This window comes from Saccoglossus kowalevskii, chromosome 2 (assembly GCF_978046115.1).
Source record: "Saccoglossus kowalevskii chromosome 2, keSacKowa6.1, whole genome shotgun sequence".
In the NCBI taxonomy this organism is placed as follows: domain Eukaryota; kingdom Metazoa; phylum Hemichordata; class Enteropneusta; family Harrimaniidae; genus Saccoglossus; species Saccoglossus kowalevskii.
This window is the reverse complement of record NC_140642.1, coordinates 32165975-32310153: the sequence shown is the minus strand read 5'-3', so window position 1 is coordinate 32310153 and position 144179 is coordinate 32165975. Positions and strand designations below refer to the sequence as shown.

The 144179-nt window shown below is 34.2% G+C and overlaps 3 protein-coding genes and 1 long non-coding RNA gene across 4 annotated transcripts in view; all 4 read right to left on the bottom strand.

Moving 5' to 3' along the window:
• Positions 1-17538: 17538 nt before the first annotated feature.
• Positions 17539-52016, bottom strand: LOC102803686 (1-phosphatidylinositol 4,5-bisphosphate phosphodiesterase beta-4-like). The gene is made up of 4 exons (XM_085505713.1): positions 51876-52016; positions 48573-48653; positions 42735-42800; positions 17539-17709 (listed from the first exon to the last, which is right to left on the bottom strand). The coding sequence occupies exons 1-4, from the start codon at positions 51957-51959 to the stop codon at positions 17539-17541; spliced, it is 402 nt and encodes a 133-aa protein (XP_085361839.1). The 5' UTR covers positions 51960-52016.
• A 285-nt stretch (positions 52017-52301) lies between these two features.
• Positions 52302-53245, bottom strand: LOC144350419 (uncharacterized). The gene is made up of 2 exons (XR_013420240.2): positions 53129-53245; positions 52302-52642 (listed from the first exon to the last, which is right to left on the bottom strand). It is a non-coding gene; the product is annotated as an uncharacterized LOC144350419 (long non-coding RNA).
• An 11677-nt stretch (positions 53246-64922) lies between these two features.
• On the bottom strand, positions 64923-133564 carry LOC100376870 (1-phosphatidylinositol 4,5-bisphosphate phosphodiesterase beta-1-like). Its single transcript, XM_085505709.1, has 32 exons — positions 133502-133564; positions 132562-132702; positions 131723-131802; positions 128956-129009; positions 127391-127475; positions 126562-126662; positions 125810-125976; positions 122617-122763; positions 122158-122315; positions 118320-118399; positions 118089-118173; positions 114260-114365; positions 112967-113050; positions 107298-107674; positions 105774-105870; positions 104619-104703; positions 101895-101967; positions 92039-92090; positions 89974-90128; positions 87604-87768; positions 87210-87309; positions 86268-86470; positions 85447-85711; positions 85066-85191; positions 78915-78958; positions 78565-78761; positions 77690-77759; positions 73511-73686; positions 73114-73209; positions 71996-72053; positions 70887-70973; positions 64923-68369 (listed from the first exon to the last, which is right to left on the bottom strand). Exons 1-32 carry the CDS (start codon positions 133562-133564, stop codon positions 68199-68201), a joined length of 3948 nt encoding a protein of 1315 aa, XP_085361835.1. The 3' UTR covers positions 64923-68198.
• A 7917-nt stretch (positions 133565-141481) lies between these two features.
• LOC146748670 (uncharacterized) overlaps positions 141482-144179 on the bottom strand; it is a 4018-nt gene continuing 1320 nt past the window's right edge. Inside the window, exon 2 of the mRNA XM_085505695.1 lies at positions 141482-142542. Within this exon, the coding sequence (XP_085361821.1) occupies positions 141482-142542 (1061 nt within the window). The remainder of the gene's footprint in view (positions 142543-144179) is intronic.

Below are 144179 nucleotides of genomic sequence, written 5' to 3'. Positions count from 1 at the left end.
TCCGCTGTTAGCAATGCACGTTTCAATTAAAGAACAGAAGATATCATTAGAAAATGAACAATATGCATAATATCAACGCAATGGGATATGCTGTTTTCAACAAGAATTCAAAAATATAATTTTTGACCATAAATGATTGTGGTTTTCAACAAGAAGAAAATATCACTTTTTACCAAAAATGACAAAAATATTCATCAAAATTAGAGAATTGAAGATATCATCATGAAATGAACAAATTTGAGAGTGGTCCATATGTAGTATCTATATATGTAATATCAAAGCAATTGGACTTGCGGTTTTTAACAAAAGGTCGAAAATATCACTTTTTACCAAAAATGACAAAAATATTCACCAAAATTAGAGAATTGAAGATATCATTACAAAATGAACAAATCTGAGTAAGATACACATGTAGTACCTATATATCTAATATCAAAGCAATTGGACTTGCGGTTTTTAACAAGAAGTCGAAAATATCACCTTTTACCAAAAATGACAAAACTATTCACCAAAATTAGAGAATTGAAGATATGATCATGAAATGAACAAATCTGAAAGAGGTCTACCCAAGGTACATATACACCAAGTATCAAAGCATTCAAGCTTGTAGTTTTCAAGAAGAAGTCGAAAAAGTAAAACTTTGACACGGACGACGGACACCGGACGACGGACAATCACTCATATGATAAGCTCCGCTCGACAAAGTCGACAGCGGAGCTAAAAATGATTGTCCAAACATTTTACAATCATAGAAAACACATAATTCTCATCAAGCCTATTTTACGCTGATGAGATAGCAAACATCTTTTCCATAGTCTTATTTGTTCACAGATATCAAACCATCAAATGTGGCGGACGTCTATTATTTCTCACCCAGTCAATAACTGAAGTGTAATTATAAGCAGTTTACTTAAGGTCAACCTTGGATAATGCTCTGACTGTAAGCTACAACAGTCTAAAGATGCGTGGGTTTGAACACAGAATCCGGAAATCAAATCAAAAGCCTAAAGCAAATATATTATGCCAGACACATGCGTCTGTGTGTCTTGTCACTGTGATCAATGAAAAAATTGCAACAATTTAGACTTTTATAAAAAATACTTGATATACAAATCATTATTTTTTTTTAAATTTGATTTGATTTGATTTAGTCACGGTGCAGAAAAATACGATATATTTCCACAACTCAAAACAAATAGACAGCCTATGAATCTCAAATGTCTAGGTTAGGAGAATTCTCAAATGTTTAGGTTAGGAGAATTTGCTGAAGCTACTATCATGTTTCAATATAGAAATCTTCTCATATATTTAATTTAAAAAAAAAGGAAGTATGTTTTTAAACAGTACCAGTAATCGATTTTGCCTCCAGCATTTTAATGTTTACAGCAATTGTTTATGCAGACTCGTTAGATGTCATCAGGTCGTACCAGTTACATAATGATAACGAGGATGAACACTAAAACTCGCTGTACATAGTTTCGGAAAAATAACATCAAAATGCAAGATGTTACACAGAGCCATTGATTACTCTTACAAGATAAACACAGCAAGAGAAAGACAGCGCAAGACATACAAGATACGAAACATGAAATGATGTACTCAACATTATGTCTTTTTTTTTTTTTTTTAAATGACTTCTGAACATTCTTTGAGAGCTGTACAATTCAACTACGGCTTTAATCCTTTAAATAGCATATTTTTTTCCGCTGTAATAATTTTTTGGCAGCATCTTGCATATTTTTATATTTTTTCTATAATTTCTTGATCAAATGAATAATAATTCCCAGTTTTCTACAAACCTGAACACAATTTTTGAAAGAAATATAGAAAATATTATGTGGGTTACATTTTTTGAAAGGTGAAAAAAAGTTGACTTCAGTGTCAAAGATCAATGTCGGTGAGCGAGTTCATGGACGTGTAATAATCACAACTCTAAGCATAAATTTTTCACAAGGTTCCAGGTTTGCAAATTTTGAAAAATAAACTCATTCTTATTTCCTTTTACCTTAATGAACAGCATTGTACATGGTAGCTATGACACTCCAATGCATCGTTTACACTGATTCTCGTCTCTCAGTATGACTAGCCAAGAGAAAGTTGATCCCGGCTAAGTAATGGCACGGGATGCCGTACTTTCTGTCAGCTGAGGTGAGATAGAGTGAGAGAATTGGGTTTTCTGGCTTACCTTGCCTTCCTACAATAAAGAGAATAGAAAAAAAAAGAAACATGTTACAATATATGAAATTAAACAGAGTGAAATTTAACAGTGTGAGGGTGTTGACAACAATTATAGCGTTCACCGAGATATATTATGGGACAATTGGTAATTAAAATATGCACACAGTAAACACAATTTTCATTTAGAGGGAAAGGGGGTGGTCAAAGGCACCATAGTGTGTTTGATGTGGGGTTCTACACAATGCATGTTAAATACAATGTTTTTTCTTATCGGAAATCCCAACATGCTGTTCAAAACCCACTGCTGTTTCAATTTCTCTGCGTAAAAGATGCACTGCATGGTATGTTGTTTTATATTGTTTGTTAGATTTATTTCAAACTTTCATTTATTTGGATTTAACAAAGAAATTAGGTTTGCCGTGCACATGATTTGATGATCAAGGAAACCCATAAGAAAGGACAAGAATGATGAAAGGCAACATATGCATGGGGCGGACTACAAACAAATTATTGGTTTCTGATCGTTGTTTCTGGAGACCAATAAAAAGTATGTGCTTTGAAAGAGGACGAAATCAAACAACATAGAAACAGCATAAATTATAAGAACTGGAACAGCATCAATAAGATAAATTTAATTGATATTATGCTAATAATGAAGTTGAAATAAAAAAAAAAGGTATTCGGAATGCATTTTAGATATATGGGCTATTTTCTTATTTCCAGACACACAACAATGGGATAAAAGAAATATTGAAAAATTCATACATGTAACACGATCATTATTCTGTGTTAGATGTACATTTTTCGCTTAATACATGTACATGTAAAAATCACAAATAACAAACTATTTCCAAAGCTATTTTTTTATCAAATACTTGTATTACATGTATCAACAATAATTTTTTTTTTTTTATCAAGAATTTTTTTTGCAATATTGACCTTTAACAAATTACACATTCTGTATAAACAGTGGGTTATTTATGACTTTTCGTTTCAGGTGAAAAACATTAAAACATTACTGAAGAAGACACATTACATTTCTTAATGGTTTGCGAGTGCTCATCCATCACGCACAACAGTACGATGTAATACTACCAGCACTCAAAGACAAAAAAACGATAATGTGATCAGAAACTCTCAATTATAGATACCCGGTACTTGCACTATTTCCATATTTTGACGATACACTACCCTTAAAAAGGAAGATTATAGCAAGAGGGTAAAGTCGTGTATTGCGAGGTAATAATCCTAATCCTATTAGAGGATGGAAGGGGTGGCTGTTTCGTTATAATCTGCTATCACATTTTTTAACAGTTCACATGCGATCATACACATGCGAATGTCAGGGAAATGCAGCAATCGATCACTGTAGACATATATTTCGTATTTCACAATGGCAGTATTGGACGAGTGCTTTAACTAAAACTGAAATCGAAGTGTGCGCCAAAGAAGTCATATCGATATACATAATAAAAGCGATGTTCTCTATTTACAGGTGGCAGAGGTAGAATATATAGCTTCATAAATAAAGTGCTTCATCAAAAAATAAATTGAAAAGTGTCAATTGTCGCTGATATTTGTATGTGTGGACATGATCGGAACGACTATGGCTGTTGAAATTTGTCACATTACTCTCAGCACAACAAACCCATTCGTTTTATTCTTATAAATACAATGTATTTATAAATTTCAAAGTACAGACTGAAACAAGAGGCTTCTATTGGCCGATTGCAACGCATTGGAACATTTTCAAATGATGTTGCTGAGCACTGCGCTTGTCGATTGGCTGGTTTGATTTAACTGCTATTCAAATTTATGAATATTTATACATGTAAAGATGAATAGAATAGGTTTGTAGTGTTGAGAGTACATGTACATCACCATATATGCATGTATGCAATACCATGTTCTTTTAATGGAAAACTGACTATAAGGGGATGTACGAGCTAAAAACTCAAACGATTACCGGTTCCAAGATATGGTAAGTAAGCAAAAAACATGAATGCCCATTATCATTTACATAATACAAATGATGTTTATCCAATGCCATCCGTCGTTAATGGAATCTAATCTCTCCGCTCGACAAGCATCCTAAAAGCACTTTGTACTTCAACAATTATAACTAAACCGAACATCAGACAGTAAGGTTCTATAGTCAAAATGAAATGACTCCCGGAATTTACGGTATTTATGTTGTAAAAAGTTGTGTATCAGAACAATTTGGTCCATTAAGCTGCATGTGCAACAAATTTATGGAGAAGTTGAACAAATTTAAGGCCATCTTGTCGTCTTTTTATGGCATTTTTATTACACCCCCCCCCTATTTATCATGCTTTTAACAGACCTTCAGTACTCTAAAGATGTTTTACTATTGGATACAGGTGACACCCAATCAGCACTCCATCCTTGATAATTTTTGGGACAAAAAAGGCAGATAATATAGTTTGAGTTTTAGAATCCTGGTGAAAAGTTGTGATTGAAATGTCTATTGCGAGGTTTCAAATAGGGATTACTTTAAATAGCGGAAGAACACATTAAAGTGGACAGTAGCAGTGAAAGGGTTGGCCATGATGCATTTGTAAAATATTGATCATTTCAATTGGAGTGCATTTTAAAATACGATAGTCCTTGTTTTCAGAATGTGCATTCATGCACAGTTGTTTCATCGCGTGTGAAACGTGCGAGGAATTGATTTGTTATGAGACCAAGCTGATCAAATTGAGAAAGCTACTACAATGAGACGTTTTTTTTTGTTTTCATAGTTTAAGGCTCGCACCATGTTCAGCAATTCAACCTCCGTAAGAGATAACCATCAATAATGAAAAACTTCAATCTATGTTCACAGATCCAGAATATAATTAAGGTCATTCTACCGAGAACCACGAGGTCAGTCTTCTAGTATCCTAAAACGTTAGTTGATGTGAAGTCAAGAGATTTGTTTATCAAATAAAATTATGTAGTACATTCATCAATGTCCGCAACAAAAATATGGTAATTTGTGGTCAACTTTGTATGGAAATCCTTTGTATGTGGAAAATTTAGCAAAACCTTCTAATTAACTTGCTAATTAAGCAGAATTAATGAGACGAGCATCTATAATGAATTAAAATTCATCAGAGGATTTTGAAATGTCACAGAGTCCGTATATCAAAATATCTCGTTAACCTTTTCAAACCTGTTCAACTGCATACATTTTTTCCCGCCAAAATTTGTCTGCAATATATTGCACATTTTGAATTTTCTATAATTTCTTTGTTAATTTTGGAAGAAATCTTTTAGTGTATTTGCTTTAAGCATCAGTAATAAACATAGTCAAACTATGGAAAGCTTTCCCATCATTTTACTGCTCAAACTGACTGGCGGCTATAAATAATCGGTTATAAGTAATCGTGACTTTGAGTCTTGCTGTGTTTAAGGATGATCACCACAGGGCAAGTCGGTGGTTTACCGTCTTTCAATGACTAATTTATCCCCAAGAAAGATAAACAGTTTTACTTTGACGCAAGACCATATATCACATTAGCTTATACCCCTTTGTAAAGCTTCACTCGATCACTGCGATTCAAACATTGATGTATCTCTCATCAGTTATTTGGAAATTCACGCATGTTTTTTTATGTAGATTCAGTGACCCCCTAACTTCAGAAATATGAAATTTACTCATTGATATTGTGTGCAATGGCAGCAATAAAGTTTTTAGCAAAATTAAAGTAGTATTCGATATCAAGCATTGTCATTTTGTTAGATATAAAATTTTGCCTTCCATCATTAAAAAGCTAAAAATAATTTCATTTAGTCAATTTATTTTATTTTATTTATTACTGATGTTCATCCATTGGCTATTTGAATTCAGTATCAACGTTTTCCGAGTATTATTACCAACTCAAAATGCAACATTTATTATTATTTTTGCTGACGTCACCAAACGTCAATAAACGTATTATGCTTTTTTATCTCTTGATTAAAAGCGATAGACAATGTAGAAGATGTATTTTCTACCTGATAACATGAATCCAAAAATTGTAAATCAATGTCAATGCTTGTAGTCAAGGCATTAGTCAGGAAAACAATATTTTATCTAAACCAACCATGACAGCAGAAGTTCACAATTTAAAGTGGAAGAGAAAGCAAATCTGTGCAGACAAGAGAGAGAGGAATAGCATAATTCCTTATTTGGCATTAATGCAGCAATGTAAATTATTCGTATCTGACGAAGCATTATTGTAAGTGGCCCCAGAAAGAAAAACTTTTTAAATTTTTGTTTTATATAAATAAGAATGTAAAATTGAATGTTAAAATCAACTTTTATGATTTTATCCATATTTTTTTTTTTAAATGTTGATAAAGACATGAGATCAAATCATCACCGTCCATGAGTCTTTCAGTTGCCAATTTTAATATCAATTCATTAAGCGTTTTAATTAAAAGAAAAATGTAATTCACAGCAAATGGCCATGAAATTCATTGAAAAGTCTTAGGATTCACAGAAGCAATGTTATTAACAAACATGAATATTTGAGTATTAGGTTTAGTGAATAAGAAACTGCTAACAGACACAAATCTCACCAATTACAATTACAGAGTACAGCGGTAAATGAAATAGAGCCAATCGATGATTGCAGCGTAGAGTATGAATAGTTTCAAAATCCTGTCATTCCATTACTTTAATGACAAAAATTACCCCAGTCATGCGCTACACAGACACTATAACCAATCTAGCCAATCAAAAAACCTTGATAGAGAGGTCCATCTCTGCTCAGAAAATATCTAAGAGAGAATACACTGAACTTAATGTAACAGAAATATTAGAGAATGCATGCATGCCTGAAGTAATTTCATCATAAAATAGTTGTCTGCCAGTTAGGTCTTTAAAAAAAAATTGACCATGACATTTAACTTCCTTGTTGTGTCTTGTGCCTTTTTTTATGATAACCTATGGCCCATTTTACCATAGCAACCACATTCCATGTTTCGTACAATATATGCCAGTGCAGGTGTGCAGATCATCTTCTTATCGAAAATAGCATTATGGCAAATTGATGCACTGTTCAAAAGTCAACCAGAATTAGTTTCATGAAATCACCTGAGTACCTAAACAAAAGCAGCATTAAGATTAAAAGAATCTCGACTGTTGGCTTGCAGCCCCATTAAGTTTATGGCACACTCACCACAGACACTGGGGACTAAGGTAACCGGTACTGATCATGGCGCAACTAAAACTATTCCTCCAGTGATCCGCTCAATACTTATACATACCTCTGCCCATTTAAAACTTAATACCATAATCTGCCGCAACCAGCAATTATAAATAAACATGATCCTAGTTTCAAGTTTTGGGTTTTGATAAAATATTTGGTGAGTTTGTTACTTTTTTTTTTGTAAATCTAAATTGATCAATACATTTAATAAATAATCATAAATTGGCCATTAGGTCGACAAACATTAGCACAGCAATTACCCAGGGTACACTACCATACTCGCCCATATCTAAGCTTTCAGATGGTGTTTATGTTACATTAACCTTCTCAGTAAACATGGGACAATTTTTAACTTTTAACCTCTGTTGCTATCTTGAGCTCAGAATTACATCAATTAGTTATACAGATTAAGTTCTATAGATTAATTATAGAAAATCATGTCAATAAATTTTGTCCAGACAATGACTTGGCAAACCCAGTGAAATATCAAGTTGGACAAAAAAAAATAATTTTGAAGTTTAACTTTAATAACACAAAATAAACAGTGATTTTAACATCTGTTTCCTACTAAATCCATAAATATGCAATCTGCCCAAACCAGTCATATGCAGTACTACATCAACCCACAGCTGGCCATCAGTGCCATTCAGTGATGTATTTGCTATTTCCATATGGGTCACCTTGAACAGGTGCTGCAGGATTATAGAAAATTCTGGAGAAGTATATTAATGGTTTTACAGCACACCGTCCCGATAACCAGTTACAGGAATTACCATCTATTGGAAAATTGGACGACTTTGAAAATGATTACCCTTGAGATAGAGCACAGCTTGCAAGAAGTTAGAAGCATGTCCCTCTCACAAGCATGATTCATAACTCGCTTATCATGGCAATCAATTTTTAGCCACTCTATCAAGATTTTCATTTTTTTTTTCTAAAATCAATTTATTATTGATGTATTTTCTTCCGTCTGAATTGTTTTTTTAGGAAAAACAATATTTGATTTTTGTTAACAGAAGAACACTCTAATATTCAGAGATTTTGAGATCTGATTTGTCGAAATCTCAATTTATTGAAGGAAAAATTTGACTTTTGTTTTTCTGAAATAATGAGTAGAAAAACATGAATTGGTGATCTTTGTCAATCAAAGTGGCCACCAGTCAGCCATCTTCAATTGAGCTACAAAGGAAACAGACTCGCAACTGTATGCAAGAACACAATGAGTATGTCAGAGATAACAATTTGTGAATAAAGAACTACACAAAAACAGTAATAATGTGTTATTTTGACAATCTGAAATGGCCAACCAGTCAGCCATCTTTAATTGAATCACAACAGGCAACTTTAATGTTGCTGGCTCATACACATGTAGCAATATGGCCTACAATATCATAATTCATATATGTATGGTAGCTGCACTAACTAATTCTGTTCAGTCATGGAATGTTGATCATACTTTGCCCTAATCTCGATGCATGTTAGTTATTCTTTATGATTTGATCTAGCAAAACTGGTGGCCATATTTTATTTTAAATTGCAGTGACCAAGTTTGTTTTAACATGAAACTAACATGGTATGTACGCTTGAATGTGACGACAGAAGGACGATTGAACACACACACACACACACACACATACTCAGAACATGGCACATCTACATTTTGTATAAGCCCTCCGACTGACCTAAGTCGGTTATAAACCATTACTAAATGAGGCTGCCGTGAAGAGAATTCAGATCGTTAATAATAAACCGAGGCTGGACACAGACAATGGCCCTTGAACATATTGCATCCTGCATTTGTAATATAGGCAGCAAATTATACACAAGTGGACTAATGGAATACAGTAGATGTTAACACAATACTCCCCCACCCCCAATGTGATATGATGATCAAACATATACAATTTCTGTATAATGACAAACCTACAGCCAACAATAGTGAGACAAAATCGTCTACTATATTCAGGAACATATACATCAGTAGCCATTAGCTCAAGTCGTATCAACTCAAGGGTAAAACATGCTTAGAGTAGAAGGCTGTCAGGTGCATTTTCCGTGTGTAGTGACATTACTACTGCATTTAAAAGATTACTAGCAGTGTTCTTGTCATCACTAAACAGCAATGACAACTCATTGACAGTATGTGTCCATTTCGTATTAAACTTTGAATCTTTGAAGGACACCACTATGGGGAATCACAAGCAAATTCAACATGCATCAATTCAACCGCTGGATTGCCTATTTGTGAGCACACATACACACATTAATATCTACGATGCTTATATGGGTTGTACATGTCAGGCAAATGAATTCAGGCATTTAACGATACCAGTGATGAAAACCAGTTGAGCATTCAATGTTACTGGTTGCTGCAGAATGTGTGATGTAGAAATGACGTCCAATGTGTGATGTAGAAATGATGTCCAATGTGTGATGTAGAAATGACGTCCAATGTGTGATGTAGAAATGACGTCCAATGTGTGATGTAGAAATGACGTCCAATGTGTGATGTAGAAATGACGTCCAATGTGTGATGTAGAAATGATGTCCAATGTGTGATGTAGAAATGATGTCCAATGTGTGATGTACAAATGACATCCAATGTGTGATGTACAAATGATGTCCAATGTGTGATGTAGAAATGATGTCCAATGTGTGATGTACAAATGATGTCCAATGTGTGATGTAGAAATGATGTCCAATGTGTGATGTAGAAATGATGTCCAATGGGTGATGTACAAATGACGTCCAATGGGTGATGTACAAATGACGTCCAATGTGTGATGTACAAATGACGTCCAATGTGTGATGTACAAATGACGTCCAATGGGTGATGTACAAATGACGTCCAATGTGTGATGTACAAATGACGTCCAATGTGTGATGTACAAATGACGTCCAATGGGTGATGTACAAATGACGTCCAATGTGTGATGTACAAATGACGTCCAATGTGTGATGTACAAATGACGTCCAATGTGTGATGTACAAATGACGTCCAATGTGTGATGTACAAATGACGTCCAATGTGTGATGTACAAATGATGTCCAATGTGTGATGTACAAATTATGTCCAATGTGTGATGTACAAATGACGTCCAATGTGTGATGTACAAATGATGTCCAATGTGTGATGTACAAATGACGTCCAAAGTGTGATGTACAAATGACGTCCAATGTGTGATGTACAAATGACGAACAATTTTCACACTAGCCTGCATGTTGTAATAAAACACAAAATATCAATCACTCAGGATTAAAAAAAAAGATGTTTTTATTGCACCAGCATGCTTTCCTGAAATAGAGCTGTCAGTCGAAATAATGGTATGTATATATCATACATATCATGATTGCGTAGTAGCCCAGAAAGCCTGGTTACTTTAAATAATAACCATATTTATTTAATATCGTTATATGTCATACTGTTTGCCGAGTGTCAAAACAATCTGGAGTTCATGTCTATATTTAAACATTTCAATTAATTATGACTACCTGTGCAGAAATCCAGGTACGTAACAGCTGAAGTCAGAAAATCCCAATCCAGGGATGACTTTCTGACAGTTTAAGTACATTTGGAATATGATAGGAGGCATTTTTTTCTGAGGTTGAGAAACTGAATTTTAATCTTGGCTAATCTAGCCTACTGAAGTAAAAACAAAATATTACAGTACAGTAACTGCTATTTATACGCACTTACACATGCTACATTTATCTGCTTATACTGAAGGTGTGCATTTTTTTTTTTTTCTCCTGGCTAAAACCCAAGTTTTCACTCAGCATTTACTCGGAAAGTACTCTTTCTAACTTCCTGTTTACTGGGAAAGTTTTATTTCTTTGATCTAAATACCGGTAATACCCAGTAAAGTACTGTTTTTTCAGAACTAGGTTGTTTTCACTTTATCCAAATGGAGAAATGCAACATTCCCCTCACTATTCCAAAATGGACAGCGACACCCTGGATTCGAACCAACGATTTCAAGATTGATGATCTGTGTGGATGCATGCCCACTCTGATGAATGAACTAAGCAGCAGATTTAGGCTTGAAATCGACATGTAGTTTACTATATGTACATTAATCAGGTGCGATTTTGACGGGTCATTGTTCTATTATCCTTCTATACAAAAGAAATCTTGAACATTGACACCCCCCCCCCCCCGAAAACAGACCCTTAACTACGGTTAGCGCCCTCATAGTCATACATTAACTATTAGTTCACTGCCTGTTTGGGGTCCTGATACAGGCCTCAGACTTTTACTAGAACATTGACCCCCCCCCCCTCCCAACAGGGCATTAACTACGGTTAACGTCCTCATAGTTGTTTTTTAACTATCAGTAAACACAAACGTATTACTTCTTTCAATGCCAGATTTTTTGATCTTCATTTCCGTGACAAACCTAACTAAATTATCACTCACAAGTTCTCAGATCAAAAGTCTCCCACATTTTGATTAAGTAGACCATAGAGATTCCAGGGTTTCCAGACAACTGATGAATACTGCTGTAAAACAGTGTAATATTTATCCTTAGAAATGTTTCCAATTTCCTACTTCAGGAGCATTTGCGCGAACTAAAAATCGCAAAAATGAACCAGATATAAAATTTGATTTTATCATCAAATTTTTTGTCTCAAAAAAAGCAATTTGTTGGGATGAAATTTATATGCTGCATAGAACGCACAAAAAGTTAACCTGAACTCTCTAGAAAACAAGGACGAAGGAAAAGAAGACATAAATACATGCCAAGAGAGGTGGGAACCATCGTAAAAAAAAAGTAATATGATGTTGAATTGGTTTTATTATGATTGGATCATGAATTACCATGAGTCATCGTCCGCAGTTTGAACTCTGACCCTATTACTTGATTGATGCATTTTTTTGTAATGAAAGATATGTTTTTATGTTCTGATTTTCATAGCAGTCATGACCTGGTTACATGCACATCCCACATTCATGTCCTGCGATTAAAACTCACGATTCGTCAAAACATTCCACACAGTCGGTGTTCATTGATAAAAAAAAAGTGATGTTTGCGAATAAGATGATGTAGAATTACCTATGATATAAACATTTAAATTTATCAAATTTATCTAAACTTGAATTAATCAAATTTCTGTTTATATTCAAACTATTTTTCACTTTTCATCCCTACTTTATTGCGATCACTTTTAATGTTCAAAACATTCATAAAGCCCAAAGAATAATAAAGGTTCAACTGCTCTAAATTTACTTCCTTTTTTAGTTTCGGAGTACATCAATTAGGTTTACCATGAATGACCGGATTATACTGCTGCTATTACAATTCCAGTGTAGTGGGACGCGCTTGCGGCAAGAGATAGGAAAGTCTCGGCCACACTCATGAATGTGTCAATCATTTTGAAATGGTAAAATGGAGGCACATTTTCAGTTTTCATTTTTTCTATAATTTTCTCTGGGACGCAATGAGTAATTAAGGAGTAATTAGGGTCAGAACAATGAATAATTTGTTGATCTAATGTACATGTATGACCATGTGAAATCAATTCTATTCAATTGAAAATAACAGGCTATCAGATAGCTTCAATTTTTCATTTCAGGATACAATTTAAGATGGCCAATTGATGGCCGTTTTATCAAAAAAATCCCTATATCTTATAACTAGTACTTGAATATACATAAATTTTCATTACTTTTTCGAGTTGTATTAGAAACCACTAAATAACAGATGAGGACTATGTCATTTTATAATGAACTTATTTTATTTTGTTTATAATACTTCAGGAAGAAGTCAGCAAATAAATAGTCATTTACAATATTTTGCAATGTTTGCCTGTTCATAACTTTCTATTATATATGACGAGACATTATATATTTCTCATTTTACTCAAGAAAAGATGGTTTCCATGTTAACTTTAAAATAATGTCATTTTTATCTTGGCGCAACTCTGCACATGTATAATGGCTAGCTTTAAGAAAGAATGTCACCAAACGCAGCTCAGCCCCTAGGAATAACAGCAATTCAGCTCTATGACATGTAGTTTTTTTTTTCATTTTTAGTTTCAAAATACTTCTAGTAAGGTGACAGGTCTAACATGAATTATTGATGGATCCCTTCAGCAAACACACACACATAATAAGCTTACTTGCAGATAGAATGTCATTACCTGATATTTTTAAAATTTGTCATATACATATTCATATTTCTGATCATTGTGCCACGTTACCATGATTACAAGAAACATTTATTAGTGATTTTCAATTTTTTTTTTATTCTAAATCATAACACTGAAAATATACAATTTCCGATACAAGGAAACTACATGTACCATTTCAGGAAAAGAAAAGAAAAGCAAAACTCCAGCGCTCTGCTAATATGCACAAGTATAGTCAATTTGTTTTTTTCTGGTTTCCCCCCAGGAGAAAAAAAATGCACTATTTGAAGACTAACTGGTACATGTTAAGGTGAAGATTGGGAAGGTGAAGAAAATCAAAGAAACTTTGATTTTGCCTCATACCAAATATATCCATTTTTCTCCTGTTTGTAACAGTAAAATTCACATGGCATAAACACTATTAAATAACAATAAGTTGGAAAATTTCCAAAGCTTTTTTTTTTTTTCATCTTTTACAAGTTTATAAGAGAACTTATTTCCTCAATTATTACCACATGTAACAGCACCATGTCTGTATGGAATGCAGGTCAGGTCAACTCAATGCTATTTGTGTTCTGTGTATTATAAGGTTGAAGCTAGGGATGCAAATAGAAAAGTCTGACCAATTCAGAATTCACCACATGAATGTGCAAAGGTTTTTTTTTTTTTATATCAGTGTTTGTGCTTAGAAAACACTTATCTGTTCTAGGTGTTCATCAAACAGGTGTGGACAGATTTGATGATCGTGACATGGCATGCATTTCATGAAGATATTTTGACTGCCATTGTGCCTGAAGTCATTTGAAATTCAACGAATGTTTCCGTCGGCGGAGGGTGACATCGAAATATTTTATTATAGACATGAGTATACATGCGTATGATGGAAAATATGAAGTTTGCCCGTTCAACGACGTGCCCCTCCTCTCCTAATCCCGATCAACATTTTGCATGTTAACTATGAATGTTGGTATAATTTATTAGTTAAATTTTTACCAACTGGATATCATTTTTCTATTGGCTACTGAGATTGATCAAAAAGTTGGGAAAAATTATATTACTTTTCTGATCTTGACATTAAATGTGAAGGCTTCTGATCACTACCCCTTTGAGTGTCACCATTTTTCTCCCCTAAATTGTGGTGCAACATTTTGACTGTTTTATGTACTATTCAATTCAATTATATATATATATATATATATATATATATATATATATATATATATATATATATATATATATATATTTTGATTATTTTGAACCAAAGGGAAATAATTTCTATTTGGCTATATGCCTTGATCAACATTTTTTTTAAATTATGAACAAATTATGAGGGTTTGAAATTTGTGATTGGTGACATGATGTTGGTACTCAAGGACAACTAATGAATTACAAATAAGAAGTTTAACTTCTTAACCAACTTGAGATGATGATACTACAAATGCTATTAAAAAAAAAAACATTTCTGGTCAATTTGTTTCTCAAAATTGCTTTGGTTCTTTTATTTTCATTTTAAAAATTGTCAACAAATTATATTTTTATCTCTCATCAAAACCGAATTTGTGAAAACCTAAAATAAATTTTTAACTGATTTGCACAATGATCAGAAACATGTGCCTAGGCATTAGAAAACTCTGCAAGAACGACATATCAATTGGAATGGAAAAAATGTTATTTGTTTCGGTTTTATTTATGCTGAAGCTAATTGCACAATGAATACAGACTTTCTAGACTCAGACTCGGACTCGGGGGAACCAATCAGGAACCTCTAGTCTAATCAAGAATCTGTGGAATGACTTCAGATGCACGAAAATGAGCATTAATTAATGCAAATACATACAGAGAGACGACTGACTCATGATTTCTCATGAGTACATTTTAAAAGTAAGTTTAATGGGAAGTCATATTTAAAAAAAAAAAAAAACGTTCCATATACTTTGACATTCTGATTGTATCAGGTGAGCAACACTTGATATATCGAACTCCACATCTGCACTCCGAATCTAAATTGTCCGCACAACGCAGACAGAAAACAATTATGATTCATAACATGCTCACTTTTCATTGTCGTTACCATTCCTATTAAGATTACATGTCTATGCCGGTGTTTACATAAAAACGATTACATAAGGACTGCGTTAATGAAACTCCACACAATGCATTCTGGGTAATAAATGCAGAAGACTTTATATACTTCATAGCACTTGGATTATCTGTGTCCCTAGGATTAACTGGGATTAACCACTAGAATGGCGTCGCAATGATATTGATCATGTGATGTGTGCCATAAACTGGCGCCATCGTAGAAAGAAGAAAAAAAACGACACCATGGGATTGTACATTTCCCAGTGAAATATGTCAGATCTGATCAGATTTCTGGACACAAATCCGAGAATTTATCGCATACAAATATTTGAAGCCGATACAGTACCTTAAGGTTCAACTTCGACATTTTATTTTGCAAAATACATTGTGAGTCAAAATCTCAAATGAGGGAGAGCACACAGAAATCATACACCCCCCCACCACCACCCAAGTAACAAAATCCATGAGATTAACTGCAATTTTTAGATTTTCAGAGTACAAAAATGCTTTATTTAAAGAGGTTATTTCATTTCCTTCACACCTCCAGTATTTTAGATGGAATCAACTCTTTTCATGAAAACATTTACCGAGAAACGAGATGCAAATCTAGGAAATGGCAAAATTTGCATTTTATTCGATGGAAGTAATTTTTCACATCTTAAAATTTTGGCTTTGCTTAGATGTTTGTAGAGTATGAAAGTTATTTTCACAAGTAAGAAGGTGTATCCTGAGACTACATTTTCTCAAAAAAAAAAGCATATTACGTATATTCCCTTACTATGTGATTTAACTTAGCAGAGGCACTTTGTTCTGGCGTTGACTTTGTTTTTACTTTGAGTTGTACGGTCCCAGTGTGTAAAGGCACCTCGTTTTGAATTTGCCACGAAAATATTATTTTCATGAACTTGTGACTAATTTGCATATTTATATTATGGCTCTTGATTCTTTTGTTTGTGCCAGAATGTAACCTTGATAGTCATATTATTAAAATTACACATTCATATCATTGAACAATAATTTTTGGGGCAATAATATGCCCCAGCAGTTCAAGTTATACAACAATTACAATTTTCAAAGCTCAACTATTTTATCTTATTTCCATATCAGTTGTAGACAATGCCTATGTTATTCCATGGCAAATGACTGACTTATGATTTGTAATATCATCATTATAACCTTATTATTATATGCATTTGCGAATCATAGTCAAAAAAATGATGAAAATTACTAGAACTTTCTCGCTATGGACTTTGTTTTCAAAAAAATTTCCGGCATTTTGGAAATATTGCGTAACAGTTTGATATTTACGCATTTCCTAATCGCTAGATGCAGATACCTTGTGCAATACCGCAACATTACGGTACACTGTACGGTACACTGTAACTAATGGGGATATGGTTACAGATGTAATGATACATGTATATGTAACCCAATCATTTTGTGTGCCCAAAATGTAGGTATTACGCAGTAATTTAGTAAATGATTTTGTATTGACAAACCCATATTAGCATAAAATTGCAAACTGTTTTATTACATTATACACTGTATTAATTTATTTTGTATGTATAAGCTGCTCATATACGCGCAATTGACCGTATTTATTAAGTAGTTCTAAATCTAGAGAAGTGAACGAGGTCGGATACCTTGTTTTTATGAAAACGAGGCTGTGGATAGAAAGGAGCGGTAGTGAGAGTTGATTTGGTTTCTGTGCTCGCTGTATAAATACTAGCTAAGTTGTATGTGTAACTTTGATGCATCGATCGAAAAGCTAGGAAAGAACTGAGTCAGGGTGTTGCAGCCCACGGGCGAGTTGTTGTGCGAAGTTTGTGTTATTCCCGTGCTGTGAAGAAGTCAAAGTAACTGTCGAACCAGTGTCGCAGCAACTTTGTGGACAATCAATGTTGGACTGCGTCGTCGATAATCGGATTGTTGTGACTCGGGAACTGTTCGATTAAGCAGTGAGTGATCTCTTGAAAACTAAGGCTCCATGAACTTGACATTCATCAGATCGTGGAGCCTGAATCTTCAGAAGTTGTAATTCTTTTAGAGTGGCTGTGTTCTCTGGTGATGCCATTGCGTCATCACCAATTATACGTGCTTTGTGGCCAGCAAATTTTCGAAACTGTACAGAACGTTGTGAACCAGTTGGCGACTTTTGATATCGTGTGACATTGCTGTATATTGTTGAACATACCATATGTTTGTTTTGATATAGTTTTATTATTGTAGTATTATCATTTAATGAGAACTGACGATAGCGGTAAAGATATTGTGTTCTCGCTGTAAATTTTTGTAAAGCAATTAGTAGATGGCGCGAGTCTGTTGTTTTTGCCCCAGTAATTTGGTTTTTGAGTGACATTATTCTTTATTATTCATGTTTTTGGCGGTTTGGCAATTGCTCCGAAACCATCGCTGTGAAATATTCAGCTTTACTTTGGATAGCGGTACTTTTGGACGCTACCATTTCTTGGGACGGGGACATAGCATGGACTCTACTATCCTCTTCTTGCTAAATTTTTCTGTGAAGTACCAGTGTACTTTCTGTAGCGGTTAGCCGCATATGAATCATATTGTTTAAGCATAATCTAGATTTATTTAATTGTGCAAAGACTCCCTGTATTTTACGTTGTTGAGTTTTAAGCATTTTAATGAGTTTTAGAGATACACGTTTTGTTCTTTTAACAGAGCTTATGTGCATTTCTATGTAGTAATCTGTGTTTCATATTAGTGCAACTATTAATATTGCTCTTCTTTAAGGTAGTCTAAAGTGAGAGGCTGTGACAGGTTAATACGGTGCATGTGATTATACTTAGGTACTGTTCAGATGATATTGGATATTTTCATAGTTTTGTTTGTGAGTATCAATGTAACATTTGATGTATTACACAGATCTTGTTGGATTAATAAGGTTAGTGATGTATTTACACAGATCTTGTTGGATTAATAAGGTTAATGTAATTTGCTTAGTTTGAGCTAGATAAACCCTGTGTATAAGATACATGTAGCTAGGACATGCTGGATTAATACATGTACATTGTTTTGAGCATACATGTATATCAGGTTGTTGTAGTTTAATATAGTTAAGTGAATTATTTGTACGATTAGGACTGATATAGTGATTAGCTTGCTGGCTGATAGTGTAGTCAGTGAGTTGTATTGACCAAACTTAGTCAGGTTAAAGTACTTATTGTGTGCATTATAGTTATCGAATGTTGTTAATGTTAAATAGAGAGAACGAAGCAACGGTTGTTTTGGATGGTGCTTGTTGAGTCAGGGATTTCTCTTTGTATTGTATTAAAGTATTTGAAGTTTATACTGGTCAACCATTGTCAGCACCTTGTCTGTATGCGTGTGTGTTTCTTCACCCTGTTGTGTTAATGTTCATTGTATACTGACTAATCAACACCACGGACCCTGCCCCAAGGATTTTAAATTGTGGCATCGACTCTCGTTGGCAAACAGGCCCCGCTGAGAGAAGTGTTACATATATATTATTCAATTGAGAATTCTCTCCCATAATGCACTGCACATAGATGTATGCTCAGTAACACAAAGAATCTCCCACAAAGAATTGCGTATATCTCAACAACAAAAAAACACAAAAACAGTTGACTCAAACTCCAAATTAAAATCCCAAATATTTCTGTTGCAATTATACAATAAACTCATGTACAATAACAAAATAGTAAAATATTCATTTTGTGTTTCTAAACAATGTTTTGATGGAGAAAATATCACAACTGTCAAGTTTAGCTCAATGACCATGTATTTTACTAAAATGAATTTAACATATTAAATAAAATGACACGATAGTTTATATTCACAACACACCCTAGGATAAATTAGAAATTTTACTGGTGCAAATAATCACTGTATTGAGATGATCAATTTAGATTATAAAAGGCATTGTTTCACCAGACATTGCTACATTTATAGAAACACAGAATCATACTGTATTGTGGGTGGACTATAATGTACCGTACTGCCTCTATTAGAAATGCACATACCAACACACAGTTGTAAATGAAATTAAGACAACCATTTTGAATTTCATAGTACAAAGTAAAAATGATTGAGAAAATTGTTTGTTTTTAATACTACTTTTTTTTTTAAATACAAAACAAAACAAGGCAATAGCGTTATAAAAGAGGTACAATCGTTTTTAACAAGAAGTAGAAAATATTACTTTTTACCAAAAATATTCACCAAAATTAGAGAATTGAAGATATCATCATGAAATAAACAAACCTAAGAGAGGTCTACCCAAGGTACATATACACCAAGTATCAACGCATTCAGGCTTGTAGTTTTCAAGAAGAAGTCGAAAAAGTAAAACAATGACACGAACGATGGACAATCACTCATATGATAAGCTCCGCTCGACAACATCGACAGTGGAGCTAAAAAGTTAACGTAGACAATAGTGATGGACAATCTCTCGTATGAGCTGGAAAACTTTGTGGCAGCTGTATGTAGTCAAAATATCTGTCACACCTTCGAGAGAGTAAAGATAATGAAATTCCGTCTTCACGAAGAGTATCAAATTATTGAATCATAAAAAATGATAGCAATAAAAAAAAAATTGCTTCCATCTTACAGCCGCCTACTTCTAACTAGAAATAAAATTCCATCATGCATATCTCATTTACAGGTGTTCATTATAGCTTTCTTCAAAAGGTTAAAATAATTAATCAACTCAATATGCATGTTCCGCATGAGTACTATAGTGGTTTTATTTTATGTACACTTCAGTGATCTATATAGATAAATATATAAAAGAAATTGTTTATTTTATAGTCCTGACAGAAACGACCGAAATTTTCGGAAAGATAGCATGAGAGGGACGTTTGCACATGATTCAATTAATAGTATGATCTATTTCAACTTGAAACGCTACAATGATTTGCTATATATCACATGTCATGAATTATTCATCCACGCTAACCGGTCAAGTACACATATATACATCATTAAAGTAATTAATTAATTAAAGAAATTAAACGAGCACATTTTTTTCAACTGATTAGCAGTTGTTGAAGATCAACATATTAAGTATTACTGGGTATTAATCTTTTTCTTTAATATCTGATGTTGTTCCGCTTTCGATATTGTCAGCTGGGATACTGTAAAATCATTTATTTTCTCGTATTCGTTAGTGAATAATCTCGGCCAGTGCAATTGGTCTTCCCATTAAGTCTGTGGCACACTCACCCAGGGTAGGGGTCGACCTTTTTGATGTTCAGCCTAAGGTAGGATTTGAACTTGGGTCTACCGATCACAAGATAAACCACTATGCAGTGTCATTTATTTTCACTTTTTTGATGTTTTGAACAATTTCACTGGGTTTTAATTTCACAAACTTGCAAAAAAAAAAATGAGTTCTGTTATCATTCTACATGTTCATGTGTATTTAATTAAATTAGCAAATTTAACGAAAATAGCGAAATTAATAATACAACGAATAATTAATGTGTTTACAGTATTATCTATACAACATGACGAGAAGAAGAAAAAACAAGATTATAGTGGTTTCAGAAATCTGTCACATCTATGTACACTTTAGTTTCACACCTACCAGAGTGCCACCCGGCCGTTATCGTAGTGCTCTAGTTTTTTTGGGAAGCAACAAATATAGAGACGCATATATCAGACTAGTACTTGACAACGTAAATAAACTGACATGTATGTAGGTCAAACTCTGAGAGCTGAATAAAGAAGATTGATATATGTGCATGTCCGGAAGGAATTATTCTTAGAATGTTTATAGTAAGATGAATCCGGATTTGTTTGATGCGCATACAAATATTGAACAGACAGAAAATTTTTTTTTAAATCACATTCAGGTTAAATTTGATATACTGTGGAATACTTTATTTTCGCTGGATTTAATTTTCACTGAAAAGGCTTTTTGAGCGTTTTGCTTGGAATTTATTTTCACTGATTTTTGATGAGATTAATGTAAAATATAGCAAAAAATGTATATTCACCGGATTTTATTTTCACGGAATCATCCTTTCAGCGAAAATAGCGAAAATAAAATCCAAGCGATAATGATATTTGACTATTTTTTTTGTATTCATCATCAATGAAATGGCATTCATTATTCTGGTAACCATGGTTTTGCACTTTCTTTGTAGCAATTATTTATGGTAGTTTTCGGAAAAGTTTGCATCATATCCAGAACATAGCAAAAGTATCACAACCTTGCCAATTGGTGCAGGAGGTCACATACTGTAAAATACTTAATTTTCGCTTGGAATTAATTTTCGCTGAAGGAATGATTCAGTGAAAATAAAATCCCGTGAATATACCTTTTTTCAGATATTTTACATTCAACTTGTCAAAAGTCAGTGAAAATAAATTCCATACAAAACACCCAAACCGTCTTTTCAGTGAAATTTAAATCCAGCTAAAATAAATTATTTTACAGTATTAGATTATGTGTTTATCAATTAAACTGGTAATAATCTGACTCTGAAGATATAAAAAATAAATAAATGCTGAGGTAATGAAACTAGTATGATGACACCTTGATAGCAGGTAAGCTGAAGAGCATATCACCATGGGACAAACATGAGAATCCCGGGCAGCGCGTGAATTCAGCCAATAAACACAGTACAAAGTAAGAGCAACATTAATCATGCACCAATCACTAGAGGTCAATAGAGGGTACTGGAGAACATAACTAATAGCACTTAATAAATACAAGTTACTAGTACATTTTTTTTTTTTTTTTTTTTCAGTTTTTGGAAAAGTTGTTCACAAAGCATTCAATTGAAAAAAAAATCCATTACAATACAGTACACCCATACATTACACATTGTTTGTGTGCTTGTAAGCGTCTTTGTGATTCTATATGCAGTTGGTGTTACAAGACGAAATGAGGTAAAGTAAAAAGAAGTCACACTTCAATAGCATACCATTCAAAGATATTTATTAGTTCAGAAATGAAGAGGGGTTATGTTTCTTTGAGAGCTTTACAAAGTAGGCCAGGACCGCAAAGCAAAATCACTATTTTTTTTAAGATACATGTATTGAGCTCATAATAGGCTTGTTAAAGTAAAAAAAAAGTGCAAAACCTGTCCTCAACTACAAGTCGGCCATATTTGATGGACTTCTCACACATATCAACAGTCATGAGCACAGTCTCTCCACAAACTTTTTACTGTTGAGACATGTATTCCTAAGACAGCTACAAGATTTTTAACTTGACTTCATTAACTAAACCAAATCAAAATGCGAATTGAAATTGCTATATTTGACAAATCCCCAATTTAATTTGAATATTTGTTTCTAATATTAAAACACTGTCAAAAACAGGAAATTAAAAGTACCCGGTAATATGAAATCCTACATAATTTAGCTTGTAGCCAGAATGAAAAAAATGTTTTAATATTTCCTTCAGTGCTTCCTATACCAGCAATGTTCCAATTGCTTTCTTGAAAAACCCATCAGTTTAAGAGGAAATTACTTGCCTGGGTAACCATGACAATACAGCTTATATCACTATGCAGGGAAATACATGTATAATATTATTTCACGAAATTGTCCACAGTGAGGGAAATCAATAAGGAGGAAGGTCAAATGACCAGTTACTGTACAGATAAACTTCGATATATAAAATCTCAAGAAATTCTAAGAATACCTAACATGACAGTCAGGAAATGCATTACACAACTTATGATTTTACGCAAGAGTCTACTGATGACAGACGGACGATTACAATTACATGTATGTCAATGATTAAACATGTTTCTGTCTCTGTGTCACAAAATTTAAGACATTAACAAAAAGAAAGAAACATGACCCTCTTCATACACACATATGAAAAATGAATACCTGACTCCACATAAGGGTACACATATATTGTACATTCAAATTTGTAATATTAATAAATAAAACAAATAAATGAAATTTATACATCGTTCCATATATACAAGAAATTACATATATTATTAAACCTTTTCACCACCAGTCCCTCTTTTCATCACAAAATAGTCCTGTTTACAGTCTGCAGTTTCCTTCAGTACACTGGGACAAAAATAGCAAAATGTATTGAGTAGAAACTGAAAATCAACTCAAATTTTGTCTGTTGGCTCCAAAATTAGAGTTCATTTCCAAATATATTGAAGAATATAAGAAAAAAAGTGCAGACAAATTTGGCGAGAAAGTCCAGTGGTGAAAAGGTTAAACATTAAGCAGTTTAAAATACCAAAGCAGTATGCGTTAAGTTTGCAATGCCCTACATACAGATGCAGACAGTTAGACGGACGAACTATCCAACTAACCAACAGACAGACAGACAGACAGACACGCATAGCGCAATGAATTTATTATCAATTCATATTCTTTTTCACATCATTAATTGACATGACAATTAAATTATGCAAAAGAACACTACACTCTTTGAGTATGTATGTATGTGTGAAGTTTGATTATGATTCGTCCAGGCATTTCTAAAATACAGGTCCGGGCGCAGGCACAAACGTAGGCACACACAGACACACAAGGGTCAAAACATAAGTCCCCGTTTTCGGACTGCGTTCGCTCGAGGACTGATAATAGGTCATGAAGTATTTAATTTAAAAATAACTGGTGTCGTGTTATCTAAATCATTAATGTTATCACGAAACTTGCAAATCTAATTAATTAACAGTTTTAGCATAAAAAAAAGATGCTGGTCACCATGGGTAAAAATTAAAGAAAATGTCACTGGCCGCTTGACATGCAACAAATTAGCAGTAAACTGTAGGAGGTAGGAATGCGAAGACAGGGACTGTGACAATGTGAAACAGAGTTGCACATGCTACAGGACAGGTGACAACCATTAATTATGATGAAATATAACCCCCCCTCCCTCCCTCCGTTAATAAATTTAAACTAAACTACACATGTAATTCGCAACTCTGGATTGATTGATACGTGAAAAACAAAAGAGAAATATTTGTTGCTATGATTCTAAACTCACAAGCTTATGACATCAAAATGAGAGATAATATTTTCAATTAAATTGCACATAAATCACACACGGGATGCAGCCCATTCAGCTGCAATAAATATGGCTGCTGCAATAATACGAGTCCATGGATTCATTTTGTACTTCAGTGCAAATATAAAAAAACCTTAGATTTTGTATTATCAAAATACATAGTTTTTTCAAATTCTTGTATTTTTCAATGCTTGCCTACATTGGAGCAGCCATCTATTGTAAAACATTCCGTATGTTATAGTATTTCTCACTGAGCGGGGAGTCGTAATAATCGGGTCAGTTTGGACTGGATATTTAAAATATTGCTTTTTAGATTTTAAGCTATCAATCCCTGGGATTATACCATGGAATTGTGGGATAGCATTCTTATTTTCCTATTAAACATGAACCCAGAGAAAAGTTATAGGCTGCTAAATTAATTGGATGACAAAGTCAAATATTGACATATGTGAAATAAACCAGCTTAAATTTAACGATATTTTTTCAAATATTTTGATCAAAACTTGTAGCAATTAGGAAATTATGCCAATTTTGTCCAAAATTAACAAAGACATTTAAAAAAATTACTGAAATCTTCTTTTTTTTGCAAGAGAACTTGTGGTGTTCAGACAGTTAACATAACAAAATGCTGATTTCAATTCAACATCAGTTTTAGAAAAGTCCCTACCAATGCATGACGCATTGGTGTGAACAAACAAGCACAATGAGACGAATAGAGATGTAAAAGATAGCAGTATTGACGTCACTTAAAATAATTAACTTTCAGAACGCAACGTGGTATCACAATTGGAAAATTCTATTACCCATCCCGATACAAATTTTGATCAAATAAATTTATTTTCTTTCAAAGTGCTTTAATCAGAACATCCAGCAACTCCGCATTATTAAGTGGAGAGTTTTGGTTTGATTGTCAGAATCCAAAATTGAATTCATTAAACGTGACATTATAAAAACCAGCATATTGTAAATTTAATAAATTAAAAAGCCAAAATATACAAAATCAGATCTAATATTTTACTGATTGTTACCATGGTGATGATGACCTTACTCTACTTCCAGTGACAGTTCAGCTCATCATTTCAAATTTACACAATAACAAACTCTCACAATACACGCAAATATGATATTATTTTATAACACGCCAACATTTCAGAAATTCATCAAATATTCACCCGAGAAATAAAAAAAAAAAAATGAGGTTGTAAGCTTCATCAATCAGACTGAAAAGCTGTAAGGGCATTACAGAAGTCAGTTGACGTCATCTCCCATGGCGACCAACCATATTAGTTAAAAATAACTCCCTTCAAAGCTAAATGATATATTACAAAGATTAAACAAGACGTTTCAAGACGTTTCCTGACGTTTCCTGACGTTTCCTGACTGCCACGCCGCTGTAGACAATCAGCTGCACTGCCTAATGCAACATACAAAATAATAATATATTAAAGACACTACTTTATCCGTCTCAAAGTGGTTACATAAATGCTTATTTGGTTCAACAAATGATTATTATATTAAATACGAGAGAGAGAGAAAACTTCAGCCAATAGTACGTTCTGCGACTGTATGTACGTTTTAAGGTCCATAACCCCAACAAATCCATAATTTGCTAATGGTCCACTGAACAAAAAAATTGCAGAGAAGTTGTTCAAAGAACAATACAAATACTAGTATTTAATGTACGTCTCTTATATGTACTTAGAAAAAATTACTAGATTTTTTTTTTCATAAATCAAATAACCATGAAGCATAGAAGAATTATTCCTTTTTTGGCAATACACGACGTATTACAGCAATAATTCTTTTTATGATCACAAGGTCATTTCTGAATGAAAGCTCAAACTGAGCCTTTCATTTTCGTCCATGGCGACAGCATTATAACATCTAATGACAACACTCAACACAACCAACCTCCACCCCACCCCCACCCAAAACAAGATGCGGACGGGTGTAATTGACCAACCCATATAGCTCTAAAATGTGTTCATTTGTTTTGTAATATTTACTTATAGCAAACTGTACAGTTACATAAAGCTTATGCGAAACAAATGTGATATAACCATGCTGAGAAAAAGTGTTTTCGTTTCAAGGAGATAGTACGCCACTGAATGACAACAAAATCCCCTTTAAAGAAACATGCACATCCTCAACATGTTAAATACTCCCTTACCAATTTCAGTTGCCCCTTAATTTACCATTATAATTTTGAAAATTGAATGCCGACAAATGCAAAATCAGTGAAGAAAAAAAAAACTCTGAAGCAGAAGTGGTGGATTACTGAAGTGGTTTGTATTGAAGTGGACAAATTAAACCTTTTAATTAGTTTTGCTTTTCTAATCCTATGCATGAATGGTATTCTCCTTGAAAAAGACTAAACAATGGCTTATTTTATAATTAAAAACATGTACGTTACACTTCAGTCCTGAAATTGACCATTGATAACAAAGATTAGACGTTTGTTGCACGGCAACAACAATTCGTAGCATTAGGCAATGTTAATATACCACTTGAGATATACTTAGCACCACTCAAAATAGTATAGTTAGGCGAGTAGTAGTTAGATTACATAGTTAGGCACCTCAGCTATGTGAAGTTAGGCAACTCAGTTTAAGGCCAAAAAAAAAAATTGTTTTGTTGCTCTCAGCGACCGGCCAAAAAATATGAAATATCGGGTCGCGTTATTTTTCCCATTTACCTCAGCTATTTATGATACCCTTAGTTTTCACAAGTTTAAAAAAAAAAAAAAAATCTGACCGACCGACCCAATTTTTCGACTTGAGGGCGACATAAGTTGTTGTTTTTTTTGGTCTAATAGTAAGCATGCACTGTAGCTAGGCAAAAACAAGGTGCAACTCTGTGCACTAATTGTATTACCCGGAATAATACTAATACTAATACTAATCAGATAGAATAATTATTGCTTTCAAATATAAACACGTTGGATATATCACGTTGTATCACAAGAATATAACCATTCCATATCTGTGAACTAAACAGTTCGTACCTAATTAAAATATCAAATGTCTGGTGGTGATGTGGAAATGACAAAGCTAAAGCAACTGTTTCTTCATTGCTAGGCAACAATTCTATCACAGACTAGGCAACGTTAATAGATTATTTCTGAAACAGAAGCTAAAAATATGAAATAAAACTGAAATAATCTTAATCCAAATATGAATGAGAGGTATATGTATATATAATTAGATTATTTTTAACTCCTTACTTTATACAGGTAATCCTCTGTATTTGTCTTTGTGGTAATTAATAACATATACATGAAGTTCACCATGAAAACAAACAAGCAGCCTGTCGGCTGAGATAGCTCCGCTGTTAGCAATGCACATGGCAATTAAAGAACAGAAGATATCATTAGAAAATGAACAAATCTGAGAGAGGTCCACATGTAGTACCTATATGTATAATATATCAAAGCAATTGGACTTGCGGTTTTTAACAAGAAGTCGAAAATATCACTTTTTACCAAAAATGACAAAAATATTTACCAAAATTAGAGAATTGAAGATATCATTACAAAATGAACAAATCTGAGAGAGGTCCACATGTAGTACCTATAAATGTTATATCAAAGCAATTGAACTTGCGGTTTTTAACAAGAAGTCAAAAATATCACTTTTTACCAAAAATGACAAAAATATTCACCAAAATTAGAAAATTGAAGATATCATTATGAAATGAACAAATCTGAGAGTGGTCCACATGTAGTACCTATATATGTGATATCAAAGCAATTGGACTTGCGGTTTTCAACAAGAAGTCGAAAATATCACTTTTTACCAAAAATTACAAAAATATTCACCAAAATTAGAGAATTAAAGATATCATTACAAAATGAACAAATCTGAGAGAGGTCCACATGTAGTACCTATATATGTAATATCAAAGCAATTGGATCTGCGTTTTTTAACAAGAAGTTGAAAATATCACTTTTTACCAAAAATGACAAAAATATTCACCAAAATTAGAGAATTGAAGATATCATCATGAAATGTACAAACCTAAGAGAGGTCTACCCAAGGTACATATACACCAAGTATCAAAGCATTCAGGCTTGTAGTTTTCAAGAAGAAGTCAAAAAAGTAAAACATTGACACGGATGACGACGGACAATCACTCATATGATAAGCTCCGTTCGACAAAGTCGACAGTGGAGCTAACAACCAAGTGGGGGTAAAAGAATTCACTACAGAACTTGAATATGTAATGTACAGTATCTGTAATTTCTTGAAAAAGTCTAAAATTACATTACAGTAGATGATAAGGAAATCAAACACTGAAGAGAAAATTTCCGTCTTGGAAATAAACCTACAATGTATTACATCATCACAAGGACATGGCTTCAACTACAGTGAATGACCAGTGTTATTTAATGATCTCATAATCGGTATAACGAGGAACAAATTACTATAGATGAATGACGTAGTTATCTCGTGTCAAGGCTATCCAGACTGCTCAGATGAATTCTGGATCAGATTTTGCTATTGAAATTTGTTTGCGTTCTTGTCTACCGTATTTCATAGACAGTATGGCTAAAACCTTCCAAACCCATCCATTTCACTTTCACTTTCAATGTATTAACGAGTATTATACAATTACAATCGTGTCGACACACCTAAATATGTCTAATTCTAATCACAGGCTTAAGGTCATGACCTCCAAAGTGGACACAGCAAACATAGGTAGATACGCCATATAATTAGACTATTAAATGAGGTACAGATGCCATTTAATAATTATTTTTCTGATACTGTCACACACACTGGGATGGGGGGAAAAAATCATCCCCACTGCTTGTTACCATGGCAACACAATATATAAATGCCCTAATTTGCCAGTAAACAGTCAAATGATTACGAGACGTATTCATTCTCCTTGAAAGAAACGACATAAATGTGTGTGTGTGTGTGTACATCATGAAAGAATACATACTATATGCTGGCGGCCATATTTGATGACCATGGTTGTCAAGATACCCTGAAAGCTGAGGTCATGCAAAAACTAACGTTGCAGTTGATGTATTTATGAACAGAAACAATTATTAAATCTCAAATACGGCATTTCGTTGGACTCTCTATTGACCATTTTATTATTACGCATTGAATCAACGGGTTAATACAATAAAATTGATTTAAACTGGTAGATATAAAGTGCAGTAACCGTTTGAAATAAATATGCAAATTACATAATTAATATGCACAGCTTTAGTGAAGATACTTGAACAACACTAAAATATGTTCACATTCATTTCAAAGTGTTTATATTTCAAACGTTTGTTATGAAAGCTGACAATATGAGCTCAAATCAGTTTTCAGAATAGAAAGACAAGGGACGAGCATGTCAAACCATATAAAAATGTAAAAACATTGTAGCAAAGCCTTGAGATACCCTAAAAGGGAATAAACTGTTGAAACTGGAAAAATTGGCTTCCATTAAAAATTGTTATATGTTTAATGGCAACACTTTTTTTGGAATTGTCCAGAAGCCCACATGCCCTCAGGCAGTCTAGTTAGGCTCATCTGCCTCAAGACTCTCCTAAACATACTGTGTCTCTAGATATTCTGGAGTAAATCCCAATGTTTTGCAATATTTTCAAATATTACTCAGTTGTGAGTACATAAAATCTTATTATTATTAGGTAAAATAACTATTTTTTCAAAATTTATTAAAAAAAAAAAAAAAAAAAATTGTAGCGAAAAGTTAAATTAGCTAGCAATTTTAATACATTGGTAGACGCAGGTTTTAATAAGAGACAGACAAAAACAAAAAAACACTAAATGTGTAAATACATGTAATATCACAACAAACAGGTGTGTACATGATTGTGTCAGCTTTAACACAAATTCAATGAACCTACGACTCCTCACATGAGCAAGCTCATGTAAGTAAAAAGGTTCAATAGAAGGTTCCAGGGAAATACAAGATCAATGCATATAAAAAATGCCTCATTACAAACTTAAGTGTGACAGGTGTAATCACAGACAGTCCGTGGTGTCAAAAAAGGTGTGGGGATACACCGCCTCGACTTGTAGACTATAGATTCTAATCTGACAGACAGACAGTCAGTCAGTCAGTCAGTCAGTCAGTCAGTCAGGCAGGCAGGCAGGCAGGCATGCAGATTCTGACCCCATGTTTTAAAGAGCAGATAAGAATAAATCCTAGAGGGGAAAACCCACAAAAGTTGATATTGAAGATAAGGGGTTAAAGTTCATGACACACAGACTACTGGTAAGTGCCGAGGTAATACATAGTATATGCGATTCATATAAAAAAAATATGGTCTATTATTCCGGTTTTCTGGCGAGGCAAATTTAAATTAGCAAGGTAGTGGTTGAATTACACTGACTGCATGCATGCCATCATTCAATCGTAACCCTAAGTATTTTAGAAAGGTCACCCGAGAAACAATCCCTTGATAAAGCCAAGAATGACAGGAACTTGTTCTATTTATGGCTGTAAAAATAGACTGTAATCTATTGGGAAAGCTATGCATATGTAAGGGGGAAAAAATGGCGGAGAAGCATGCACTTTTTTTCAAAACAATGCAATTTGGTTTTCGCTAATATATAACAATAATGAATTAGTTAACAAAACAAACTGAAAAAAAAAACAAGCAACGTAAGCATAAGTGAATAAACAGATGGTGCATACAGAAAACTATGTATATTATGACAAACAAACTAAAGAGACCCTTACAGTATATAAGTGAAAATTTAACATGGAAAAGATATACATATAATGTGCTGCCTGGCTGGATGTATTAATTTTTCTACAACTTCCGGTCTGAAGTTTGGTGCCTCCATCATCTGAGAATTTTTAACAGTCATGATTTTATTATTCATTGATTTAAATTGAGTAAAAAACAAAAACGGTGATCACTCGGTAGTACACAAAATGTACATATAACACATATTGAGCAGTCAGCTGTTCAGTGTCTGTGGTGTCGTGTGACAATAAAATACACATGCACAGAAGTCGAAAAATAGTTTCCAGGTTAGTGGGCTCAAATTCAAGAAGTGGCCATTGAAAACCATCAGTATGGTAACAGTTACAGTTCCCAAGGCAGTACACCTCTAATATATGTAAACAATCGGGACACTTTTAATTACAGTGTTATTCATGATATATTTCCCGCCTTACATTTTCGCTATTGAACGGTAACAAATTTCCTCAAAAGTGATGAAATCAGAACTGATAAAAGTATTTTCATAAATATTGAAATAAAATTCAAAGAAGCCTATTGAAGAATATTAAAATATACACGCACAAAAAACAGACAAATGCGACAAATTTCAGAAATATTGATATAACTAACACGCACACGCATGCACGCACACACACTCCTTCAATACCCTCCAATCACCTGAAAAAATACCTAATTAAAGCTTGTACTCGTTGATCTGCGTCATAGTCAAAGTTGCCATCCTTGTTTATACGAGACCCATATATCTTGCGCATGCTAAAATCCTAGAATTGTTTTGTTATCAAAATGCAAGACATACCAACTAAACTACCGGGTAATACCAAACTTGACTTGAGATGAAAAGATTAAAAACAATTGGATAACAAATACCACCAAGAATTAAACAACGACAACAATAATGACAAGGAAAGATATTGTTGCACATAATATACCTTCACCTGACACCAACAATAATGCTCTCATTTACAATTCACATCACATTCCCATCTTCCACATGCACAGCACAGACAATAACAATAATACTCTGGCCATGGGCTATCATTTACAAGTCCATATTGGCAAAAAAAAGTTTAGTGATGCGAGCCACTTGTTTTTTGTTAGCCATAATCTGATCTTTGTTTCCAAAAAAAAAACAAATTGATTGATTGATAAAAAGGAATGCATCATCAGAAAAAAAGATGAGATCACATTATAAGAATAACACATTAAACAGATTGACACATTTTAATTGATTTCAATTTGATAGTTGTTACGATATACACACACATCACTTTATAGATTGCAATAAAGCTTCAGTCACAAAGGATGAAGTGTGTTTTTTAATCAATTTATTGAGAGAGGGACTATGAATTAGCGATATTTCACTGAACAAAAAATTAAAAATACATTGAATTGGCAATTTCCCAGAATGGACCGACAATTGTCTGTAATTAACACTAGTTTAACTGCCATGAGGATTATGATTAGAAACAGATTATTTACAGACGAAACAAACGGCTAGCTTTTATTTATTTATTCTAATGAACACCCGAAGATATCAGGAGTTCAACTTATACAAGACACATATATAAATTGAACAGAATGCTTTCAACACATTTAAAAAATCTATATTCCCTCTGATTCAGCAATTCATTTCGCCACAGTTTTGCAATACCGTCAAATGGAAACAAGACCTCGATCTGCAAGCTGATTGGTCAATAACAGCCACAAGGACTGGTGCTATAAATAGCTTGATAGAGCAGTAAGACTTGAGTGAATATATATGCGGCAGATTGTTGTTGCTGAAGGCATAATCATGGATAGACTGAAGTATACTTAGCAGGAAAACATAGAATACCTTTTGGTTATTAATACAATTCCCAATATATATATTCAGTCTCTAAGCAGTATACATGCAACACTACCCGAGGACTTATTAACACTATGCACGAATGCGTAGGCGGTGTATGCATTTATTTTTCATCAACGGGAATAAAAAAGCATTTTCTTCTTACATGTAGATTGCATACGACAAAAAAAAAAAAATTGTAGCACTGTCAAATAAAACAATTTTTTTAAATGAGTGCTATAGTTTTTCTCACCAAGATTTTGGTGCTAAATTTTACATATATTTACATAAATTTTTCTATAAACTCATTTCTTTGAATTTTGACCAAATGGACATAATTTCTAATTAAATATTCTAATTAGAAATTCTAATTAATTTTGTGATGGGTGAAAAAAGCTGACGTTGGAGTTCAAAGATCAAAGTGTTAAAATTTAATTTAAAAAAAATAAAATAACAAATATAAAATAGGACTGGCATCTATCTACAGATGGGATAATTGCCCCAGATTGGAGAATTCTTCAGGGTAGAATTATTTTACTATTTATTGCATTATTTTATTATTTATTGCATTATTTTATTCCACATATGGTATAGCCTGAAACACTTTTACGACAATTATCAAATTCCAATAACGCATATATTCATGAATAATGAAGAACTCCCCCCCCCCCCCAAAGTACTGATCGAGTAGTAAACTGAACATACTTATTTTCCAGAAATTATTGATTGGTTTCACCCTTAGCGTTAAAATAAATGAATACATGCAAGCAACTCGTGTTGTTGTGTACTGCACGGTTATGCAGCAGCTCATCTCATGCAACAAAAGCTGACACCCTCAGGAGAACGGTAACTCACAAAACCATGAGGAAAAATTTCCTATGAGTCAGCTGTGAGTGGTAACATAAACTACATGAAAACAATATGAATAATCACGGGGGGAAAAAATACTCTTGTTTGTTATTCAAATGAAAAAAAAAAATTGTTTTGGCAGGCAAGTAGTTTGAAAGGATTTATATATACACATTCACAATTTTATATTAGTTTATGAAGAAAGGGCTAAAAACACAAAAATCAAAGACAAGGCTATAGAATATAAATAATGGTACAAACTATGTCTGAAACTTTCATTCGCATCCCGATTGGTAGAATAAAATATCACAACATTTTGATAAAATTTAATAGGATTAAATAAATAAATTGTCAAACGATCCAAAATTTGAATGTGTAACCCCAATATTTCTTTACTCCCGGTATTGTATATTCCGCCTTGCTCACATAAATTTACATATAAACAGTCTAGCATTGCAATAAGATATGGAAGCGACGTAAAAAATGGGAGCGAATCTGTAACATCATAACTAACAAGAAAGGAAGCGGCTTCACATAACTAGGTAAAATATAGTAAAATCGTGTTTATTATTATGATTTATTTGGTTCAAACTCGATAAATTACATTTGGTTTTCAATGAATTGTGTATTGTAATTGAAGTTATCTGATACTGTGTACATATGAAGATTTGGACATTCACCTCTAGATAGTGGAATCAAACACCTGAGTGAACAGCAGTCTCTTATCATAGTAGTGAATACTGAATACATGAGATAATAAGAAACAAACAAACAAACAAGGCTACATGCACATATTAATCAATTCATAGTTGAGAGCATAAATGAAAACAAAAAGACTCTGTACTCTGTCCATGTTGGTTCTAGAGTGTTCCAATTCTCTACAGAAATAAAACTTTGCAAGTAATCTATACCTAACACTCAAAAGTTATTAGATCGCAAATACATGTATAAGTAAATATGGTACCTCAAATGAAAGCGACTACTGATTACAATGAACAACGGTCTGTTCTGAACAAACATTGATTCCTTGCATGCAGAGTTGTCTAAAACAGGAACACATCATTATGGTAAATTCAAACATGTCTTGACGTGACATGACAAGAGTTCCCGTTGTTCAAAAAAACAAAAATTAGTTACTCATTTTAAATCAGAAGTTAAATTGTTAATACGCGTGACATGATGTATAATGTAGTTGTCAACTTTGATTGCAATCAGTCAAGGCAAGTCAGAGATACGTCTCTGGAACAGCATTCATTAAAAACAAAATGTCTGCCAGTCGGTCATTTTGAATCTGAGCTGAAAAACAAAATGATATGCAGCAAGGTCTCATTACCACCAAGTTTGAATGCAATCCATCTATACACAGCTGAGATCCAGTTTTGAAATTGCAAAGACACGTATTTTTGCCCCAAAAATACAAAAATTAAACCATCACTAATCAAATTGGGAAACAAATATAATTGGGATCTGTTTTTTTTTTCATAAAAGACACAATAAATGGCACAACACTACTGAATAATTGAAAATATTTTTAAAAAATCTGTTTCACTAGGTATACAATTTAACAGCTAACCTGCAAACACTAATCTGTAAAACTCTCTCAAATGTTAATAAGGACTTACCCAATAAGATATTTTAAACACACTGGTGAATTAATTGCAATTCTCAAAGCATACAGAGTTCTGGGGGTTACCTAAATCAATATTGACTGAATAAATACCAATGCACAAAAACGAATTTAAAGAAGAAGTAAACGAAAATCAATGGAACTCACGACAGATTTAATTAAGAACAGTAGGTATTTATGTTCTATAAAAAGGACCATCTTTTGAAGTGGATTTTTTTTTTATTATTCATTGTAAAATGTACAAATGCATTTCCTGTAGATGTGAAATATTTATATATGACGAATGAGAGGGTTATGGTATTAATTTTAATTACTGACGAGGGCAACTGCGATTTACAATTTGTCTAATATTAGTTGATTATTTGCAAATAATGTGAAAACTTCTGCTAGTATGTAGGTCACAATTAAAGTATTCTTTTCAAAACAAGGAAACATAATAGAATCCTGTGCCATTGGTTCAAATCAGAGCCACTAATTGCCTAGCCAATCGGAGGACTAGACTTTTAGTTTTTAGATATTTCATGAAAAGTCATAAAATGATGGACGTTTTGCCAGAAATTACAACCCAATAATAGCTATTTAGAATTATTGGTAGACAACATCAACTGATATATAAATTCATCACCTGATTAATTATAAGAAATTATATTCAAGTCGTATGTCTGGCCAGGGGCTGATGTGATTGCCAAGTGAATAAATATGCCGTCTTTTACTTGTTTTATCATGCGAGGTGAATTCTGCCTTTAAGAAGTATAATCTGATGCCCCTACAAGTTCGTTAGGTCGGAGTAGCCATTGTGCTACTGGGGTAAATTTATCCATTTCTGCCTAAAGATCCATCATTTTTTTTTATTTCATAAAATATTTCAAACCGTAAGTATGTCCAGGTTGTATTTTTACCGATAAGTATAACAAGTTTTTCTTGAGAATGAATTTTGACTAAAACTGCTCAAACCTTCAATACAGCACTGAAATAGCTTTAATATGTATACTCCAGCAACCTTTGATAAAAGAAAACCTGAAAAGTCAGTCTCAGAAGAGCTTTTTGTGATGGCAGAAAAATATTTTTTCCCCAAGTCTGCATCTAGATATACATGTAATTCAAAGTGATAACACTGACGACGAAGCATCACACTAAACTGACAACATATGACCTACATCCTGAGACAGATTAGTAATTCATCAATTAAAAAAAAAAAATAGTACAACGGCTAGCATGAATAGGCATCTCAAAATGTCGTATCAATTTCAATTTGAATAAAATAGTATTCCCATAAGGTAATTTGGAAATTGCCTTACGCTGATCAGTGAGGTAATCATGCAGTGGCAGCTAGACTTTATAAATACCATTCTATTAAACGAACTACCGAATTCAAGGCTACGAATTTCAGGAATTCTTGTTTGAACAGCCATTTTGACTAAAATATTTCTCTGAAATTCGCATCATCATAGTGTAATTGATGTAAACGACATATGATTTATAAATTGTTTTCAGGATTTTTTTTTTATTTCTATTTTAATATTCACAGTAGAAAAATAAAATAAAAATTTGCAGTTGTGGGGTTTTAAATTGCCTATCTTTATTCCAAATCATAACAAAACTGTTTCATGTCGCTATTGTTATCAAAGAGACTGACTGAATTATAAATAAAGGGATCCTTGTTTAAATATTTCTGTTTCTGTGAAAACAAATAAACATAGCTATGATTTCTAGTCACCAATAATAAACCATATATATAATTTCCTGATGATTGACAACTACAATTGGATACAGTAATTTTCGAAATCAAGCTCACATCCATTGAGAAGACAAAATATGCAGGATTCAGGTAAAAATTGAAGATATTTATAAATTATCAAATATTTATTCCTATATAATACAAATTATTATTCATAGCAGAACAAGGAAAGCCATATACACACAATAAATTATAACTCATGGAAGCAACATTTAACCTCTATTTGACCTCTCAGCTTTGTCTGATTCAATAAATACATATGCATGAAGGTATCCATGAACCTGACAGTGAAATGTCAGCAATTTCAAATCGGATTAACATATACATGAAACAGTATTTTTTTTATGTGTTTGAATAAGACCCTTTATTAATATTTTATTAGTTTTATTCCCTTGTTGACATACGTTAAAATTATGGTGCAGAGTTATGCGCCACTCGCATATTTAAAAAGGGTTATTTTAGCACCCCAGCTGGAATACCCACAGTAACAATTCTTTTCATTGTTATCAAATACAACATCTACAACAGGATGACATGGGACTACACGCCTAATGGAGATAATAAACATTTTGACATGTAGCATGACACTAAGCAACATTCTAACCGGAAGTATCTTGAGTGCGCAAGTTTTTTTTTTTTTTTTCACTCAATTTGTCTTTAAAAATACACAAAAGCATAGCATGTCACCCTGACTGAAAAAATGTTATCAGTACTCTTTAAAAACCCAAGGGACCTTTTACAACTTGCAATTTTTTATAACTTAGAGATGAAAACGACAGCAGATTGTAACAAGGATACCTGGCACTGACAATGACTGTGTATACCCAATTAGCGAGCAAAAATGATAATGTAAATTGGACATACAACCGAGCACCCCCAGGGACTACCCAATAAACAGAAAAAAAGTACAATAACATAATAGGCAACCTAGATTTTAAAATTCCTTAGTGACATGTACTTTATGAGTAACTTTGATGAAAAAAAAATAAAAAATATATGGGCGATATTTTGAGAGCCAATTTCTGCAGAAAATGCTGCTACTAGCCGGCCGGGAAAAATAAATGCCACTGTCAACAGGGAAACTTGAGATAACTTTAACAAATACATAACATTCTACTGTAATTTGAGGACAAGCAAAATATAATACGTGTACTGTGAAATACTTTATTTTAGCTGGAATTAATTTTCGCTGAAAAGACTTTTTGGGTGTTTTGTGTGGAATTTATTTTCACTGATTTTTGACGAGTTGAAGGTAAAATATAGGAAAAAAGGTATATTTACTAGATTTTACTTTCACTGAATCATTCCTTCAGCAAAAATAGCGAAAATTAATTCCAAGTGAAAATAAAGTATTTTACAGTACTTCAGAAACTATGGTGGAGATTGAGTGGCTGGATGGACAAATATCTTTTAACACAATTTTTAAAATGGTTACAAACATTTTTTTTAATTTTTTTTTTTAAATCATATTTGTAGTTTGATTGAAAATTTAAGTTACCGGTAATAACATAATTTATCTCTGACAGCAAAAAATAAATCTAGAAATCCATCGTGTAAATCATTCTACAAAATTTCATTCACAGTTACCGGGTAGTCCTAGCTTGTTGCCACTGTAAGCTGCTTAGCGGGAGATTTCAACCCTCAAGCAAAGTTGCTAGGAGGAACAGAAACGGTCATTGCAAGTCAAGTATTTTTCCATTACTGTGTCAAAAGACATACGACAATGCCATGTCCTCGTACTGAGCAGTTGCTTAGCGACAACAAAGACAGGAACTCTAGCAGAAAATGTGACTTAGGTGAAAGGTGAAATTTGTGTAAATTTTAGAAATTTATATTTTTTATATTAATTATGAAGAATATGCAATTTTCGCACAACAAAATGAAACACAGAAAGACAATCTCAATCACAAAAAGCTATTTTATTATTCAGGGCAGTACTGTACCTATTAAGTGTTATTAAGGATGCAAATATTTCAGCAAAGAGAACGTGTGATTATTCTTGCGCATCTTTGGGACAGAAATTAAGCCAGCTGATGAGATTTTGGCTCACCTGAGAATTCCAACGTATAACAAACGATTTTCTAGATTATAGGACCAAAGATTTAGTTTATAGATGGCTAATTTTATCATTACTCATCATGAATTAAACTCCAAGGTTGTGTAGAAAATTTGTTGTTCTCGCCAAATGTCAATGTGACATTTGATCATTATTATATCAATAAAATAGTTTCAGACTAAATGTATGTAATTTTCTATTGGCAACAGTCCTTGGTTGAAATTTTTGAAAGAATGTCAAAAAAAGCTATGTTTTTTCAAAAGTCATAATAATTCGTGAATGTGATGCAACAAATGTTTAAACAAATGTGACACTTCTTCTCTCATTTACTGGCTCTTCAAAGAAATAAGGGAAACTAAATTTTGTATGTCAAAATTCCAAAACTCAACTACTGCATGTAATTGCTTAGTGCAATAAGTGAACCTCATTATAAGTGTATGACATACTAACGAGTAATGGCTACATATTAGCATGAAACATAATTACATATGCGCATATACCATAATGGATCTCACCCCAAAAAAAAGTGTTTCAAGAATCTAACCTGAAAAAAAAATCAATCTGAAATTATGGAGACGAATCTGAAGATTATACGTTCTTCTCTTTGAACAGAAATAATTGGAACAGGATAAGCCCCCTCTTAGGGATGTTTAGCTGCCCTCATGTGGTGAAAAACGGAAGTGTAATTTTTTTTTCTTAGTCTCAATAATGCTACACAATCATGGAAATAACATTACTACATCACTTCCAATAAATAGCTTCATCGACAACATCTAGACACAGCGATAAAAATACAGCATCTATCATCATTTCAAAGTACTTCCTTCCTTCCCCTTTGCAAAAAAAAAAAATCATGACAAGAACGCTGAATACCATTAAAAGCACTTTAAGCATTATGTGGATTAGTACATTACTGTGCAGGAATTTCCAAACATCTGAGACAGAGTAACGCAATTACTGAATGTGAGAGGAACCCAATGTCTATGGTGCTAAAACCATCTCCATTCTTAGAGATTTTAAAAGATGGAGTGAAGATGCATTAACTTTTAGTAGCCAGTTAATATAAACTGGTGAGGGAGAGACGGTAGATTTAATGAAGTGACGCTGTGAGGGGGCGTTTGATTAACGCGCAAGATAATTAAATCGTACATGCAAATATAGCTCTTAATTTCGGCATCTATTACAACTAAGTATGAAATATATAAGAGCACTTTGACAGGATTGATCACAAAGTGTTTGCGTTGTCTGTTTCCTCCAGACAGAAGACGCACATATTCATTATTGAAAGTACAGTGGATTTACCAATGAATTTTCAAAGCAGGGGGGGTACAGCTATCAACCAAAAATGCACTCACCATGTATTATTTTTTATTATTTATTATTTAAATCTTTGAATAATGAAAAAGAAAATGCATCTTAACATGGTTATTAAACTGAGCTTTGACATAAATACTGAAAATCACAGTAAATATGGTCTTTGTGAAAAACAGCTGTCATATTTTAAAGAAAATTCATACATAGAATGTGCAGTGTGTCGCTGAAAGGATTACGGGTACCATTCATTCATAACTTTGCTTGACACACGCATGCTCAACTTTTCCGCAGTTGGAAAAAGACATATGTAGTGCTTTTGTTGTCCATTCATATTTAAGGTCTTTTAGTACCACCTTTTTTTTTATATATTAGACTCTCAAACGAGCAACTTCTTTCTGCGTCAAATTATTTCATATTACAGTGTCATACATACATGTGTTTGTTTGTTTAGCACTTATTATCTCCTACTTATCGGTTATTTATTTTAGCACTGTTGTAATAACACACACCGCCTGCTACGTTATTTCATTCTTTTGAAAAATTAGTTCAACATTCGCATTTTATGATGTAAACAAACCAGAGGGTACATACACTAAAGTGCAGGTGTCATGTGATCATTGAGCTAATTTGCATACAGATAAAGGAATCCTGTTTTGGCAAGGCTTGACAGGTCAAAATTCGCTAAATTTCTGTAATAAGGATGGATTTTATTTCGATATGAGGAATGTGCAGCTTAACCTCTAGAATGGCAAAGTCAACTTTTGTCAATCTATTTCTCAACTTTTTTTGTCTCAAAATTAAAGCTGCATAAATTTTTTCATTTTTTTTCAAAAATTGTGATCAATACCATGTTGTCTGAAAGAAGCAATGAAATTATGGAAAACTTTCTAAAAATGTGCAAAATGTTGGCATTCAAAAGGATTAAAAAGAATAGGTTATTTATTTTTTACCAGACTTGCGTTACACTGCATTGCGTTGCTTGTTCCTGAAACATTTTAAATAGCATTACTCTTCTCGTGACACTTTTATGCTGCCAACAATAATATATTAAATCACATTCAAGCTGTCATAATCACTGATACAAAGCTTTTAAAAACTTGTATCTGGAGAAATTCTAATTCCAAACAGACAGAGTGACGGCGTATTATATACAACAAGATAAACAAAATGATGTTGAAATTTTTTGCATTAATGTATTTAAGATATGCGTTTACGTCTTCTAATTGATGTAGCATGTCATAGGTCACAGTATTTATGCGATATTTTGGTATGCCTTCGATGAGTGCCGCACAAGGTGTTACACTTCTATGTATAATTAACCAACATTGTTGCGGCGCAGTAAAATGGTTGGTCAGTCTGTCTGCAGAAAACACTACTTAAGAATGAGATTCATAATTTTTTGCTTTGTTTGAATGTTTTTTTTTGTTCTTAGAGCAATTTAAATTGTTGTCATAATAGGAAAACAGTGATATGAAATCTATGCTTGAAATACCAGTAGGTGAAAAAAAAAACAGTAATAAAAAAGGATTATGGCAAAAAATTTAAGCATGGGATCATGAATAAACTAACTAGAAAATGTATAACACATGAGTGATAACAAATTCAGTTTTATTTTTTGAGTGATAATTTTGAAAAAAAAATATCTTTATAAACATAGGTCTTATCCCTAATACCAAAGAGAATTAAATGGAGTCCAGCAGTAATGTATGGTAGGGATAATGGTAACTGGGACTAGCACTAACGTAAAAACTAAAGCTATACTAAACTTATAATAAATACTGAAGTGTCTAATTTAATGTTATAGTGACAGAGGAATGTGAAGAATCATTCCACGCATGACAATCACATAACCTCAGCTCTGTTTTTTTTTAAGCAACAGTTCAATTCATAGCATACCTGCAGTTTTTCAACATAAACACAAGTAAAGTGATGTTCAAGTTGCCCATCTCACCCCCCCCCCCCTCCAAGAGAAAGACAAAAAGAGGAAGATTTTCAAAGAGGAATGAACAAACAAAAATGGTTATTTACTTTTACCTTATTCGCAATCCCTTTGCGAACATCGCTGACCTGTGACAGTTCCAAAACTTGACCATCCTGTAAGAATAGAAAAAAAAATTAAATATAATACCTCTATTAGGAGACAATAAGACATCTAAATAAAAAGGAATAGAGAAAAACTCCTGTGGACCTAAATAATAACATTTTTTGTTAAGTGTTCAGCAGGTGATCAGAGTGTGTTATTACAGTGACAAAAACAATACAAATCAATTAATTTGTCAGCCAATCATATCTCAGGTACACAGCAGCTACTGGAGGAAAATTTGACCCTGATACTAAAGCCGAGGCATGCGATAAAAGGTCAAAGATCAGAGTCAGAGAAATGTACCATATCAAAACAATTACAAATGGTGAATGATGTTTCAGTTCTGAATGTCTCCGGTGAATGAACAGTATACTAGTAAACAAATTATTTACGCAAGGGGAAAAAACTCAATGGACAGCTTATGTAATTTGTAATTGGACGTGACAAAATTGACGACATTTAAGTTTTGATGATCCGGCATGGATGTGTATTTATGAACTGGATGTAATAAAGTTGACGGCATATAAGATTTGACGATCTAGCATGGATGTATTTGTATGAATTGGACGTGATAAATTTGAAGACACCAAAAATTAGACGATTTGGCACAATAATTTATAAATACAAAAAAAAATGTATTTATTGTTTACAGGATAGTGATCAGTTTGGATTTAAAATTCAGCATTGGTGTAGTGGAAATGGCAATGCAGTGTTACATAGGCTATGTTGGCGACAAAATACATTATGATTTCACAAAAACTAAAAATGTAGATTTTGCATCACACTATATATGTATAATAATCGTTTATTGAAAAATGAAAAACACTGCTACGGATGTGTACGTGGTAAAATAATCAGCGTACATGTACATGCGTAGAATGGTGATTTTTAATTTTTTAGTTAAACCATTACTCAGCTGCATGTTCAATGAATAGCGTTCTTAGTTGACAATAAATCATAATCCAATGTTTTTATCAAACTACAGCATCCAACAGCAGTATTACATGTTTTCATCCATATTGAATCAGCATTTTTTGAAAACATAGACACACTGCTTTTCTGGCAATGAAATATTTGTTTCTTCTTTTCATAAATAATTCCTCTTTGCTAATAAGATTACTGTGTTTTTTTTCTGACTATAATCACTTCAGTTAGTCAGTGTTGAGTCTGCTTAAGTAAATTAACATGCAAATGTCACAAAACCCAGCTAAGTGACTATATTTTGATTGACAGATGAAGGAGAGGTTTTGACAAGTATTGTCTGCAAATATGCCATATAACTCAGATTATGAAGACTGATAGGGATTGAAACATACAAGATCAGATCGATACGGCTCTAGGTTCATCTTACCACAATGCCGAGGATAATTCTCACCTATGTTTGTTTGAATGTTGACCTACTAGGTAATTGTAAAGGGCATATGCCTGTCTTAGGGTGTAACGATTTTATTACCAAAATGGCTGCCAGTTGGCCAAATTCAATCAGATCAAAAAAAATAAAATTAGAGGTAACCCTTCAGATATGTATTCTGTGATATAGCATCTGTGTACCAACTTTGAATTTGTTATTGTATGCCACAGAAACGAATATAGGGAGAGATGAAAAATGGCTGTTAGTCGGCCATCTTGAACCTGAACTAATATGCACCTGTAAAGTATTGTCACCATATCAAGTTTAATTTAAATTGTCCAAGTCATCGATAAGAACCAATTGCGAAGTACCGGTATTATTATGATTTCGACCAAATTTACGTCTGGTAAAAAAAAAAATTGGCAGCCAGTCAGCCATAATTGATTGTATCAAAAACAAAATTGATGTGCATACTTATGACAGCAGGTATTGGCTTTGTACCAAGTTTGAATGAAATGGCTCTTGACAGACACACAGATGGAACACAGATTGATAAATCTCAGTTTTTGAACTACCGTAATAGTAAAACAGGAACTAATAAAAAATCTCAACTAAGTCATCCTGTCATAATTGGTAATCTCTAAACTGAAATGCACTTTCGTGTATAAAATTCATAACCAGGGAAACATGATAAATACTCTTCTCTGCGTCTTGATCCAATTTATGCATTAGTTCACAACTGGCATAGTTTATATAAAAGTGACAAAAAACAGGTCATTGGAAAAATGAAGGACGCAATACAGATTTTTTTTCGTCAATTTTTGTGTTTTATCAGTAGAACATTCTAATCTACACAATATACATTTGTACATGTACATACATTAATATTTAATTATGTAAATGAAGCAAAAATATTTGCATTGTAATAATAAGTAACAAAGTATGTAATACCCTGGTACAACACAAATCATCTGAATTGAATTACCCCCCCCCCACACACACCCCCCCCCCAAACCAAATAAAGCATGCCATTTCAAACTTCTCATTTTAACTTGACTATTTATCTGATGTTGACTGCTAATGGTTGTAAATTTATTATTTTAACATATGACTAATAGGTGAAAAAAAAACACCTCTTCCTGTGACAGTAACAGTCCGAAGTAAACAAATATTCAGCTGCGTTACCAGGATATACGTCACAAGGTATTAAAACACTAATTCCAGCAACTAATTGGACTCACAGAAAAATAAAATGGAAACACAGGGGTTCACTAACTTAAAAGGTTTCATTCAAGGGTTACAAAGAGGATTGCGTGTAAATTATTCAAAAATCTAACGATACATTGAATGTATTTTGACTCATGAAGGCAATTAAGGTAATCTAAAAACGCACCACCGATGCAAATTAAGGAATTGCTGGAGAGTGCTTTCTATGAAAATTCTAATAGGGAAAAACACTCAGCCATCATTGAAAAGCCCAAAAAATGTGTTTTACTCAAAAATAGAATAAAAACTCTACTGCTCAGAATCATTTTCTACAATCTACAAAATGCTGAATAGTATAACAATTATTAAATTGACCTCTGTTCCTAGTGGAGTGGGGCAATCGCAGATTTCATCACGTCACTAAAATGTGAATATGCGCTATGAAATCAACGACCTTAAATGTCACACAAGTTCAGGACAATTTGTGAATATGCATTTCAAAATCGATGACCTTTAAGGAGAAACTGTCACACTAGTCCAAGAGAGAAATGTCAGAAACATGGTAGATTTAATAACTACAATAACGGAAATGTGTATTAATTTAACAGGTTCTGATATGTCATTTAGTGTTATATAACATGCAAAGGTTGTTTAATTAATACCTTAAAATACTTCACTTTTGGAGTTCAAATAAAAAATTACTAAATGAATAAGCTATCTACAAATACGCAGCTACTTTTTGTGTTTGATATATGGAACTGGTAATCACACTATTATCCTAGTGACCCTAAAATGTGTGTGAATACACTCTGTGGTGCCCCTGAGAAGTAGATGGAGTGAAAACTGACCATAATTAAATAACCCTTTTGGGTATAATCAGGTTTAAATTTGGTCACACTATAAATATCACTATTACCCCTATTGGGTGCGTTGTAATATCGCCCCCATTGGGTGCAGGGGGTGGGTGGGATATCACCCACATACAGGAATATATGACTGTGTGTCCAATCCTATTATTTAAGTACAAACAGTGACTGTCTGAGCTCCATTCTAAGTACTGGGTATCTTTACAAACTGAGTACTTGATACAAAGTGAGCAAAAAATTATACACGTAACTGTAGTAAGCATCAGGAACTTGATCTCCAAAGGATCAAGAGAAAAAAAATGGCAGACATTATGTTTTTATATAAAATGCCCTCGCTATTACAAGAGTATACAGAATTTGGAGGGGGATTAATAGCAATGGTAATTTGACAAATATATTTCAATATACATGTTCATTTCAGCTTAAAAATAACTGAGCCATGCATGGAACCACTGAAACAGTCTGTCTGTCTGATAACTGCCGATCCACAAAAGATGGCGGCGTATATATATATATTGAACACATATTATTAGTAAGGTAAAAAAATTCACAAACCACTTAAAAGACAAATTAAAATTGTGTGGTGTTATCGTTGAGGATTGTCAATAGCCAGCATAGGTCAATTGTATTTGATTATATTTTAATATTTAATAGAATAGCAAATTTCATTAATTATATCTGTATCTGAATGCTACGTATGAGAAAAGGCGGCAGCTTAGTATGTATTTTAGCAATCTCGTTTCAATCGATGACACTGTTTCGATAACATGTTTTAATCATGGAACACAATTTTTAGCTTAAAAGCCATGAATAACAAAACAGTAATCATGTCCGTTTCACTTATTTATGGTAATGACTGTTGTTTATACGGGACAGTGTCACCTTTCAATAAGGTAATTAAACTCAGATAATATGATAATCATGCTGTCTCATGATGTGTGATATTTAAAGTACAGTCACCTCTGCATTTCGTACTTCTAATGTATTGTAAATAAAATTGTTTAGCACAATGCATAAATAATAAAATAATAAAAATATATAATAAAATATTTCTATCCAGGTGAATGTACATGTACAATTGCATCACCATAGTGTAGGGTTTCAGGGTAATTTAAGCACCCCTATGTTAGCGTAATAATATTTAATTTAACAATTTTTGCTCAAAATATATGTATGTACGAAATTAAAAAGGATAAAATATATTCAAATAATATTTTTTCACATAAAGTCATATTAAAACATCACAAGTTGAGGCAAGTTGATATTATTTCAAATTATGTTTTTGAAAATATTTTTTACAAGGCAAAGGTAATATTAATGAATTGCCACTCAACACTTACACAGATACATAGATGTAAGTCCAGGTTAATGTAAATGGTGGTACGGTAAGTTGAGGTAATCCATTGTTGCCATGACAATGTGTGAAAATTGAGAATTTATAATGGCTGTTTTTCAAATTTTAAAACCTTTGAAGCTGGAGGGGGTTTTTTAAAGCCGAAACAAATGGAAAAAAAATGACATGATCATCAATGTGTTAATTGAGCACTCATTTTTGGTCTGTTTTATTTTCATACTTATCATGTTTATTTTCAGGTATGCATAATATTTAAAATAACAATGACCACTTAGACAAATTCCATTACCATAGTAGCAGGAGTTACTATTTAATTTTTCTAGGTATGATTATAAATACCCTGAGTATTTATAATCATATTCAGAAAATTAAATGGATTAAATAACTATGCAAATAATGTTATGATCATGCTTTATCAATTATTTTTAATCTGTGATACCACATACAGAAATGTGTCATATTTTGTAATGTTGTGTGTTGCAACTTTCGCATTAGATAACTAAAAATTATACAGTTTAGCTTTTGGTGCTTACACTTGGTTATTACTCATCATCGGAACATCATCCTTTATTGCTATGACAACATAGGACAACCAAATTTAATAAAATATAAAATCTTGCCCCAAAACCTAAAAACGGTAAATTCATAGAATAATTCATGATGATGTATTCGCAGACAGAGGTTTCCCTGTCACAATTTGACATAAATAGTATGGTTCAAGATTTATTTTTAGTTGTTAAAAAGACTTCACTCTATTGAGCTTATTATTGAACCTATATATATACGGTCTGAAATAATTTTTTTTTAAAAGAAACAGGTACATCAAAATAAAAATATTTATAAATAGAAATTTTACAGCATAATAACAAATATTCAATCACCGCATTAAAACAAGACTAAAATTTTGTAGGTCCTATTTAAAAAGATAAATTTGTTGAATTGGAGGGAGGGAGGGAGGGAGGGAGGAAAATTGGTGGAGCACAAAAATAAGGAAAAATACACTTACTCTTGCTTCACTTTTCCACCTAATAAAGAAGCTCTGCTCGTCGACTTGGTAGAGACACTGCGCTTCCACCGAACATGTATCCTGAAATTAGAAATTTTAAGCCAATTTAAAAAAATAATATTTTGAATAATTAATTGACAGAGTGGTTTGTGATGGGGTAGAAAAACAACAACGAGGCAATAATGCTATTTGCTAAATATTAATTTATTTCAATTTCTTGTTTAATGATGAGATGTATCATTCATAGCAGACTATATTTCAGGGGAAAACTAGGTCACGTTGGCATTTACTGAATTTATTCCATTTCCTTTACATACCGTAGAATGGGAAATTATTCCCTTGCGTTTTGATATTTTCAATTTTGTAGTTTGCATACATCGATAGTGTTCATCAGGTTCACTGGGTTTTAATATCGTGCATTTAGCGATCAACGGAAATAAAAGCAAGCTAATAAGTAATACGTTTCTAAATTATTGATTTTTTTAAGTTTGAAAATAAAATGAACCTGATTACCAGCACAATACTTTTACTTTTTGCACATCTTTGTACACAAGCACACATATAAATAGTAATAAGTTCTTCTGCATAATCAACGCATGTTTATGACAAATACTGGAGTTTTATTAAATAGCAACGCTGGCTCATTTTCACAATGACATAAAAAAAAATTGGACAACGTGATTACAGGACCAGAAAAATGACAGAAATGCCAAATTTATATATAACGTGATTACGCCATATTATAAACTGATGCCCTAATTTCATAATATTGTCCAATCAAAAAATGCTTTCAGTTGAAGTCATTATTTTTTTTTTTTACAATTGCTTTTCTAATGGCTTGGATGGATTGGATTACTAGTATTAATGGTTAACTCAATTCTTCCTCTAGTTAACCCATAAAGAAAACATTATAGTGTCTTATCTGCAGTGGAGTCCTGATATTACTATCATGCAATATTTATTAGGGATGACCATGAAACAGCTAATTTTCTACTGCTTATTGATTCAGTGGTGAATGACATACTGCACGCCCACGCTAAGTAAAAGCACGGCTCAACCATCCCAGGGATTGCACTAGTGCATCATAAAAAAAAACGTTATTTGCCCATTGTTTGCTATGTATACAAATGTTCCCGAAAGTGTTAATCCTGCCGGCTAATGTATTACGTACTCCATGTCTACCTTGAAAGGGGTATTATCACTAACTGTTCGGACTCACGCTTAGACCTGAACAAACCAGTGATTGACAGATTTGAAGATTCGTATGGTTGTTTAAAACGTGACTTCTCGTCAGATTTCAGGTTTAAATCTTGATTGCCAAACTAGTAACGTTGAAATTGTACATATATTCAAAATTCATACAATGGAATATTTAATAAAGTACTCCATACATCCTGGTTATCAAAAAGAATAATTTTATGAAGCACTCAGAACAGATACATCACCATCGTGTTCCATTTGAATACTGAAATCTATTTAACACACATACACACCCCCACACCCGGGGGGTGTGCCTTACAGACTGGTGGACCAAAGCACTGGAATATTGTCATTATTCCAATTTGCATAATCACATATTATATTTTCTTTATGTAATGTGTTATGTGTGTCTATGGTCAAAACCACCTACGTCATATTTTTTATGACTTAGTATGCGAGAAATTTTGGTTGGAGTGCAATTCTATTGGAGAAAATACTCCGTTAGAGAATAATAATATTTTCAGCAAAAATATTTATGTTAAAACACAAACATGAAATGAACAATAATTTTTTTTTTATTTATAAATATGGAAGGTAAATTTTATTTATTATTTGATATAATACCAGGAATATTATAAACATTTTTTTTTGCTAAAAAAATACATTTTTAAGGTATATGAGTAGAAAAGCAGCAATAACATAGAGAGTGATTGCTTCCTCTGTTACAATAACTGTAAAGATGGGGATCCTGTTTCATGGACCTTTTTTTTAGAACTAGCTCAAATTTCATAAATTATTCCAACTATCACTCAGTTAAATAAATCACAATTGTCAATGTTATGATGGAGATAGTAGAATTAAATAGCACTCTTCATCATTGGGACATTAGTCGGGAAACCAATTGCATTTAGAAAAACAAATATAAAACAAATTAAAGATTATAATTTGAGAAAACCATCCATACTGGGCGATTTATAAATACATATGTGCTGGCACAATGACATATTTGTTTCAAGAACCTTTCATTCGATTGTAAAGTGAAAAATGCAGCACCCACTGTGAGTGTGACTTTCCAACAAGGCTTAGTGCGAAATATGTACATTGTATATACTACACAGATTGTAAATTACTTTATTTTCTCCTGGAATTCATTCCTTCATTGGAAATAAATTAATAAATAAATCTATAATTTACACTCAGCTCATCAAAAATCAGTGATATTAATTAAACTCCATACAAATCAAATCAAATTAAATTAAATCAAACTCCATATAAAACAGTCAGTTTTTAGCAAAAATTAATTCCAGCTATTATCAAGTCTGGGCAAACTTTGTCATTTAGGAAGGGGGCAAGTGGGTCAAGGTCATGCCAATGATATCTCACTCCATGATGTCATTAGAAAGCTGCTGTTACAACTACCTAATAAAGGAATAAGCTAAATATAAACTCAAAGTGTCATCATCATTGGCTTAACATTTGGAATGACATTGACAGTCGGCCAGCATAATGTTGGACCAGGGAATCAGCATTGGCCAGCCCAGCCAATCATAAAATGTCATATTGTTTTGTTTTTTTAAATTTTTGCAAGAAACAATAGCACGGCATGAGGTCTTACTGATAAATATCATTTTCTGTAATTCAATTATGTGCAATATCGGGTAAATTCAATGAGCTGCTACTAACATTGCATATCCTTGAATTTGGATAGTACATCTCAAATAGATTCTGACATGATAACATATTTGGTTATTTGGCCTTGTCATTATTTAGAATGACTAAGGGGTTGTTCATTTGAAAATCCGGGGGTGGGCTGCAAGAATTTGTTTTGTTTTATTGCAAATTTTTTAAACACATTTATTTTGAACACTAGACATCAAGTTGTTTATTTATACAAATTCTTTTGCATTACACATTCACATTTGTTGTCTTCACCCAGGGGCACATTAGTTTTCACTAACCCCCCCCCCCACCCCTCACCCCCTTTTTTCAAATGGGGAACCCCTAATTATCTTTGTAGATTAAATATTTAAATTTAAAAAAATGCCTTAAAATAATATTTCAATATTTACTTAAAGGAAAAGGAAGAGTGTGATTAAAAGTTACCTCATCCCAGCGATCAAAATATGCACCATTCCTCAGATGATCCGGCACGTTTATCTGCCATTGAAAGTCGTATAATTTTGCCATGCTTGAATATACTCCAGCTCAAATAGTTCCTTATATTGCCGATTCTGCTTAATCCAATTGCATATGCGTGAGCTTGACAAGAATTTAAGATAAATAAAAAAAAATTGCAACAACAATCGAAAAAGAATAAGAAATGTGTATGAATAATCCAAGGTATTCTGCAGCTAGTAGATATCAAGGTGGTGGTGGTGATGGCTGTTAAAGTGACATCTAATTCCAAATTGATACAGAAGATGGTGTGAGTGATCACAACACTTTGGGTAAATCTTGATGTTTTGAGGGTTAGAGATGAAAAGACACATCTAAATAATCGCTCTTGATACTTGTTCTTGAATTATTACGTGTATACCATACACAGTCCGTGTAAATACAATCGTCAAGGTGGTATTGTTGTGGTGAAGATCCTTGTGCTTGCTGCAGTTAGGGGGGGGATGCTTGACGGAACCTTGGAACTTGCCCCAGGGGTTGTGTGCCCTCAAGCTACACTGCACAGTGAATTCCAACGCTTTACCCTCCCATTCACAGGGATTTGTCTTATAATATACCTGGCGTCGTCTCTGTAGCAGTACTTAGGTGGTGAACACACACGGGCGAGTGACAAATATCGACCTTGGCCACTCGCGCAGGGCAGTCCTAGATCGACTTTAATATTGGATGCCCCAGATCGAACTCACTAGACTGATCTGTCGACAAAACAAAACAACGATGTTAATACAAAAATTAGAAATATTGCCACACGCCATAAATCAAGATAAATCGTGTCACTGCACAATAAAATAACACCCAGTGATATGGTAAATTTATAAATGTCGGAAGAGAGAGAGAGAGCAAAAAATCTACCGTAACATGACATGTTATTGTACGGAAACGGCTATCAAAAATAAACAGCAGTTGGCAACCTGTTTTTGCTGGCGACAGACGTTATGGGAAAATTGGATAATTCGTACACTAGGAAATCTTCAAATACTGATCGTCACAGCTCTCGATAGAATCTCTCTAAGCGAATCAATAAGTATGGATAGACAACCTGCAGGCGAGCTACAGATTTGCGTCGACTCGACGATGGAACGGCAAAGGGGCCGGGTAGAGCGAACCGGGCGATAATTCGGAGCGCCCCTGTCACTGATCATTGGCGGAAATCACGCTATAATATTCATCATTAGACGTACCTTACTTTTCCGGTTCCAGACAAACGAGCCTACTGTGTTAAACAGAGGGGTAACGTGCCAAACGAAGGCACCAAACGAGAGACTACAAGCCTGGAACGTGGATTGATGTCAGTACCGAGCAGCAGTGAGCGACTGCCCAGGTCGAGCACAGAAATCGACACGATCTGCGCATCTCCATTTTGTTTACATTTCTTGACCAATCACAGACGCGACATTTAACGTGCTGTCAAAATAAACAAAAGGCGTCCCTCTTCAGTTTCCCGGCACTCCATCGACGGTGATGCACATGCATTGAACTTGGTGTTGAACCTCATATCTCCTGCTTACACCTTTTTTATTGGCGATGATTCCATACAAGCGACAAAATAAACAGTTTATTATATTGTTGTATAAACTACAGGTCTCCCAATTTAACGTCGAGGCCATTCTCCATGCGCGGGGTGTTACGAGTCTGAAAATATTAAAACAAAAAAAAACAGTTTTTAATACGAAAACCGTTTTTTTTTTTAATTCTCTCTTTTTTCAAACCAACTCATTACATGTAATTGTATTCATGTCTTTACCAATTAGTTAACTGTTCCCATGACTGCACTGGCTACTTCTCTGAAAGTGTGAGCATTTCTTTTGTTCTGGTACTGTGTACCATACCATGCCTTAAGTACCTTCCATGTCCATACCATCACGCAATATCCCCTCCCCACGCGCACAATACATAACTTTTATCTTTTCGTGACCAGGAGAGATATTGAACTTTGGTGGCGCTCTAACGACGAATATTTGCATACACACCCCGAATACACATACAGTGAATACATCACAGAAATGCAACACCTATGAACACCTATGAAAATTGAAATTCTCTTGGTTAAAAAAAAAAAATGTGAAATCACTTTTTTTTTTCTCATTCTTTTCCTGATCGAATAATAGTGTTCATATTCAACTTCAATATTTGTTGCGCAAGCACTGAAGATTCTTTTTTCTGCTGGTAATTTCTGTTTAGTATGTCTCCCTGTTTTGATTTTGAACTCATGGTTACTTAAACGGAACCGACAGATCGACTCGCTTAAATTTTAATAGTTTTTCATTTTTAAACATTTTCTTCAATAATTATTATCTGTATGTCTTCAGTTTTATCCTGCCAGTTTTATCCAGTTTTATCTGAGTGTGTCGATTAATAGTGTTTCATTATTTTTATCTAATTACGAAGTTATTACGCAATAACATTTACTATTTAGTTGTCTGCCTAATAATGGTATTTCCTTCACAATTCCGTTTCAATTGATGTGTTCATTACTCGGTTATATTATTTAATCATTTGTCTTTTGATGAAAACATCTATTGGAAATTGAGCCAATTCTCCATAGTATATCCCCATTATAAGAGTGAATCGTAAAATGTGTGGTTCTATCTTCTATGTCATATTGGTTATAACTCATGTCTACCCATATCACATCTGTATACCCGTATTGGTATAATTAATTTATCAATTGTATTTAATGATAAATAAATTGAACAGAGTTGGACTCAAGTTATAACCTTTTTGGGCCCACGTGTTTTAATGAAATGAGTCTGTTAATCCGCCATTGATTTTCACTTTTACTTTACTTTACATACTTTTCATTATAATGGTGTGCATATCACCTGTATTCATATATTTTAATCATTTCATAAACATGCATTCGTGTCGGACACTGTCAAAAGCCTTGCCCGGATTCACAAACATGCATATAGTATACATGCATACTTTGTCTGCTTATAGTATTTAATGTTCGCTCTTTCAGAAACTCACTTTTATACCACAGTCTCTCAGGGACTAGTACTAGTACTTTTCAATGTGAATACATTTTCAGTTGCTTGACAACCTTTTCTAAAGCAATGCGCATACTGTGTTTTTCCATAAAATGCTGTTATCGTGTAAGAATGTTGTTATCTCTTGATTCAATATATTTAGTACTCGTCTAGTAAACAGTTTACCCAGACAGATGAATAAGACTATACCTCTGTAATTTGAGAGGTTTATTTTGTTTAAATTGGCCCTAAAACCTGAAATCCATGATTGTGGGAAATTGTGTGATTTGTATTTATATATTGAAAGAGTTTATATAATACGCCTATGGGAAGTATTTACCATATTTAACAATTTTATTGGATAATTTATCTTTTTTTTCATGTGTTTATTTTTTATTTAATTTCGTTTTTTTAGGATTGGTCCAATAATGTCGGTGTTGTTGATCGCGTTGTGTTCCTACTCTTTTTAGCTAATGAGTGATATTATTTGTTAAGAACAGTCTTATCTGTTTTATCATTTCAAGGTGGATTTAATAATAATTATCAAAAATGTTAACCACTCATTAGGTGCTATTAAATATTTCTGTTTGTTTACGCAATGTGTCATTGTTCAGAAGATACAGCATTACCCGAGGCACCACAACTGTTCTATCGACTTCTCTGAAATATGGGTTATATCTTTTATTTTAAAGTGTTGACGATATTGCGTAATATATTTGTGCTTCTACCCGATTGGAGAGTGCCAAGTGAACTTTCCCAGTGAATTCTCGACAGTACGGATGTTTAAACTGAGCAGACTACTGTCAAAACAAAGTTTAATTAAATTTTTGAAACAACATCGAAACTGTTTTTACGGAAGTTATCGTCAATTTCGTCATCTAGATTAAGTTAGAGTTTTTAATTTTCGTCGTTGTGTCAATAAAGCTGCCGAATATTTGTAATGTCAGTTTCCAAAATCTTTAATTTTATATACTAGCGAATTTCGAACTCATTCGCGCAACTTACCACCAGCGTTCCATATACCAATAAGCACGGTTAACTGTTGATTAAATTTAGACATCCAACAAAAAAACAAAAAAAGTATGTTGCCCGTAACTTTAATTCTGTTAATTGTCAGTTGCACATCAATTTGGGCATGGTTTTGCAAAAGTGGGCTTGGCTTCTGAAATATTGGCATGGTCATTTTTGTAGCTCGATATTTTCGTAACTCCGTGTCCGTAACTCGAACAATTCAGTATCTCCTCTGTGAATCAGTGATAGAGGGGTGGTATACATCGTATTTAAGCAACTTTTTTTTTGTTTCTCTATCACAGGTTTCTGATTTGGACCATTTTATGTAAGACTAATAAAATAGACGGTGTTGCTATTGTCCAGTCTAATATTTGCAGCACGTCTGACACACCGCCAAATAAAAAAACAAACCAAACGCTAAACCCAAATATAGATCTTGTTCAAGACACATCGAAGTGCTCCGAGACACCGTCGCAATTATTTGTGTACTTGAATTCCAAGCAGATGTGGAAGTTTAAAGGAATTTAAAAAAATAAAGTCCGAGGATGTTGTTACGCATAGAACTTGAAGGAAACAGGCAACAAGATGGCCGTTCACCTACAGAAGACGTGGTTAGTAAATTGCGTAATGTTATTGATGACACTTGAATAAAGCACCCATACATGTTACGCCACGACTTAATTGGCTTGCATTCATCATCGATCATGCAATTTATTGCAGTGACACGTAATTTTTCTTGAAAGTGGTATGTGCATTTATCATATGATAAAGCTGGCGTATGCCATGCATGTTAATGTTTTTTCTTACTTAGAAAATTGATTAGCAAGTAATTGTTTTTGACTTGTGTCAATGGTTACCGAGCGGTGTGCATAGACGGCTAGAAAAGAGTGATAAGTAAGGTACCCGGGGAATTACACCAATTAAAATAATTACATTTAGAAAGTGTTATGGAATTTAGGGTTGAAGTCCCGAGAACAAGTATGCGTGATGGGCCACTCATATGAATTACGTTTTTTTCTAAAAAGTTAAAAAAAAGACTTTGTGCTACATACACAATTATATGAACTAGTTACACTTACGCATATATTGGTTACAATTCTAAGGACACAATAGTTAGTAATTCGTCTGTAAAAGCAGTTTGTGGGGATTTGAATTTCCCTGTGCTAATTATCGTTCTAGTAATTACAGTTTCTAAAATAGATAAATCGCCTGCAATTGGCAAACATATTAAACAATCTGGCAGTTGTCGATTTACAAAACCAGTGGAAGGGGCTTAACTGGAGAGAAGTTTGATTGAGGATTGGGTGGCCGCTTAATATACATTAAAGGACGCACGAGCAGTTAAACGTGAACAAGAAAAGACTAAACTCGAGGGAAAGTAAGAAACATTAGAGCAAGTAGCTGGAATTCAACTTGCCAAATTCAGCCATGACCAACAGTTAAACAATGACACATGTTTGCGAGGGCATTATCACGATTTGTTGTCTGCTCAAGGGATGGTGGTCATGACCAGGGCAGACAATAAATCGTGATGTTGTTAGAATCACCATATGCTATAATGCTAAAATACCTATACATTTGTAATGCATGCGTTATAGCTTCCATGCACTCTATGCTATAATGCAGCCTGGCCTATAATGCTATAATGCAGCCTGGCCTATAATGCTATAATGCAGCCTGGCCTATAATGCTATAATGTAACTCTGATTCATATAATGCATGCGTTATAGCTTTAGGCCTTAAAGTGGGCTATCATGCAGTTTCTTTTAACATGGGTCGTTAGGATACAATAACATGCAGTGTGAGGCGACGGTTTAAGTACCGAATGTTTTTTTTGTTCATAATGCTATAATGCAATGCATTCACACACAGTATAATAATAGTTTATTACGGAACTGTAATCTGCTGTGGATACAGTAAGGTAAAAATAGTGTAAAATAAAGCGACTAAAATAACTACAAATTTAAAAGTTCTAATAACTACAAAACATCAGAAAGTAATGAAAATACATTAAATAAATCAAAGTAAAGGTAAAGGTTCTCCCTACCCAGGTTTACACAGGCGGTGCTTTGTATAATGCTAAAATGTCTACCATGGGCTATCATGCAAAGTCAACCACGGTTGGATATTCATGGCCAAATTACAAGCTAAAAGAGAGGCTGCCACCATTAAGGTGGAAAATGTAACCCCCTCTCTTGATTCCTGTACACTAGCCTCATCCACCACACACCTACCATCTCAACATGCTAGAAGTTCGCACATATTTGTCACGTGCACAGAGGTGATGGAACATGACCTTCATAAACAGGTGGCACAAGTAGAGCTGCCCACTGCTGAAGGCATAGTCAGTAGACAGAAAGTGGTGGTGCTAATAAACACAGGGTGTTCTGGGGTTGTTATTCACTGGTAGACATAGTACCTGTGTACTAACTGATGGTACATAGAAACGAGTCCCTAGAAGGCTTTATTCCTTACAACTCTTGAACTGTGCAAGCAGCATGCATGACCAGACCGGGGATGTGTTGATAGGCAACGTTTTATGGACTTTCACACTTCACACAAGTGACAGGGTGGTACACACTGTGAAGGTACAGCTCCTGTGACTCGAGTAACACTACATCAAAACATTCAGGGCAGGTGAAATCCCTGGTGACATAGTTTCCAAACATAATTGTGGGTGCAATTCCCAGCCATACAGTTGATGTGATGAACATGAGTGGTTTGTCTGAGGGACAAAAGTTTAAGAGAGATAATCCACAATCCCCGCCCAATATGGCACCAATTCTGTTTTCACTGTGAACATGGATGGCAATCCTGAGGGAAGAATGGCTGAATGTAAGCAGTACCAGATCTCAGGCACTTAAGATCTTGTAGTGACCCCCCTGACAGCAAAAGCACCAGAGTTTGAAACTGTATGTCACCAATAAAACAGAGGTGGCAACTGGTAAGTGGAATATAAAAAGGTCTACTATACAGAAGATTTTGATCGCTTAATTTGATTTTGGATGTGTCCTCAGTCAGTTTCATTTGCATTTTTGTGTGATATTATAAAACTAGGCAATGGCTCGATCTTGGGAGGCCATTTGGGCATACAGAAAACACACCTTCTGCTGATTTACACAACTATAACTTCGCCTGGTGGTTCTTTGGAGCCACTGATCTCAAATCGAGACAGAGAGAGTTGAGCATGGGGGCCAGCAACTCCACCCCATAATAACATTATCGCTACAAAAATAACAGCAAGAGAAACGACTTTATCTGGTGGAGGAAGCAAAGTAGACCAAGCAATTGGACTTATGACAGAGAGGACCAAAGCTGACAGAACATATCAGCCTGATAGCAGAGATCTACTAATGTCAAAACGCCACATGCAAATGGTAAATGAAATGAAGAGCTACAACCTGAGCTTACAGGGTGCCACAGGGGCAAAATGGACAAAAACAGGAAAAAGGTGAATGAGTACTGGAGATGCCATCATCTGATCAGGAAAGTATGATGACATTCATCATAAAGAAGTTGCCTTCATTAATGTCAAGAAACAAACGCCTACTGTATATGAGAATGAGCTCCAAGTATGAAGTATACCAAGCTTTAAGTTATAGTGGCCTATGCACCAATAGACAACTCTGACGAGGAGGACATATTTCAATTCTACAGCGAGCTCCAAGCAACACTACTGATGACATGCAGAGACCCTTTTCTCTTGATCTTTACACAAGAGAATAAAGAAATGTCATGGGGAAACATGGAATAGAAGACATGACTGATGATGGATGACTCATAGACCTCTGAGAAGAATATGATCTTGTCATTGGTGATAAATATTTTGTTCACAAAAATGGACATTCCCAGATTGATTACATGATCATTAATGGAAAATGGAGGCGATCTCTACAAGATGTATGTGTGATGTAATATTCAGATGTTGGTAGTTACCAAGAATTATTGGTAGCAAAACTGGCCCTCGTTTTGATGTTGCCAAACTGAAAGATCTGTCAACAATGAAAGCATTCTGCATTACTCTGACAAATTGATTCAGCATCCTTTAATATGAAACATCAGTGACAATCAACAATTTAAACAAGGCTATAACCGAAACAGTGTGGAATCTGTGTGCATAAGAGCGAACACAAGGAAAGCCATTGAGGAGAAAAAATAGAACAAAAAGAAACTGCTAGATGCCAAGTCATCTAGACCAAAGAAAAGCAGCCCGGCACAGAGAGAAAGACAATGAAATGAAGTTGTCCTGAAGAAAGGTAAACGTCTCTATACAGAGAGGCTTGCTGGAGAAGCTGATAGAGCAGCAGAGATGGAAGATATGAAGACAGTGTATCTAACCACTGCAAAGTGAGGAGACGAACAGAAACAAAGCATACCGGTTAAGGCAGAAGACGTGCTAAGCTTGAGAGAAGGAGAGAGCACTTCCACAGGTCCTGATCCACCAACACCAGCTGACATTCTCATGACAGAAGAGGACCTACTTTACATGGTTTTCATCGATTTTGATAAAGCCTTGACAGTTTGCACCACAATGAATCCTGTGAGATTATGACATTCAACAGAAATTGGTCAACATCATCCAATCCCTGTATGAGAGGTTTGAGTATTGTATCATCCACAAAAACAGCTGATGGGACCATTCAAGAAGAACACCTGAGTGAGACAAAGCTGCATACTGTCACCGATCCAGTCCGGTCACTGGTAGCATAGTGATTGTCGCATCAGACTCATGATCAGTAGACCTGAGTTCAAATCCTACCTTAGGCTGAACACCAAAAAGGGTCAACCCCTACCCTGGGTGAGTGTGCCACGGACTCAATGGGAAGGCCAATTCCACTGGCTGAGATTCATTCACTAACGAATGTGACTTTTGGGGAACCTTGGTTAAGGTCCGCAGGTGCTTGTGTTCGACCGGGCCTGGTTGACGCCAGGATAGCGCATTAAAATTGCCATTTGATAGGGAGATGGCCACACAGCCTTGTCATGTAGTCCCAAACAAGAAATGACTTCTGTGGCAAAATGCACTATGTGTCAGCACTAGCACTTGCAAATTGCACTTACAAAAAAAAAGTCTGGAGAGACAACAGTGACATTCAATGTCCGGAACTGTCGCCTGGCACAGAAAACATTTAAAAAAAAAAAAAAAATACTGTCACTGATCCTGTTCTCCCTGGTTGATGCGAAACAGGTCATGAAGAAAAATGCCACAAACAGCAACTCAAACAAACAAACAAACAAACAAACAGTTAATGTCAAGCCTCTTGCTGATTTTCAGGAATTTGTATACCTAGGCAGCAAGATGACAATAGATGGTAACTGCGACCAGAAGATCAACACCCAAATCAGCAATCCCAACCAATCGTTTACAATGTTCAGGCTCATCTGCAGAACCACCACTTTCAGCATTCAAACAAAGATTTGAATGAAGAACTGAAGGCTAGAACATGAGTCATGAAGAACACCATTTAGATGCTTTGATGAAGATGGATAGGGCATATCTATCACTTGGCACTCAGCTCGCTTCTCAGGAAAGCCTTATGCTGGACCCTGAAGATAAAAGAAAACAAGGACCACCAAAGGAAACCTGGCGCAGAACCATAGAGAGGGAACTCAAAGACAAAGGAATATCCATAGACACAGCCCCCAGAGCACCCACAGGCAGAGCCAGGTGGGGATCTCTTGTCATCGCCTCAAGCGCCAGCAGCCTTGAAGAGGATTGAATGAATGAATTTTTGCGAGACTATCAAATTTAACCTGTTGTCCTTTCTTCTTATAGTCTAAGACTATATACACATGTGTCTGCATCATGTGGAATGCTGAACAATTTTTTGTCTGTATAAAAGGGCCTGCGCGATGTTTTAAAGTCAGTGCCTAACCAAAAATAAGACCCTCCAAAAGATCAACCAAATTGTATTGAACAAATACAGAATAATTTTAAAAATACCATTTATTTGATATGATATTGATTGACTTTAGTATAGGCAACAAATGACACCTATTTAAAGACTTAAATAAACAAAGAAATAAATAAATCATCTTAATTGTATTAATAGACAACAAATGACAATTTTTAAATTTAAAATATAGTTCACCATGGCAACCAGTAAAAATACTAACAAAGCAAGATATTAATTCTTCTAAAAGTTAAAAACTAGCTTTTGTTTATGAAAGTAAAAAAGATTCACCACAAAGTTTAATAATTCAGTTGTCTCATTTGTGATCTATAAATGGATTAGCTATATGTGATTGAAACTATCATTGAGCATGTGAATAATGTATTGACGTGTGATATACCGGTAAGACAGAACACTTGGCACCACTACATATCTCATCCTGCAAGCTATAAATGATGCAGACAGGAAATAATGTATCTACGTGTGATGGAAACGGAAGATCCGGCACTAATATATATTTCATTTGCAAGCAATAAATTATGCAGACACTGCTAGAATTTTAAACTCAAAAAACACAATGTTTAATCACAAGTTTGAACCGTGAAGAAAAAATAACTACTTGGCAATTTATGCAGCTTTCAATTTTGGTCAGTGAGTTAGTTATAGTACATGATTATGTGCAGAATATGTTAAAGCACGGTGGTCTTCGCGCTGCGCATGTGTGACATTTGTGTTAGTAAACATTTATTTACCCACAATCCAATGCGCTCTTCAAATGGAATTTGACCTGGGCGCGACTTGCACTGATTACCGCCGGTGACTCTTTTGATACCCTCCAATCACCTGAAAATTACCTAACTAAAGCTTGGAAAGTTAAAGTCTTAGGTTGTACTTGTTGATCTGCGCAACAGTCAAATCTGCCATCTTTGTTTATACGAGACCCATATATCTCGCGCATGCGTGGCACAACGGCTATCACCCTTTAAAGACATCACTACATTGTTCAGTGTATTCACTTGAACTGTCTATTTAGTTTTATTATCTAGTTTTGACCATATGCCAGAAACTACATTTTGCAAAATTGTTTTGATCCCTGCAAGACATTTGTTTACATTTAAATGACAGTATCCGTGTTACTCCTGGATCTGGAATTTTTACAAGAATCTAGCATTTCCTTGCAATCGCCCACACTTGAATAAATAATTTATTCCCCATCTTTAAACTATCGGTAATGAACTTCTCAAGATTGTACTCATTATTTTATTATAAACACACACTTAAAACATAGCGTAACTATTACAACATTGCCCATTGAGAATCTAGATTAAATAACAAATGGATGAATGAATGGATAGATGGATTGATACAAACTAGCAATGCACAGTCTTCTTTTTACATGGCAAAAAGCGAGTATAAAAGTCCTGATATAATGCAATAATATATCAAAACATGCTGGCTACTGGCTAAAATTGAGAAGAACAAAGAAAATTGTTCTCAAATAATAGTGCAGTAATATATTTAAGCAAAATAAAATAATAGCCAGATTTGAAAAAGGCAGGAAAAGTACTCTGTACTTGTCACTTTTTATTATCAGTTTACTATATTGATCTAATTGACAAGTCTTGAGAGCTGATTCTTTTTATCAGCAGTATAAACGTTCTTCATTTTGTCCACTTATTTCTATGACTAATCAAAGAAAGCTTAGAAAGAACTCCTGTGTGCTGAGAGTATTGGAGACACATTAAAAATTAATTCAAAATTACTTGAACTTGAGATATTGATGGAAAAGCTTATGCAAATAAGGTAACTACTATGAACAGATTTAAAAGTAAAACTAATAAAGTCTGCACAGAATTAATATGGACAGATTTAATCCAAAATTAATCAGGCTGTCTATTGTCCTAGAGCATTTATGTACCAAATTTTTATTCAAATGTGATGTTCAGTACTTGAGATACCAGTATTAATTAATTATGTTAATTAGGTGATTAAGAAGCATAAATATTTACCAAAAACTAATATGGTGTATAGTCCTAGGTTCATTGAAATGTGATGATGAGTACTCTTTAAAAGTGTCATTAAAATCCAATGAGTGGTTCTTTAGACATCAGTGCAAAAGCCATGGAACAGCAAAAAATTAACTAATTATGCAAATTAGGTAATTAATATGCACCATTATTTACCCCAAAATTAATCAGGTCTCTGCATAGTCCTAGAAGATCTATGTCGCAAATCTCATTACCCTAAAAACTATCAGGTCTGTAAAGTGTCATATGACATCTATGTACCAAGTTTTATTGAAATGTTATGATTAGTACTTGAGATATCAGTGGAAAAGCCAAAAAGTAATTAATCATTGAGCAAATTAGGTAATTAATATAAACAGATTTTTACCCAAAACTAATCAAATCTGTGCATTAGTTCAGAGCATCCATGTGCCAAGTTTCATCAAAATCCAATGAGTGGTTCTTAAAATATCAGGGGAACAGTCATGGAACAGCTTAAAATCAGTTAATTATCATGCAAATTAGGTAATTAATATTCATGGATTTACCCAAAACTAATATAATCTGCGCATTAGTTCAGAGCATCAATGTGCCAAGTTTCATCAAAATCCAATGAGTGGTTCTTCAGATATCAGTGGAAGTCATGGAACAGCTAAAAATTAGCTAATTATCATGCAAATTAGGTAGTTAATATGCATGGGTTTTAACCAAAACCCAATCAAATCTGCGCATTGGCCCAGAGCATCTATGCACCAAGTTTCATCAAAAACCGATGTATGGTTCTTGAGATGTCAGTGGAACAGATGGACACACATACATGTACAGACACACTAACTGCAAAGACTCCCATTGTGTGCTTCGCACACGAGAGTCAAAAATGTTTTATTTTAGCTGGAATCTATACAGAGAAATGAGACTGAATCCTGTTATCTGATTGGTGGAAACAACCCATCCATATTAGGAATACGAGTGAATCCTGCGATCTGATTGGTGGAAACAACCCTGTTGTGTTAGAAATAAGAGTACAACTTCACCAGTATTTGAAACATCTTTTTTGTGTGATGTGAGTTTACCAATAATGACAACATTCCGGTATCATTTTGAAAATACCATTTATTTATTTAGAGAATTGATAAGAAAATTAATATTCTGAGCACACAAGGTATATGCTTAAATGGTTAATATAATATAATCATTGGACTTCTGAATTGATAAATAAATAAATAAATAAATCATATGAACAAATTACACTTATTGAGTGCTTTAAGTAAAGAAATAAAATCATTTTCTCTTCTGTGATCCAGCATATTTTAAATTGAAAATATACATCACCATGGCAACCAGTAAAATACTAACAAAGCAAGATATTAATTCTAACAAAAGTTAAAAACTAGCTTCTGATTATGAAAATACAAAGGTTCACCACAGTTCTGACAATTCTAGATACATAATATACAATTTGGCTAATAAGAATATTTCACAAAATGTAGTAATCTTTCATGTGTCTCGGGAGTAAAGCTACACTATATACGAAGATGACCTTCTTAATTGAATCACCATCCATTGTCTAATTAGTAGTTATACTGTCTATTACCATGTCTGCATGGGTCCCAAGTGTAAATTATTTGTAAATTCTGTAGCTGTACATTTTAACTGATGAAGTCATTTGTACTTTTCCATAAAGTATATTCCTTCTATGTACTGGTAAGTACACAAGTGTCATCTTTTAGATGAAGCTCACAAAGAAATATTCATCATCACGTTGTAAATTTCTACTGGCTGGAATGAATAAAAGAGGTAATTTTACACTTTTAAGAAAAACAAAATAGTCAATATTAGTTCAGCAATTAAACTGGCTTGTAGGCTGAAAAGTCAAATAAAATGTCAGTAAATTCATTGATTCCTGGCTTTTCTACTCTATTATACTGCTATTAGCTAGGCAAACAGAGAATGTTTACTTTTCCTGATTGCAATATTTGATAGCCAGATTCTTGCTTTATCTTATTGAAAGGCATGTCCTTTCGGATTAGCTAAAATTCAAACTTTGTCAGAAATGTGCACAGCTCCCCCTCATGGTGATATAGCGCCACCAAACTTTCATCTTGAAAATAAATTCTTTTGAATAATTGTAATAATTGTTTGTTGGCGATCTGCTCCGCTAGGATTGCCCTTAAAATCACTTGTGTGTGTGTGTGTGTGTGTGTGATTTCCAGTGTTTTCATGTATTAATTCTTCTGTGATTTTTTTGGCTTGGCCGATTTCGCTCAAACTTGGCAGGCAGGTCACACCATCATTCTAGTTATTAGGTAAAATGTGAAAAACAATTTGGCCCATTGTTGTCATAGCAACAGCCAAAAAAATTATTTGTGGATAGCTTTGTGCCAAATGTATCTCCTCCTACAAATTTATGATAAAACACCTTAGACATAAAACACCTCAGACTTAACTCATACTACTTAGCTTGAGTGTGGGCACAAAGTTACTATTTGAATATTTGATTATCGTTTTTCATAACCGAGAAATTTCACCAGAAATGGCTTTTTAACTCTTCTGTGATTTTTTTGGCTGGGCCAATTTGGTTCAAACTTGGCAGGCAAGTCACACCTTTACTCTAGTTAGGTTGTAAAATCTGAAAACAAATTCTGGCCCATTGTTTCCATGGCAACAGCCAAAAAAATGATTTTTTTAATACCTTCGCGCCACTCTACATTTCTACGATTAAAAAGCATGGACGTAGCTCATTCCACTCATCTGAGTGTGGGCAAAAATGTACTGTTTTCATTACCGAGAAAATTGACCTCAAAGTTGGGGTAACTTTTCACCAGCAAAGGCTTTTAACTTCTCAGATTTTTTTGGCTTGGCTGATTTTGTTCATATTTGACAGTCAGGTCATACCGTCACTAATTGGAAAAAATGTCTTGACCCACCGCTGCCATGGCAACTGCCGAAAACTGATGTTTGGATACTTTCGCCCTAAATTTAATACCAGTCTTGTAATAGCAGTGTTCAAATGATTATTCTTTTTATTTTGGCTATGTTGCGCACTGGTAAGATATCACCGGCGCCGACATTGTTACACTGTATCAACGTAATCCCAACGCAACTTTGAATGAACTGTAAATGCTGTCTCCAATCTAAAAAATACTATCGCAAAACGGTTGGAAATAATAAATGTAGCAGCAGATTACGTCCTAGTAATAAAAAAATGACTTCTAAAGACTGAACGTTTTTGCAAACTTCGTATACGGAACCCAGTTTTAGTTATAAATTGACATTAGCTTCACGTTCATGTCCTACCATGGCAACAGCCGAAAACATGTTGCTTTTTTTTTTAGTGGAGCGGATCGCCAACGAGCCTACCGGCTTGTATTTATTTTAGCCAAATGCGCTGACAAATCCCTGATGTCCCCACTTTTCCTAAAATAGGAATTAATTTCCACAGCACTACAAAGGCCATGAATACACTAACATATAAAAATATCAAATCTTGTCAAATTTGTTGAAGTTGAATTTGAATTATTTCAAGACTTCAATTACAAAATTTGGTGTTTTAATGATAAAAATAAACAAGACCCTGTATTAGGATGTTTACCTAATGCTTAGTTCACTCCATGTTGTTTCACATAATTCTGAAATATTGATAGATTCTTGACACCAATAATTTTGAGAACATAAATAGAGTTGTTTAAAAAGGAGTAACAAAAGTTGACTGATGCTCAAGGGTTAATAGAAAAAAATGACAAAATGCTATAAAATTAGCTTTCCCAACTCAATATGTTCATATTTATCCCATATTTTTAGCTCATTTAATACAAAATTAAGTGTACAAAAATAACATGTAACAAATACAACCTGTAAATACTGTAACAATGACTGTTTGTGAAACAAAATGTTATTAATACTGTTGTTAACACATGCACCGTAACAAGATATGAAGACAGCACCATTTCTGAATTCAAGATAATTTTCTACTTTCCACAACATAACTCTACATTTATAGAGATAAATAAGTATATAAAAAAATTAAAATTACTAGGTGGAAATACTAAAACTCTGATATATTGTGTGACGTACATAGAGTATATTGTGCTGCGATCAATTAAAGATATGATTGTTTGGTTTAGTGTCAATGAATCATAATTCAAAACACCTGTGTGATATGATTACTATTTTGTAAAGTGCTAAAACCAGGTTTATGAAAGTTTTTCATTATATATTAAAACCTGTGTTGCATTATATTAAAAAAAGTTAATATTTAATGAATAAGTACATGTGCACTAACATGTTGAATTACTTTATGTTTTGTTCATCTGCAGTGTTCCCAGCACAACACCAACAAATATAATCCTGCTTTATGTAAATTATTTATTCCTACGATGACAGTATTTCAATTCTATCAATATCATCAATTGACAATTCAGCGCCTGTATCTGTCTCATTGCGATTGTTGACTTCAACGTCTAATAGGCCTTGTTCTCGTAGGACCTCTCGCTCAAGGTTAGCATTTCGTCGCTTAAATTGATCTTGTATATCTTGTAGTGACTGAAGGTGGATAAAATGAGAATGTATGTTATATGGCTTTCAACAAATGCTTGTTTATGAATGTTAAAAATCGAAGGTCAATTAGTGAAACTGGACAGTCAACAAATTTGTACAGAAGTGATGTACAATTTATATTAAAAGAGGAAATAGCACTGATCTGCACAATAAATAAAATCATGACATAGTCCCTGTTTGTTTACAATGAAAGTTCATATAGGTGTACATGTGTACGTACTTCCCAAAATAAACATCAGATATAAGTCCGACATAATGACTCAACTTTAGACATTGCAACCATCTGTCATTCAAAGTCAGCTTCTGGCAAAATTGTGTATGTTGTGTATTTTGAAACATCAACTGTAGTTAAAATCTTAAAATTGGCAAATAATTCCCACAATTTTTAGAATGAATTCATACCAAGTTGCCATTCTTTATCAATTGTGAAACATGGTGACGGCAGATGAACTAGTAATTGCGATGTGTGTCTATCTCAACAGGTTTGTCAACAATATTTCAAAACTAACAACAATCATGCCATTGTTCATAAATTTGCTTAAGGTAGAGATGCAGTTTACCAGACAGGTATTTTAATTAGTTAATTAGGAAACCAAGATGACCTCCCTTGTCCACAAAACTATATATTTTCGAAAAGCTTATTGTATGAATTTTAAAATTTTGTTAGTATTTCTTTGTTATGTACACTGTAGTTTGAAATATGCACAAAAATGTGCTTTTTTGGTCAAAAGTGATGTAAAAAAAATTAGCTCCAAAACCATGCTTCTGTTTCCTGTCAAAATTGGTTTATGGGTACATTTGTTTACTATGAAGAAAGTGCCGTCTTGAAAACTGTCTACCAGTTGTCAATTTTGTAGGGCAGCAGCTCAAATTTCACTACTTCAAATTTATGCATAAATTAACCCACAGGCTAGTTGTCTGTAAGATTGTTGTAACACTGTTCAACCAAAAACAATGCTTCGACGGCGTTTTGAAGATAAACACATTATCAATCATTTGTGAAAATTTCAAAACAAAAGGTCAAAGCGTCTAGGAGCTATTTTTTTTTAAAGTTCTGGGATGTGCACTAAAAAGAAGCTGAGATAATTGCTAATTTGCATAACAATTCACTCAGTAAGAAGTTTGCTAATGCTCATAATTAAAATGGCTGTAACAATTCCAAATTTAAATGTATTATTATTTTGTAAAAAGTTAAATATAGAGCATAGTATGGAGATCCCATCATTTCTTTTTTACACCATGTTTCTTTTTTATTATTCATGTACAGCCTTGCTAAATCTTGCTAAGCATTCAAAAGAGAGAATGTTTGCACCTGTTATCTATATTTTAAAATCGTTTTTTGAGTATGTTCCACTATTCACAATTCTACAAAATTTTAACAGTCTATAGCCAAGACTGTTTGGATAATAAAATGCAAAAAAGAAAAAAATTCACTCCCAAGTGCCCACAAACCTGCATCTCTACCTTAACTTTATTTAATAGTAAACCAACTTCAAAAGCATATGAAGTATATTGTAATTAGTGTGCAATTTACGTAATTGAAATGAACGGATCAATTGGAAACATATATCAGACTATCATCTGTACGAGTGATATGCATGTACGATGTACCAAATAAACAAACTGAAAACAGTATAATATGTATGCAAATTATCTAATTAATATGCACATTAGTTAGCTATTATCGGACAATTAGCAATCATGCAAAAGTTTCAATGCATTTAAGCAACAAAACAAACATACATTAACTGGTTAATTATTATGCAAATTACCTAATTAACATGCACAGATTTGTAAAAAATCAAATCAGGTCTGATGCCCATAATAAAAGTAGCTGTGCGGCAAGTTTAATTTAAATTCAACCAGAAGCTCTTGAGACAACAAATTTTGACTCAAAATGGGCGAGTGGATTGACGAATGGACGGCCATACAGACAACAGTACATGTATAACATTACCAGCCAAATATTACCACATATGCTGACTATTTCCAATATGAAATAGTTTAATTTCAGTTTAATTGAAAGATATTGACAATATAAACTGAATTGCAAGTGTCACTAAAAGAATAGTAAAATACGAATATCACAATGGCTGCACATTCCATAATTTATATGATATTTTTTGATTACGTAAGGCTTTTTCCCCATTTTACACGCTTGTAAACTTGGACAAAAACTTTCCATTATGTTATTTTTTTTCAATAAATTTAGTGATTAATCAATGATGGTGAATACCAAAATACTTGTTTATGGTTTGCATGAACTTTATGACAAATCAGTGAAATATGTGACATCAACACAAATTGTGGTTTTTGGTGAAAATAAATTCCAGCGACAAAAAAGTAATTATCAGCATTAATGAAGCTCATACTTATAAATTATCATTCAGTGTAAACATTTGCATCATACATGGGACTCATATTGAATAGTACAGGGTGTGATGAGGGATGAAAATTATAATAATTTATAAGCTGATAATAATTAAATTAAGATCAACCTACTTTGTTTTCCTCTTCAGTCAATTTCTCCTGTACATTTTTCATCGCACGTTCAAGCTGTTTCCTCTTTCTTTCTTGGAATTCAGTCAGCTGTAAAGATAAGATACACAGCACTTTTGAATTAAACTGGTGCAGTTGCAGTGATTGAAAATGTTGACTGACAGTATTTTGATTTATTTAAACTAAAACTTTTTGTTGTTGTTAAGGTATAAATGTATATTGAGAAGTCAGTTTAAAGAAATGTTAGCTAATTATACAAGTTATTGAGAATGCCATTTCTACTCTTATACTTAATTGTAAAACAAATGGTCAGAATGTATTAAAAGTATAAACTTGAATTTCTATAATGTTGCAAGTACAGGAAGCAGATCAGAGTTTACTAGACTTACAACACAATTGGCTATTTTATGCATTTGAGAGATATAAGTAGAATTGTGTGAAAAAACGTCTACTGTCGATAGTCAGCCATCTTGGATTGGATATATAATCCAATTCAAGTTTGATCATGTGCATAAACACAAATATCAGTGGACCAAGTTTGGTCTGCCGAACTTGGAGATCGTGCTCTGCACAGATAACATTAAAACATGGTGACCAGTTGCTATTTTGTTACCAAGATTAACGCCAGTTGTTAATGGCACAATAAACATTAATTCTCATCTTTGATTAGAGGACCAGTTACTGTGACAAAGCCCTACTCGCTGCAAAAACTACTCGCTGTAAAAGCCACTCATCGAGAAGCTACTATTATCATGTATCAACTACTGTACAATACTTTATTTTCGCTTGGAATTTATTTTCGCTATTTTCGCTGAAAGGGTGATTCCGTGAAAATAAAATCCAGCGAATATACTTTTTTTCCTATATTTCACATTAAACTCATAAAAAATCAGTGAAAATAAATTCCATACAAAATGCCCAAAAAGCCTTTTCAGCGAAAATTAATTCCAGCGAAAATAAAGTATTCCACAGTATGTTTGAAACAAAGACCCAGGAACCGTTGAGAAAATCCATGGGCTGATATACAATATATACACAACAATATCACACAAACCCATTTAGACATACTAAAAAATGTATATATCCACATTGCCTTTTTCAATTCAACTTACTGTCTTTCTGGCTGTTACAGCTTGATTTATGTGTTTCTGCTGAAATTCTCTTTTCAATCTATAAGGAAAGTTAAAAATAGTATTTTCATTATAAATATGCACGAATCCAGTTTTTATATTCAATATGTATAAAATACATCAGAAATAGCTAGAAGACACTCCGTCAGCCATGAATACATGATTCTCTGCGTTACAATCTATTATGTACTGTTTACACCAATATATGACAAGTGCAGGTGACGTACAGTGCGTCAAATTCAAAGGCAACTGGAGACTCAAATTTATGTAACATTACTGCATGTGTTGAAAGCTGGGTTATGTGTATGATCTTTGTAATTTGAAAAGGACATGTATATACACAAGAAACGTTAAAATCGATGTCAATGGCATCTTGACTGTATTACGGTACTTTATGTTCTTGTTAAACAAATTACCATGTATACATCACAGCATAGACCTCCCCTAGGAGATCTATGATTACATGAGTGAACTACGGTTGCCTCTTTCTCATTTGTATTCAAAGAATGAACATGTGCAATTTCTTTTTTAATTTTTTTTTATTATCTTGAATCTAAATGCCAGCTCATAAAAGTTTGGTGTTTTATTTGTTTTCATACATCAAGTATTTCAGAAGTTCATGATCAGTCTACACAACATGATATTTTGGCTGCCCTGGTTTTACTCAGATGATCAAGTTGTTTTTTTAATGTCACTTTAGTTTAGAATTGCATGTGCTGGTTGTACATGCTATACAAAGAAAAGTTTTAACATGAAAACTTTAGTAAGACCATTCTAATGTGACTTTTCCCACATGTTGTATGCTGTGCGTAAGTGATGTAAAGGTGTGAATGGTTTATAAACGAAAAGAGACACAAATATAACATCTGTGATGTTGAATACATATAAATGCAGGCTCAAATATTAAATCAGCTCAAATCAATAAGTTTTGATGACAAACAAAGTAGTAGAATCATAAAAAACAATGTTTACATAAAATTGGACCACACATATGTAACAAAGGCCATAATGTTGGTATTGCTTTTATAAAGAGAAAAAAATATACAATATGATTGTTTTATACATATAGAATTTACAAGGATCTGGTGAAAATGACTCACCTCTGCATTTCCTGTTTGTTTTTAATTCTTTTGTTTAGCGTTTTCATCTCTTCTCGGTTCTGAACAAACATTCTTTTCTGCAGCTCTGATTCTTCTCTGATTATAAAGATAAGATTGAACATTTTAACACTTTTTTCACAATGATGGTTTTCATGTTGCCAAATCAAATGAAAGCACATATTTTGTGTACAACAAGTTACTGCACGCATAACATCAGACAAGAACAACTCGCTTTTAAAGGTAAAAAAAAAAGAAAGATTTTCAAAATGTGAGTATGGTGGCAGTATAACGCAGCATGAGTGTGCTGTGCGGATGATGCATTTACCCGGTAACATTCCTTCCATTTACAGTAATTTGACTCAAGAAGAGTAAATTTGTTTTATAACCCTGAACATACCTTTTGTGAAATTTATCCATATCTTTAAGTTGGTTATCATGTGTGTTCACCATGATATTTCGTAGCAGTTCATTTTTAGCTTGCATATGCTTCTTTCTCATCTGCTGTTCCAAGTTATAATGCTCCTTGTACATGTCTATCAGTATGTTTGAATGAGTTTTTTTAAGATCTATCACCTAAGGAAAAAAAAATATACGCCGCTTTTAATATCACTTAATCTTGATATATATACTGGTATACTCTAAATGCATTAAAGGTAGAAGCTTAGTCCACTCATTATGTTTTAGAAAGTTGGTCATAAATCACATGACAATGTTCATTGGTTTATTAGGCCAAAAAAAACAACAACTTATGTTGCCCTCAAGTCGGAAAATTGAAAAATTGGGTCGGTCAGATTGTTTTTCTTTATTTTTTTTAAACTCGTGAAAACTAAGGGTATCGGTATTGTAAATAGCCGAGGTATATGGGAAAACAAAAACGCGACCCGATATTTCATATTTTTCGGTCAGTCGCTGAAGGCAACAAAACATTTTTTTTTTTGGCCTTATGTACAATCATGGAGTTATTGTCTCATGGCACAATAAGTAGAATTCACTTGTATGCTACAGTGACGTTTTTTGAGAAACTTGTCCTAATATTTTTCAAAAATCGATATTTTTAGAAGAATTCCATAAAACACAATGTTAAAGAAAGAATGCAAAAATTACCCCATCATTTACAATATATGATTTTTCAAGCTTATGATACCAGCCTACAATTTGAGATATGACATAATATCGATAAAATTTTTAAAAACCCTAACAAATTTCAGTACCGGCATATGCAATATATTCGCATCAACATAATTAGCATACAAAGTGCACGCAATGATATATTTTATTCAGTGTTATTCTAGATTGATTCAAAACTCTGACGATAATGACTCATGTCTGTTGATGTCAACCTAAGTGAAAATATCGTTGGGTTATAGTAATAATAAATATATATATAAATGTCAAGCATTTTGAGCCACAGGAGAAATTAAAACTTGAGAGAAATTAATTGCCATTAAGTTAATATCCGAACATGTAATTCTATGGTCAAAATAAGTGATATTTTATTGATTCAGAATACAATAAATGCACTATTTGCACTATTTTAACATTAGAAAAAATATGTTGATGATATCATCAATCCTCTTCCTATTCACCAATGTGTGCCTCAAGGAAATCAACATATAACTAATCATCAAATTAATTTTGAGTACCGTAATGACCAATTGCCTCACGGGAATGACAACACAGTGTGAAACTTTCCCAGTTGTCATGGTTGTAACAAAGCCGTGACCTTTCACTTATGTCATAAATCCTATACCCTCTATAGAATTGGATATTTTTAATGGAGTGGCTATAAGCACTGCAGCGATGCGTGTAACAAATTTATTTTGATTATCTGTAGCGACTGGGAAACCAATCAAATAACTTCTTATAAACAACATACTCTTTACAATTTGGAAACCACTTGTCAGTTGAATGAAGTATGGTATTAAACAACTAAATGGTCAAACAGATTATTTTTCATTATTCAAACTATATTGCAGAAATAGTGTTCGTTTCAAATACTTGGTACATGCAAACATAACATCACGGCAGTGCAAGTAGTAAACCAATTTCTGCTATTTACAAAAATATTCACCAAAATTAGAGAATTAAAGATATCATCACGAAATAAACAAATATGAGAAAGGTCCACATGCAGTATCTATATATGTAGTATCAAAGCAATTGGAATTGCGGTTTTTAACAAGAAGCTGAAAATATCACTTTTTACCACAAATTACAAAAATATTCACCAAAAATAGAAAATTTGAGATTTTGACATGAAAAAAACAAATCTGAAAAAGAACCATCTAAGGTACTTGCACCATCAAATCAAATTTGAAAACATTCTAACTTGCGGTTTCGAAGAAGAAGTTGAAAATGTAAAGCTGACGACGATAACGGACGACGACAGACAATCAGTAAAATGCACAGCTCCGCTGTGTCAACTTTGTCGACAGCGGAGCTAAATAAAAAAATTGTAGATTTCGTCATGAAATGAGCAAATCCAATAGAGCTCTCAACACAAGGTAATTTTATGTATTGAAAATAAAAAGCAAAGCATACTAGTTTTAGATTTTCAAGTAGATTAAATATTCTGTTAACTGATGGAAGAGAAGATTTATTCATTCAAAATTAAATGAAACTTAAATCACTTGTTGAATTCCAGAATGATACATGTCATCATCATTCAATAAAATTCAATAATAATTTTCATAAAAAGAAAGTACCGGGGTACATCTGAAACATGACCCTTTGCCTATTTTTAAGACTCGTCTTTTCAACATAACCATGTTGCACGGCATTAATAAATGGGATTCAGTGTGCTTATAATGTATTATATTGTAACAGAGCCGAAAATCCATCAAGCTTTTCATTTTCTTTCCCCTCGAGCAATTCATAAACAATTTAACTGTCTAGCACTATGAGCAGATGGAATACATTAGATGGTTGATGTGATTATATGTCACTAATTATACACAGGACAATATATATCATCACAGACTGACTGATTGATTAATACAACAGGGATTAACATGTACCCCGGCAGCAACACAATTATCACTTCAAACAAGTCGTGACATGTGCATTTCATAACCATGACAACAGGAGTTCCCAAAGACATACATGCATGACGTAAAACAAACTAGTTGGTTTTGCGTTTCTTTTTAATTTGGATGATATTTTTAGATACGCAAGCCTGAAGAGCTATAGACACCTATTATTACTGATGTTAGATCTTTTCTTCTCCTGTGACTTTTTTTGTTGAGTCACTTGATAAAAAGGTTAGGGCTAGAAATCTGAAACTTGATATGCTCATTCTAGTGCAAATAATTTTCAAATGGTGATCAGCCACTTGTTTTGGCAGATACATGTATCTGAAATTTTGTATTGCCTTTCATTCAGCAAGTTTGAGTTCAAACCAGCTGAGAACCTGAAACTTGTTGCGCAATGTTATGTACTACGCACATGCACAATTTCAGTTTAGTTTCCTGGAATTGAGAGGAAGCTGATCAAAGAACTGATTATGATGCTTTGTGGGTAATGTTTTTTTTTTTTTTTTTGCAGCTGCAGTTTTGAGACTTGGCATGAGAATAGGTTCTTGTCTGAGCTATAAAAATCTGCTTCTGGTCAATCACTTAGCCCATCATCTTGGATTTGACAAAAAATTTCATCATGGGTCTAAAAATCCCAATTTTTTTTCGTAGCATTATTTTTAGCGGTCATGTGATTTTGGCTGCCATTTTTGATTGAAAGGAACAAAGAACTGGTCATTTTTATTGTGTTGTTTGTAACAGCCTGAAAATCACAATTTTCTTGTGTGTCATCAGCAAAATATGCACTTCCAAAATTACAAAAAATATCATTAACAGTCTAGTGATTATAGCCACCAAATTGGAATTTGTGGAAAATGGAACTTGTGCATTGGTCTAAAATTGGGCATGTTCATTCCACTTTCCTCCAAATATCACATGGCTAGGTCACACGGTCACCGGGTTGGCTGTATTAATATGCATAACTCTCATATCTCAAGAACTGTTGCAATAGGAAGATGCAATCTGTGCTATTATGAAAGCATTGAACAAAAGAAAATATACATGACTAACATAAGAAATTACCATATATGATCATGTGACCTAATCAATATGCATAAACACATGTCTCATAATATATTCAGAAAACCGTATCTTGACAATCAAACTAGGTATTAAAATACATGAAACAAACTGTAGCTCATGGTACTGATCATTTAAACTACCCCAATGACAAGTACCTGACCTCATTATTTATAAAATAGATGCCCTGGACCCTGCTGTCCTTTATGGCATCAATATTTCTTATTATTACAATTTATTTTTACAACAATCAAACTTATTTTTATAATCAAATTGGACATAAATGACATTTTTTTCATTTTCACACATGAAAACCAAATTTAAAGACACGAACGTACAGTTAAGTAAATTTCACATTAGAAGATTATTTGCTTAATCCAATGATAAAGCCATGTGCTATATTTGTATTAATGATTAACAGCTATACCAGTGTCTTGCAGGACGAGACTAGGTAATAATTATGAAATGAAATAAAATGTATTTACCTTTTCTTGTTGATCATTGAGAATAGTCTGCATCTCCACATCATTCTGTCTCACAGTGTCTGTGAGATTGCTGGAAAAAATAAATTGATGGTGATGAAAGCCCTCGACTGATAAAATAATTCTTCCTCAGGTATGGAAAGCATTAAAGACTGATCACGTCAAAACACAACACTTTTTGAGAGGCCATCAGATAATGCTTTATCACACACACAACCATCCTAAACATTGAACAAGTTAAACAATCTCTGGCCTGGGTGTACCAAGAGAAGAAATAAAGGATCATTATAACTATAACACAATCTCAAGAATAAGGGTAAAAGACATCCAAACACAACAATATTGGTTTAAGCGCTTTCCACTACAATATGTGTCCCAGGGTGCAGCAGCCATTAATACTGAAGGCATAGTTCACTCTTAGTTAGAATAGCCTAAAGCAAAACCTTCGAAAGGTAAGGGTTGGCGTTTTCTGCACATATCCCGTAAAAGAACTTTTGAAAAACTTTTTGTGAGATCTCTGATCGGCCCGCATCCTAATATCACAAAACTGACTAGAATTAGTTTTGGCAGAAACTATTATGGCAGCCATGTTGTTCAACGCATCATGATCATGCACAACCATCCATTTCAACTGTTGCAATTAAGTTTACCATAACAAACTGTTCTAAGATGTTAAATTTGCTGGCTGTCTTAACTGGCAGATTACTACGTATGATGGAAGGATACTAAACCAATTCTAGCCTCTGATAGCAAACAGAAGGATCAATAAAAAAAAGCACAACCTTGGTTTTATAAATATTAATAATACTGCAGACAGAGCTATATCGACATTTCTTACATACATTAAAATATAAACTGGATCAGTAAAATTAACTTACCCTTCTTTTGATTTGTTTGCTTTCCTCATTGACTTATGATGCCTCTTCTGCAGTCGGTCTTTGTTTCTGTTATGGATGCCTTGTAACTTGGCTAACTGCTGAGTTTGCATCTTTTTCAGTTTACTCTGTACTTTTTCCTGCTTCTTAATCATTTTATCCAATTCTTTCTGTTGCTTAGAAACTAATTTGACAAATTTCTATATGCAGTAAATGTAAAAAATAAAATATATTCAATTCTGGGATCTTCTGCATGTGGTGTCTCATGATGATGAAACTAATGATTTTCGATTTATATTATAAACATTAATTTAGGCAAGGTTGTATTATTTTTTACATTTATGATATTCTACCTTATTGGTCTTGATGTCAGTTGAGTTAGCAGCCTCTATTTCAACTGGAAAAGAAAAGGAATGTATTTTGGTAAAGTCACGTAATAGTTTTCTTTATAACACACCATATTCAGATTCTGTATCCAGATTGATTAATACGGTCCTATGGGGTTATACCGGTATATAGTATTAATCTATCCTTAGCACATGATGAACTATTCCCAAATTGATTTAGAAATAGTCATCCGTCGCCACATATGTATCAGTGCTGACACCAGTTATGTTCATGAATGATGGCCTTGGATACGCATATTGAAAATGAATCAGATGAAAGAATACTAAGATATTTTTAACCTTTGGGAGTCAGGGAATGACCTTAAAAAACTTATAAATTGTTGGCTTTATTTACACTGCAAAACTATCCTAATCACTTCTGTAGCAGGTGACAATTAAGTGCATAAGTTGAACTGAATGCTGCATGTTTTTACTCACATCCCATGCTTGAATATAGATTACGGGAAACTAACATTATTATTATGAAATAAATTGTGTATACCACTGTATGTGTTCATTGTAAATTGAGAGTCTGTGTGATATATGATGGGTTACAGTCTAAGTAGTGTGTATAATTATTAATTCAAGTTGGGTATCAGAATCTGAATATGGTCTGTTATAAAACATGTATTGACTGACTTTATTTTGCTAATAATGTATGTCCATTTCCCCCACAGGATTTTGAACCATCCACAAAATCAGACTATTTATGAAATAGATATTAAATAGATTTTTGAGACGACTCAAAATACCTTGTGGGGGAAAAGACATATGCTACTGCCCCCATGGCCAGTCAATATGTGTTCAATATTACACCCCCTAACCAGCAAATCTAATTGATCAAATTGAATATTTCAGCATTCTCCATGAAAGTGCAATTTCGTTTCAAAGTTGCATATGTTGATTTTGCCATTTCTAATTCTCTCTCGACCTTACCTTGGCAATGCATGGGATTAATTTTCCTACTGTACTTACACTATTGCTTGCCACCTCACTGTTGAGATGTGTGAAGACCGCCAAGAAAACTACCTCAAGATTTAGTAAAAAATTGTGTGTAACAGTGTCCCTTAAATTCATTGATGGTTCCGCAAGTCTGTTTGGACTGATTTTGTTGTTCTTCTTCTTCTTCATCTTCTTCTTTCTGCCGTTTCTTTGACGCCCAGAACTTGAACACCGTTACCTGTAGATTTCTAAAACTTCTGAAACTATGAAAGCTTGGAAACCTAATTTTCAAGATTATGATTGTTGACTCGTTTGGCAGCCATGTTGGATTGAAATTAAACAGGAAGTGGATATTTGACTATTTTCTGAGGGTCAAGACGATCTGTTTTTTTCATGGCATATACCATGAAATACTTTATTTACGTAGGAATTTATTTTTCGCATGAGTAATAAAAGGCCAGAAAGCGTGATATTACGTTCGCGTAAAATAGTGTCACCATATACTTTGTTCTCTTGGTGCATAGATGTCATTGACGCATTGTGGACGAACACGAAAAACAATTTCACACAACATTTGTTTCAGCAACTGCATTCCAAAACTGAAGTTAATAATTTTGTATAGCATTGCAATGGAATGGGCATTCACCACAGCTGTTGAGATCAGAATTTCCAGTGTCAACACACATAAATCCATTGTGAAAAAATAATGTACTCTGCGTGGCCAGGATGCATCGTTCTATACTAAGGCACTCAATGAATTAGGTATTTCCAGGTGTCATGGTTCATCTCATTTTATCGGTCTTCTAATCTGCTGTTCAATAAAACCTGCCTTGATTTACAGTAGTTTTCCTTCAAATGCAACTTCATTTTGAATTTAATGATTTTATGTAATGATTGTGTCTTAATATTTTGTAGTTTATTTTGCATCTACTTGTAATTGTCTGTGACACTTTCTGTGAAGCTCCTTAATAAATTATGAATATTAAATTAGATGTGAAATTTAATGTCGCGCAAAATGACCTTTTGCAAAAATTAAATCAATCCGAAAATAAAGTATTTCACAGTACTACCCTTTATGTAAAATAGATATAATTAACAAAAATGCTGAAAAGAATGGCTGGTTTGACTGACCTTTCGAGTTTTAATAAGTAAAAACTAATATGTCACATGATTTAGAAGTCATATTGAATAGAATTTAGACAGAAAATGGCTATTTGATGACGTTCAGAGGGTCTAGGAAATCTGATTATGCCATGGCATACACTTTAAAGCGAAAAGGTCGTCACCTACACACACGTGGGAATTGATTCCCAAACGATGATAAAAACACATGCTAACAACGCAAAGCCTCATGTGTAGTTGCACGCTTGTGAACAATGACACGCTTTGGCCATCTGACGCATGCGCAGGTGACGATCGACTCCCCCGCTTTAAATGTACAATAGATATAAGCAATAACCAAAGAAAGCTTAAAAAGAACTCCTGTACATGTACTGAGGATATCGGAGGCATGAAGTACAATTAAGAAATACTGTATTTACTGTATTAGAAGCACAACTTATAAAACATAAATTGCATTTAATGCATGCACCATCATTGAAGTATTTTGACTACAGACTTGCCCCAATAAGCACATTGCGCTTCTAATAGAGCAAATACAGCATTTACAAATATAACTGCAAGCAGTGATCAGGCTGGTTCCCAATGGCTATGGTATAACAATTATAAATATTGAAATCATCACCATATGACTTACCACATGACCATATACGGTCATCTTTTACCTTTTGTCAAATGCCTTCATTATAGCACTGGTTTGATGCCCCTAACTGCATGATTGAGTACATTGTGCTTGAGATAATACAGTTCTGTATATTAACAATACCACATGATATCTGTAAAATGCCTTGATCATAGCACTGGCTGCATATTCACTATCAGCAGTACCTAGTATAGTTATGCATATTAATTAGGTTACATGACCATATATGGTCATTTGATATCTGTAAAATGCCTTCATCATAGCACTGCCTAATACTCTAGTGCAGATTAATTAGGTTACATAACCATATATAGTCATTTGATATCTGTAAAATGCCTTCATCATAGCACTGCCTAATACTCTAGTGCAGATTAATTAGGTTACATAACCATATATAGTCATTTGATATCTGTAAAATGCCTTCATCATACATGTAGCACTGCCTAATAGTTATGCATATTAATTAGATTACATGACCATATATGGTCATCTGATTTGCTATATCGCTTCTAAAAGGCCTCCGTTATAGCACTAGCTGCATGTCTTATCTGCAACAGCGATTGAGATATTATAGCTATGCATATTAATGAAATTACATGTCCTCTTGTCTATGCAAAGTAGGTAATTAGTATGCATGGTTTCAAGACTAATATAATCAGATCTGTGGATTATCCAAAAAGCACCAATGTACAAAGTTAAAATTTGATGAGTGGTACTTAAGACATCTGTTGAACACCTATAAACTGGTTAATTTATGAAAACTAATAAATATGCATATATCGCTTATTTCAGAGCACCAATATATCAAGCTTCTTTGTTAAGGCATTTTTTTGGTAAAATAGGTAATTAATACACACAGATTCCAACTAAAAACTAATCAGGTCTGTGCATTGTTCCATAGCATTTTAAATTTAATTAAAATCTATTGAGTGGTACTTTGGATATCATTAAAAAAGCTGAAAATTGGTATATTAGTATTCAAATTAGGTAATTAATATACATGGATTTCATAAAAAAAAAAAATTTCGTCCATGGCATCTATGTACTAAGTTTCACTGACATGGAATGATAAGCTATCCTTGACATAACAGTTGACAAATTAATAATTATTATGCAAATTAGCTGATTAATATGCACCAATTTAAACTGAAAATTGATTACATCTGTGCATTGTCCCGTCTAGATCATCTATTATGTCCCAATGTATTTCATTGAAATCCATTGAGCAGTTCTTCAGAGATCAGTGGTAAAAACAATAAAAGCTAAATTTTTGAGTTTTTACACTACTTACATACTAACTACAAAGACTCACACAGAAGTTAAAGACTTTAAAAGTCACATGACCATCTGTGTTTTTTGTGGTGAAAATGACAAAAAATTCATCTTCTAATGTATGGCTGGCCAACTGACTTGAAGCTCCATCCATATATATCATCTCCTAGGTAACACCTTTCAAGTTTGAGAAAAGAAAATCAATATGTCATGTGAATAGGCAGCCATAATGGATTAACATTAAACAGGAAGTGGCTATTTGACCACTTTCTGAGGATCTAGACGATTTTATTATGGCATATACTACCATTTATATACAATATACCGGTATATAAACAATAACAACTTTTAGCCCTTTAGTGGTGATAATTCCAATCACTTTGCAGGTCTTCTAGTATGTTCGCATCTGTACTCACAAAACAAAGGGAGCCCTCTAGTGGTGATAATTCCAACCACTTTTCAGGTCTTGTATGTTCACATCTGTACCCACAAAGCAAAGTGAGCCCTCTAGTGATGATAATTCCAACCACTTTTCAGGTCTTGTAGTATGTTCACATCTGCACTCACACTCAAAAGGCAAAGTGAGCCCTCTAGTGGTGATAATTCCAACCACTTTTCAGGTCTTGTAGTATGTTCACATCTGTACTCACACTTAAAAAAGCAAAGTGAGCCCTCTAGTGGTGATAATTCCAACTACTTTTCACATGGCTGATTCCAACCTCAAGTGTCATGGCGGACCAAACCAAAGGAGATTAGTAACTAGTAATGGTTCCAGCATTTGATTTGTCTATGATGTTTTCATTCTTTGTTCTATTTAACCTTAGTTACTGGATATCAGTGCGTACGCTTGTGGTCGTTCTATGTATAAAGCAGGGTTTTTCTTCTACTCTCAAAAGTTGCACAAATATAAAACTGTTTTGTTCGTTATCACTTTGCACACTTACAGAATCATCTCAAATAAAAAGGCAGAAAGAATCGGCATGGGCTCATAGCAGTAATGAAGACTTGTTCACAGGGGATGAAAATTGGAATGTTTTTAAATTATGTCATTTAGTCACGTGCCTTTGGGCTGGAATCCCAGTCCAGTGGAGCAATATAGTGACTATTAGTTACCTGCGTCCTACTTCACATAAGACGCCCGTAACCTGTGAAAGTTTCATGTTGCAAGCCCTCTAGTGGTGATAATTTCAACCACATTATAGGTCTTGGAATATGTTTACTCACATAGCAAAGAGAGCCCTCTAGTGGTGATAATTCCAATCACTATGACAGGTCACAAAATATGTTTCATACCTGTACTCATAGTACAAAGAAATCCCTCTAGTAGTGATAATTCCACTGACTTCGTAGATCTTAGAATATCTTAGCATTTGTACTCACAAAGCAAAGTGAGTCCTCTAGTGGTAATAAATAAATTGCTCTTTGCATTCAACTGACAATGATAATCAGCCAACACTTCCTTATGTGTGATTGCAATGTTGGGCAGATACATGTCGCATACGACTTATTTACCACTTCCGTGTCACTAAGAATGTTCTAGAACCGTACTGTGTCTGGGTGGAATATTCTAGATTTTTTAGAAACTGGTTGAATAGGTAATAGAACACTGTAGGAGGCAATAGAAGGTAATGGAACATTCTAGAAATTTGTAGTAAGTTCCAGTCTCATTATGTATGCTGATGTAATGGTCTATTTATAGACAGTGGGGGGTATATATAGGGGAGTTGTTCAGCACTTAGTTCAGATCGTAGATCTCGTTGAATAGTAATGGAGTTTAAGTATCTAGTCATTGGAGTAGTGGAGTTTTACCACGTTATTGTACTTGATGTTTGCAGAGTATAATAATACCAGTACCAGTTGAAACCTCATCTGTTGGCTCTGTGTTCGTATTTTATCATCACCGCCAGGGAAGTCTTTCTGTTACTGTTGCCATTTTGGTATTTGAACCATCACACCTGCACTATACCAATTACGGTAATATTACGTTGCGTGTGACAATACATTGCAGTAAGAACTTATTTTTAGACCATCTATTGATAAACATAGAAGTCCATACACTGATAGTTTGGTGTTTTGATCATTATTTAGTAGTATGCAAGAACATACAAGTAGTAATGAAAAACATGACAATTCTTCTCTTACCTGCTTGATCTAGCATTGGAGCACTCTTGGTTCTATGGATCTCTTCTTCTGCTATGGAATTACTTGCCATCAGGAGACGTGTATTAGCCAGAGATGATGACCTTGGAACACTATTTTGAACTGAATCTGTAATAAAAATAAAAAAATAAAAAATTATTTTTTTGTGACACATGATTAGAATCAGAAAAAAATAATATGCATGGAGAAAAACCATAGTTCGTCTATCAGAAATTTCTCTTTCCACAACTATGTGTAGGTATGTCAGCAGTTCTACGTGTCTTTAAGTATGAATTGGCCTTGACGACACTGCAATGTCCTTCTACATATTTTCCACTAATTGTAATCATATGGTAGCTAAATATGGTAATTATAGGCACTCACCTATAGAATGGCCTGACTTAGAACACATTGTGCTTTCTTTCATAGTAAGTAAAGCTTTGGCATTTGCCTTCTTGGAGCCATATTCTCCATTGGATTTTGTGTAGCTAACACTTGAGCTTCCATTTGATTCCTTAAATTCCAATATTTGTTTACTGTTTTGTGCTGTATTCGGCTCAGCATTGCCATTCTCTTCATTTCCTGCACCAACAATGTCTTTCTCTGTCGGCATTTTCATTCGACCAAACTGGTCGAGTTGATCAGTGTCCTTTAAAACAAATACATTGACCCTTGCTGTAATAATTGACTGCTTTCATTTTGTGTGTTAAACAACTGAGAGAAGGTGGGAATTCTACAGGGGTCTTTTCAAAGTAGAGAAGAAGTCTGTTTGTTTGTTTTTTTGTGAAATTTAGCAAAGGTGTTTGAGTTCAAGCTGATTCTAAGTTATAAATTTGAAGAAAAACAGCCAAATGCATTAAATATTTTCATGAATTTTGAGAAATTATTGAGTAATGCTGTCTGGATGAAGTTTGAAATGTGGTGGACTAGAATGTATTACATTTCATAAATATTTATTATTTAGTTTTCCACAAAAATAGACATGAGATGACCAGAAACATATTAAACAACTTTTCCCAGCAGGAAATACCAGTAAGTGTTATTTGAAACTTTCTCTATAAAATTTGTCATATGTTCCACAGTTTGAATGTGATCCGTACAGGCTTGTCTGAGATACAAATTGGAATAGACAAATATACAAATATCAATTCACAATATAAATCCGTTTTTGTACCGGGTCTGAACAGAGACTAATATTCAATTACCTCGTTTTCAAAATCTTCAGTCAACTCTTGCAACTGTTTCTCTCGCTTTTCAATCATGTTTTGATAGGCTATTGGATTTGCCAGAGCAGCAGCAAAGTCTGTTAACGTGTCTGGAACGTAGTCTTTGACATTAATTTTCATAAACAATGTTGGTAGCGTTAATGATTGGTTAGCTTCATTTCGAAGGGATATGTGTCGATAACCTGAAATTAAACAAACGCTGATTAATATGCTTCAATATTAAAAATGACGCAAAATTTATAATAGGTGATTCACCATTCACTGTGAGATCTCACGAACTGTGTGAAAGGCCTGGACCAAATGTTTGTCGTCAAAAATCAAACGATTTGATTTTAAATTTGAGATCCCTTTTGTATAGCTCAATGTCGGAATGTCGATTTTCGAGAGGAGAATATTGCATTGAGATACCCTTCCTCCATCCAAATTGACCATCATCAAAAATGTAAAGCACATTATTGGGTTTGAAAAACCCTAAAAACATTATCATGTTTGTCAAATCCCAAGCACTGTAGCGTTATGGCCATAGTTACTCCTGTTTTTACATTTGATTTCATGCATAACTCAGGATCGCAAAGTGACCGAAAAATAGTCTATTTGAAGTAAAAATGTAAGTGGAGAGCCTTTGGCCTTGTTAGTCAGATTTACAAGTTGCTGACCACAAGTGTGGGTGTTCCACTGCACGGGTATGAGGTACCATAAATAATAAAAATGGGAGAAACCTCAAATTGTTACAATTCATCATAATATTATTCTATATTTTATTTTCATAATTATTCATACGTCATCCATAGTACGATGTGAAACCCCCCCCCCCCCCCATCGCAAGACAAATACACTTGTTTGTATATTTCATCTTATACTTGACCGAACAGTAAAATATGTATTGTCTGTGGTGCTGTACAGATTCAAATTTGTCTTTACCTGGTTGTAGTCCCTCTAATGGGAGAATACGATGACCTATCAATTTTCCATTTTCTTCTAGTACGGCGATCCTCAATACTGCTAAGTTTGGGAGCACGACCTGTTAAGAATGATATACCATTACATCAAATTAAATACAAGAAGAAATTGATAGCATTCCAAAAAGAAGTTTTTATAGCTAAATTTTTTATTCTATACAACAATTTTTTTTGAGCACCAATGGACACACAACAATCACAGCTTTAAATGTCATCTCTGATAGCAGTTGGAATCAATTTAATGGTAGATGCTTTTTTTTAAAGATAAATGTCAAGTCATATATTAATCAGAACTAAGCATGGTGAAATAAATTATGTAAATTAATATGTAAATTAATATGTACATGCGGTCTCACCTTTTTAAAAACAAAAGGTTCCTCGTCATATATGGGGCTGATTCCATTTCCTTGCACAGTCTTGGTTCTGAAGCGTTTACGAACAGTGTCTGCTGGCAAGCCGTACATGTCTACTTCTACGTAGGTACTAACCTTCTTGTCACTCAAAAACTGGCCTGATATAACCTGAAAATGACAAACACGATGCGACATTGATACTTTGTAGGTCACAAAGTTGCCTTTATAATTCAAATCTTTAAACAAGCAGCCTGTCGGCTGAGATAGCTCCGCTGTTAGCAATGCACATTGCAATTAAAGAACAGAAGATATCATTAGAAAATGAACAATATGTATAGTATCAAAGCAACAGGACTTGTTTTCAACAAGAATTCAAAAATATCCCTTTTCACCAAAAATTATCAGCAAAATTAGATAATTGAAGATATCATCACGAAATAACCACATCTGAAAGAGGTCCACATGTACCCCCGGTAGTACCTATATATGTAATATAAAAGCAATCAGACTTGCGGTTTTCAACAAGTCGAAAATATCACTTTTTACCAAAAATGACAAAAATATTCACCAAAATTAGAGAATTGAAGATATCATAAAATGAACAAATCTGAGAGAGGTCTACCCAAGGTACACATACACCAAGTATCAAAGCATTCAGGCTTGTAGTTTTCAAGAAGAAGTCGAAAAAATAAAACATTGACACAGACGACGACGGACAATCACTCATATGATAAGCTCCGCTCGACAAAGTCAACAGCGGAGCTAAAAACTGTTGTTAGAGGTTTTATTCAATAGTGGACACATTGTCACTTTTTGCATGTTATATACAGCGGCGTAGGAAAACATCCTAATTAACACATAATCTAGACTGATTTGTTCAGATTTACCATTATACCCGTAATACATTGTAACCTTTTCATAACAAACAATTTATAATAGTTTGTTTAATAATTAAATTGACGAGTCCACTGTAAAGAAGCAGATATACTGGTAATGCATGTACATTGGGTTCATTATGAGGGAAAGACATGCAATGAGTTTATCATATAATGAAGGACAGAAAACTGTACCTTTGTTTATAAACCAACCACCAGCTTTCATTCAATTTCTAATATTTCACAGTGATATGCTCAACACTGACTACGTCCACAATGCATGCATGCATGCTTTTAAAGGGCGGTAGTCGTCGCGCCATGCATGCGCGAGTTATATGGGTCTCATATAAACAAAGATGACGACTTTGACTGTTGAGCAGACCAACAAGTACAAACTAAGACGTTTCCAAGCTTTAATTAGGTAATTTTCAGGTGATTGGAAGGCATCGAAGGAGTCACCGGCGGTAATCAGTGCAAGTCACGTCCAGGTCAAACCTCATACTTGCGTATTTCATTTGAAGAGCGCATTGGATTGTGGGAAAATCATTGTGATGACTACTGCGCTTTAAGTGACATACAAAATTGTGGTCGTACTGTGACTGTTCAAAATAAAGGTTAGATAGTGCTAATATTATGAAGACATAACATGAGAACAAGTCAGTTTCCTATTTGGCCTGAACAATACCCCTGAAATGTGCTTGAACCAAAAATCTATATCCCTTCAATCTGTTTCATACCACTGAGCATACATTCAAAGTTTGAATGAAATTGGTCAATGCAAGGCATATAAATCTGGAAAAAATTTATTTCCAATCTATTCCTTTGACCAAAAATTACATATTTTGATTCAAAATGACAACATTTTGGTTGTGAAATTGTATATATCAATATATGTGAAGTTTGAATAGAATTGATCAATGCATTGCCAATAACAGGCAAAAAAATTTGTCACTCTACTATTTGACCAAAATGTTATATTTTGACCCTAAAAGACACTTCGATTGTATCAATATATGTAACACTTTTTGTATTACCTACCGATATCTGTGAAGTTCAAATTAAATTTATCAATGCATTGCAGACCAAAAATGACATATTTTGACTACCCACCAAAAGACACTCTTAATACATTGTATGTGAATGTTGCTGAAATTGAGCAATGTATTGTCAACAACAGGCAACAACTTTTTGACCAAAAATGACATATTTGACCCCAATATACACTCTTAATACACTCTCTCTATCCACATAATGTAAGTAACACATTTTGCATTCCCTATATGTGAAGTTTGAATTGGTCAATACATTGCCAATAACAGGCAAAAAACTTTTTTTTTTACCAAAATATAATAGCTATTTTGATTCATATAAATTTATAAAACATTTATAATGTCCCCAGCATACTTCCCGTCAATGTATCATAAAATTCATTTTAACATTGTTCATTATAACAAGGTTACACTGTAGCACTTAGATTAAAACCCGATATTTTTAATACCTTGACGGAGACTGTGCCTGCAACAATGCCATCGACAGTTGACTCTGCAAATGGATCAAATCGTCTATTTGAACGTCTCATGAATTCTGGTTTAAGAATATATCCACATCTACCATTGTATTCAAAAATACCCATGTTTAGCTGCATTGCCAAATCTTGAAATTGAAATAAAAATGAAATATTAGAACACATACATCTTTTATTATAGTAGCCAATCACACAACTAATAAAATAACTACCTTCCCATAACTGGTCATCTTTTGTGCATTTCAACACTTTTGAAAAGCGTAAATGTATATCTGACGTACACTGATGCTCAAAGCCTACTTAGTAAGTTAAATTTAGAATATTTTTTTTGATTTAAACAGTTTGTCTTTCTTCAAGCAGTTTCACCTATGATTCTATATATATACATACATTGTAAAGAACTATTTATACACACAGACCTCAGTTCGAATCCTACCTTAGGCTGAACATCAAAAAAGTTGACCCCTACCCTGGGTGAGTGTGCCACAGACTCTTTGGGAAGGCCAATTCCACTGGCCGAGATTCATTCACTAATGAATGTGACTTTGGGGGAACCTTGGTTAAGATCCGCAGGTGCTTGTGTTGGGCCGAGCCTGATTGACGCCAGGATAGTGCATTAAATTGCCATTTGATAGAGAGATGGCTGCACAGCCTATATATAGCCACGTGTGTAGTCCCAAAACATGAATATGACTTCTGTGGCAAAAATGCACTATATGTCAGCGTTTGCAACTTGCACATACAAAAAAAAAGTCAGGAGAGACAACAGTGACATTCAATGTCCAGAACTGTTGCCTGGCACAAAAAACATTTAAAAAACAACAACTGATGCTCTAATATAAATCCTCAATATATGTCTTTTTTTCAACCACAATTTTATGATGCAGATGAAATGCATCTGAATCTATTCATAAATCATTACACAGAATGGCAGAAATGATCCTACCCATCCACAGTATATGAAGTGTACGTCCCTCATGTATCTCATGAAAAAAAAAAATTGAAATTTTCAGTGAAATATGGTCAAACAATAAACTTTAAAAATGAAAAACAAATGTACATGTACATATTTTTACAGAATGGCCATCTTGAATCAGATCGTGAAACAAATTGATGTGCATATGTATAATATTATGTATGATGTATGTGTGAAGTTTGATTGTGATTGGTCCAGGCATGTCTAAGATACAGGTACAGGATGCACGGACACACGGATGCACAAATGTCAAAAGATAAGTCCCTGTTTTCAGAATGTGTTCGAATGGGGACTATTATGAACTTGCAATCTAAAAAATAATAGCAACAGAAGCGATGATGACATAATTTGTTCAACTTCTATACACCTTTCTTTCATTTCATTTCACCACCAGTTCTCTTTTTTCAGCACAACTTCACAAAATAATCATTTATAGTCTGCACTTTCCTTCAGAAAATTGTGAAAAACTGAAAATTCACTCAAATTTTGTCAGTTCGCTCAAATCCATGCAGAAATATTAAAGAATATATCGAAAAAGTACAGAAAAATTTGAGCAAGAAAGTGTGGCAGTGAAAGAGTTAAAGGCAAGACAAAAACTAAATACAAAAATGAATACACCTGGATATGTGCAGCCCTTCAAATTAAAACCACAGGATGTAGTGTAGAGTAATGGAGAAATGTTTATCAAAAATGAATACACCTGGATATGTGCAGCTCTTCAAATTAAAACCACAGGATGTAGTGTAGAGTAATGGAGAAATGTTTATCAAAAATGAATACACCTGGATATGTGCAGCCCTTCAAATTAAAACCACAGGATGTAGTGTAGAGTAATGGAGAAATGTTTATCAAAAATGAATACACCTGGATATGTGCAGCTCTTCAAATTAAAACCACAGGATGTAGTGTAGAGTAATGGAGAAATGTTTATCAAAAATGAATACACCTGGATATGTGCAGCCCTTCAAATTAAAACCACAGGATGTAGTGTAGAGTAATGGAGAAATGTTTATCAAAAAAAATAAATATAAAAGTCATATTTACAGTAATTCAAACACTTACCTAAAATTTGGAAATTCAAAGCAACCAACTGACAACCACAGTTCCAGAATACCTGTTGAAATACAAGACGAAGTAATGAAGAAATCAAACTGCAACAAGTGGGACACACCCTGTTATATGATAAACGAGGCTCGCTTGAATGAAGATCTTTATACCTTCCTGTCATCAATGTATGATGATTAAAATTCCTAACACGCTTATTTTAACTTGCAAACAGAAACATTACGTGATGTAACAGTGCTTAACACACAATCACTCGTTGAGCTTTGAAAGAACTTTGACGTATATTATGAATAACACTCAAACAGATGTACGTCATAGTTCAATTCAAATGAGCTAGTCACATGACCATGCTCGTGTTCATTTGCAAATGTATTCTTACCGGTATATTCGCAATACAATTTTAATTACAATGAGTAATAAACAGGAGATATACCTAATGCTCGTCATACTTCAAACACATTTTAATCACTCGGGAATGAATGTTAAACAGGAATATGCATGTACAAAAGGCGGTATGAAATGTGAGATAAATTTCCCCCAAAGCCAAACTGTACTGGTAGTACCGGTACTAGTAGTTATTTATACACTGTGAATTTATATCCCCCTGGCTTTATTTCTCAATCACTTAGGTTTGCGATATTCTGAAAAATATATTATTCATAATCATAGTTTTCAAAAAACACTACGTACGATTTTCTTTGCCCATTTAAGTCTTGTCACTTCAATGCTTTCACTGCACCGGGGTAAATGTCAGGTAGCATGTGGCATTATCTTAAAATTAGAATTACTGTATCATATAAAATGTCACAGATTGTCTTATTTAATTTTTTTTTTTTTTATATGTGGTAGACACAAAAATATATATATTGTATGTTTATTGTATTTTTGTGATTATTTAATTTTGATTTTGTGTATTTTGATTTCAACAAATTCCTTTTTATCAAGTACCAAAAAAAGACTTTTTTTTTTTACAGTGATAATCAAGTATTTTTATTATTATTATACATGTATACCGGTATTTCTATGGATTTTGACTGTATATAGTATATATGTAGGATCTACAGTGAAATCAGAAATTGCATTTTCTATACAAGTCTATATGTTTTAAATAATACGCAGCTGATCAGAGACATCATGCTCGTCTTTGTCTTATTTGTTTCCCACTATGATATTTATACATGCAAATATGCATGAATTTATTCATTGCAAGCTTGTGTACTCCTGAAACAGCAGACATATCTCGCCTGTCACCTCCCTTATTTTCCTCAGCTAAGCATATTGGAAAACATAAATGGAAAAACTTAGTTTCATGATAAATCTAAATGAAAGCAGAATTTTAAATCCAGCGAATATATCTTTTTTTCCTATATTTTACATGAACTTGTCAAAAATCAGTGAAAATAAATTCCATACAAAACACCCAAAAAGTCTTTCAGCAAAAATTAATTCCAGCTAAAACAAAGTATTTTACAGCAACATTTGTGAGCAACCATAACAATTAACAGCAATTGTTTGTTCTTTCTCCCATAAATAAACAATTACCTTTGGACCACCTTCTCAAATCTTTAATAATTAGTGGCTTTCAAATTGTTCCTGTTCCTAAAGGCTGCCATGGAGATTGTTAATTAATCTATATATATATCAAGGATTTTCTTCATATCAAATACTAATGTCCAGTTGATTGAACATCAGATTAAATCTTATCTATATTCAAGGCAATTTATAATTAGACTGCTGTGATGACATCATTGGCCACCGATTATCTCAATCAATTATCTCCAATGTCTAATTTTAAATAATCAGATGTGTATTCCTGTATGCCTAATAATAGTGTTATATATATCACAGGATATCTTATAGACTTGCATACAAGTGGTGCTCGCGTTAGAGATCTTGGCACGTGCTGAGACTAGGGAATGTGCTAAAACTTGTGTGTGACTGATCGGGACCGAGTCAGCCCCGAAAGATGCTTGGGGCCGAAACGCGGCATGTGCCGAGATTTGCTGCCTGAACTCTCGACAAAAGCCAAATTCACGTCCTCTGTGGTGAATTTAAGAGAACATATGCTGAACTATACTAGTAGGAAATGATAATGAAGGCAAATGTAGATATACATGGTGGATGCTGTAATAATGAATGAAATGAATGCAAACCGTCGTCAGCGTCGCATATTTATGTGTGCTGCAACCGCTGTTTTCTTGCAATGCTACATTGACGTGAAAAAAATAATTGTTTTTCAAATCTTCTTTGCCGTTCATGTGCACGATGACTCATAATAAATACCATAACGGCAAATGGATATAATTACAATATAGCAATTATTATTATCATCATATCGTTTTCCATGTTTGTGTCAAATAACAGATCAACGAATGAGGGCGTGATTTTGGCACGAGCTGAGGCGACAGACTTCAAGAAAGTCAACTGTTAATACAACCACAGTCAACGAATAGAACATAGTTTTTTGTTTTGTGTAGAAAAAGACCCCCTGGGCGTGTGCCCGGATATGACCTCAACTTCTTTATTGTGTCAAAAGTGGGGGGTGGGCGTTTGTCCAGGCATGGGTTCTTACCCGGATAAGTACGGTACTACCAGTCACTGCCATTTTTAATAAAAACAAGCCATGCATGGCACAGTCCCTGTTAGTTATCAAATTTAAGATATATAGTTTTGTTTACAGTAATATAGTTGGAACATAAACAAGTCACAAGTATGGATCCAAAAGATGGTGCTTGATTATGATGATTTTTTAACATTAAAATGATTGACGTCTTGTATCTGATCGTCAAACGAGTACTTGTCTATATTGAGAAATATTGCTTTGGAACAGCATTAATTAAAACAAAATAACCACCAGTCGGCTATTTTAAATTGGATCTGCAAAATAAAATGATGTGCATCAAGGTTCCATAATGTCCTACGTATGTACCAAGTTTAAACAAAATCCATGATTTTGATGATTTTTTAGCACAAAAATGGCCACCATTATATTATTATACCATTATGATATTATGTATGATGTATGTGTGAAATTTGATTGAAATTGGTCCAGGGATGTTTAAGATGGACGCACAAAGGTCAAAACATAAGTCCCCATTTTCAGACTGCGTCTAAACGAGGACTAAACAGCGAAAAATGTGTACATGCAGCATCATAACTCTGAGACTCTTGGACTGATTTACACAAAATCCAAGGTGTACCACAAAAACGTACAGATACACGTAAATTTTGTTCATGGGTCTGCATATACATGTACATGTTCAATATGTTTTTGTGTTACGAACGTACAAACTTACAGACGTACAATTACATTGTAGACTGTAATGAAGTCATTAAGCCACTTGACAACAGATTATCTCTATCGTATGATTTCATTATAATTCGCCTGATTTGTATGTGTATTCCTAATAATCATACAAAAACAAAACTGACATAAACAGAACATTGTTCAGCGAGTAAAAATAAATGTGTGTTTAAATATTATGTTAAACAGTGTTTATGACACAAATCTTGCGTGATTTTTGTTCATGTGACTTCGCAGTTCATTGTTGTTTTCTTCCTGGCGCCATTTTAAAGTCAATTTCTTCGTTGTTGTTACCTAAATAAGTATTTTATTCATTGATAATTCACTACAAACTCTACCACCTGAATTCACTATGCAACGTAACATCGTAACTACTCGAAGCAGAGGCATGAAACGTAAGGCATCCGCTGTCTCGATTGCAAGTTCGTCTACAGAGGCAGTTGATTACTGTACAAGCAGTCAGCCTTCTACAAGTACGCGATCTCGGAAACTGTCACCTGATTCAGACAACCCTGCCAAATAAAACTGACTTTAAATCCCAGTAAAGTTCAACAAAGCTGCTGCAAAATGATTTTCAACACCACACCAGATATAACAAGACATGAAATGTCACAGTCCCCGTTATTTGATTATAAAGTTGTACAAAGAACATCTGCAAACAGGTGAATAAATATGTACTCTTTGTGGTTACAACTCATCATAAAGTGATTTCCGATGATCTAGTTTTGTACTGACAACTAAAAACTTCCACTGACCCATGTTCAGAATCTCAGAGTACACAAGTGCAACAAAACTATTTGTCATACATGTATACTTGCTCAAGAAACTGCATTCATAAATCTGAGTGAATCTTGATGTACATGACTTCTTTGTTAATCAGGTCTTAGTATATTACCAGGACCTGGGTTTGTTTGAACATCATCACTGGGCATCAGAATCATTCTCATGTTGTCAAATACAATTTGTTATTAACACAGTAAGGTTTATTATTTAAAATGTATTCATTGTACATAGAACAACATCTGTTAATTTAAACAATTGTAAAAGCTATGTTTTCAGAGCAAGTAAAGGTTGGTCTGCTCATAACCTTCAATGGAGAAGTAACAATAATTGTTTGAAGTCTTTTTAGTGCAGTGATATTATTGCATTTCAATTATTAATGGGTATAAAATACTATAAACCATTTAATTTTGACTTCTAGATATATTCAGGATTTTATGAAATTTGTGTACAACATTTCAATAAAGTCCCTGACACTCCATGTTGTAGGAACTCAGAAAAAATTCTGTTCACAGCACCACTGTAAAAAAAAAAAAGTTTAAAATGAGTATAGTCAAAGATATACACATGTGGGTTCATAAGACATATGTACCAATCTGAGTTGGTTCTAGAGATTAGTATCACAAGATTTTACTCTCCGTGATTCAATATCAGTCCTATGTATAACGCTGTGTTGATCAGGCGAACTAATTGACAATGGCCCTACAGGTATCGCTATGAAATCACAGTAGTTTTGTATTCTTCTTGCATTTCGACCATGGAAAAATATTTGTTTTTGAAAGTGGCCGAATTATTAGAAGAAAAACAGAAACTATTTTTTTAGTATGAATTCTAGTAACTGAAATGCAGGATTGAAAAAGAACAAGACAATACGCAGGATTGATAAACCTTCAGCGAGCACTCCTGAAATTTCAGATCATTGGTACCATGTTTTTGGATACATTCAATGACCTAATACATAAAATCACATTTGTTATTGCTCAATCACTTGACCCTGTATGGCACAAGATTGCAAGCTTCTATCATAAAATTGGGTTATTTATTTGATGCAACGAAACATGCATTCACAGCAGACGGAAATTCGTTTGAGATATTACTGGATTTTTGTATTCAGTTTTCCATTTCAACCACCATCATCACTTAGCAAGCTGTGATCGTGCATTGGGATACTGACTGTGCATAAATGTGCAGTGTAGTGTCATCAGAAGACCGATTGTTTGAGAATATTTTGCACCATTATGCCATTTCAAATATTATATTAATTCACAGACAACAAAATAAAGATTTTCAATAACATACAAGTTTTCCCACAAATGATGATTGTATGGCAATTACAAGGCTTCGCCAGTTTTACTTTGGAAGAAGTTGAAAACAGGTAACAGGAAGGGGCTACATGACTACATCTTTTTTTTTTATTTTAATCAAGCATGATTTGTTTACTTTTTTTTTTTTTTTTTTTTACAAATGTCTATTTCAGGGGCAACAGAAACAAAAACAATAAATGTGTAGGTAGGCATTTTAACAATTGCACAATTAATATTGGATGAAAACGTCATTACCGATATAAATCATAATCATAATTAAAAATAAGATCACATTTAATTTAGTCAGTTTTCATAATGAAATGCATAATAACATGTACTTATAAATTTTAATAAGGTTCAACAGCCTTTTCATTTAGTGGCAGTTTATACACCATAAAACCTCTGGTTTAGGTGTCACACTCAGAGAAGAGTGAAAGGCCTTTGGTTCATAGGCATCGCGAAATGTTGGAATTGAATCCCCCCAAAAAATTCACATACTGTAACATGCATTATTTTTTTATAATCTTGTTGATAACGAAAAGTAAAGTATGTTCTAAAAGAAGTTTTGAATAAATACAAACACGAATACATTGCTTAGTCGTTAGTACCGGTAGCGAATGATCACGGTAGCACAATCTGGTCATTCTGTGTTTCGCAAGTGAATAACTTACTTGTTTTCGAAGTATTGCAATTGTTGATTATTATTCAGTAATGATTATAAAAACGCACAAAAATTTAATTCGTTGAATATATATAAATTGGAAGTAATATTCAACTTAGTTTCATCGTAAACGAATGATTTCGGTCGAATGTAAATGTTCGAAGAGATACGATATCCGCCATGTTCTCATTTACACGTGGCTCATTTAAATATGTTAATGACGGTTCAGTGACCTCGTGGTGAACGCAACGCGGTAGTAGATTTACCGATGTTCTGGCAAGATCTTTATGCTTTGATTTTGACGGGGAAAACGGCATGTTTTCAAAATATAAACTGAGCATTCAAAGAATAATTTAACATTGTTCGCAGAAATAACAGCTTCGAAACGAAGCTTACCCATTCGGGCTATTCACAATATGTGTCAATGACTACTATGGTACAATATAAATTAGACTCTTTTAGGCGCCAGGAGTGAATGAAGTATCTAAAATATTTTTAAAAAAAACTATAAAAAAATGCCGAAAAAACGCCGGGCGATTTCATGGTCCGTTGCAGACTACTCGACCGACCGTCCATACACGTGTTGTCACTGCACATCGGCCATGTTGAATCGCACGAGATCGACAAAATCTTCATTACAACTAACAGTTTAATGCTCACAACATAAAAATACGAATATAATCATAGGCAACCTACTATTATATAATGAATAAGTTGATCGACACAGGGACACCCCCCCCCCCCCCCCCCGAGATGTGGATATTTCGGAAATCGCGACACAAGCAAAAGACCGGATAACGATTTTACTTGAAACTATGTCCCCATGAATTAATCGTCCGTGTACAATAATTTGACAGGGTATACAATTTACAAACTAGTTTCGTAGATTGGAGACAATTGTTTGCTTTTTTGGCTTTTCACAAGAATATAAAGCTGGCAATCATCATAATATTCACGTCCGTACATACGTCACGGAATGTACACCAATCGCACCCCAAAATACATTCAATTTTGTAGAAACTGGAGAACTTACCTTCGCAAACACGTCTCTTATGCCGCCTTCTTGAAGTTCTTGAAATCAAATAAGGTTACTAGTTCTTCTAGTAACTAGTGAATAAGACCACTGAGCCGAACAGAATACATGTATACAGTACTATAATAAATTGCACGCAATGAAGAAATCACGTGCTGTAGCTTTACTCGCAGATCTAATCTACTGTAAAATATTTTATTTCAGCTGGAATTATCATTCGCTGAAAAGACTTTTTCTGGCTGTGTTTTGTATTGAATTTATTTTCATTGATTTTTGACAAGTTTGACTGTAAAATATAGGAAAAGGGGAATATTCGCTGGATTTTATTTTAACTGAAACATTCCTTCAGCGAAAATAGCAAAAAAATGTTGCAAGCAAAAATAAAGTATTTTACAGTAATTAATTTATTCTGAACATGCGCAGACATTCTGTCAATGTTGCCGGGAGAGGTAATTTTTGATAAAAATCGTGAAAAAGACCCACTTGGGATTTTCAGATCAGGAAAAAAAATTACGTGCATACTCGGAATACACTTGTTCATCAACCTGCCAAGTTTCACTGACACCTGCTGTAGAATTTCTGAGAAAATGTTGGAGACGGAAACCGGACAAAACCTGAATTATAACTCCCCTTTTCAGGCTGCGCCTGAACGGGGACTAAATATGCCTGTCTTTATTCTTGTTTTGAATTATTAATTATTAATCATTTCCCTCAAGATCAAATAACTTTATGCATATTCATGCTATAAACATTTCAAGACAAATTTTTTCCGGTTGCATACATTTTTTTGAAAATTTCTCGGGGGGGGGGGGGGTCCATAGAATCTAGGTGACTCCCATGAAATTGTGTTTTCATGAATGCCATATAGCATCCTGAAATCGTGAAAGTTAAACAGTTTATAATAATTTAACATTTAACCATTTGATGTCAAAGTGAAGTTTTGCTGATTTTCACAAAATATATCAGCATATTTTTTTCTATTTTTTTCCCAACAATTTTGATCTAAAATTAACAAAGTATGAAAAAAAATTTTGGTGAGAAAAATTATGTTGATAAACAGTCCCCATATACATGTTAAATATGTTTTTGTGTTACAGATGTACAAACATACAGACGTACAATTAGACTATAATGACGTCATTAAGCCACTTGACAACAGATCTCTATTGTATGAATTTATGATAATCCGTCTGATGTCTATGTGTGTTCCTAATAATAGCGTAAACAGAACATTGTTCAGCGAGTGAAAATAAAACTGACTTTAAATCCCAGTAAAGTTCAACAAAGCTGCTGCAAAATGATTTCAACACCACACCAGATATAAATATGCCTGTCTTTTATTCTGGTTTTGAATTATTAATTATTCCCCCCAAGATCAAATAACTATATGTATATTCATGCTATAAACATTTCAAGACAAATTTTTTTGAGTTCCATAAATTTTATTGAAAATTTGAAAATTCTTTGGGGTCGAGGTGACTACCATGAAATTGTGTTTTCATGAATGCCATATAGCATCCTGAAATCGTGAATGTTTAACAGTTTATATTTAACATTTAACCATTTGATGTCAAAGTGAACCTTTGCTGCTTTTTACAAAATATATCATCATTATTTTTTAAATTTTGTTTCCAACAATTTTGATCAAGAATTAACAAAGTATGAGAAAAAAATGTTGGTGAAAAAAATTATGTTGATAAACAGTCCCTATAGAGTCTATGGAGGGACTGTGTTTGATCAAACTGCTGAAGCATGTTCAAGCTGAAGATCACAGTGACCAGTTATTACAATACTTATATCATTCAGTGTTTGTATATAAAGTCAGTGTTAATTTGTAATTGTGTGATAACATGGGATTAATTATTTGGGTGTCAACTTCTGTCAGCATTAACAGAACAAGAACGCTATCATAGATGGTAAATCCCCCAGCATCTTTATTACAAGCACTGGCAATCCTCGGGGCGGACATCCGAGCATTTTCACTGCCTGGCAACCCTCGCGGTGAAAACAAAGGTAAAAAACTCACAGAAAACAGTACTTTGGAATGGTTGTTGAGAGTCCCCTGAACAGTGTAACAAGATTAGCCCTACGTGTGTAACATATATAAATTTTGTTGTTCAGGAATACCTCAAAGTTGAGTTTGTGTTTGAATTTTCACCGGCTTGAACGTCATGTGACGTAGCTCCGCCCGAGGATAGTGCTCCACATGATATTTATTTGGATGTACCACTGTTACTAGTAACCATGGATGTACAGACAAACAAATGGGCGTACACTTGTAACCACTATATGCCAGCACTATGTGCCTGTGGGTATTAAAGTTGTGAATTTGGTCCAAATTCAACAGAAATTGCATTTTAATTGCACCAAAATGTTGATGGTAAATATGGCATTCAAAAGGTTTTCACCATCAGACTTAATCGCCAAAATGTTTTAGAATGTTTTTCTTATATTCTTCAATATTTCTGGAAATGAACCCTAATAGAGAAAATTTTAGTCAATTTTTAGTTTTTACTCAAAAAATCTCCTGACAGAAAGTGCAGACTATAAGCAGAAGTTTTTTTTTGAATTTGTGATGAAAAGAGAGACCTGGTGGTGAAAAAGGTTAATTAGAACGGCACTCTTCTCAACGCATGATGGCTAATCTCAATACGACGTCAGTCAGGTGTCACATGTGTACTTGAATGATTTTGTCCATTAGCTGCTCATAACAGTGGATTTGCATGACAATTGTTTGGATCAAGACAATTAGTGTAATATAGTGTACAAACCTGCGGCATGTAATTCATGGAGTCGATGCGAGTTCCCTTAGGGTAGATTCGACTAAGTTGTCGTTTGTTGTAGCTATGGTTACATTATTAAGGATAATAATGATAAATAAGAACTGTACCTGTCGAATATACTGACAAATCAAACTATTTACTACACCACAGTTTGCAATGATTCTATTTGTGAGTGTCTTCAATGATAATACATGTATAAGTAAAGTAGAAATAACATACACACAACAGATTTCGTTTTACAAAAGTCTTATCAGGAAACTTAAAAGTCTGAGAACACTAAAAAAAAATTACTGACAACGATAAAAAAAAAACAATCCACAGGAACAAAACAATTAGCTGACAAATACATCACACAACATAGTCACTTCAGTGAGAGAACGATATATGGACATCATAAAGTGATGTCTAGTGTTTCAAAAAAATGAGCACATCCTGTTTCACGTGGTACTGTAAAAGGGTTAATTATTCACTGGGTTTTAATTTTGCTTATTTCGCTGACTGGAAAATGCACTTAATTAAAACCCAGTGAATATGTAAAATTTAGCATAGAACACATTATCTAAATGATAAAACCATGAATTTACATGTAAAACCCACTGAATATGTTTGAAATGGTAAATCAGCGAATATATAAATATTTAAACCCAGTGAAAATTAGTCATTTTACAGTATGCTACCAACTACTCATGCAGGGCCTGTGATTAGTTGGAAAGTAAGCACAATACCGGATAGAGCCTTCTTATCAGGTGAGGGGCAGTGTTAAATCCTGTCACCTGATTTAACCAGAACAAACAAACAAAATTTTGTGTAACTCAAAAAAATTCAATCTTTATATACAAATATATACAATGATTTTTTCACTCTATTGAATTCATTATTTTCATCTGGAAAATTACACAAATGTTAGCTCATGTAAGTTCTTCTCTGAAATACACACTAACAAATTATACTTTCTAATTTCTCAAGCTATGCCACCGCGAACATTAAGATTGTTATTATCGTTATATTTGATGTTACAATGATACTGCCGCTATCTAAGTGAAATGCATAACATAACATGAACTTTTCACGAGAACAACAGAATGATTGGTTAACAAAACATATACAGCAAATTGGCAAAGTTGTCAAACAAAAATACATAAATTTCTGGAGAAAAAATATAACTGAAAAAACAAAGCTGAGAACTTATGAAAAATTCAAAGACTCTTATAATTTTGAAAAATACTTAGATGTGCTAAATTTGAAACAAAGAATTTCAATGACAAAATTTCGAACTAGTAATCACATTTTAGCAATAGAAAAAGGGAGACATATGCAACCAAAAATACCTACTGAAAATAGAATTTGCAAACAATGTTCACAGAATGAAATAGAAGACGAACTGCACTTTGTTATGAAATGTCCACAATATAAAGTAATACGCCAACAAATCATACAAGACATTATATTTCCACAAGAAACCCAGGATGATCTCCAGAAATTTAATTTCTTGATGACTTCAAAAGATGATGTAATAATAAAAAAGATTGGCAACTATATTCATAATGCATTTCAATCAAGAAATAAAAATGCCATTTGATATGTAACACTTGCTTTATCTTTTTTTTTTTTTTTTTTTTTAACAACAAACTTTCTTTTCGTAGTAGTAGTTATCACAACTAATCTTTATTGCTATTAACTGATAGAAACATTGTATTTCTAAGGATGCAATAAAGTTATTATTATTATTATTATTATTATTAAATTATGTTAATTAGGGTCAATATACATCACAAGGTCGGCATTGACTAATCAGTGTTTGTTTAACTTCTGCTCCAGTGCAATTCAATTCCTGTTTTTTACCACTTCCTGTTACAGTATTAATCATTATAATTGCACACATTGGTCAAAGTGTAATCACTCAATAACGAGCAGTGCATCACGCTTAATTCAAAAATTTGAATGAAAAGTGAATAGAAGGATTAATATGCTTGCATTATCTTTCAACTGCATGTGTTACATAATAGTTTCAAAAATTAAGGGTCAGGAAAATAGATTTTGAAGGAGAGGACAGGAGGAACTTTATAGTGAGGGTGGAATACATAATTTTCTGTTTTAAAAAAATTATAAATGAAGGCAAAAAAAAGAAGTGGATGGAGACAAGTTGTGCCAAAAATAGTGGAGACTGGGCAAATATGTTTTCTATGCGTGAGGGACAGGTTATAAATAGCTTCAAATTTTCTCTCTGTAGTCTAAATATAAAGTCAGTCCAACTTTCTAGACCTGTAAAATGTATTTTGTCATGAAAAGAACATTTATACAAGATATATATTCCTAATTGGTGCTTACATGCAAGAGGTATATAGATGAAACTGTGCCTTTTCCATGTGCAATTACCCTGAGTTACCCTTATATATATATCAAACAACATGCAGGCAGCCATCTTGAATCAGACTTTGAAAAAAATATGTTTTGTCAAAAAAAGTTTAATTGAAATCTGCCAAATATCTCAGAGAATTGGTTGCAGAAACATTTAGTTGTGAGGATTTAACCCTATTTTATGTCAAAAATGGCTAACAACATGGACAGAACCCAAATTTATAGTTTCAGACTTCATTTGAACAGGAACTGAAAATTTATAATTCTATGACTTCACGTGTTAATAGATGATGTTACACCCCTAGGCCTGCTATCGTTTGTCTTCACTGTGCTTAATTGTTATTTTAAGGATACTTTACAAATTCAACTGGAGTTCCTTTAACATGCATCATTGCCGTGGTTTCTACAAATGAGGATAGTTCATATGATCGATTTCTCTCTGCGAAAAAAAAAAAATTTGAATTATAGTTTACCAAAATATATATATTCAATAACTCGTACCAAAGGCAAAATTGTTCTTACTCAAACACATCATCATGATCTAGATGAGTTATTTCCCCGGTCTTGTATGTTATATGAGGTTGTCATGAGAATACCGCAAAATATTCATGAAGGCAGTGTGGGTGATCGAATCAATCGATCTCTGAGCTAAGATCCATGCAACCCAGTACTGCCTGAGTGCATGTTTTGTGGTATTCTTGTGATTTAATAATTTAATGAAAGATTATAGCCCAAATAGCAACATATACAATGTTTTGCACTGTTCAAATGTTTACTATTTCCATCATGTGCTATTATAGCAGTTATGTGTACAATGTATTAAAATAAAGTGACTAAGGTGCTTGACTGTGACAACAATAACCCTGTACACGTACATGACGTAGTTTACCCCATTTAAAGGAAAATTCAAATGCTTGAATAAGTACTGATATGTTTTGGAATGAGTGTCGATATGGCCTTTGACATAACGACAAATTCTTTTGTTTTTTCTGTTCTAGATGTATAATAATATGAGGTTATAAATTACGAGGATACCGAAAAGTATGCACAATGACAGTACAGCAGGAGTATCAACCAACGCGCAACAGAGGTCAATGCGATGGCGTACTGTCTGATGTTTTCTTCCCAATGATACATCATGGGAATGCCGGAAATCCCAAACATTAAGAACAGATATTATAGCAAACTTTTTTGTGTTGAGTCCGGTCAAACTCTGGAGGCAGCCATGTTTGTTTTTAGTATTACGCTTACATGCGTAATCATTCCATATTTTGAATTTGCATTTCCAAATATGATACGATGAAAAAATACCGCAAAATTACGGCTTTACGGTGACAGATGTATAATAATAGTTATTATTAGTCAATTATGTAAATTGTTAATTGCTCAAAGAAGTACATATATACAAGCAAGTATACACACAACTATATTTATAATAGTTAGTAAACACTGACACTGGATAAATATTTAGGGTCCCATTTTTTGACATTCCATCATTCTAGAACTTACTTTCTGAATATTCAAAGCTGTGAAAATGCACAGGAGTGACATAGTTCACCAAGGCTGACATCTCAGCCCCAGCTTCCACTTCTTGTCCAGCTGTACCCTGGGAAAGAATTAGCGAAGAATGGCAGCGTGTTAATTGAGTGGTGCCCGCATGCACTGCGATGACAACCCCCCTTAACTTTATTGAAACAATGTTGAAATGTAATACAAGTTGATGCAGGAGTTGAATGTTTAAATAATGAGGTAGCGATTGGGTGGGATAGCTTGGAGACAGGTTCAGGTCGCTTGCTGAACATGGAATGACTATGCTAAGGTGAAGCAGGATACAGAAAAGCTTGACGATTGCATAGCAAGTAGGATTAGGCAAATGACAGTCATGAGTACGAGCTTAGAGTATGCATGTGAATGGAAATAGCATGGGCGAGGCGTGCACGAGATGGAAGGTCACATGCCTATGAATGGGGGCACACATTGATGTCATATGTGCTGGGGATTACGACTGGCGTGCGTTGCATAAGTCATGTGTAGGGGATTAACACTGAGGCACCGTTGCCCAGCATTAACACAAACTATGCTGACGCATAATCATCATATATAGCGCCTTAATAAGATGGATACAAGAATAACTTTTTATAATGCCTTTGGATTATTGTAGCAGAGATGGTGCATGAATAATCATACAAATAAATTGTTAAACTTCGAAAAAAGACATACAGCAGTAATTAAAACAAAATGGTCACTAGTCGGCCATTTTGTATCAGATCATCAAACAAATACATGACATATAATGATTTTTATAATGAATAGATATGGCTCTAGAACCGCATTCATTAAAACAAAATGACTGCCAGTTAGCCAATTTGAATCCGATCTTAAAAAACAAAATGACATGAACAGGGACCCGTAATGTCTAATGTATGTACCAAATTAGAACAAAATCTATCCATAAATGAACAAGATCTGCTTCCGGAATGCCAGAAATGCTTGATTTTTTAACACAAAAATGGCCACCATTAGGCCATTTTGAATAAGATCATCAAACCAATAAATCTGTATATCTATAACATGATGTATAGTGAATAAATATAAAATTTGAACATAATCAGTCAAAGCATATAAGAGATATGGAATTAGAATCTCATCAAAAACAAAATGGCTGCCATCGGCCATTTTGAATGCAATCTGAAAAACAAAATGATGTGCATCAAAATCCATCTGTAAACAGCCAGAAAATGCTAGATTTCGATGATTTTTTCAGCACAATTTAGCCATCTTGAATCAGATTGTGAAACAAATTGATGTGCATATGTATAATATAATGTAAGATCTATGTGAGAAGTTTGAATGTAATCGGTCCAGGCATGTCTAATATATAGGTCAATCCATATGGGAGCTGATAAAGAGTCATGATGAAGCAGTGCAATGGAAGTTGAATGTGATAATTTCCTAACATAAAGACAATAATTATAAATCACCAGTCACATTATAATAATAATATAATAATTGAATGAGCTTAAAAAAAATCACCTTTTCTCTCTTTTCTTTCTGTCTTGCTTTTAACTCTTCTTTAGACAATCCTTCTTTCTCATCATCACTATCACTTTCATAGTCTTCATCAATTGTATCCATTTTCTCTATGTTTTCCACACTCTTGTCTTTCTCAGGAGACACACTTGTAGATGAGGTCAAAGAAGATTCACAGTTGCTCTCTTTGTCCTCAGCACCAGAACTGACCATTTCGAACCTGTTTGAGTCAATTTTACTGTCTTCATCTTTGTGTTCACTTTCTTCAGTAGGTTGTTCTTTGTCCCCATCTTCTATATCCTTATTTTGGTCTGCAATGCATGTCTCTGACATGTCATTGACATCAACCATCTCAGCTTCATTGGATGAGGTCTTTGCAGCTATATGTGTACAGATGAATAGTGAAAATATTAGACTCCCCTGAAGAAGTGTATCATTCCTATGTTAATTAGGCAATCATTGATAATAAGTTGATGCTTGAGTGTCAAGTTAGAGATACAATGTATTTACAAGAGATAAATGCTCCTATGTGAAATGAATTCAATAATACTTGCTGTTTACAGAACTAACATACAAGCATTTCTGACTCAGCCTTGCTCACGCTGCTGCAAATTAACTATGATACACACAAATTTATATCAATATTCATCTACACAAACAAAAAGTACCCACACAATTTCAATACATTTGACCAAACTGCTAAAAACTGAAAACATGCACAACAAACTTAATAACACTTAATATGCAAATTAGCTGATTAAAATGCACATAATTGTATTTGAATTCACCCTGTGGAACAAAATATGACACATACTCATACAGACAGAGAGATGGCAGACATTCCTGCTCAACAATTACTTGATATGATGGGCTATTCCGTGCACGCTGTCAACACTGTAATATGACTGACTACTACCCTGTCCACACTGTCAACAAATACCACTGTGATATGATTGACTACTACCCTGTCCACACTGTCAACAATTACCACTGTCATATGATTGACTACTACCCTGTCCACACTGTCAACTATTACCACTGTAATATGACTGACTACTACCCTGTCCACACTGTCAACAAATACCACTGTGATATGATTGATTACTACACTGTCCACACTGTCAACAATTACAACTGTCATATGATTGACTACTACCCTGTCCACACTGTCAACTATTACCACTGTAATATGACTGACTACTACCCTGTCCACACTGTCAAATATTACCACTGTGATATGATTGACTACTACCCTGTCCACACTGTCAACAATTACCACTGTCATATGATTGACTACTACCCTGTCCACACTGTCAAATATTACCACTGTGATATGATTGACTACTACCCTGTCCACACTGTCAACAATTACCACTGTCATATGATTGACTACTACCCTGTCCACACTGTCAACAATTACCACTGTCATATAATTGACTACTACCCTGTCCACACTGTCAACTATTACCACTGTGATACGATTGACTACTACCCTGTCCACACTGTCAAATATTACCACTGTCATATGATTGACTACTACCCTGTCCACACTGACAACTATTACCACTGTCATATGATTGACTACTATCCTGTCCACACTGTCAACTATTACCACTGTAATATGACTGACTACTACCCTGTCCACGCTGTCAACAATTACCACTGTCATATGATTGACTACTACCCTGTCCACACTGTCAAGAATTACCACTATGATATGACTGACTACTACCCTGTCCACACTGTCAACAATTACCACTGTCATATGATTGACTACTACCCTGTCCACACTTTCAACAATTACCAGTCATATAATTGACTACTACCCTGTCCACACTGTCAACTATTACCACTGTGATATAATTGACTACTACCCTGTCCACACTGTCAACTATTACCACTGTGATATGATTGACTACTACCCTGTCCACACTGTCAACAATTACCACTGTCATATAATTGACTACTACCCTGTCCACACTGTCAACAATTACCACTGTGATATGATTGACTACTACCCGGTCCACACTGTCAACAATTACCACTGTGATATGATTGACCACTACCCTGTCCACACTGTCAATTATTACCACTGTGATATGATTGACTACTACCCTGTCCACACTGTCAATTATTACCACTGTGATATGATTGACTACCCTGTCCACACGGTCAACTATTACCACTGTGATATGATTGACTACTACCCTGTCCACACTGTCAACAATTACCACTGTGGTATGATTGACTACTACCCTGTCCACACTGTCAACAATTACCACTGTGATATGATTGACTACTACCCTGTCCACACTGTCAACAATTACCACTGTCATATGATTGACTACTACCCTGTCCACACTGTCAATTATTACCACTGTGATATGATTGACTACTACCCTGTCCACACTGTCAACAATTACCACTGTCATATGATTGACTACTGCCCTGTCCACACTGTCAATTATTACCACTGTGATATGATTGACTACTACCCTGTCCACACTGTCAACTATTACCACTGTAATATGACTGACTACTACCCTGTCCACGCTGTCAACAATTACCACTGTCATATGATTGACTACTACCCTGTCCACACTGTCAAGAATTACCACTATGATATGACTGACTACTACCCTGTCCACACTGTCAACAATTACCACTGTCATATGATTGACTACAACCCTGTCCACACTTTCAACAATTACCAGTCATATAATTGACTACTACCCTGTCCACACTGTCAACAATTACCATCGTGATATGATTGACTACTACCCTGTCCACACTGTCAATTATTACCACTGTGATATGATTGACTACTACCCTGTCCACACTGTCAACAATTACCATTGTGATATAATTGACTACTACCCTGTCCACACTGTCAACAATTACCACTGTGATAGGATTCACTACTACACTGTCCACACTCAATTATTACCATTGTGATATGATTGACTACTACCCTGTCCACACTGTCAACAATTACCACTGTGATACGATTGACTACTACCCTGTCCACACTGTCAACAATTACCACTGTCATATGATTGACTACTACCCTGTCCACACTGTCAATTATTACCATTGTGATATGATTGACTACTGCCCTGTCCACACTGTCAATTATTACCATTGTGATATGATTGACTACTACCCTGTCCACACTGTCAACAATTACCACTGTGATATGATTGACTACTACCCTGTCCACACTGTCAACAATTACCACTGTCATATGATTGACTACTACCCTGTCCACACTGTCAATTATTACCACTGTGATATGATTGACTACTACCCTGTCCACACTGTCAACAATTACCACTGTCATATGATTGACTACTGCCCTGTCCACACTGTCAATTATTACCACTGTGATATGATTGACTACTACCCTGTCCACACTGTCAACAATTACCACTGTCATATGATTGACTACTACCCTGTCCACAATGTCAATTATTACCATTGTGATATGATTGACTACTACCCTGTCCACACTGTCAACAATTACCACTGTGATATGATTGACTACTACCCTGTCCACACTGTCAATTATTACCATTGTGATATGATTGACTACTACCCTGTCCACACTGTCAACAATTACCACTGTGATATGATTGACTACTACCCTGTCCACACTGTCAATTATTACCATTGTGATATGATTGACTACTACCCTGTCCACAATTACACTGTAATATGATTGACTACTACCCTGTCCACAATTACACTGTAATATGATTGACTACTACCCTGTCCACAATTACACTGTAATATGATTGACTACTACCCTGTCCACAATTACACTGTAATATGATTGACTACTACCCTGTCCACAATTACACTGTAATATGATTGACTACTACCCTGTCCACAATTACACTGTAATATGATTGACTACTACCCTGTCCACAATTACACCGTAATATGATTGACTACTACCCTGTCCACAATTACACTGTAATATGATTGACTACTACCCTGTCCACAATTACACTGTAATATGATTGACTACTACCCTGTCCACAATTACACTGTAATATGATTGACTACTACCCTGTCCACACTGTAATATGATTGACTACTCCCCTGTTCACAATTACACTGTAATATGATTGACTGCTACCCTGTCCACAATTACACTGTAATATGATTGACTACTACCCTGTCCACAATTACACTGTAATATGATTGACTACTACTCTGTCCACAATTACACTGTAATATGATTGACTACTACCCTGTCCACACTGTAATATGATTGACTACTCCCCTGTTCACAATTACACTGTAATATGATTGACTGCTACCCTGTCCACAATTACACTGTAATATGATTGACTACTACCCTGTCCACAATTACACTGTAATATGATTGACTACTACCCTGTCCACAATTACACTGTAATATGATTGACTACTACCCTGTCCACAATTACACTGTAATATGATTGACTACTACCCTGTCCACAATTACAATGTAATATGATTGACTACTACCCTGTCCACAATTACACTGTAATATGATTGACTACTACCCTGTCCACAATTACACTGTAATATGATTGACTACTACCCTGTCCACACTGTAATATGATTGACTACTACCATGTCCACAATTACACTGTAATATGATTGACTACTACCCCGTCCACAATTACACTGTAATATGATTGACTACTACCCTGTCCACACTGTAATATGATTGACTACTACCCTGTCCACAATTACACTGTAATATGATTGACTACTACCCTGTCCACACTGTAAATATGAATGACTACTCCCTGTCCACAATTACACTGTAATATGATTGACTACTACCCTGTCCACAATTACACTGTAATATGATTGACTACTACCCTGTCCACAATTACACTGTAATATGATTGACTACTACCCTGTCCACAATTACACTGTAATATGATTGACTACTACCCTGTCCACAATTACACTGTAATATGATTGACTACTACCCTGTCCACACTGTGTCATGATTAATGGCCATTCATAAAATTGTTATTGTTTTGATCTGTAGTCAACCATCAGTGATGGATAATATTTTGAGCGATATGCAGTTCTTACAGTAGAACTTAGAATAAAAATCTTGTGTCAAATATTTTTATTAACTACAGTCAACTTTGATCCCCAAAGCATGCTAGGTTTGACTATGTTTCAAAACTAATAATATAATCAAGCCAATGTTTATACCTCTGCTAGTAACTTTAATAGCAACCCCAGTTTAACAGTACATGAACATTGGAGGCAAGATTTTCTTTCAAAGTTCTATTGTCATGACAAGCTGTGGTATATTAAATGATGAAAAAAAATAACTACAATCCAAGCACAGTTTTTTTGAATGATATAATTGCTTAAACACAATCTATGTCATTTTAATATCACATGCACCACTCAATTATCAAAGAAAAGTGGCCTTGTATAAAGCAAAAACCAGCCAAATAAAATATAACATTAAAAGATAAATTATGTGATAAAAACAGCAGATTACATGAATATAAGTTAGATTACTTCTAGTATTCATGAACAACTAAAATAAACATTTACTGAGAGTGGTAAATAGGGAACATAAACTAGTGGTTCTAAATGGTTACGAATCTATATCTACACTGATGTAAACATATTGTCATCATGATTACCTTCTTCCTTCTCCAGCTCTGCTTTGCGTTGCTGGTTCTCCTGCGTCTTTGAAGAAAGTGAGGCACTACTAGATTGCTTCCTCACTACAATAGCAATAGCAAAAATTTACGTCACATTTTTTAGCTGGCAAAATTAAGTATTAGTTTTCGCTTGGTATGCTGCTCCAATAACAATTCTCTGTTCCAATTTAAAGTAGTTTCTATAAATATAGTTCTGTGACAGATCTACAACTTTTATATGTACACAACAAATTTATAATTTTACTGCATTAGAAATATTTTCAGAAAAATATGAAAGTTGGTTAAAAAATTATGTGAATAAGGTATTGACAACCCAATCACAGCTATTAGGGCATATCATATTCTGAACTCGTTTTGTGAAGACAAAAATCAGTGTGCCATTTACAGTTAGAATGAGATGGATTATAAGTTATCAAGAAATGTTTGTTTTTTGGGGGGTAGTGATCATCCTAAATTAGTATTTCCTCAAAGTTTTTGGCATTTATAATTGCTTATAGAAGTTCATTCTCATTCACACCAAACATAATAAAGATTTTCTTACTGTTTATTTGTAATTAATTTGTTTGCATGATTAGTGGAACACGATTTTAGTGTATGTTTCCCGAAAACATGGTATTGCCTGCACATACACTTGCTATACTACAGCAGTAGTCAATTTTGGCTGTCAATGACATTTTCACAATGTAAATGAGCTTTTCCCATCTCATCTTCTCAGACAACAAGTGAGAGACATCACAGGAATGTTTCAGCATGACTTGAGGAGCCAATTGCAAACAGAAAATGTAGGCCAGTGGAGGCCAGTGTCTTGTAGATTCTGAAATTTTAAAAACTTTGTTATAATTCCCTTACACCACATTAAACCAAACTAAGAAGAGGATGTAGGAATACTCACTCTCAAACAATTACATGTAGGTAGTCTCATAATTATTTATATTTTGGGCCTGATTGTCTTGTGCCTAGCCTTACAAATGGCTGATTCCTTGTTTCATTTTGGATTGAATTTCATGAGTACCAGTTTATTCAACACAGGTTTATTACCAACCATTGCAACCAACACTTCTGCTAACAAAAAGATGGCTCAGCCAACTCTTGTTTTTTGTTTTGTTTTTAGATTTGATACATGTACCATGAACAGACAAGCACTATTTTTTAATTGACCTGGATGATTTGTTTGACTGATTGTATATCCCTAAAGCTCCTTGTGGCATCATCAGACAAATGGCCAATACATAGAAAAACTAATTTAATAAGTTAAGATAACAAGTAACACACCTGTTCGCTTCCTTGCCTTTTCTGGCACTTCCTTTTTCTTTTTGTTTTTCACAATAATTTTTCTCATCAACATTTTGGGACTTGGCAAGGGTACACCTGATTTGAGCTGTGAACATTAAGAAAATCAAAAACAATTTTTGAAAAACTATTGGTAATATTTTTCATTGTATAAGTTTGATAATTGAATAAACAATAGCTGAACTCTGACTGACTCGTAGCTCATGATGATCACCGAGTGCTGGAACCTGGCCTCTAAATGACCAATAGTGGATATGTGAATGAAGGACCAATGGCTGATAACTGGTTAGCAAATAGATGCTCACTAAATGACAAATAACTGAACACAGAATGACCAATACCTAATCATTGATTGAAGAATAGCTGTTCACCAAACAACCAATAACAGGTAACTAAATAGCTAATGGCTGATCACTGACTGACCAATAGCTGATTAGAAAATGGCAAATAGCTGGTCACTAAATGGCCAGTGAATGGCCAATAGTTGCTCATCAAATGACCGATAACAGATCACAAATGGCAATTAACTAATCTCAGACTGACCAATAGTTAATTAGTAAATGTCCAATAGCTAGTCTCCAAATGACCAATAACAGATCACAATATGGCAATTAACTAATCTCAGACTGACCAATATTTGATTAGTAAATGTCCAATAGATAGTCTCCAAATAGCCAATAACAGATCACAATATGGCAATTAACTAATCTCAGACTGACCAATATTTGATTAGTAAATGTCCAATAGATAGTCTCCAAATAGCCAATAACAGATCACAATATGGCAATTAACTAATCTCAGACTGACCAATAGATGATTAGTAAATGTCCAATAGCTAGTCTCCAAATAGCCAATAACAGATCACAAAATGGCAATTAACTAATCTCAGACTGACCAATAGTTGATTAGTAAATGTCCAATAGCTAGTCTCCAAATAACCAATAACAGATCACAAAATGACAATTAACTAATCTCAGACTGACCAATAGTGGATTAGTAAATGTCCAATAGCTAGTCTCCAAATGACCAATAACAGATCACAAAATGGCAATTAACTAATCTCAGACTGGCCAATAGATGATTAGTAAATGTCCAATAGCTAGTCTCCAAATAGCCAATAACAGATCACAATATGGCAATTAACTAATCTCAGATTGACCAATAGTTAATTAGTAAATGTCCAATAGCTAGTCTCCAAATGACCAATAATAGATCACAATATGGCAATTAACTAATCTCAGACTGACCAATAGTTGATTAGTAAATGTCCAATAGCTAGTCTCCAAATGACCAATAACAGATCACAAAATGGCAATTAACTAATCTCAGACTGACCAATAGTTGATTAGTAAATGTCCAATAGCTAGTCTCCAAATGACCAATAACAGATCACAATATGGCAATTAACTAATCTCAGACTGACCAATATTTGATTAGTAAATGTCCAATAGATAGTCTCCAAATAGCCAATAACAGACCACAATATGGCAATTAACTAATCTCAGGCTGACCAATAGTTGATTAGTAAATGTCCAATAGCTAGTCTCCAAATAGCCAATAACAGATCACAAAATGGCAATTAACTAATCTCAGACTGACCAATAGTTGATTAGTAAATGCCCAATAGCTAATCTCCAAATAACCAATAACAGATCACAAAATGGCAATTAACTAATCTCAGACTGACCAATAGATGATTAGTAAATGTCCATTAGCTAGTCTCCAAATGACCAATAACAGATCACAATATGGCAATTAACTAATCTCAGACTGACCAATAGTTGATTAGTAAATGTCCAATAGCTAGTCTCCAAATTACCACTAACAGATCACAAAATGGCAATTAACTAATCTCAGACTGACCAATAGTTGATTAGTAAATGTCCAATAGCTAGTCTCCAAATGACCAATAACAGATCACAAAATGGCAATTAACTAATCTCAGATTGACCAATAGTTGATTAGTAAATGTCCAATAGCTAGTCTCCAAATGACCAATAACAGATCACAAAATGGCAATTAACTAATCTCAGACTGACCAATAGTTGATTAGTAAATGTCCAATAGCTAGTCTCCAAATGACCAATAACAGATCACAAAATGGCAATTAACTAATCTCAGACTGACCAATAGTTGATTAGTAAATGTCCAATAGCTAGTCTCCAAATGACCAATAACAGATCACAAAATGGCAATTAACTAATCTCAGACTGACCAATAGTTGATTAGTAAATGTCCAATAGCTAGTCTCCAAATGACCAATAACAGATCACAATATGGCAATTAACTAATCTCAGACTGACCAATAGTTGATTAGTAAATGTTCAATAGCTAGTCTCCAAATGACCAATAACAGATCACAATATGGCAATTAACTAATCTCAGACTGACAAATAGTTGATTAGTAAATGTCCAATAGCTAGTCTCCAAATGACCAATAACAGATCACAAAATGGCAATTAACTAATCTCAGACTGACCAATAGTTGATTAGTAAATGTTCAATAGCTAGTCTCCAAATAGCCAATAACAGATCACAAAATGGCAATTAACTAATCTCAGACTGACCAATAGTTGATTAGTAAATGTCCAATAGATAGTCTCCAAATAGCCAATAACAGATCACAATATGGCAATTAACTAATCTCAGACTGACCAATAGTTGATTAGTAAATGTCCAATAGCTAGTCACCAAATGACCAATAACAGATGACAATATGGCCAATGGCTGATTACTGACTGACTAATAGGTGATCAGTGAATGGCCAATAGCTGCTCACCAAACGACCAATAACCTATCACTAAATGGTCAATGGCTGATCACCAAATGACCAGTGAATGGCCAATAGGTGCTCACCAAACAACTAATAACAGATGACTTAATGACCAATGGCTGAACACTGATTGACCAATATCTGATTAGTAAATGGCCAATAGCTAGTCACCAAATGACAAATAACATATTACTAAATGGTCAATGAAAGATCACTGAGTGACCAATGACCAATCACTGAATGGCCAATAGCCGGTCACTAAATGACCAATGGCTGAGCACTGAATCATCAATGGCTGATCACTGAATGACAAATGGCTGATCACTGAATGACAAATGGCTGATCACTGAATGACAAATGGCTGATCACTGAATGACAAATGGCTGATCACTGAATGACAAATGGCTGAGCACTGAATGACCAATGGCTGAGCACTGAATGACAAATGGCTGATCACTGAATGACAAATGGCTGATCACTGAATGACAAATGGCTGAGCACTAAATGACCAATGGCTGATCACTGAATGACCAATGGCTGAGCACTAAATGACCAATGGCTGATCACTGAATGACCAATGGCTGAGCACTGAATGACCAATGGCTGAGCACTGAATCATCAATGGCTGATCACTGAATGACAAATGGCTGAGCACTGAATGACAAATGACTGAGCACTAAATGACCAATGGCTGATCACTAAATGACCAATGGCTGAGCACTGAATAACAAATGGCTTATCACTGAATGACAAATGGCTGATCAATGAATGACAAATGGCTGATCAATGAATGACAAATGGCTGAGCACTGAATGACAAATGGCTGATCACTGAATGACCAATGGCTGAGCACTGAATAACAAATGGCTTATCACTGAATGACAAATGGCTGATCAATGAATGACAAATGGCTGATCAATGAATGACAAATGGCTGATCAATGAATGACCAATGGCCTAATTATTATCAGCTGAAACATGGCTTTTCAGTATCTCCAAATAAATTGTAGCAATGTGTTAACCCCATGTATATATTTACCGGATAGTCATCCACTGTCTCAATTAGCAATAAGTCACCAAATATTGACCTACAGTAGTTCGCCATTTTTGCTTGTTGTTTTGGTCTGGAAAAAATACATTGAGATAAGAATATTATAATTCTTTTTAATGAGTATTTCAAGCTAGTATGAATCGCTCCATCTTTTTCTGTATTACAGTGAGAAAGATAAATACAGGAGACCTTGGAAGATAAAATTCAGAAATGACTTACGAGCAATGGTTCTCAAATGATAATATGACTGGATATTCTGATGTTTTAAAAGCACTTTCCGCTATGGCTTCAATTACATCCTGGAAGAACAAAGAAAAAAAATGTTAAATTGATTTTATGTTGATTTGGTCTTAATTTTAATAATTTGTGTATTCTTTTACAAATGCATTGTTTAACACTTTGATTGCTGATATGGATTGTACATAATGATATCAATGACCTGGAAATTGTGTTTTTTTTAGTTCTTGATCAGAAACAACATATACCTTTAGTTTCCTAACTCATCTAGCGCCCTCATAGTCCAATCTTGCTTATAGTAGAGCTTTTGTTTTACCCCTTACATTAGATTTTACTCAATCTTTGGGTTTTTTTCCCAAAACTATTCATCTTCACATAAAAAAATAAGAGTTTCTGTTTCTAACACAATACTAAAAAATAGTGTGACTACAAACCTGTAATTGAGACAATTGATTAAACCTTTGAACACCGAAATCTACTTGTGTCACCATTCATAAATTGTAAACCCACAAAAGTTTTCTAAACTTTTGATCAAGACTTGTAGCAAATCATGTGCATTTTGTTCCAAAAAATAGGTAGAAAAATACGTAAAATCAGGCAAAAAGTTGCATGAAAATTTTGCTGAGAACAATTATGGCAATCAAAGGGTAGAAAAATACTGAAATATTAAAATACTAGAAAAATGTCTAAATTTACTATAAATTGTGCCTTTACCAATGCAAGGATTACGTAAAGCACAAAAAAGTTTTTGTTTCTTGACCCAGCGCAAAATAAATTGTCAATTGTCCCTATGATAAAGAACACATCACACAGCTCAATTTCAAATTGTGACTAACTTGGGTTGCATTAAATTTTTTTTTTTAAATTATATTATTATTATTGATATTAAGAATAATAAAAATGATAATCACCATTCACCATTATGTTATACATAATATTTTTCAGAAATAAATTTTTCAAATTACAATTGTGTCTACCACTAACTTTCAGCACTTGTTCATTTCAGACCACAAGGGTGCTACTCCACTTGGACAACTCAGCTAACATGACCCAAGTACCCTACTCCACCTCAGACACTCATCAAACCAGAACATGAAAGCCCTATTTCATCTGCATAGGCTGCTCAACCAACCAGACCCCTTTCACCTAGGACACTTATCCAACCAGACCCTTAAGATCCCACTCCACCTGCATGAGCTGCTCAGCCAACCAGACCTCAGAACCCTACTCCACCTAGGTCAGAAATATGGGGTGCTTTCACTTTTAAACTGTACAAAACAAAACAAAATAGTATTATTTAAATGAAGCATTCTTTGAAAAATTGTTTAGTGACAAAACCCAATTTGAACAGCTTCACATCAAATTCTGTAAGCAGGTCTTGGGTGTACATAAGAAAGCAAGCAATAATGCTGTCAGAGCAGAGTTGGGATGCTACCCTATTATTATTGAACTCTGCACACATATGCTGAAATTCTGGAAAAGACTTAAGAATTATAAATGTAATGAACTGGAGTGTTCTGCTTTCAACCAAAAAAAAAAATAGCACCGGTAATACTTGGACAGCATTTATTAATAAACTGCTTGAAATTACTGAAACTAGTGTAACTGGGATTGATATTTCAAATTTTAAAACAAAGTTAAAACAATTGTATGTAGAAAAAATCTGGTTGCAAAGTCTACAAAAAGCAGAAAATAACAAATTACGAACATACAACAAAATAAAATTAGCATTCAAATTTGAGCCATACCTGGATCTTATGAAAAATATAAAGCATCGAATCAGCTTATCTAGGTTTAGAATTTCAGCTCATTCACTTCCAATTGAAAAGTTGAGATATCAAGGAATACCTCCAGAAGAAAGAATTTGTACACTATGTGATCAAGGGGCTGTTGGCACTGAAACTCATGCATTCATGGACTGTGAAAATATTGAAATTAAGAAAGAATAGTCGTATACAATTTCTAAATATGGTTTCAGTTTATGATGAAAAAATTCAAGAATTATCTAAGGATAACATACTTAAAAAATTATTTACCTCAAATGATAGTTTCAGTGTTAACAGTCTCTGAAAATTTGTCCATCAAATTATAATGTCTAACAATATCTAAATTTTACTTTTGTTTCTTATTACATGTACTACTAATATTTTATATTTCTTGGCTTACTTATTGTTTCATTTGTTATTGATGTTTGTTACAATGTACTTGTTGTTGTTGTTGTATGTTTATTGACCATGGATAATGTAATTCAATGCATTATTTCGTGCCAAATAAAATATACTATACTATATACTATACTATACTCATTTATCCTGGGCAAGATTTTAAACTACATCCGGTTGTGGAGTTTTTGTACTTGGGAGAATGAGGTTACCCTTTGCCACAACTACCTCCAGGTCACCCTTGGGCAAGGTGTAGCATCTGTCAGCCTTGGGTGCCAACTTCCCACATAATAAGTTTGGTTGACGTCAGTAAGGGCATACGGTCATAAAAACCTTGCACCAACTCAACCTCAAATGTGAGGTATTACCTGATAAAGACAACGTGTATGGTTTAATTATGTATATATTTATCCTGGGCAAGATTTTAAACTACATCCGGTTGTGGAGTCTATGGACTTGGGAGAATGAGGTTACCCTTTACCACAACTACTTCCAGGTCACCCTTGGGTAAAGTGTAGCACCTGTCAGCCTTGGGTGCCAACTTCCCACATAAAATGTTTGGTTGACGTCAGTAAGGGCATACGGTCGTAAAAGCCTGGCACCAACTCAGCCTCACGTCTGAGGTATTACCTGATAATGGCAACGTGTATGGTAATTTAAATATGTATATATTTATCCTGGGCAAGATTTTAAACTACATCCGGTTGTGGTGTCTATGGACTTGGGAGAATGGGGTTACCCTTTGCCACAACTACCCCCAGGTCACCTTTGGGCAAGGTGTAGTACCTGTCAGCCTTGGGTGCCAACTTCTCACATAAAATGTTTGGTTGACGTCAGTAAGGGCATACGGTCATAAAAACCTTGCACCAACAGATCCGCATAGGTGGACAATATTTTATGTAAATATGTATATATACGTTTCAGTTTTCCTTGGCATTTAGCAGGGGGGGTCGTAACCTCTTGTAGTGAGAACCAGTGTGACTGGCCTGCCAACGGGATGCTAAGGTTTTTATAGTAAAAGTTATCAGTCACTTTCGTTAATGTAATTTCGTTTTATTTATCCGTATATCAAAAATCACTATACTATACTATACTATACTATACTATACTATACTATACTATACTATACTATACTATACTATACTATACTATACTATACAATACTCATCCAAACAGACCCTGAAAGCCCTACACCACCTGGACTGCTCTCATACCTACTTTTACAGGAGCCAATGACACTCATACTTCCTATACTTTCTTATTTGGGCGAAGGCCTTTATCCTGTTCCCCCATTTCTGGGCTTAGCAGCCATCTTCAAACCTATCGCCCTCATGCATACCTACCTCATTGTGGTACTACTTAGTGTTAATTTTTTAACTCCAGTATTGTAGTCTATTTTGTATTTTATACTCTTTTGCTTTCAAATTAGTGCATTAAATATATTTGCATTGAACTCCTTGTGTGGTGTGATGTTACAAATGATTGATTTGTTTAGTGACATACGGGGTCTGTAAAAACCACAGAGCATGTGTTCTCCATTTTGGTTTTTTGCTTGTTTCTAATGCTCCTATAACACTTGCTGATCACTAGCCATCCAGGCTGCTTTTTGCCAACCAGTCAGAGCAATTGTGTTTCCTTTTGTGCTTTCTGTTTCTCACCTTAAACAAAATCTCAGTACACATGGTGTAGCCGTGAGTAATAATCGGCTCTTCTTCTGGTGCCTTCCCATCCCAGCAGTCTAATTCCACACAGCGACATCCAGCTAATAGACACTGGCGATAAATTTCCACTGACGACTTACCGGTCAACTGATGACCTATGAGGTAATATGTGCATGAAAAAATTGCCATCATTTTATCTATTAACAGTGCTCCACCTTGATGGTGGCCAAGTCAGTTATATATAACAATTACAAGAATTTATAAGAATATGTCTCATATACAGGTATACATGTAGATTGTTGAAAATTATATCATTCAGATAAAACTGTAGTAAAAAGGAATACGATACAAAGTAATTCGGCAAATGACTTGTATTTTGGTTAGATTTTAAACACAACAAACTCACAGTGTAAGATATTTTGGAAGTGTGTAATTTCTAATTTTAACTTTACTTACCAGTGAGATAAGTATTATGGGATGAATTGATGAGATAGTGAGAGAGTGGCTGGTCCATGTCTTCATTGAGTTCATAATTATCTGGGGTTATAATGTAGTTGTCAAAACTCATCAAATACTTGGTGAAACCTTCCATTGATAGATGACCTGTTAGGAATTAATACATCATTAAAAGTTTAAATTTATAAAAGTAAATGACTTCATGACAAAAACAATCATAAATATATCGATAGTTTCTTTGTGAATTTGGATTTGGTGACCAATACTCACTTGGTTCACTCTACCTTGAGAAGTCTCTTCTCAGTTTACAATCATAAAAAAGTGCACATAATTATTACACATGATGGATGTAGTAGCAGTGCTCGCCTTGGTAGAGCTACTTTTCTTGATTTTTAATAATGAAAAGTAACTAAACAAAAATCTTTGTAAACAAGCCATGCGTAAGATATATAATTTTGTTTATAGAGATCAGAGATAAGGATCCAGAAGCTGATGCTTGATTATGGTGATTTTTTAACACTGAAATGATTGACATTCAGTCATCTTGTATCTGATCGTCAAGGTAGTACTTGCCCATATTGAGAGATATTGCTGTGGAACAGAATTAATTAAAACAAAATAGCCACTAGTCATCCATTTTGAATACATCTGTATATCTATAACATGATGTAGAATGAATATATAACATAATCAGTCAAATCATGTCATACATGTAGATACGGCTCTAGAACCACATTCATTAAAACAAAATGGCCACGAGTCAGCCATTTTGAATCAGATTCGAAAAATAAAATGACGTGCATCAGGGACCCATAATTTTATATGTATGTACCAAGTTTGAACAAAATCAATCCATAAACGACCAAGATCCGGTTCCACAATGTCAATTTTTATAATGTTTTAGCACGAAAAATGGCTGCCACATGGCCATTTTTAATCAGATAGTCAAACAAATATATTTGTACATTGTATGACAGGATCTATAATGAATATATAAAATTTGAACATAATCAGTCAAAGCATGGCAGAGATATGGCACTAGAACCACATTCATTAAAACAAAATGGCCGCCATTCGGCCATTTCGAAATCCGATCTGAAAAACAAAATGACAAGGTTCCATAATGTCCAATGTATGCATTAAGTTTGAACAAAATCCACTCATAAATGCTTGATTTACGGAGACTAACAAGCTGGATAGCTTATCTTTAAAGATCAAATTGTTTTCAATCTAATCCCAATGTTTACTTTTGGATTGATATCATGTAGTTCCTACATTGATATCAAGCAAGTGATATTACATTTTAATGTTTGATGTACAGTTCCCCTACTTAATCAAATATTCAGGTGTCAACAATAATTTTATTCATACCAGTAAAATGAATACAATATATGTGACCCTTATGAAGTTGACATTCATGCCATTGCTTTCATTGCAGATTTAAAAGCAGGTCAGTCATGGCAGTTCATTTTGGATACAAATTGAGAATATACTATCTCATAGAATGTGTCATGTTGAACCCTTATACACTTGGCTTTAATTCAGGAAACGATGAATCGATTTATTTCATTCCGAGTGCTTTATATATTACAAAGAAATAAAAGCCCCATTAATAATTTTGCAGTGTCACTTGCCTGCAGCAAGAGTAGTGATTTTAATGAAGATAGAGAGTACATTGTACATAGTGAATGGTCCTACTAAATAATTAAGACCTCATAAATTAGTTACATGTGTTGAGAATTGTTAACGTGATTTGATTTTAATAAGTACCATCTATATGTAGGAGTTGTAGAGCTGAAGTGATGAAGAGTGCGTAAATGATGTACTTAGCCTCAATCTGAAAAATTGGTTTACACATCACTTTAATTCTTGGTAAAGGTGGATATAAAAGGTGTTATGTATGTTTCCTTGGATGACATGTGATGAAAATATCATTGAAAAAACACAATGAACTCACACACTTCATGAATCATATTTAATACATATAACACAGGTAAATAAAGATAAAATCTCATGCATGACTTTATGAGTACATTTGTATCAAAGGCGATTAACGCACTAGAAATGACACACGAAAAAAAAAAAGTAGGGGTGTTCACAAGCCTCATGTGTGAGCGTCCTAGCTGCTTATCCTATGCTATCAGTCGCCTTTGACCAACATCATGGAAATGATGAAGTGGGGCTCAAATGAGGGTGCCACCTACATGTATGGGGACTCTGTGTGTAAGTGTCATAAAGTCCTATCTCCTAGTGGCAATCGAGTCATAACTTTCGACTCAGTTCAAACTAATGTGACATACTGCCTAAAAATCTTGATTTCCTGTGTTGAAGGTGAAAAAAAATTATATAGAAATGGAAAGGAATCTGCAATGATAAGAGGGCAGGGGAAAACTTTGGCGATGCTCACTGTATGAAAGAAGGAACTGAATGAGGCAGTTTGAAAACTGATAAAGACTGAGGGACGTGAGACATTGATATGATGGCTGATGAGCAGTAACACATTATGGTTGATGGGATACAAAATTAAATGACAGAGGTCAGAGAATAATCCAAGAAGCAAATATTAAAGTATACATAATCATCAGTGGAAGCTAATTTGGCTGATAAAGGTCGATTGTATGGAGAACAAAGGATGCTCTTTTCTGTAATAGTGACAATAAAGATAAAAGTATGCAAGTTGGATGACACGTAGATCTCAGTGTAATCACACAATGTACCCACACACTTCTTGAGACAAATTACACAGTATCAAAAGTGAGTATAAGGTTGAAAGAAAATACATGTGTTATTATTGATGATCTAGATTTTCCATCTGCAGTCTGGTGTCAAATTGAAATAATCTTTCGATGTACAAGAAAGGTCTACTATAAAACATTTAGGGAATCATTCAATATTTCTCAGTACATTAAGTAGAACCCTATATATATTGATTTATTAAAATGTTTTTTTTTTTTCATCTCATCTAGAAAATGTCCATGAAAAGATGCCGCTATCAATAATCGATCGTGAACATTTCTATTTATACATGTACTGGAGCAAGCATAGTGATATCTGAGTGCCTTGAATGTATTACATGATGATACACCCTGATGCATGGCACCCAACAACTTATAAATCATGTTCTTGTATCTCTCTTACATTTGTATAAAGTGAAAAATCTTTTCTTTTTTTTTAAACAATACAAATTATATACCTTTCTTAGCAAATGATTTGTTGGGTTCATAATCGTCAATAAGTTCCTGTGTCTTCTTTTCTGTGCACAGAGGAAATAACACTTCATTGAGTCGTGGGTCTCTTTGAACTGAATTTAAAAAATCCTTAAACTGCAGAACGGTGAGGTAAGGCTTGTTTTTGGCACCACTGAAAATATGATAAAAGTAAATTTTTATCACCAACGTGAACAACTCAGATCAAGATGGAGGATTGTTTTTAAAAAAACGGCAATTATGGCCAAGCCCAATAAAAAAAAACTTGCTCATCGGGTTGGCTGCTTGTAAGATTTCCAAATGTGTTTGAAGTTAGTAGTTGGGGATTTGTGGGAAAACATTAGCACAAATCAGTCATTTTGTTGCTGTTGCTGTTGCAAAACACAAGATCCAAAATTTATGAAGACAAAGATAACATTCTATAAAATGTTTTTCTATCTGTATGTGCTTTTAAGATTCATCCTTGATCTTGTTCAAGCATGAAATAATTGCTTTTGCATTTTGCAAAAAAATAAAATATCTTTGCTGCTGTTTTTTTCTCTTGAAAAGTTATTTTTTGGGTCTTGCCTATCAATACTGCACTTTCATGTTGAAAAGCAAAGCTTTAAACACAAATATTTAATTTGATGTTGATTGTAGGAATATCTTTGTTACAATTAATTGTCCTGGTACACAATTAAGAAAGTTACTGTAACATTTATTAATTTTAATAATAGGACGGTATATAATTATCACTTACATTTCTTGAAACACTTTATCAATTTCTCCTCGGTTTGTCAGACGGATATAAAATATAAAAAAGTCTTCTAAGGTGAACCTTTCCGTAGGAATTACATCATTCTGCAAGTTTATAGAGAACAATGTAAACAGGAATGCCATAAAGTTTGAGAACAGCAAACACCGATGGTGATTTAAAAATTCTATAGTTGTCAGACATATCACTCGTTTGAATTATGGTGGTAAACAATGCTGTGTCAAACAAGACATAATCAAAAATGACACCATGCAATGTCTGTGGAATTTTAACCTTTTCACTGGGTTTAAATTTCACTGATTTACCATTGCAGACATATTCAGTGGGTTTTAAATTCACGATTTTATCATTTAGACAATGTGTTCTATGCTAAATTTTACATATTCACTGGGTTTTAATTTAGCTCATTTTCCAGTCAGCGAAATAAGCCAAATTAAAACCCAGTGAATAATTAACCCCTTTACAGTATCTGTGAAAGTGTCTGGGGTTATTTGCACTTTCCTTTAAAAGATTGGGACAAAAATAGAACTGAAAATTTAGCTAATTTTTTTCTGTTGGTAAATTTTCAGTTCTATTTTTGTCCCAATCTTTTAAAGGAAAGTGCAAATAACCCCAGACACTTTCACAGATATAATGAAGAATATAAGAAAAAAAGTGCAGACAAATTTGGGCGAGTCGGGTGGAGAATAGGTGAAACTGATTCTCGGGTTGCTATTTGCTTTAATGTCACAAAACACATTTTGCAACTAATGCAAAACATTTTCGTGGAATTCATTACTCTATAATAAGTACTGTGAAACTGAGAGAACATTACTTTTCCTGAAGGTAATCCAATAGCTTGTAATGCGTGTTCTACTTTCTTGCGGTCATCTTTACTATTTGCTAACTTCTTAATGATGCTGTGAATTGAAAATAGATGATGCTGTATTTGCAGAGCAGATATAATTACAAATGAATAATCTGATTATGAGCAAACTCCTTTTTTATTGTTGTTTACACCTCAATATAAAATGATAGCAACAAGCTATGCATGGCAGTCCCCGTTAGTTATCAAGTTTATTAATAGTTTTGTTTATACAGTAGTAATATACATGTAGTTGGAACATAAACAAATATGAGAGAGATATGGATTCAGAAGCTGATGCTTGGTTATGATGAATTTTTAAAACGATTGACATTCAGTCTTCTTGTATCTGATATCAAACCAATACTTGTCCATATTGAGAGATATTGCTCTGCAAGAGCATTAATTAAAACAAAATGGTTACTAGTCGGCTATTTTGAATCTGATCTGAAAAATGATGTGCATCAAGGACCAATAATGTCTAATGCAGTTTGAACAAAATCCATCCATAAACGACCAAAGTCTGGTTGTGGATTGCAGAAATGCTTGATTTTTGATGATTTTTTAGCACAAAAATGGCCACCATTTGGCCATTTTGAATTGGATCATCAAACCAATACATCTGTATATCTATGACATGATGTAAAATGAATATTTATACATTTTCTGGCTGTTTGTATCATAGTTATAATAAAACAAATTATTGGTGATTTTGATGCTGTCACAGTAGATCATGCGAGCACTATCTGCCTCCACAAGACATTGTGTAAAACATGAGAATGCTAGTTAGCAAAAATGATGTTACAGTGCATAGAAGATGTTTGTCTGTCTAATATTGACAACTATTAGGTAGACAAATTTGTATTACAGCTGGAAAATTGTATTCACACTTTGTGACATATGATGAAACATGTTTTTTCATAAATTATTACCGGGTAATAATAATTAAATTGAAATGTGGACTTAAAAAATCTATTTATTGTAAATATCAAACCGATGAAATAGATATTCAAACAAACATAAAGAGCACATGAAATGTAACAATTTCATACAACCAAAATATATATGAATACCCAGCAGGAGAAATTGCTCTTTCCAAAATTACAACCAACAAATTAATACAAATGAAGCCATGAAAACTGCAAAATTTGGGGTATTTTTTTTAAATATTGGTTTGGGGGGATAATCACAAATAGATTGGATACTTTGACAGTAGTCAGACAGAATGATGTGCAGATAACAAAGACTGATCCAAAATAGTTTTGATCTAACCATTGAGACCATTTTTATGCTAAAATGTAGGTGCAACATTTGGCACATACATGTATTTATGTATTTTTCTATCAAATTTGTTAATTTTGAAATTAATGGAAATAATTGCCTACAGGTCATTGCAATATTATTGAAAACAAATATGGACAAAATTATGCAGGTGAAAGATGGCAGTTGAGTTGAGTTTTGTGTTGAATAATTAACACAATGTGCGAACAGTGAGAATGCTATGCTGACCACATGTATGAAATCAAGGTACTTACTGTTTCACAGGCACCTTTTCTTCTATTGGTGAAGTAATAATGAGTTTGGAGTACCTTGAAATAAAATAAAATTACATTTTTCAGCCGACAGAACTAGACAAAATTAGTGTCCCATATACAAACTCATTGCACTATATAATCATGCACTTGTTTATAAACTTTTCACCACCAGACGTTCTCGCACAAATTTTTCTGCACCTTTTTTCTCATATTTTTAAATATTTCTGGAAATGAACCCTAATACACAAACAATTTGGCTATTTTTTTCCCAATCTTCTGAAGGAAAGTGCAGTCTATAAACAAGGCTATTTTGTGAATTTGTGATGAAAAGTCGGAAATGGTGGTATATATGTTATATATAATTAGAAAGCTGGAAATTTCAGAATATCAAGAATGTGATTACTTAAAAAAATGTTTTTATTTAAACTTACTTCTTCTTTAAAATCTCTATTAATATGGTAAGAATGGGATGGGCTTGTTTGTATTGGTCTAATTCAACAAATGGAAATTAGCTATTCAGAAGAAATTCCATAAATGTATTTATTTTTTTTCATTTTTCAGAGGAGAGACATCAGAAAAGAACTTCGAGTTGAGTGCCGAAAAATAAATTTCAATTGGCCAAACATAGGGGTCCTGAAAATATTTTAAATTAAACATCTTGTTGAGTGCCACTTCTTGTTCAGTGAACTTAATTAATTATTTTGGAATTCTGAATATTTGTGATACAACAAAAATATTCTGTTGCAGTTTTGGCTCATCTTTTTTTCATCAAACAACAGTCGCTGTACATAATCCTCTATTCAGACTACATGTGCAAAAATGATTATGCAATAAAATACATTAATTATTCAATTTGTTTTAATTTTGCTATTTTCACTGATAAGCAAAAGTCGCTAAATTAAATTTATGTGAATGTGTAAAGTAACAATAAAACACATTGTTTCCTTGGCCAATTCATGAATTTAAAACCTTAGTGAATATGTTCAAAATATCAAAATGGTTGCGAACAAATGATTTTACAGTCTTTTATGACACGAGATCTCATATACGTTGAAGCTTATTTATTGGCAAAAAAGGGGGGCTCGACCAAAACCACAGAGCTGTTTGCTAATACAATATTAACCTATGGTCCTGGTGCGGCCCCCATAATGCGACTGCAAAGATATAGAAAAATACACGGCTGATAGAAAAATACACGACTGATTAGAAATAAATTCAAAACAACAGAGTTAGTACAAAGAACGTATAAAAGTTATAGCACACTGTGCTGCTGTGAAGTTAGTAATGAGATGACAGAGGCAGCGTGACTGCGACTGTTTGAAACATCCAGAGCGATGTGGTTGTTTATTGCGATGTTGATACCGCGTGAAGTTATTTAATTGATTATAGATAGTTTCAGCTTGGCAACTACCCAGTAATGATGACAAGGTTACTGAAAAGTTATTAATATACATACTTGAAAGAAAAATTATGTCTGGAGATATCTTGGGGGTATATGAGCATATAGCAATAGTGAAGTACCCGTAATGGAACTAATGAAATTGTGGAATGACACCCAAGAGACAGTCTTTAAAGAGAATTATTTTTTATACAGTTTGTGTTAGTTTGTAGCATTTAAATGTCTAGAAATGATACTTATTCTTGCTTGATTTTATTCATTCTTGTTTTATATGTATTGTCGAATTACTGTCTTTCTTAATTGATTTACTTGATTAAGCATTGTAATGTTAGTTAAAAGTTATATGCATTTCAACATGTTTTACTAGTGTGTTTACCTCAACTTAACATTGAACTCTATGGCAAAAAAACACACTTCCTGTTAATGTATGCCATTTCTAATTGATGATTACGTTATTGGTCAGTTAAGGGGATTGTCTTTCAGCCAATCATTGTCTTAGTACAGGATTAGGAAAGTTTATCTTTTGGATTACTGACCATGCCTTAAATAACCCCCTTTTAGCACCTTGTGTTAGACTGGACCCAAGTAAGTGTCAGTATACTATGCTTATTGCTGTTCCTGTAACTCTGTTCTTAGCTAGTTGTAAACTCTATGTAGTACTGTTCCAGTAATAAAGATATCCTGCTGTGAGTATCTCAAATGGTTAATTTGTATCCAGTTACTTATGACTTCATGGTTGTGATATATGATCTCACAAATCAGTGTTGACAACAAGATCCCCCCACAAAATTATTCTCGCCAGCTAGACAATGGCTATTTACATAATAGACCATTTTCGAGTTGCTATGTGATATTTACGTCAGTATGTCGGTAAAATCTTCATCCATCATATAGTTCTTATCTACTGGGGTATATCAAACAATTCTCACTAAAAACAGCTGTATGAAACATAACTCTTTATCGCACTAAGTCTTTGCATGTACAGATAAATGTTCAATTTGATTTCTAAGTACCTAAAAAAGATGTGATGCAATATATTTGCTGACAATTTGAATTACAGTATAATGCACAAGTCAGTAGCTGCATTTTGAACATGTCTGCAAGCTGCTGACATGATGAATCAAACGGCAGACGCACATATCTTTTCATTGCTGGCATATTGAAGTACTGTGAAATACTTTATTTTCACTGAAAAGACTTTTTGGGTGTTTTGTATGGATTTTCAGTTTAACTGATTTTTAAAACTTATGTAAAACATAGAAAAACAGGTATATTCACTGGATTTTATTTTTACTGAATCATCCCTTCAGCGAAAATTACGTATTTTACAGTATGTTGTTTGCTAAAACATTTTAGCATTTGACTTACATTTTCTCCCAATACTGCAAAGGCGAGCCATTTAAAGCCAACATATTGTAAGCAATTTCCAGTAATGCTTCTGCCCATTCCTAATAAAATATGCAAAATTAATGTTAATACTTATATTAGTTTTAGAATAAGACAGTTATAAACTATTTTAGCTATGGGCCATGCAGACCTTGTCAAAAATGACTATTTCATCATAGGCAAAGTGGTTTACAATATATGTATTAGTCTGGAAAATGATGCTACCAGTAACAGAAAAAGCCATACAATTTTACATACTGCAGTTATATATTTCAGCGAGGGAACAATTACATAATATTCAATAAATGAATGTCACTCAAATTTCTTCTTTGTACTGATCACAATAATTACATTTGGTACATTTAGTTTTTCATTACAAAAATAATTAATTGCAATTTTTGATCAACCATAAAAGCATTTCGGTTAATATTGGATATTGAACATCTTTAATTGCAAGAGAAAAAGGAAGACTCTAAGGTGCCCGAATGTCGCATCATCACTATCAAATAATTTCCTTACGGGTACAGGTAACATTAGTGAATTGGCAGCCATTAAAATAAAGAGATTCCCTCAACATTTATCATGTGGTTTTATTTTATTCAAATACAGCACCTGAACAGATATAATTTCCCACAAAAATTGGATCCATGACAATAATAATAATAATTTTTATGAGCAATTCATGCACAGATAAAAAATTTATTGTCATGCACCTCTATTGTTTGTGAACAAAAATATATAGAACAGTCAAGAACTTTCCTCTGTTTCACTTCATATCATCTTTAGCTAAAGATAGGGCCAGAAATGAAAACCCATATTACCTTTGCAATAGTCTCTCTATTGGCACAGAAATTCAACATCTGCGTTTGCACAAAATCGGGTCCATACACAATAGTTATGCTCTTGTCTTCAAGGAAGACATCCGGGCTTCCCATCGTACATGTGTCACGTAATTTCCCTTCCTGCAATAATGATAAATATAATTTTGATTTAGTACAGTAAAAGTAGACACAAATTGTTATGAAATGTATACACGCTGACAGGTATATCTGAAAAATTGAATTTTGATATTTCAGCCAGCCTTGAGATAACAATTATTGATAATAATATATAGCAGCTTTAAATAAGTAGGTCACACATAATTCTCATGTTGTTAAACAGAAGCCTAATGCAAGTTCAGATTTTCAAATAAAAAAAACAAAAACAAAATTATGAATAACAAATATTTCAGGTTCATGTCCAGGTTTAAGTTATTAATATTTAAAAGCTGAAAAAAAGAAAAACATTTTGGGCTTTTGAAATTTTGATAAATATAATTTTATAATTGTTATATAATATAATAATTGTTACATATGTTTTATACTTATTCAAATTATTAAACAAGAACAGATATATAATTATAGATGCCCAACTAGATCAAAACACAATACTATAGAATAGTTGATTTTCAAAGCATGTCTGCATCTGTTTGATTGTAATCTATAATGAAGGTTGAATCGCAAATCATCTTCTGTCCCCTAAGGCTATTGTCATGAAATCTGAATCAGGATAATGCCTATCCCATTATAGGATATTTTGATCTTTATCTGGTTTATTGAAATAAAAACTAAAAATCGGGTTTTAAATTAATAAATAACGAGAGCTCAGAGCATTTTTATTATATATAACAAGCTATATCAAGTTTGAATAAAATCTGTCTCAATACATGACTGAGATTCAGATCTGGAATTGCAGAAATGCTAAATTTTGATGAATTTTTACCCTTAAAACAACCTCAATTCGGCCCTTTTGAATATGATCACCAAATGAACAAATATGCGACATGATATAATAATAATAATAATAACTTTATTGACATTATTCATTTTTGAAAAGAACATAGTCAAACACTACTCTAAGAAACAAAACAAAAATTACAACAACAAAAAAGAAGAGATGAAAATAAATATATATGATTTATGATGTTTTAAAGGGCTGGAGGAAACAACTTAAACCCCTACTGTCTGTCAATTACTGAAATATAAAGGGTGATGGTGGCCTGACTCAAGGTTTCAACGGGGGTGTCAAGTCACGACTTTACATAGGTATTTCTTGGCCAGTCCCCTCTAGAAAACTTGCTACATGGAGTTGAATCCATCACTCGGATCTCTAGTTCTCAACTGAACAGCATGTCCGAGCGAAAGCTATCTGTCCATAGGTGAAAAACTGTGTCAAGAAAGGTGAAACCAAGTCAAGGGTTGCATGATATCCAGCAGTAGGTGAGTCAACTATTCGTGGGTGAGTAAAGAATAAAGAAAAGCTGAGAAAAATTGTATTTGAAGTTGACCAAGAGGCGGACTGAACAGGAATTGTGTAAAATTATCCAACAATGGTTTCTTCAAGAACGGTCCACTCTCTGGTCCCATCATTCAATGCAAAGCCTGCATCTTAGCCAAGCAACTTAGAGGTGACGACTTTGAATTTGAGGCCAGTTCAGGTAGATGCTATACATGAAGTCTTGATTCGATCTCAACTCATTCTGCATAAATAGACGCTGATGTTTTTGAATAAAGAAAATGTACTATACATGAACCTATGTGTGTTCATGCGCTTTGAACCCCCCTTTCATGAGGCCCCTTGGTAAGTCGCGACCCCGATAAGTCATGGTTTTTGCTCGGATCCCCATACCCACGACTTAGCGAGGGATCACTGTACATGTATATAGATTTGGAACAGCATTTGTTAAAACAAAAGGCTGGCAGTCGGCCATTTTGAGTCCAGTCTGAAAAACAAAATGATGTACAGTTTGAAAACAAATTTGTCCGTCTATACATGACAGAAATCCAGTTCCAGAATGGTAGAAATGCTTGATTAATTTTGAGGAATTTTTAGCACAAAAATGGCCACCATTCAGCCATGTTGAACATGTTTATATATCCCAAGATGAATGAAGTATATGTAAAGTTTGAATGGTTCAGACATGTCAGAGATACAGGTGAAGACACATGCATGAGCGCTCACACAGACACACAAATGTCCGAACATAAGCCTTGTTTTTGGACTTTGTCTGTACTGGAGACTAATAATTTAGGTATAAGATGACAAAAGTAAAATGTAAAGATGGTAGTTTATGGTCATATATCCATGGTCATTATGTGATAAATGTAGTATGTCAACAGATTCATAGGGGTGAGGCATTGATAGACTGTGGCCCTTTAATTTATTTGTTTTTGTTTTCAAAAATGTATTTTTTCTTATTTCTTACATTAGTATTTGATATGTTTAGTACAGAACTAGTGAACAATTTACCCAACTTTTAACAGCCACAGGAAAGTAAATTTCTTGCACTTACATGACATTGTGTATTCATGAATTTCAATACAGAAATCAAAGATATTTGCTATCAAGGAGGTGATAAGTATAGTCATTTACTTATTTACTTTATAACACCTAACACCTACCAAATCAAAGCACTCCTCGCCTGGTTTAAGGAAAATGTTTTTTTTTTGTTTTTTTTCCCCTTGTCCACTGCGACCCAGGAAGAGATATATCAGAGTGCTGATTTATTCAGATCAAATTTATAGTCTACAGTGATACAATATAATAATGTCTAATAACTAGTTATCAAGTCTGTGGTGCTTTTGATCAATGCTGAGATTTAGATCAATGAATATCATATACGTAACGGAACACCAGCATAATTTAGACGTCGGCATTCATCAGTGCACTCAATCATACTCAATAATTTACTCTTCAATAATTTTAATGGCTTATATGTATCATCATGATTATAATGCTCTTCAATGATTTGTTTTGTCTAGTCACCATATGTACTATAATAATATACAATGGTTGAAATGATCTGTGTGATGCAGTCATATTTCAATAACATATATTTCGTAAGAAAGTCATAATATCATAATATCGTTTTACAGTGAAAACTACCAAGATTTTGTCATTGAGACTGTTCTGGATGTTTTAAGATGAAGATTTGATATACAACAACAGAATCGCAGGCATGCTAGTTTGAATATTTGGAGAATAAAAACATTGATCGCAAAATGTATATGTAGCATGTTTGTACAGACAAAACTCAATCGGATAAAATGCTGTTCTCTTTGAGTTTAGATAAATTGTAAATGCTTTGGCTACACATTTCACTAGGCAATTAGGAGGTACCATGCACTTTCATGACGACATGATTTGAAGATGAAACTTGAGAGAATTGTTAAACCATTCCAATAAACATTTTCTGTTTTGTATACTGGTAAATTTGTGTTATTTGCTACATGAAAACAGTGTAAAGTAAAGTTAAAATGTACAAAATACTGGAAAACTTGCCTTCATCTTACAACTGAAAGCCCTTTCAAAACAAGTGAGGTGATCCTACTACTTTTCCTCAACTTTTTTAAGTACTCCCCATGGTAGGATACTAGTAACTTTTCGGTTCAAGGCGTACCAACTTTAATAGCTACAATTTAACCAACATGCAAAAGTCTTTTCTCAAAGTGTTACACAATTTATAAACAGTTGTTGGCCAGCGTTTGTATTCTTTTTTTTGTTCTAAATGTAATTTATAGAATGTCTCTATAAACTGTGCACTGAAAGTAGACCTAACAAAGAGTAGCACGTTCATTGCATTATCTACAGCAAGGCATCGCCCAGATCTCTGGTTTTATACATTGTTGCCCAGCTTTCAAACATTGCACGGAGCCACACGGACGTCCATCCAAACTTTTAATTCTGAATGTCTGCTCTTCCTGTGCTGTATTTATACATAAATGTAGAAATAATGAAAATACGTCTAGACTGTAGAATGATAAAAGTCTGCCAGTAACAATATTTTGAAACAAAGTAGGTAATCAGTTGTTCTGCTCTCTCCCAGAGCAATTTCCAAGATAAAATCTTGATGGTAAATTTGTTATTGCATGTACCGGAGGGTATCGTCAGGCTAGTGGATTTTACAACACAAATTATCGGAATATATGAAAACTGTTTTATTGTGTGTTTTTGTTTTGGATGTACACAAACCCCCATTGAAGTTGCACCACAAATATAATATAACACCTTGAATAATAAACAGTATTAATGGTGGACAGGTTATATGCATACAAGTTTGACAATATTATTGAATATAGACATTGATCAGATAGTACTCCAAACATGGAGCATATGTACTCTTTTTAAATAGGGTGTGGGGGGTGGAGGCAATGATAATCGTACCCTTGTTGCCGAAAGCATTGAGATGAAAGGCAAAAATTTAATGAGTACAGTGTCCAAAGTGAAGGAGTACCGGTAGATTATACAATCACTATTTCATTGAATTTTGCTTATTTCGCTGACTGGAAAATGCGCTAAATTAAAACCCAGTGAATATGTGAAATTTAGCATAGGACACATTATCTAATTGATAAAAGTCACTGAATATGCCTGAAATGCTAAATCAACGAAATTTAAACCTATTGAAAATTTGTCATTTTACAGCATTGTTGCAACTTTTGTGGAAAAATTACAACAGTCATTTGAAGAACACAGCAACAATGTATTATTTGATGATGACAAGAGGGGAAACCAGAAAAACAAATTAAGAACATACAGGCAAGAAATGTCTCATTTGAAAACTACCAGTATTTGGAAATTATAAAAAACCCTCATCATAGGTCAGCCTTAACTAAACTTAGGTTAAGTGCCCATAATCTCCACATTGAAACTGGCAGATATACTAATAAAGATATTACTGACAGAAAATGCCAAATCTGTCAAAACAGTGAAATTGGAGATGAGAAACACTTTCTCCTTCAATGTAGTCATTACACAGAATTAACAAATTCAACATTGTTCCTGATATCTGTTCAACAGAACAGAATTTTATTAAAAAGTACACATCAGGAAACCATTATTAAACTTGGTCAACTTATCTACAGTTGTTTTCAAATGAGAGAACAAAGTTTGAATAAAACATTTTATTGTAATCTATGCCATTGTAATCTATTGTAATTTTAAATAGGTACATTACATAGATGGTAATAATATTATCATCTATGCAATGTACTTATTTTACTTTTGTCTCAACTGAATTTTTTATTTTTACTTTTTTATTATCATGATTTTATTCTTTATTGTAATTTTATCTATATCTCAACAGAGAATCGATAACAATAAAGTTATTATTATTATATATTCATCCTATATATACTCTATACATCCATATTGCAAAATAGTTTAGCATTACAATTTTGATTTTTGAGCGATTCACCACAAATGAATCTAAAAATTTGACATGTAGTTATTAGATGTGTACCTATACTTATGCATAAATTTAACGCAAAATCTGAGCAGTTATTTAGAATTTAGTATCTAATTTATATTACTAATAAACTGGTCATTAGAATTGTTGTATTGTTCTGCATAAATAATATATAATATACAAATTTGTAAGTTTTCAAATGACATCTGAACATAGCTCAGATTTAGGCAAAATTATGTGTTGTTCTTAATTTAAACTAATTCATGTTTGAATGGAGAGCATACCGATTCATAAGTCATAAACCAACAATATTTGCATTTATATTTAATAATTATTTTTTGACACAAGTTTGTTAATTAATTCCACTAATTCATAAAATTTATTTTTCAATAAGCAGTAAAAAATCTCTGAAAATGACAATAACATTTACTAGAATTAGAAAAACTGTTATTCACAAAATTAACAAATTTAAGAGAGAACCACCCATGGTTCATGTACCTATTATGTAAATATAAATGTCATCCTGACAATCGATAGACGATCAGTAATATATGAAAAACTCCACTCGACAACAGAGCTAAAACAGTTACTTGGTAGTCTAGGCTTTTGAGCTGTCTTCATATATTGGGACCTAGATTTTCTCACATAGCCTTTAATCCTCATAAACACAATTACACCAGAACTGAAAGTCAATTTAAATTGTAATATGAGCCAACATTCAGTGCATAGACTTCAAAATTTCATTTCATTTTATTCTGTTCATCTCAGCATGAAAAATAACCATACCATGAAAGCCGCCTTAGATGTATGCAAAAACTGTGATTATCTTCTAACTCTCACAATACTACTTGATTTCTCCCACAAATATACTAATCCACAGATAATCCCCACATTGCTTTTCAATTTTGATTGTATATTTTGTTACAGAGCCTCAATAGGATAGAAAGATGATAGACCTGGTCACTGCAGAAGGATCGGGAACTCTGGTGTATAACGTACTAAGTATATATCAAGCACATGCACAAAATATAAGTGCGGCTAGTTTATAAAACTTAATTAATCATTAATTATTAGCTATTTATTTTCAACCAGTCACTGAATAAATCTAGTGCAAACAAACAAATAAGTTTGCATGTATGACATATGATAATACTAGACCGAAATCATCAACTCTTATCCTAGGCTATACACAATACAGCAGAATTTCTATCATTCCCACTTAAATTCACTGATGATCTGTAGTGTGGGCAAACATGGTATACCGTAAATACACTTTTCCATTGTTGTACAATAAAAAGTCTGTTATTAATTTTGTTCAAAAGACATGTAAAAGAATGAATACAAAAATACAACCATTCAAGATTTGAATGTCCATACTCGAATTGAGTTGTACTGAAAATTCAGAAATTCTCTCTCAAGTATCATCATATCTTCTCAATTCTGCTTCAGTTTGTTCGCGAGATGCAAGTGGTACTTATAACTGTATTTTCAATCTTACAGTCATGTATTACATCAGTCATGCACAGACAAACTTAATTATATACCCATGTAACACAGTCTTCAAATACCTTGAAGAACATGACTAAATACTGTTCATTACAGTTTGAAGTACTGACAAAATTCTACTTTACTTATTTAATCAAGAAATAATTCAATGCTATATTCGTTTTTCTTCATATTTTTATAATTTTCTACTTGATACAATTTACCGGTATGGAATTTTATTGATCAGCAAGAAAACTACATAAAGTTGGAAAAAGTAGAGACATGAATTAGAATTCCAAATTTGTCAATATTAAAGTCGTCATCAAAATAACATTTATATTATAGAAAGCTGCTATCTTTTCAGCTACCGGGGGTATTTACAATTAAAAAAATCTTCATTTATAAATTACCAATACATCTTGTATAGACAACTTGCTCTAAAATTGTGCGTATTGCAATAAATTTGATCTGCTATCAGTTTATGTCTTAACAATTTCTTGAAAGGCGTATACATGTTGTTTTTTTATATTTAATAAACTTTTATTGAGTCTTAGTACAATAGTACAACAACTTACATGTAGCACATACATTGTTTCATGGAAAAATTACATGTTAGAAAAGTAACTGTTCATACACTATGTCAGACATTAAAATGTGATTGATACAATTGTGGTCTTATTACTTTGCCAATACTGCAAGGAACTTGCCCCATTTTTTAAGGTGCTGTTCAAGTTTCCCTTTTTTGTTAGCTATTATATATTCTATTTTTTGTATATTGTGTACAAATGGTTCAAAAGGTTTAAAATAGGGAATTCTATTTTGACATCTACATATGTAAATATATCTCTTTGCTATTAATATTAAAAAAATTAGCAATATTGGGAACAGCGGGTTTCCCGACAGTATTGACATTGCGTTAATGCTTCAATAAATGACACAAGACACAAGGTTTTGGCAAAAGTGGAAGGGGGAGCGAATTGCAGACGCAGGCGTCGCAGCGAACAGCTCCATGATGCGACTCGCCTGTGAATTGCATCATGACGCCGAGCGCGTGGTACCTGGTTGCAACCTTCCACCAGCAGAGACTGTACAGGCGGGCGTCATGGCTGGCGTCCCCCTGGCGGGAGCCTGCAGATAGACTCACAACCCCAGGGGGATGGACAGCGTGGGTACCCGTGTAAAGTCTGCTTGGTCTGTGGTGGAAACCCCCTTTCCTGTTTATTGCTAAGGTTGTTCATGAGCAGATAAACATGAGTTACACTTGAGTGAGATCGGTAATGGTATAGAAATTGGTATATAGAGACCTTTGCATGAATGGGTGGGTGGGAGGTCTGCTGAGACGATGTGTATCGTACGGTGCGGCAAAATGAACTGATGCTTGAAGAGGATGCGAGCACGGATAAGCGAATGAACAGTCTGGTGTTAATTAATGTAAATCCGACTGAAGGACGAAATGTGAGCAAATATTGCATGAAGTACAATGTGGCATGGGAGGTGTCAAAATATGAAAGGGGGATGTCAGCTTGGTCAATGCATGTCATAATTGAGCATTAACACAGATTATAAATTATATTCATAATCATACTATTAATGCTTCAATAAATGACACAAGACACAAGGTTTTGGCAAAAGTGGAAGGGGGAGCGAATTGCAGACGCAGGCATCGCAGCGAACAGCTCCATGATGCGACTCGCCTGTGAATTGCATCATGACGCCGAGCGCGTGGTACCTGGTTGCAACCTTCCACCAGCAGAGACTGTACAGGCGGGCGTCATGGCTGGCGTCCCCCTGGCGGGAGCCTGCAGATAGACTCACAACCCCAGGGGGATGGACAGCGTGGGTACCCGTGTAAAGTCTGCTTGGTCTGTGGTGGAAACCCCCAAATTTAAAGGCAGGATGATGTGTTACAAAGTCTATCGCGATAGGATAAAACAAAGCATGGTTAGACCGATGAAACATTAAACTAAATACACTGCAAATACATGTAACGAAAACGAAATGAAATCTCAAGACAAATGTCGAAATTACAGTTAAGGAAGAGCAAGTGACAAGTGACCCAGAACTGAGCGGATGATGCTGGGGGGTGTGCGAATGTACGTCTGGTAGGCGTCACTGCGCCACCTGCCCAGTGCCTTGATCAACCAGTCCGGGAGATTTGCGTCGGCAGCTGTCGTGGCTGCACCACTGCGGAAACTGTGAGTAGTGTAACGGTTAACATCTGGTACAGATGCGCGAGTGAGAAGGTCTCGAATGTGGTTGCTAACAGCTTGCCGCGTGAGGAAATTACTGTTGGCGAACTGGAATGCGGGTAGGTGAGCGACGGAACTATGTAGTGCTTTGTATGCCTGGTATGCCTGCACGGCGCAGACCGATGACTGTGAGGGTGCGATGATGATGTTACATCCCCGGCGGAATGTGTCTGTCTTAGACGCCTTGAGCGCAATGACGAGGTCTGTGTTGCACGTGATGTCTGCCGTCAGTAAAGTGCGTTGTGGATCGAAGGTCATTGACGTGGGTGCGACAAATTCGCTGACTCTCAAGAAGCCGAAGAACGCCAGTGTAAAGGCAGACCACAACATAGCTTTGTCATGGTCGCAAATAGTGGGATGGTTTGCGACGGTGTTCTTAAGCATTCGCATTAGTGCAATGGTGATTGGGAGTTTTACACGATTTGGCACGCCGTGATGTCTTTTAATGCCTTGCATAGTGAAGTGAAGCAGGAGGTCGTCGCGTATTGATGAGGTGAAGCCAGCTTCGATGTGTGCACGGATGATAGCTGCGAGGTAAACTTTTAGCGTGCCATAGGTAAGTGACGATGTTGCGAGATGTGTCATAAACAGAATCGTTGAGCGTTGCGTTAGTGGATAAGGATTCATTCCATACATGCGACAGAAGAGAAGATAGCGAGTTTGTCCCGCATGATATGTCCGTCGTGTACCTGGTGCAATGCTCAGGTTGATGTAGTGGCAGGCTTGTTGTGTGAGGTTGACGGGACTACGTCGCACATCGGAGCCGTTAAGAGGGTGCACAGGTCCGGAGTTTTGGTTGGGACCCTGTCTGCCTGAGGTGCCAGTCGTTGAAACCGCAATATCTGTTGGCGAGAGAGAGAGTCAGCGATATCGTTATTAAACCCTGAGATATGTGAGATCATGACGTGAAAGTTATTAGATGCTGCAGTGAAGAACAGCAGTCGGACAAGTTGCATGATCCGTGGACATGATGAGGAGCCTTTTTTCCATATTTGGACAACTGATATGTTATCGCAGTGAAACCGTATTCGAAGACCATACCACAAGTGGCCCCAAATTAAGGAAGATAGTAGAATTGGTAGAAGTTCCTTCCAGGCAATAGAGTATAAAGGGTCATTTGTAATGAATGTAGGCCAGGTGTTTGCGAACCAATGACCCTTGTAGAATGCCCCGTAGCCAAGTGTTGCTGAGGCGTCTGTAAACAGTTCGAATTCTGGGGACGGTATCCAGTTTGGGTTGAGGAGGGATGCTGTGCCGTTCCAAGATGGCAAGAAGTCACACCACCATTGAACGTCGTGCCAGAATTCGTCAGTGAGTGTTATGACTTGAGAAAGACTGGTGGCTGTCATGCTGATATCAATCATGCGCCTCAGGAAGATGCGGCCGGCTGGTATGCACTTACATGCGAAACTGAGGCATCCAATGAGGGAGAGCAATTCACGTTTCGAGCATGTATGGCGAGTCAACCAGCTTGGCAGCTTGACAAGTAGATCCGCAAGCTTGTCCTTAGGTAGTCTAATAACCATGTTGACAGTGTCAAGCTCCACCCCTAGAAAGGTGATGACAGAGCAGGGACCCTCAACCTTTTCTGTAGCAATGGGTACCCCCAAGTGGTGACAACTTTGCAGCATAACATCCATATTGTGCTGGCAGGCGTTAGTGTTTGCCGGTCCAACTGTCAGGAAATCGTCTAGGTAGTGTAGAAAATCCGTATTCCTTGCGCGATGACTAACGATCCAGTGAATGGCATCAGCAATGCGGTTGAAGAGGTATGGTGCTGAGCGAAGCCCAAATGGCAGCACACGGTCGAAGAAATAGCATCCTTCCCAAAAAAAACCCGAGCAGGTGCCAGTCTTCCTTCCGAACTGGGCATAAGCGAAATGCGTGTTTAACATCGATTTTTGCGAGTAAGGAGCCATGGCCATGCTTGTGAATGAAGGCTACAGCATCATCGATGCGTGAGTAGACCAATGAATGATCTTCTTTTGAGATATTGTCATTGACGCTGTCAAGTGTAGGTTGGGAGAGATCCATGATAATGCGAAAACCCCCACTTTTCTTAGGCCGTAGGCCAAGAGAATTACAAACAAAGTTTTTGAGGGGAGGACGCTTAAATGGTCCGATAGTGTGACCAAGTTTGAGTTCTTTTTGGATTGATTCTGTGATGATAGAGGGGTTGATGCGAGCGGACTTGGCGTTGCGTGTAGATCTTGGGTAGTGCTTGCCGCGAAATCCAAGGTTAGCCCCATGAGAAATGTCAAATAAAATGGCTGCTACGAATGATTTGTCCGGGTGATCGTGCAGTTCTTGCGCAAAGGAATCGAGCTTAAGAGGTGTGCTTGGGTGCATATTTTCGACCACGTGAGCTGGCATGATCATTGGCGTGAAAGGGTCGTGGTGTGTAGCCACGAAAAAGCTGGTTTTTCGTCTCGGTATCGCGGTGGCTAATGGCAGTGTGGCCTGCAGAGTGGCAAGACGA

What these genes read in the sequence shown, in the direction of transcription:
- LOC102803686 (XM_085505713.1), bottom strand. Translation starts at nt 51,959, where the DNA reads ATGGCAAAATTATACGACTTTCAATGGCAGATAAACGTGCCGGATCAT. An exon ending in ATTTTGATCGCTGGGATGAG is followed by an intron (nt 48,654 to 51,875) that starts GTAACTTTTAAT and finishes TTCTAATTTCAG; the next exon opens with GATACATGTTCGGTGGAAGC. An exon ending in GGTGGAAAAGTGAAGCAAGA is followed by an intron (nt 42,801 to 48,572) that starts GTAAGTGTATTT and finishes CTATTCTTACAG; the next exon opens with GATGGTCAAGTTTTGGAACT.
- LOC100376870 (XM_085505709.1), bottom strand. Translation starts at nt 133,564, where the DNA reads ATGTCGCATATTTGTTCATTTGGTGATCATATTCAAAAGGGCCGAATT. An exon ending in CCATAATACTTATCTCACTG is followed by an intron (nt 122,316 to 122,616) that starts GTAAGTAAAGTT and finishes ATTACCTCATAG; the next exon opens with GTCATCAGTTGACCGGTAAG. An exon ending in AACCTTTTGTTTTTAAAAAG is followed by an intron (nt 87,310 to 87,603) that starts GTGAGACCGCAT and finishes CATTCTTAACAG; the next exon opens with GTCGTGCTCCCAAACTTAGC.